This window comes from Nycticebus coucang, chromosome 20 (assembly GCF_027406575.1).
Source record: "Nycticebus coucang isolate mNycCou1 chromosome 20, mNycCou1.pri, whole genome shotgun sequence".
Classification (NCBI taxonomy): Eukaryota; Metazoa; Chordata; class Mammalia; order Primates; family Lorisidae; genus Nycticebus; species Nycticebus coucang.
The window spans coordinates 14,411,204-14,555,382 of NC_069799.1; the positions used below are offsets into that span (position 1 = coordinate 14,411,204).

At 40.7% G+C, this 144,179-nt stretch overlaps 5 pseudogenes; 4 read left to right on the plus strand and 1 right to left on the minus strand.

Moving 5' to 3' along the window:
• The first annotated feature begins 9,003 nt into the window (after nt 1-9,003).
• Nucleotides 9,004-9,501, plus strand: LOC128572462 (ribosomal protein L18-like; annotated as a pseudogene).
• A 44,756-nt stretch (nt 9,502-54,257) lies between these two features.
• On the minus strand, nt 54,258-55,055 carry LOC128572939 (RE1-silencing transcription factor-like; annotated as a pseudogene).
• Nucleotides 55,056-56,628: 1,573 nt separating this feature from the next.
• LOC128572463 (serine/threonine-protein kinase Sgk1-like) lies at nt 56,629-57,906 on the plus strand (annotated as a pseudogene).
• Nucleotides 57,907-78,329: 20,423 nt separating this feature from the next.
• LOC128572464 (60S ribosomal protein L7-like 1) lies at nt 78,330-99,460 on the plus strand (annotated as a pseudogene).
• A 37,826-nt stretch (nt 99,461-137,286) lies between these two features.
• LOC128572940 (S-adenosylmethionine decarboxylase proenzyme-like) lies at nt 137,287-138,262 on the plus strand (annotated as a pseudogene).
• The last annotated feature ends 5,917 nt before the right edge of the window (nt 138,263-144,179 follow it).

Here is a 144,179-nt window from a genome sequence, read left to right on the forward strand (position 1 = left end):
GTAAGAGAGAATAAACACACCTGGGATTCTAATTAGATAAGGAGAACTCTAGTTCACTATTCAACTGTCTTAAGACAAGACTAATAGTCAAATATTTACTTAATAGTAAACATTTGCTGAAGCTCCTGGGGCTATCTTCTGGAACAGTTACAAAAGGTCACATTCCTATGGTAGGGAGCGAGAAGTGGTCACATTCTCATGGTAATATTTTCTTTCATTCCGGCATTTGTTTTTTTTTTGGGAAGTTCCAATCATGGAACTTCTGGCTCTATGAGAGACTGGTAATGCTGTCTGAGCATTAATACTTGTACAGCACTTACTCTCTCCCGGACGAAGGTGACTATACGGTTGAGAATGTAGGGCCCAAAGGTAAGAATTAGAAGCAGTATAATAAGAGGGCCTATTAAACTGGAAACGAGAGTGGTCAACCAAGGTGATCGGCTGTACCAACTTTCAAACCATCCTTGATGGGCCTCCCGATCTCGTTGTCTTTTTTCTAGTCTCTCCCTGAGTTTAGACATGGAGTCTTTTACCATACCAGAGTGATCTACATAGAAACAGCATTCTTCTCTTAGTGCAGCGCATAACCCTCCATCTTTTAGGAACAGGAGATCGAGTCCCCGTCTATTCTGCAATACCACTTCTGATAAGGATGTTAGTGACTCTTCTAATTTTGTGATGGATTGTTCGATGGCTTTTAGGTCCTCATCTACAGCTGCTCTCAGTTCTTCGAGATACTGTGGGGTCTGGACAAGTGCAGCCGTTCCTGTTCCTACTCCGGCCGCCACCCCTATACCCATCAGGACAGCTAGAGTAATAGAGACTGGTTCCCTCTTCTGTCTACGGGGTCTGAGATCGAATTCTGCCTCTAAGGAACTCGCCTCATGATAGATAACTCTAGGTATCAATTGTACGAGGATACAGTAGTCTGCAGTGGAGTTGAACACTGATGAGGAAATGCACGGGGTTAGCCCAGTGCTGCAAGCCCACCATCCTCCTTTAGGGGGCACTAGATAATAATTGATAGTGGTTGATGGGCTTTTAATGGTCTGATTACACAGATGCTGGCGATTTTTGGGGATCGTGCCTAGGCAAATGCCTCGCCCAGAGACTGCTGTAAGGGTGATCTTGGATCCCCAGTCACAGCAATTATGGGAGGTAGTATTTTGGAAGATACTTGAGAAGGCGATTCCTTCATAATAGGGCAGGCCTGAGGCTAGACACAACCAGCAAGATTCGGTAAGATTAGGGTTGGAAGTATTGAGGACATTGAAAGCCCCCTGTATTAAGTTAAGAAGTCTCTGCCTGGTGCTTGGAGTCTCCGGGGATGTTACCTGGGGAGACAGTTTCGCAGGCGATGGGGCTGTGCTGGCCTCAGTAAATTGGGTGCTCCCCGGAGTCTGGGGCATACGGGGAGAAATAGGCGGCCTAGCTGGCGGCTGCTGTCCTGAGAGTATGATGTTGGGTCCTATCTGGACAGCGACGGGAGTCTCTATTTTTAATTTGATGAAGAAGGTAAATCCTTTATCCCACCCTGACATGTAGAAACGGAATCCCCATGTTCTTCCTTTTATCCAATCTCGGGCTTGTTTCCCCCTCTCCGTGAAGGAAATATTTAGGGGGTTTGACCCTGCTCCGGTACTGCTCCTCTTTACGGTTATTAAATCCCAAGAGGAGAAGGGGTGCCAGAAGGCCTGCCCAGTTGTCTCACATCCCCATTGTTTACAATAGAAATTTTCTACCCCCCCACATCTGTTGGCTTGGCTTCTCGTTCTCCCGTCCCGGGGACAGATATAGAACTCCGTTTGTCGCATCCGGCGCTGGGCGGGCAAGTTGCCACAGCCAGGGGCGTCTGCAACATACTGGCCTTGGGATGTGGAGCCTTGGGTAAGTGAGCGCTTTGTTAAATGGTGATCAAGGCTTGATGGAACCTCTTTAAAGGTCTCATCGGAGATATCCCAATTATCTAGCCCTGCTATTAAGGCGCAAATATCTGGGGTGAGGGACGGCCACCAGGTCCAAGGAGGGTCTTCTTTTGTAGTACTCCATACTACATCACCAGTCTGAGAGAGAACCTGCCAGGTTAACCTCTGGGGGGCATGGGGGTTGGGACCGGAACTACTTATCACCGGGAGTTGTATCAGCAGGAGCAGGGCTACTGCGGCGAATGTGGAGCTTGAGGGGGTTGTCTGTCTTTTCCACTTTCCACCCGGAGTCTGGCGGCGGTGCTGGTTTGACATGAGATGCGTGGATCCAGGCTGCGATGCCATCGACTTTTATTGCCGTAGGGGTTGTGAGCAGCACCAGGTATGGTCCTTTCCACCGTGGTTCAAGTTTGGCTGTCTGGTGGCGCCGGATGTACACCGAATCTCCAACCTGGAACTGGTGAGGTATTTGCAGATCCCCGGGCTTGTAGGCCTCGATCAGCCGGCTCCACACCTCCTTTTGCACGGTTTCAAGGGCTTTTAATCTGGTGTATAGAGATTGAGAGGAGTAAGATTCTGGGGAAGGGAGGTGCTGCATGGCAACAAGCGGGGGGGTGAGCTCCATATAGGATTTCAAAGGGGGTCAGCTTGAGAGTTCTAGGGGTGTTGCGCACACGGAACAGGGCAAAGGGAAGGAGGACTGTCCAGTCAGTAATGCCAGTCTCTAAGGATAATTTAGTCATGGCCTCTTTTAGGGTTCTATTCATCCTCTCTACCTGCCCTGAGCTTTGGGGCCGATAAGCACAATGTAATTTCCACTCAAGCCCCAGGATTTTGGCTAAACCTTGATTAACCTGGGCAACAAAAGCGGGACCGTTGTCGGATCCGATTACCTTGGGTAGCCCAAATCTTGGAAAAATTTCTTCTAATATTATTTTGGCTACGACTTGAGCAGTCTCCCTTTTTGTAGGAAAAGCTTCGACCCATCCTGAGAAAGTATCTATGAACACCAGCAATTACTTGTATCCGTATTTGGCCGGCTTAATTTCTGTAAAATCTGTTTCCCAGTAGCTCCCAGGACGATCTCCTCGGAGTCGTCTACCCTGAGGTAATGTGCTAGGCTGGGTGTTTACTAATTGGCAAGGTCTGCACTCTTTTGCAGCTACGTCAACGAGTTTACTTAATTCCATAATATAGTATGGGGAGGACTGAACAATAGTTCTTAGATGCTTGGGGCCCAAATGAGTTAATTTATGAAGTTGTCTGAGAAAGGTGATCGCCTGCTCTTCAGGGAGGATGATTTTTCTTTCCGGAGTTTCTCGGATCCCCTCTGGGGATTCTAAGTGGAGGCCTAATCTGTTCATTCTCTCGAGATCCCGCTCCGAATATTTAAAGTGTTTGACAAGGGGGGGTGCTATTTCTTTAAGGCTAGGCCTTAAAGTGTTTTCATATAGCGGCAGGATGTTGAGCCTTTGAGCTGCTAGCTTAGCTTCTCGGTCGGCTCTTTGGTTTCCCTCGGCAACTCTGGACCCCCCTTTCTGATGCCCAGGGCAGTGGATAATGGCCACTTTCTTAGGGAGGTGAACAGCCTCCAGTAGACTTAGGATTTCTTCCTTGTGTTTAATTTCTTTTCCTGCTGAAGTCAGCAGTCCTTGCTGCCTGTAAATGGCCCCATGAACATGGGCCGTAGCAAAAGCATACCTGCTATCGGTGTATATGTTAACTTTTTTCCCTTCTGCCAAACGTAAGGCCTGGGTCAAGGCGACCAGCTCGGCCTTCTGGGCCGTCGTCCCTTCAGGCAGACTACTTGCCCAGATGGTCTGCTTATCGTCCACTACCGCCGCCCGGCCACCTTTTTACCTTCTATTATGGAGCTGCTCCCATCAGTGAACCAGGTCAGCTGGGCATCCGGCAGGGGCTGATCACAGAGGTCCTTCCAAGTTCCAGTTTCCTCAGCCAGTACTTCTTGGCATGCGTGTAATACATCTTTCTGGACAGAAGTATCAGGTAATAGGGTAGCTGGGTTGAGGATGACAGGTGGGCCAAACTGAACTCTGTCTCCGTTTAATAGGAGACTCTGGTAATGTGTCATGCGGGCATTAGACAGCCACCGGTCAGGGGGCTGTCTGATGATGCTTTCTAAAGCTTGGGGGGCAATAACTGTCAACTTCTGCCCCATAGTCAATTTGTCTGCATCTTTTACCAGTACCGCTACTGCCGCCACAGACCTCAGACAGGCTGGCCAACCACCAGCGACGGGGTCCAATTTCTTGGAGAGGTATGCTACCGGTCTTTTCCATGGCCCTAAAGGCTGCGTCAGCACCCCTCGGGCCACTCCTCTCTTCTCATCCTCGTATAGGACAAAGGGCTTTGTTACATCTGGTAGAGCCAGGGCCGGGGCTGATAATAAGGCCTTTTTAATGTTGTCAAAGGCCCGCTGTTGGCTGGCACCCCACTAGAAGGGAGTGCCTTCCTTGGTCAAAGGGTAGAGGGGAGCTGCCAGAGTAGCAAACCCCGGTATCCATAAGCGGCAGAACCCCGCAGTTCCTAAGAATTCTCGCACCTGGCGGGGCGAGCGGGGAACTGGAATCTGAGTCACAGTATGCTTCCTGGCTTCCATTAACCATCTCTGCCCTCCTCTTAAGGTGTAACCCAGGTACGTTACCTCTTTCTGGCAGATCTGGGCTTTTTTAGCAGAGGCTCGATATCCTAAGCGGGCTAGTTCTTCTAGCAATAGTTCTGTGCCCCGATAGCACTCTTCTTTTGTTGTTCCAGCTAGTAGTAAGTCATCTACATATTGTAGGAGAGTTACCTGAGGGTGGCTGGCGCAAAAGTGAGCTAGGTCTTGGTGGAGGGCTTCATCAAAAATGGTTGGGGAATTCTTAAACCCCTGTGGAAGTCGGGTCCATGTCAATTGCCCCGTTGTTCCAGAGTCCGGGTCTCTCCATTCAAATGCAAAGATGTTCTGGCTAGAGGAGTGTAGTCGGAGGCAGAAGAAGGCGTCCTTTAAATCCAGGACAGTGTACCAGATATGGTTTGGAGGGAGAGAGCTTAACAGATTATAAGGGTTAGGCACGGTGGGGTGGATGTCTTGCGCCTGCTTGTTTACTTCTCTTAAGTCCTGCACAGGGCGATAGTCACCTGTGCCGGGTTTCTTGACGGGTAATAAGGGCGTGTTCCATGGTGATAGCATTTTACTAGTATGCCCAGCTGTAGGAGATGCTGAATGTGAGGCTTAATTCCTTCCCGAGCTTCCTTAGTCATAGGATATTGGTGCACTGCCACAGGAGTGGAATTAGCTTTGAGTTCTATGACTATAGGCGGCCTTTCTGCGGCCAGTCCCATTCCAGCAGTTTCGGCCCATGCCCCGGGATATTTTTCTAGCCAGTCATTTACGAGACTAGTCCCTTTCTCCCGCTGCTTTTCAAAGAGTCTATGTTCATCCTCTAAACGCATGGTCAGGGCTATTACCCTCTTATTTTGGGTTACCTCTGGGCCATCAGGAGTAAAAGTGATTTGGGCTTCCATTTTGGTGAGTAAATCTCTCCCGAGGAGGGGCGCAGGGCACTCAGGGATAATTAAAAATGAGTGGGTTACCCGTCCCACTCCCAGATCTACTGATCTTCGGGTAGTCCATGAGTACTGCTGATGCCCTGTGGCCCCTACAACCCAGGATTTTTTCTTGGAGACGGGTCCTGATGGTTCAAGTAGGACTGAGTGTTGAGCTCCGGTGTCTACAAGGAACTCAACTGGCTTCCCCTCCACCTTAAGTATTACCCTAGGCTCGGGGAGGGGTTCCGAGCCCCATCCCCGCTAATCTTCTTCTTCCTCTAAGGCCAGTACTTTCTTGGAGAGTTCTTTCTTCTTTTTTTTAGGACATTCCCTGGCCCAGTGCCCCTTTTCCTTACAGTAGCACATTGGTCCTTATCTAACGGGATGCGGTTATTCAGACTACCTGACTTCTTAGTTCTACCTTGGGTCTGTTCCTGGCTCTTCTCCCCTACTACTGCGGCCAAAATCCGTGTTAAGTTTTTCTCCTGTCTTCGGTCTCTCTTATTTTCCCTTTCTTCTCTCTCTTTCTCCTTTCTCTGCTCTTTTTCTTCCTCAGTTTCTCTTTTATGGTATACTTTCTCAGCTTCCTTAACTAAATCCTGCAAGGTATAGTCCTGCAATCCTTCAATTCTCTGCAGCTTTCTTTTAATGTCTACAGCTGACTGCCCTATGAAAGTCATAGCCACGGAAGCCCTCTGTCCTTCAGAGGCAGGGTCAAATGGGGTGTAGCGCCTAAAAGCTTCCATTAGACGCTCAAGAAACACGGAGGGAGGTTCCGTGGCCCCCTGTATTACTTCTCTTACCTTAGCCAAATTAGTGGGGCGTCTTGCCACCCCACGGAGGCCAGCCACTAGAGCCTGGCGATAGACTGACAGTCGCTCCCTACCTTCTGCTGTGTTGAAATCCCAGTCTGTTCTGGAGAGGGGAAAGGCAGCCTCGATGATGTTGGGGAGCTGGGTAGGACGCCCGTCCGCCCCGAGTACATTCTTCCTAGCTTCTAATAAAATCCTCTCCCTCTCTTCAGTAGTGAAGAGAGTCTGTATGAGCTGCTGGCAGTCATCCCATGTGGGCTGATGAGAGAACATCAGGGACTCTACCAGCCCAGTCAGGTGGTGGGGGTCTTCTGAAAAAGGGGGGTGATTAGTTTTCCAGTTATACAGGTCTGCGGAAGAAAATGGCCAGTACTGGAGGGGCTGGAGAGGAGGTGGTCCCTCATCTGTTGCCACCGGCGGGGGGCCGTATGCCCTCAGGGGTAGGGCAACAGTAGTGTCGGGAGACACTCCTCCCCGGCGGTGACTCCTGGTACTTTGTGCGGGCCCCAGTGAAGGTTCCCCCAGGGGTGCAGAGGGGGCAATCGCCGGATCCGGCGATGCTGGTCCTCCCTGCCCCCCGACAGGAGCCAAGGTGGGAGGGTATGGGGGAGGAGGGGGTGGAGGGTCAAGGAGAAGATGATCAGTCTGGATTTCCGGGTAGATCTTCTTAGGGGGGTCCGAACTGTTGCCCCCTATTCTTTGACTGGAAGATTGGACAGCGTGCACCTGAGGATTAGACGGGGGCCTGGATGTGGCAGTCCACGGCCGAACCCAGGGGGGCGGATTCTGCACCAGGTCCTGCCAGACTATGATGTAAGGTTGTTGATCCGTATGGGCTCCCAGTCCTCTCTGAAAAACAATCTCTTTAATAGCAAAAATAAGAGATAAGTCAAAGGTTCCTCCTGAGGGCCAGCCGACGTTAAAAGTAGGCCACTCTGAGGAGCAGAAAGTCTGCCATGGGCCTTTTTTAACCTCTACTGACAGATCACGACCTCTTCTCTTCCCCTCAGTCCAATGATCTAGAGTTAAACTCAGAGGGGTTGTCACAGTCTGTCCCATCGTCAGTGGATATGTCAGAAACACAAATAACAGAAATATTACAGGTACAAGGACCCACCTACTACACTTGGTCCTTCACAAGCCTATAACAGAATCAGACGGGCGCGTTTCCCGTAATTTTTGATCGAACAACCAGACTCGACCAGTGCCCTTACAGCAGGAGACAACCAGGCGTCCCTGGTTCTCCTCAGTTCCTGGGGCGTCCCCCAGGGTTTCAGCCTGTGGTCCTCCGGGCACGTCTACCAACCACTGTCCGGCCACTCTCACGAGGTGCCGAACGGCTGCGAAATCAAAAGCGCGCACACAAAGTCAAACAAAAGGACTGAAGACACAGACTAGACAGTTTTCGGGGTACCCCTTTCTTACCTCCAAGGTCGACTCTGCAGGTGAGGGGTGGTCGTTATCTCCCGGACGAGCCCCCAAATGAAAGACTTGGGGCAGAACCCCCCACTCAGCCCGGAGTTCTGACCACCACAATCAACCGCAAGAGTCGTCTCTTGATGCAAAAACGCAAGAGGATTTTTATTCCTGTATACGGGGACTTGATTCACAACTCTTTTAGGAGCCGAGAAATCAAGTCCCCCACAGCAGTTTTTTACAAACTTATAAAGGCAAAAACTACAAAGTAGGCGGGAATAGCAGACATGCCAGGGACTCTAACAAAGTAAGAGAGAATAAACACACCTGGGATTCTAATTAGATAAGGAGAACTCTAGTTCACTATTCAACTGTCTTAAGACAAGACTAATAGTCAAATATTTACTTAATAGTAAACATTTGCTGAAGCTCCTGGGGCTATCTTCTGGAACAGTTACAAAAGGTCACATTCCTATGGTAGGGAGCGAGAAGTGGTCACATTCTCATGGTAATATTTTCTTTCAATTACATAAAAGCTGAGAAGCAAGAAGTAGGCCTGTTACAGAGCCAAAGCAAAGCTTGGCTTTCTTCCCCCTATAATGCTTGGCTTTCTTCCCCATATATTCCCCAGGAGTGTGTAATCTAACTTTATCAGCCCTATACCTCCTATACAGTACCCTTTATGAATACATTCAGGGTTTCCACCCACCCCCCAGAGAATTCATGTCCCCTGGACTGCAGCAGATCTTCTGAATTACAAAACCCCTTTACCTGTGCTTTCAGAAGATTTCAGCAAATTTAGAGATGAATTAGGCTTGTAGCCATTCATAATCCCACTCACAGAGATCTTGACTGGTTGCTAAGGGGTGTTCTTTTCACACATGATTATACTGAAGTCATTAGACAAACCAGAGGCCTTCTTGGAGAACATTCTATCCATAGAGGAAACGGATGGCCAGGTCCTCTTCCTGGATCCCCTACAAATGACCAAGAAATTGCTTAGCTAAATTCTGACATTCAGAGTCTATTGGAAGCAATATTGGAGGCTGTCCCTCCTAAAGTAAATTGGTTTAAAGTTGAATTATGTACTCAGAAGGAGGGAGAACATTGTAAAGTCTTCATTAAAAGATTTATGAAAGTTTTCCAGAGACGTACATCATTTACTCCTGAAGTGCCAGAGCATAGAAATCTTTACATGTCTGCCCTGCTTAAAAATTTACTTCCAGAAATTAAAAAAAAAAAAAATTCAAAACAATACATTTGCTCTTTCTGGATTTGACCAAGCAGGAGTTGCCATAATGTGAGTTGATACTCACCACAACAAGTGCCAAAGGTTTTGTCACAAGGAGCCCCAAAGCTAGGTCATTTACCTAAGTGTGCTAGTCAACCTGTACAGGTTTCTGGCCAGACAGACCAACTCTACCTTCAATAAGGTGGTCCTGAGAATGTTGTTTATGAGTCAGACCAATCGGCCACCACACTCTCTTTTGTGGATGATCTGGAAGATGAAACTTCTTAGCCAGGAAAATAAAACAGCTGTGTTTGTGGGGACCATAACCAATGTTGTGTGGGTTCGAGAAGTGACCAACCTGAAGGTATGTGCCTTGTGCATAAGCAACTGAGCCTGCACCCGCATCCTCAAGGCTGGGGACAAGATCCTCACATTTATCCAGCTGGCCCCTGACTCTCACAAGTGCTGTGGCACCATACTGCTTTCTAGTCCTCACAAGGGCCAGGAGGTATACCGGCATTTTGGCAAGGATGCATGAACCCCACACAGCCACACCAAACTCTAGGTCCACTGGCAGGGCTGGAAATTCAAGTGTCCCAGAGAGTTATAGGCTAACAGAAGCTACAAAAACTAACCCTGGAAGCTACTGTTTTATGAAAAGATGTTGGATGCAAACAAACAAACCAGACTAAGAAACAGAAAACAACAACAATGTAGTCGGCTGGACTGCTCAACCTCTAAGTGTTATAATGGAAGCAGGTACACAGTTTTTTTGAAAATAACTTATAAGAGAATAAGAAAAAGAAATATTTAAAATTCTCAGTCCTTGGTTTACAAATTGAATCATTGAAAAACAGTTGTCTTAAAATGAATTTAGGTCATCTTTTTTTATTCCATGAGATATGTGAAGATACTGCAGAAAATCTGGACATTGACAAGTTAATTTTCCGGTCATTAAGAAAGGGGTGGTAGGAAGGGGTGGTGCTTGTAGCTCAGTGGGTAGGGCACCACCCCATATACCAAGGATGGTGTGTTCAAACCCACGCCAGCCAAACTGCAACAAAAAATATCTGGGTGTTGTGGTGAGCACCTGTAATCCCAGCTACTTAGGAGGCTGAGGAAAGATAATCGCCTAAGTCTACAAGTTGGAGATTGCTGTAAGCTCTGACACCATGGCACTCTACCGAGGGCAATAAAGTGAGACTCTGTTCGTAAATAAATAAATAAATAAATAAAAAGGAAACTCAAGGAAAAGCTGCCCCAAGGCTCAAAAAGGTAATTTTTTTGGCTTGGTGCTCATAGCACAGTGGTTACAGCACCAGGCACATACATTGAGGCTGGTGAGTAAGAACCCAGTCTGAGCCAACTAAAACAACAATGACAACTGCAACAAAAAATAGCTGGGTGTTGTGGCAGGTGCCTGTGGTCAGAGGTACTTAGGAGGTTAAGGCAGGAAAATCATTTGGGTGCAGGAGTTGGAGGTTGCTGTGAGCTGTGATACCACACCACTCTACCCAGGGCAACATAGTGAGATCTCTCTTTCAAAAAAAAAAAAATAATAAATAAATAATAAGTAATTTTTCTCCTGTAGGACAGTTTTGGGTTCTTAGGGAAACTTCCTCTTTCCTCTTAGGTTGGTTCATTGAAAAGATCAACTCACACTTGTGATAGATTAATAAGAGAAAGATTTTATTTCCAAATACCATTCTCAATTTCTTGAAAATGAAAAATGATTTCTCAAAGTCACAGTGATAGTCCGTGGCTTTCACAGGTGCCTTTTAGACGGGAGGATAAAGAAAAACTGGAAAGTATGGGTGTGGTAAGTGGCTGGGAGGTAGTGATGGGTAGATGGAGAAGCAACAGAGAGACAGGTATTGTTCTACAAATAATTTTATCAGAGATATATTGGCATGTAACAAGGAGTCTAGCAGCCCTCTAAGATAGAGGAAAGACTTCTCTTAAAGTTCCCTGATTATGAATAGCCTTTAATTCAAAATAATCTTTATTGCAAGGAATCATATTTTGGGGTGAAATTGCTTAGCTCCTTCAATCCCCTCATCTGAAATTTCCCTAGAAGTTTCACACATTAAGAACTCAGTTAGTAACTGTGGAGAGAGAGATCAGTTTAGTAATTTAGTAATAAGATGTTTGAAAAAAGATATAAGAACATAAATTAGAATGAGAATGAATAAGCAGAAAAGAACAGATCTGAGGACATTTCCCCATACCACATTAAACAAGTCTCCCATTTCTGGGAAGAGGTCAATCGAAGAGAATGGTTTGCTTTGTTAATTGGATGAAGAATGTTTATCTTGTCCTTTAAGAGACGTACATCAGCCTCTATTTGCCCTGATTGATTTGCATAAAAACAACATTTTCTCCCATTAACAGCACAAGTTCCTTCTTGTTGAGCTCTCAAGGCATCCAGGATGCAGTGATTTTGAATTACAACAGATACTAGGCTGTTAACCTCTGGTTGAAGTGTTCTCAATGCCTGTATGGTGATGTTGAGCTTTTGTTGTATTACTATGGAGAGATTCATAACTGTTCAATTTCATAAGTTCTGAATGCTGGGTAAGGGATCCTGAGCATTGAAAAGAACTTTGAGTTATGATATACAAGAAGACATTTTATAATGTTACATTTCATATGCTTATAAGGTACAACCTTATGAACAAAAGAGCCCAAGTTGGTAATATGACTGGTATTTACAGTGGAGTACTTGGTAACACAGGGTGTCAAACAACTATGTTCACAACGTCCTGACCATTTGGGTGGGAGCCATTTGTATACCTTGTTACCACACAAGATAAAAAGACCAGTTTTATTTATGGATAGATAGTCAAGTTAGAGCCTGTGACTTTCCAGCCTGTAGTTTGCTATGTTTTCTTCTTTTCACTGGAACATTCACATATCTGGATGTTATGTGTTCTTGTTAATTTATATGAACAGAAGAGGTTGAGGACTATTTGATATAAAAGCCATTTCATATGGCTTTGACAGTTATACAGTTTGCTGCTGTTGCCCAACCAAGTCAGTCCAGAATTTTGGTCTATCCAGATGTAATTGCCTGCATAGACAATGTTAGTGCCTGGCAGTTTAACAAAGGGAGAGAGTGAACTATTCCAAGGTTTACAGGCCTGGCCTGTAGGCTGTTCATAACAGATTGTGATTTAACATGTATTGTCGATAAGTAGTTTAGTGTCAGCATCATCTGTGATCTTTGTGAGAGGTGCAAGAATGCCATTTATGGAATTAAACCATAGAGTTTGATCACAATAGTGTTCCAGGATATAACCTAGAAAAGGTTCAGTGTCATTCCAATTTTCAATGCAGAAGGAAAATTTCTTTGCTAATGATTTTACCTAAAAAGGGGACAGTTCTACAGTTTTTTCTGTGTCTAGTTATGTCACCAGAAGGTAAAGTTGGAAGTTGCTTCTTTTCTGCCTGTGGATCCCACATGTTATAATTCATCCATTTTCCACATTGGTTCCACCAGGCACTCACATCAGTAGAGATAAAAGTGAATTCAAGTTCCTTTGAACAATCTAGATGTTGACCTCACCAGCAATCAGATTGATTAGTTAGTGTGGCCAGGGTTTGAAAGATTGGTGCAAAGGGGTGCTGGGTCTGAGCTTGACCTGCTGGAGAAATAATAAGGGTTAGTAACAGTAAGGTATAGCTTGAAAGAAGAGCCATAATGGGAGATAGAAAGAAGAAAGAATGGGATATATTTAGGCAACCTTCACTCAGCATTCAATGTGTTAACTTCTGAGAGTGGAGAGGGATTCTTAAAGGTAAAAGTGTTCAAGAGTGACTATTGGGGGTTTAAAAAGAAAGGAAAATAGAATTTAAGTGAAGTTCTTGATCTGCAATCTTAGCAACAGCTGTCTACTTCATGGAATCATCTGTTTCAGAGGCCTGGGGGATTTGCTCTGGAAATTTTTACTTTCAGATCACCTGTAGGGGTCATCTTTCAACCATCTAAGTGTAATCTTGTGTGGCTCATGTGAATCCAGAAGGGTTTTTCTTTCACTTTTATGGCAGTATAGTTGGCTTAGCAGAACTTCATAAGGGCCTTCCCAGCAGGGTGACAGTGCATGTTGTCTTCTAAAAACTTTGATATATACAAGATCTCCTTTCTGAAAGGCATGGCAAGGCTTGTCAGTTGGTGAAGGCCATGCTCTTTTCACCTGTTGATGATATGTTCCAAGTACATTAGTTAGTGCCTGTATATAGCTGGTCATGGTATCAAATTGTTCACTCAGATCCCTATACTTTCCAGTCAGTCCAAGAGGTTTAGAGGTATCAGTAAACATGGGGTGAACAAACACTATTTCAATGGGTATTAATCCATGTCTTCTATTTCGAATATTATGTATTTTTATAAGGGCCAGAGGTAATGCTTCTGGCCATTTAAGTCCAATGTTTTAACATGTTTTACCAAAGTTCTCTTTATGTCTAGGTTTTTATGTTATACCTGTCCTGAGGATTGAGGTTGATGTAGGGTATGAAATTTTAATGAGTACCCCAGAGCCTTTGCAAGTAGATGATATATTTATGCTGTAAAATGCATTGTTTAATCTGATTCAATCCATGAAGGTATACTAAATCAAGAAATAATTTCAGTTACGAATTTCTTTACTACTGTTGCAGCATCTGCACATCTGGTTGGGTAACATTCAGTCCACCCACTAAACATACAGACAAAAGCTAAGCAGTGAGAAAAGCCTAAAGCTGGAGGTAAATTGATAAAATCAATTTGGTGGGTTGCGAAAGGCAATGTGGGTCTTTCGGGGCTCCTGAAGAGGATATGTCTCCTCCAGAGATTTGGTGAGATTTACAAATAATACATTGGAAAATAATTTGTTCAGAGATTTTGGAGAGTCGAGGACAGTACCAACTATTTCTTAGTTCTTTAATTATCCCCCATTTGCACATATGTCCCATTTGATGGGACATAAGTGCAAGTTAAAAAATTAAAAGAAAGGGAGCCATGGGAAATTCATTTGGTGCAGTATATAATCCATTTGATAATTGTTTAGCGACATTATGTATTCATTTCTCTTTTTTAGCTTGTGAAGTATTAATCTGATGATTAATGATGTTAGATAATGATAAGGGGAGGGTACTAAGTTGAATGGAAAAAGGGTGGGGTGCCCTCTTTGGTGGTATGTTTTACAGCTCTGTCTGCTCTACCATTTCCTAAAGACACAGGTTTTGTTTCTTGGTTGCAGTTTGGCCGGGGCTGGGTTTGAACCCGCCACCCTCAGCATATGGGACCGGTGCCCTACTCACTGAGCCACAGGTTCTGCCCACAGGTTTTGTTTCTTTATTGTGGGTTGGTTAATGAACAATAGTAACCTTAGAGGGGAGGTGAATAGCTTGTAATAGGGAGGTAATCATAGGACCATTGGTGATAGGGGTGCCAGGTAATGTTGAGAAACCATGAGACATCCAAATTGTGCCAACTGTATGACAGACTCAAAAGGTGTATTTGGATTCTGTTTAAATCGTGACAGTTCTTCCTTTCACCAATGTGCAAGCTCTAGTGAGAGGTATAAGTTCAGCAGCTTGTGCTGATTTTATAGTAGGTAGGGAGTATGCTTCCAGGGATTCAAGTGAAGAAAGTATAACCAGCTATTATACTACCTTTGAAATCATGTTTGCAAGAGATGTCACAAAAGAGAATTCAGTCTGGATTGTCTAAAGGAATGTATGAGAGATCTTCTCATGATATTTAAACTATATCAACAGTTGCAAGGTAATCATGTAAGATGGAGTGGGGATGATGTCAGAGTGTAGCTGCATTTAAGGTGTTAAAACCGTGTAAGTAATGAAGGGGTTGGTTACTAGGACTTGCTAATAGATGGTCTCTTCTATAGTAGAGAGAAGCTGTGTTTTGTGGACACATAAGAGAGCAGAGACAGCACGGGGAACATATAGATGGCTAGGAACCTAATGTGAGGGTGCTAGTTTTGTCAATTAGGGTGGCAGCTGCTGCTACTGCATTTAGGCATGGGGTATGCCAGTGGCACAGGATCTAATTGACATGAAAAATAGACTATAGGACAGATTTCAGAAGACAAAATCTGTAATAAAATACCAGTAGCAATTCCATTGTTTTCATGGCAATATAGATGGAAAAATTTATTAAAATTGGGTAAACGAGAAAATTCTGGGAAGATGGCCAACTGTAGCAACCCTTGTCAGAGGCTTCTGAGCAGAGGAAGAAAAACTGAAAAGAATGAAGCCAAAGATGGAAAGCTGAGCCAAGAAAAAAGTTTGGCAAGCTGTAACTCCAAGGATGAGCATTCAAGAAAACAAGTTACAGGTGCAAAGCCTATTGACTAGAAGATGGGAGACCCTTCTCCCAAGCAGGAGGCCTGCTGCAGGCTATCTGTGAATGAGCAGGGAACAACAGTCCTCTCATTTTACCTTGCTGGAGAGAGCCGCTAAACTCCAGGTTTCTTTCTCCAGGGAGGTCCCACTTATGAACCTAGACACCACTCTGCCAGGAATAAAATTGAACAGATATTTTCTCCCACAAGTCCAATCTCTCAGTCCACCCTTTCCTACTTGAATGGTGGTCTGAAGTTCTGCCCCCTGCAGAGAATAGAGTGTTTGGTCTTGTCCTGAGAGACCTGGGCATAGTGTGGACCGCCAACCATAAGGACGGAATCTGAGACTAATGTGGAAGAAAGAGGATGTAGGAAGAAAGGAACACTTGGCAGAAGGAGGAGCAATCCCCTGGTTATGACTATTCCTGGCCAGTGGTAGTGTTGACCCATGGTTCGGGCTGTGTTTGGAGGGACGGGGTGCAGAACCCCCCGGATCTGAAGGCACCCACAGTGAGAGAGTGGTTGCCCTGTGTGGACTGAGTTTGGCAGACATTGGTGGTTTCTGCTGGGCCTGCAAGCAGAGGCTTGATAGGCATGGACTGCTACCTTAGAGCAAATGCGTGGTGTCCTGATTCCATCAGAACCCTCGAGCAGTGGCTTACTTGGCATGAACAAAGATCTGAGGGCTATGGGGTGCTCTACTGCCTCCAGCAGGGCTGGTGAGCAGAGACTTACAAGGTGAGGACTGAGAACTGTGGGTGGAGTATCGTGCCCTGACTCTAACAGAGCCTGCAAACAGAGGCTTGCCAGGTAGTTGACTGAGACTAACAGGCAGGGTGTGGCCCCCTGACTCGAACTGGCCTGGCAAGGAGAGGCTAGTTCTGTGTGGACTGAGACCAGAGGCCAGGCCCAGTGCCATGACTCCAAGACAGCCTGCAAACAGATGCTTGCCTGGCAATGGACTGAGGGTGGTAAGGGGGAGGCATGGTCCCCTGACTCCAACTGTACTGGCAAGCACTACTCCAGACCATACTCCAGAGGCTGCCCGTGTGTGGACTGAGACCAACAGGCAGGGGCATTGCCCCTGGCTCCAGCTGAGCCTGTAAGCAGAGAAGCAGACAATAGTGTGGACTGAGTCTAGCGAGTGGGAGTGTGGATACCTGGCTCCAATTGTGCTTTGAATCTCTTTGCTTTCAATTGTCCTTGAATCTCTCTCTGTTGGGCAGAGTTTGCACTTCCAGAGACAATTTGGTTGGAACCCGTGTCTGGGGCTGTCCACTAGGGGACATTCTGAGTTTGACCTTTGAAGTTCTGTAGTGGAAAAGAACTGAAGGGTGGGGGCTGGGCATATCTCTTTGTATCTCTTCACAGTGGAGATTTAAATCTAATAGTGTGGTTTCTTAGCATAGAGTAGAGATTGGCTGATATCAAAACAGAGCTAGCCTGCATCATCTCACCAAGTAGGTCCTAAGAGTCTCTGGCAAAAACTCCAAAAGGGGCCTTTGTAAGGTTGTAGGAGATAAGCCATAATTACAAAGTCTAGAGCTTTGGTAAGGGGCTATCTCTATTACCAGGGAACCCCAATTCAATCTCACCCTACCAGTTCTAATAACCAAACAGTGGAAAATAAACATGGTGCGGACCCAACAGAAGAACTCTGGCAACATGAATAACCAGAGTAGATCAACCCCCCCACACCAAGAAATGATGAAAAATATACAACTAAAGATGCCATGAATAGACAAATGGCAGCAATGTCAGAAACTGAATTCAGAATATAGATTGCAAATAAGATAAATAGAATGAAAAAAAAAGATGGAAATTGAATTCCGAAGAGTAGTTCTAAAGTTGTCTCAAGAAATTAATGAATTCAAAGTCCAAGTCACCAAAGATATGGACATAATGAGAAAAGAGATAGCAGAGCTCAAGGAAATGAAAAAGTTAGTTGAGGAGCTCCAAAATAAAGTAGAATCCCTCAGTAATAGTATTGACCAGGCAGATGAAAGGATCTCTGAAACTGAGGACAAAGCTTTTGAACATTCCCAAACACTCAAAGAGGCAGACAAATAGAGAGCAGAAACTGATCATTCCCTGAGACAGTTGTGGAATCACTCCAAATGATAAAACATTTGTCTTATAGGAATTCGCAAAGAAGAAGAGGATGGTCCTAAAGGTATAGATGTTCTATTCCAAGAGATTTGGGTGGAGTATTTCCCAAACATTGCAAGAGGTACAGAACTTCAGACACCAGACAGTTTAAGAATCCCAGCAAGATTCCATTCAAATAAAGCATCTCCTAGACACATTGTCATTAACTTTGCCAAAGTTAAGTGAAGGAGAAAATTCTGCAAGTAGCCAGACCTAAAACAAAGCATCACCTACAAAGGGAGAAATATCAGAATAACTGCAGATCTCTCAGCCAAAACATTTCAAGCCAGAAGATGTTCATCAACCTTCAATCTCTTAAAACAAAACGACTTCCAGCCCAGGATCCTCTATCCAGCTAAACTGGATTTCCCAAAATGAAGAGATTTTGATAATTAAGATTTATGCACCCTATCAGAATGCTCCTCCATTCATAAAGCAGACCCTGATGGATATGAACAACTTGATATCTTCCTGCACTATAATAGTTGGAGATTTTAACACCTCTTTGACAGTTTTGGATAGGTCCTCCAAGAAGAAACTAAACAAAGAAATATTAGACTTAAATCTAACCCTAGAACAAAAGGACTTTACAGACCTCTACAGAACAATCACCCTAATAAAACTGAATATACATTCTTCTCATCAGCCCATGGGTCATCATCCAAAATAGATCATATACTAGGACACAAGTCAAACCTCAGCAAATTTAAAAGTATAGAAAGTATTCTTTGTATCTTCTCTGACCACCATGGAATTAAAGATGAACTCAACAGCAATGGGAATCTCCATACTCAAACAAAGTCATGGAAGCTAAGTAATCTTAGGCTGACTGATAGCTGGGTCAAAGATGAGGTTAAGAAGGAAATCACCAAATTTTTGGAAAAAAATGATAACAAAAACACAAATTATCAAAACCTGTGGAATACTACAGGCAGTCCTAAGAGGGAAATTTATAGCATTGGAAGCCTTCATCAAGAAAACAGATAGAGAAGAAGCCAACAACTTAATGGATCATCTCAAGCAACTGGAAAAGGAAAAACATTCCTACCCCAAAACCAGCAGAAGAAAAGAAATAACCAAAATTAGGGCAGAATAAAATGAAATTGAAATCAAAAAGATCCTTCAGAAGATCAACAAAACAAAAAGTTGGTTTTTTGAAAAAATTAACAAAATTGATAAACCCTTGGCCATCTTAACCAGAAATAGAAAAGTAAAGTCTCTAATATCATCTATCAGAAATGATAAAGGACAGGGCGGCACCTGTGGCTCAGTTGGTAAGGTGCCGGCCCCATATACCGAGGGTGGCAGGTTCAAACCCGGCCCCGGCCAAACTGCAAACCAAAAAATAGCTGGGCATTATGGCGGGCACCTATAGTCCCAGCTACTCAGGAGGCTGACACAAGAGAATCCCGTAAGCCCAGGAGTTGGAGGTTGCTGTGAGCTGTGTGATGGCCATGGCACTCTACCAAGGGCCATAAAGTGAGACTCTGTCTCTACCAAAAAAAAAAAAAAAATGATAAAGGACAAATAACAACAGACACGTCAGAAATTCAAAAAATCCTCAAAGATTACTACAAAAATCTCTATTCCCAGAAATATGAAATTCTGAAGGAAATGGACCAATAATTGGAAGCACACCACCTTCTTAGACTTAATGAGAAAGAGTTAGAAATCTTATATTTATTTATTTATTTATTAAATCATAGCTGTGCACATTGATATGATCATGGGGCATCCTTCACTAGCTTCACAGACCGTTTGGTATACTTCCTTTTTCTTTTTTTTTAGAGACAGATCTCACTCTATGGCCCTTGGTAGAATGCCATGGCCTCACACAGCTCACAGCAACATCGAACTCCTGGGCTTAAGCGATTCCATTGCCTCAGCCTCCCAAGTAGCTGGGATTATAGGCACCCGCCACAATGCCCGGCTATTTTTTGGTTGCATTTTGGCTGGGGCCGGGTTTGAACCCGCCGCCCTCAGTACATGGGGCCAGCACCTTACCGACTGAGCCACAGGCACTGCCCCGTTTGGTACACTTTCATCAAAATGCTTAACATAGCCTTCCTGGCATTCTCTCAGTCACTGTGCCAAGACACTTACATTCCACATTTACCAAGTTTCACATATACCCTTGTTAGATGCCCCGCTGGTGTAATTCCACCAATCCCCTTCACACCACTCACCTCACCCCTCCCTCCCCTCCCTTTCCCCCTTCCCCCTATTCTTAGGTTGTAACTGGGTTATAGCTTTCATCTGAAAACCCTAAATTAGTTTCATAGTAGGGCTGAGTACATTGGGTTCTATTTCTTCTATTATTGAGATACTTTACTAAGAAGAATATGTTCCAGCTCCATCCATGTAAACATGAAAGAGGTAAACTCTCCATCTTTCTTTAAGGCTGCATAATATTCCATGGTGTACATATACCACAATTTATTAATCCATTTGTAGATCGATGGGCACTTAGGCTTCTTCCATGACTTATCAATTATGAATTGGGCTGCAATAAACATTCTGGTACAAATATCCTTTTTATGATGTGATTTTTGGTCTTCTGGGTATATGCCCAGTAGAGGGATTACCAGGATTGAATGGCAGATTTATTTTTAGATCTCTAAGTGTTCTCCATATCTCTTTCCAAAAAGAATGTATTAATTTGCATTCCCACCAGCAGTGCAAAAGTGTTCTCTTTTCTCCACATCCGCGCCAACATCTCTGGTCTTGGGATTTTGTGATATAGGCTAGTCTCACTGGAGTTAGATAATATCTCAAAGTAGTTTTGATTTCCATTTCTCTGATAATTAAAGATGATAACCATTTTTTAATGTGTCTGTAGGCCATGTGCCTGTCTTCTTCAGAGAAGTTTCTCTTCAAGTCCCTTGCCCAGCCTGCTATGGGATCACTTGTTCTTTTCTTGCTTATACGTTTGAGTTCTCTGTGGATTCTGTTTATTAAACCTTTGTCAGACATATAACCTGCAAATATCTTCTTTCATTCTGAGGGCTGTTTGCTTGCTTTACTTACTGTGTTCTTGGCTGTGCAGAAGCTTTTTACTTTGATCAGGTCCCAGTAGTGTAGTTTTGAAGCTACTTTAATTGCCCAGGGGTGTCCTCCTAATAAAATATTTGCCCAGACAGATTTCGTCAAGGGTTTTCCCTGCATATTCTTCTGGTATTTTTATAGTTTCATGTCTTAAGTTTAAATCTTTTATCCAGTGAGAGTCTATCTTAGTTAATGGTGAAAGGTGTGGGTCCAGTTTCAGTCTTCTACAGGTTGCCAGCCAGTTCACCCAGCACCATTTATTAAATAGGGAATCTTTTCCCCACTGAATGTTTTTAATTGGCTTGTCAAAGATCAAATAACGGTAAGTATCTGGATTCATCTCATGGTTCTCTAATCTATTCTAGACATCTACTTCTCTATTTTTGTTCCAGTACCATGCTATTTTGATCACTATTGATTTATAGTATAGTCTGAGGTCTGGTAGCATGATTCCTCCTGCTTTGTTTTTATTTCTGAGTAATGTCTTGGCTATTCAAGATTATTTCTGATTCCATATAAAACGAAGTATTGTTTTTTCTAGATAATTGAAGTATGACAGTGGAGCTTTAATAGGGATTGCATTGAAATTATATATTGCTTTGGGTAGTATGGACATATTAACAATGTTGATTCTTCCCAGAATGAGCATGGTATGTTTTTCCGTTTGTTAATATTTTCAACTATTTCTTATCTTAGAGTTTCATAGTTCTCTTTAGAGATCTTTCAGTCCTTTGTTAGATAAATTCCAAATATTTCATCTTCTTTGGCACTACTGTGAATGGGATAGAGTCCTTAACTGTTTTTTCAACTTGACTATTATTGGTATATATAAAGGCTACCAATTTATGAATGTTGATTTTGTAACCTGAGATGCTGCTGTATTCCTTGATCACATCTAGGAGTTTTGTAGTAGAATCCCTAGTGTTTTCCAGATACACAATCATATCATCTGCGAAGAGTGAAAGTTTGATCTCTTCTGACCCTATATAGATACCCTTGATTGCCTTTCCTTCCCTAATTGCAGTGGCTAAACTTCCATTACAATGTTAAAAAGCAATGGAGACAATGGGCAGCCTTATCTGGTTCCTGATCTGAGTGGAAATGATTCCAATTTAACTCCATTCAATATGATATTGGCTGTGGGTTTACTGTAGATGGTCTCTATCAGTTTAAGAAATGTCCATTCTATACCTATTTTCTTAAGTGTTCTGATCATGAAGGGAGGCTGGATATTATCAAAAGCTTTTTCTGCATCAATTGAGAGAATCATATGGTCTTTGTTTTTTAATTTGTTTATGTGCTGGATTGCACTTATAGATTTATGTATATTGAACCAGCCTTGAGACCCTGGGATAAAACCGACTTGGTCATGATGTATAATTTGTTTGATGTGTTGCTGGATTCTGTTTGTTAGGATCTTGTTGAATATTTTTGCATCTATATTCATTAGTGATATTGGTCTATAATTTTCTTTTCTTGTTGGGTCTTTTCCTGGTTTGGGGATCAGGGTGAAGTTTGCTTCATAGAACGTGTTATTTAGTCTTCCTTCTTTTTCTACCTTTTGGAACAGGTTGAGTAATATAGGTACTAATTCCTCTTTAAAGGTTTGGTAGAATTCTGATGTGAAACCATCTGGTCCCAGGGTTTTCTTTTTAGGGAGGTTTTGTATGGTCGATGCTGTTTCCGAACTTGATATGGGCCAGTTCAACATTTCCACTTGATTCTGGCTAAGTCTTGGAAGGTGACGTGCTTCCAAGTATCGGTCGATTTCCTTCAAATTTTCATATTTCTGAGAGTAAAGTTTCTTGGAATATTCATTAAGGATTTTTTTGATTTCTGAGGAGTCTGTTGTTATTTGGTCTTTGTTGTTTCTGATTGATGAGATTAGAGATTATACACCTTTTTTCCTGATTAGTTTGGCCAAAGGTTTCTCTATTTTATTGACCTTTTCGAAAAACCAGCTTTTTGATTTATTGATCTGTTGTATTATTCTTTTGTTTTCAATTTCATTTAATTCTGCTCTAATTTTGGTTGTTTCTTTTCTTCTACTGGGTTTGGGGTTGGAATTTTCTACCTTTTCCAGTTGCTTGAGATGTCCCATTAAGTTGTTAACTTCCTCTCTTTCTGGTATCTTGAGGAAGGCTTGCATTGCTATAAATTTCCCTCTTAGAACTGCCTTTGCAGTGTCCCAGAGGTTCCTATAGTTCATGTCTTCATTGTTGTTTTGTTCCAAAAAGTTGGCGATTTCTTTCTTAATCTCATCTCTGACCCAGCTATCATTCAGCATAAAGATATTTAACTTCCATGTTTTTGTAAGAGTAGGCAGATTCTTGTTGTTACTCAGCTCAAGTTCTATTCCATGGTTTTCCGAGAAGATGCATGGAATAATTTCTATTCCTTTAAATTTACTGAGTTTAGACTTGTGACCTAAGACATGATTGATTTTGGAGTAAGTTCCATGGGCTGATGAGAAGTATGTGTATTCAGTTTTGTTGGGATGAAATGTTCTTTAAATGTCTGCTAACTCCAAATGTTGGATGGTGAGGTTTAAATCTAAGATTTATTTGCTAAACTTCTTGTTGGAGGATCGATCCAAAACTGCCAAAGAAGTGTTGAAATCTCCGACTATTATAGAGTTGGAAGAAATCAAGATGCTCATGTCTTATTTATAAGAGTTCCTCTTATAAATTGAGGTGCACTCTGGTTGAGTGCATAGATATTAATAATTGAAATCTCATAATATTGAGCATTACCCTTAACAAATATGAAGTGACCATTCTTATCCTTCCTTACTTTTGTTGGTTTAAAGCCCATTTTTTCTGCAAATAAAATTGCAACAACAGCTTTTTTCTGATTACTGTTTGCCTGAAACATGGATGACCGTCCTTTCACCCTAAGTCTGTATTTGTCTTTTAAGTTAAGATTTCACAGTTGTATGCAGCAAATATCTGACCTGAGTTTTGTGTCCATTCAGCTAACCTATGCCTCTTTAGATGACAGTTTAAGCCGTTCACATTAATGGAGAATATTGATAAGTCTGGTGAAGTTTTGGGTATCGAGTTTTTTAAAAGTCCAGTGGGCATTTTTAATATTTTCACCAGTGTGGAAATTGCAGTTTGATCCACGTTTCTGAGTGAGTTTACTTTTGTGGTATAGTATTGGGTTTGTCATTATGGAGGATAGGTCTGAGAATATCCTGAAGAGCTGGTTTGGTTATGGCAAATTTCTTCAACATATGAATGTCATTAAAGTATTTAATTTCTCCATCATAAATGAAACTTAGTTTAGCTGGATACAAGATCCTGGGTTGAAAGTTATTTTGCTTTAGGAGATTGAAAGTCAGTGACCACCTTCTTCTGGCTTGAAAAGTTTCAGCAGAGAGATCTGCAGTCATTCTAATATTCTTGCCTTTGAAGGTAATGGTTTTCTTTCTCCTGGCAGCTTTGAGAATTTTCTCCTTCATATTAACTTTAGTGAAGTTAATTATGATATGCCTGGGGGATGTCTTATTTTTGTTGAATTGTGCTGGGATTCTGAAGCTGTCCACTATCTGAATTTCAGAATCTCTAGGAATGTCTGGAAAATTCTCTTTCATAATTTCATGCAGAAGGGCCTCTATGCCCAGCGAGGCCACTTCATCTGTTTCTGGAACTCCAATGATTCAGATATTGACCTTCTTCGAATTTTCCCAATGCTCTCAGAGAGAATGATCCAATTTTGCTCTCCATTTCTCTTCCTCTTTGAGAGTTTGGGAGCATTCAACAGCTTTATCTTCAATGTCAGAAATCCTTCCTTCTGCTTGCTCCATTCTGTTGCTGAGGGATCCTACTGTATTTTTCATATCTTTGAGGGCTGCAAATTCTTGCTTCAGTGTGCCTAAGTCTTTGGTGGTTTTGTCTTTAAATTCATTAAATTCTTAAGACAACTTTTGAATTTCTCCTCAAATTCCTAATTCCACTTTATTAATCTTGTCTGCAGTCCAAATTCTGAATTCGATTTCTGACATCTCAGCCAGTTGTTTATGAATGGGATCTTCAATTAAATCTACCATTTCTGTCCTTGGAGGGTTGACCTATTCTGGTTATTCATGTTACCAGAGTTTTTCCACTGATTCCACTGCATGGTTGTTTTACTCCCTTTGATTTTTTCCCCTGGGACTTTGTTGAGGGCCTGTACAGTTTTGTGGACTTAGAAACTGGGGCCCTGTCTTGTGTGGTGGGGGCTAAGTGGTTCTGTCTTGTTTTCAGTTGGTTTCTGTTCCACCCTAGTGAAACAGAAATTCTGGATTGAAGTCTCAGCTGTGGAGAAATATCAGCATTTAGGTCACCCCGCCCCCCACCAGCAAACAATTGGAAAAGAAAAATCAAACCTTCCTACCACCGTGCACCCAGGGCACCACCTGATTTGTCCTCAGGCGATTAGTTCAGTTCAAAAGGTTGAAATCAATTTTCTCAGTCTGCACCTGTCTCGGGTGAGAGTTTAAGAGGTCTCTGGGAACTGGATCACAGGGTTCTGGTGACTACTGTGGTGTGGCTTGCTCCAGTGCTGCGTGGAGTCAGGAGGAGCCACCCAGCCAATAGATCAGTCTGGGAAGGTTGCTGCCTCCTCCCCCAACTTGCACCACTGTCATACCCAGCCACTGATAGCCCTGCAGTTGGCTGACCCAGTTGCCTTTTGTGAACCGGTACTCCAAATGTTTGCACCTGCCTGAATAACAAGGAAGTCTGCCAGGTCACTGCACTTTGCCTCTCTCTAGCAGGAGGAGATGAGGCCTGACAACCTCGGGCCTTTGATGAAGGTTGGGTGGTTTTCACTCAGGTCCAGTCTCGCCCCTGATTTATGTTACTGACAGAACAGAACAGAACAACTTTGCGGTTCCCCTTTGAAGAGAAGCTGAATTGAGTTCCAAATCAGCTTGTCTTTGCTCTCATATTGTCTATAGGCTTACGATCCCCTGAGGGCCAGGTGCGTCTTAGGTTCAGTAAAGCGGATCTCTGGGTCAGCCCCACCCTGGGAGTTTCCCAGTTTGCAAGTTGGAGTTGCCTCTGGCAAATCCTATACTCATAGTCTCTGGTTGCCTAGGGAGACAGGGGGTGTGGCTTCAGAATATTTGGTAGTGAGCCATATTGCTAGCAAAAGAGGGCTGATGTTTTATGCCTCAGGGAACCACTGCTCCGGTGCAGCTCCCTTTCGGGCAACCATCCTCTCTCTGCTCCCGTACCCCAGAGTCTGCACTGACCGGCTGCAGCCCGTCAGTGTCTACACCCCTCAAGAAATTGCCCAAGAGTCTGGACTTTTTGGGGACAGACCTCCTGACCTTGGAGTGAGAGCAGAAGGGAGTGCAGGGAGCGCTGGGAGCCTGGGGTTGCAGGCAGAGAACACACAGTTTTACACAGTTTTATGCCTGGCCATATTGTCACCAAAAGACAGCTGTCGCACTGTGCCTCAGGGAACTGCCACTCCAGTGCAGTCCCCTCTCTGCTGACCATCCTCTCCTCACTCCCATGCCCGGAGCCGGCGCCGACCAGCTACAGTTGAGGCCCCATCCACACCCCTCGAGAAATCACCCAAGACTCTGAACTCCTGGAGGACTTGCTTCCAGACCTCAGTCTGAGTGGAGGGGAGCGCTGGGAGCTCAGAATTCCAGGTAGAGACTATATGCAGTTTATACAGTTTTATGACTGGCAGGAGGATGCTATGGCATCCTAGTAGGGGAGGTGGGTCCAGTTTTTATAAGGTCTCTCCCGTGGAGTGTAGTGGGAGGAACTTTGAATTCTGCCTGATTGTTTGTGGGGCACTATGAGCCATTCTCATGGGGTAGGACACTCCCGTCCACTTGGTGATGGATTTTGTACTTTTTGTTTGTAGCCTTGTGGTCGCAGCTTGCCTCAGCGGGGTTGACGTGGGTTCTTCAACCTTCTCTCTTAGTGCATCTCAAATCCACTATGTTACTTGATAAATTTTTGTCCTTTAACTCTCCTACTAGATGGGAGCCTCTGTGGAAAGCTGGCTTCAGTCAGCCATCTTGGCTCCTCCCCAAGAATTAGAAATCTTGAATAGACTTATATCAACCACTGAAATAGCATCATCAGTACGAAAACTCCCTAAAAAGAAAAGTCCAGGACCAGATGACTTCATATCCGAATTCTATCAAACCTTTCAAGAGGAAATAGTACCTATATTAAATGTTTTCCAAAGCATAGAAAAAGAAGGACTACTTCCAAACACATGCTATGAAGCAAATATTACACTGATCCCCAAATAAGGAAAGAATCCAACAAAGAAAGAAAAAAAATAGACAAATATGATTAATGAAAATTGATGCAAAAATATTCAACAAGATCTTAGCAAACAGGATTCAGCAACACATCAAAGAAATGATACACCATGATCAAGTTGGTTTTATTCCTGGGTTGCTGGGTTGGTTAAACATACGGAAATCTATAAATATAATACATCACATCAATAAAATAAAAAACAAAAACCAAAAAAATAAAAAAATAAAACTGGTTAAACCTAGGTCAGGAGGAGTGCATAATACTAATTTAAGAGTTGTATTTATTTATTTATTTATTTATTTTTTATTTTGAGACAGTGTCTCACTTTTTCTCCCTTGGTATAGTGCCATGGCATCACAGCTCACAGCAACCTCCAGCTTTTGGTCTTAGGTGATTCTCTTGACTCAGCCTCTGAGTAGCTTGGAGTATAGATACCCGCCACAATGCAGGGCAATTTTTTGTTGCAGTTTGGCCAGGGATGGGTTCAAACCTGCCTCCGTCGTATATGGGGCCAGCACCCTACTCACTGAGCCACAGACGCCACCCTAATTTAAGAGTTTTATAATAATCTAATGTGGGTGGTACCTGTGGCTCACAGAGTAGGGCATCAGTCCCACATACCAGAGTTGGTGGTTTCAAACCCGGCCCCGGCCAAAAAATGCAAAAAACACAAAAAATTAAAAAAAAAACATAAATAAATAAATAAAATAAAAGAATCTAATGCCTCTGGGGGCCAGAGGATAGGCTCTTGGATACTGTCAGGAAGGAGAGAATATAATGATTTAGTGAGGGCAGTAAAATTAGAAATCCATTAGTAGCAGTAACCAGCTGCTCTTATAAACTTTTGTAGCTGTTTTTTAGTTTTGGGAAGGGTGATAGATAAAATTGACCCAAGGAATTTGGGGGTGAGTTTTTAAGTGCCTTGAGATATTTCATTTCCTAAGTAAGTAACAGTGGTCTGTACTCACTGGAGTTTAGATGTAGAGGCTTTATAGCCTTTCTTAGCTAGAGCTTTTAAAAGAATGAGAGAGTCTAAGAGAGCACCTTGTTTTGTTTGATTACAGAGTAGAAGGTCATCAATGTGTTGAACTAAAGTGGACCTAGGCCTCAAGGTTATAGAGTCTAGATCAGCCTTGAGAATTTGAGAAAATATTGATGAAGATTCACAGTATCCTTGGGATATTCAGGTCCAAGTTAATTGTCTCCCTCTGAAGGTAAAAGTAAAGAGAAATTGTGAGTCAGTGTGTAAGGGACATGAAAAGAAAGCTGAGCAGAGATCAATTACTGTAAACCAGGCTGCATTAGCAGGAATGGAGGTAAGTGTTGTAGCCGTGTTACAAACAACAGCTTGTGGAGGGATCACAAATAAATTTATAACTCTCAGATCTTGTACAAACCAGTAGATCTGGTTTCCATCTGAATCAAATTTTACTTCCTTTTTAGTCATAGAATCAGGGCGTTACAGTGTGTGGTAGTGAAAATGAGTACTCCTTGCTATAGAAGAAAGTCTATTATAGGTTCAATTCCCTGTTCTGTATCTGGTAAGAGGGGCTATTAAGCTACTGAAGGAAAAGTTTGTTTGTTTGTTTGTTTGTTTTTTCCTAGAGATGCTTTCAGGCTGTGCGCTTACTAGTAATCTAACTTCATTTACATGTTTTGACAAAAGGCTGTCGGAGACATCTCCTAGGATTGTGTCATTATGGGAATTTAAATAAAATGTGTTTCTATTAAGGAGAGTAAGAAGTTTGGAGTTTGATCTGAGGGTAGAGAAATAAAGGTAACATTTTAATTACATTGTAAGGTACCATTAAATTTACATAACAGATCTCTACCACAAAGGTTTCCTGGTGAATAATCAGATATTAGAAAGGCCTGGTGAGTATTTAGAGGACCTAGAGATACAGGAGTAGTTTGAGAGATAGGTAATGCTATAGGCTGTCCAGAAATTCCAATAGCTTGAATAGAATTAGAGGTGAGAGGTAGAGACATTTCTGATCGAATGGTAGAAAATGTTGCACCAAAATTCCAGGTCCCGATCCTCTACTTTAAGTTTATTGTGGGGCTTGGGGTGCGAGTGAATATCGGCTGTCCCCACTAATCAACTGGATTTAGTCCTGTAGGAAAAAAAAATTAAGTTTCTGAGATTTGGGGAGGTTAATCTTTGGGTTTTCCTTTTTCTTAAGGGCCAGACAGTTAGATTTTCAATGCCCAGGTTTTCTGCAGTATCTGCAGACATCTGGAGGAACTAAGCAAGATTATCTTAATTTATTTTTAGAGTACTGTTTTTGTTTTTGCAATGATTCAATTTGTAAATCAAGGACTGAAGATTTTAGATCTTTCTTTTTCCTGTTTTCTTGTAAGTTATTTTCAAAAAAAATATGTAGCTGTTTCTATTATAACATTTGGACGTTGAGCAGTTCAGCTAACTATAATATTTTGAATTTTTTTTTATATCTGGACGTAAATTTCAACTATGGCAGAATTTAAAAATTTTCTATTCTCTGGTGCTTCGGGATCTAATGCTGGATGTTTTTGAAACACTTGGATGAATCTTTCAATAAAGGCTTTAGGATGCTCTCCCTCCTTCTGAGTACATAATTCACCCTTAGACCAATTTACTTTAGGATGGAAAGCTTCTAATATTGCCCCTAATAGACCCTGAATGTCAGCAGTTAGTTAAGCAATTTCTTGGTCATTTGCTGAGGGTCCAGAAGGAGGATCTGGCCACCTGTCCCTTCTATGGTTAGGGGTTTTTCTCGTAGAAGCTTTCTGGCTTGTCTAATTACTCCAGTATGATCGTGTGTGGGGAGAACACCCCTCAGCAGTTGGTCAAGGTCTCAGTGAGTCGGATTATGAATGGCTATAAGCCTCTCTAATTCATCTCTGAATTTGTTGGGATCTTCTGAAAATGTAGGCAAAAAGGTTTTGTAATTTGGAAGATCTGTTGTAGTCCAGAGCATATGAATTCTCCATGGGGTAGGGCCTGGATACATTCTTAAAGGACCCTATATAGGGAGGTCTGGGACTGATGGGGTTAGATTACACAATACTGGGAAATAAGAGGCACGATATGCCACGGAAAATCAAGCTTTACTTTGCCATTGGACCAGGTCTACTTCTTGCTTATCAATTTTTGTGCAATCAACTTATAAGTTTCAGAATTGTAAATCAGGCCTGAGGGGCTTCTGTAAATTTTGGAGAGATACAGATTTTAAGTTAGGCAACTGGGGCGCAGCGCCTGTAGCTCAAGCAGTTCTGGCACGAGGCACATAAACCAGAGCTCGCGGGTTTGAATCCAGCTTGGGCCTGCCAAACAACAATGACAGCTGCAACCAAAAAATAGCTGGGTATTATGCTGGGCACCTGTAGTCCCAGCTACTTGGGAGACCTGTTCCCAAGAGATCTTGTGCTCTTTCAGAAATGAACCAAATATGTCAAATACATCACGTGCAGTAGTTGTTGTTTCAAGACGTTTGCAAAAAAGAAACTCATCTTTAAAGTTGCCGTCATTAATATACCTCATGTAAACCAGTAACTGTGAACAGTTTGCAATGTCTGTAGATTCAATAAACTGGATACTAAATAGTGGAAGTGGAGCACACTTAATTCCCTCAAGAATATCAGCAGACATGTCACCTATTCTTCTGCGGATGGTGTCATTAAATTAGGAAATTGCACTCAATTTTATAACAAATTTGTTTCTGTTCATAACTTGAACAATGTCTTTGGACACTGGCAACAGTAAATTCTCAGCAATGGTGTGAGGTTTCATAGCTCTGGTGATTCTGAGTACCACGAAATATGAAGCTTCAATGGCTGCTACATTTTGTTTGTGATACTTGCCACCAATGTCAAGTCTGGCTTTCTTTCTTTCTTTCTTTCTTTCTTTCTTTCTTTCTTTCTTTCTTTCTTTCTTTCTTTCTTTCTTTCTTTCTTTCTTTCTTTCTTTCTTTTTTAAGAAAGGGTCTCACTATGTCATGCTCACTGTGCCATGGTGTCACAACTCACAGCAACTTCAAACTCTTGGGCCCAAGCAATTCTCTTGCTTCCACCCCCCAACTAGCTGGGACTATAGCACCTGCAACAACACCACGCTGTTTTTTGGTTGCAGTTGTCATTATTGTCTGGCAGGCCTGGGCTGTATTCAAACCCATCAGCTCCAGTGTATGTGGCTGATGCCCTAGCCAATTAGCTGCAGGCGCCAAGCCAAGTCTAGCTTTCTTGAGTCTATCAGCTTTGCTTCAAAAATAGTTTGTAATTTTTCCAGCAAACTTAGATGCTTGCTATCAAAATGGTGTTTTAATTTGTTTGGCTTCGTAGATTCGGCTGATAAGACTTCACAACACATTACACATTGCAGTTTCTCAATTCCTGCTAGAATTATTGAGGTAAAACAATATTGTAAAAAATCCTCACTATGTTTTCTTTCCTTAATGTTCTTCTCAACATGACCCATTGTTATGAGATGGTTTGCTAATGAAAATAATACGTAACAGTGCAGAGCAACATGGCAGCTGAGTAACAGCTACCTTGCATCTGGGCACTGTGAGTCCGGGGAGATAAGACTCCAGGCATTTCTGGCTGGTAGGATCTGTCTATAATCATCCCTTTGAGGATACAGGGAGTCAGCGAGAGACTTCTGGACCCCAAGATAAGGACAAAAACAGTGGAAAACTGGCAAGTAATCGTGTGTGTTTGATCGGTCTAATCCCGCCAACAGCTGTAAGTGCAGTACCAGCAAGACTGCAAACCGGAAAGGCCTTAACTATGAACTGTTTGGTGTTTTTGGACTTGGCACTCAGTTGAACTGCTTTGGGGAGAGCTTGAGCGGGAGTGTGGAGAACTTTGGGCATTGTCTGGGACCCCAGACTGAGCCACAGAGCTGGACAGATGGAGCTAATAGTGTTTGGCTGTGGGCTGCAGGGAGCCATTGTGAGAGAACTGCCCCAACAAGGTCCAACCTAGGGGTTGCAGAGTAAAGATCGGGTGGGACCTAGTAACCTAGTGACTGTGCAGCCTAAAGGCGGGGTCTGAGCCGCCTTACAGACCTAACCCTCAGGGGCAGAGTGAGACTGGTTTTGGCAAACTGGGTAAGTGGATAGCCACTTCACCAGTGATTCCAGCAACAAGCTCTTTTCTGGGAAAGCTTCTGCTTAGCAAGTTTAGAAGGTTAAAGTGCCTTTTAAGAGGGCTGAAGAGAGACTTAGGGTGTCTACCCTGTGGGGTTTGAGAAATCAGTGGTGGCCTCCAGTTGTATCAGCATTGTAATTAACATCTCATACCCCAGAAGACCACCCATTGCTCAGACAATATTCAACAAGATATATATACTGCTTTGTTTTGGGGGGGATTTGTTTGTTTGTTGGTTTGTTTGTTGTTTATTTTGATGTTGTTGTTGTGGTTTTGTTTTTTAATTTCAACCTTTTCCATACAGATTTTTCTTTTCTTTCTCCAATTTCTAGTATAAATACAATTTCCCATTGCTGCCTTTTTCAATAAGTAGAACGTCATTTTTCTAGTGTTTCTACCCCTATTACTTGTTTTTTCACGCAATTTTATCCCATTAAGTTTTCTGTTTGCTTGTTTTGGTTTGATTTATAGCATTTTTGTCTTTCCTCTCTACTTGGTGGAGTTGGGGTACTGTGCCTGATCAGGTTAGCAAAGACTTGCTGACCTCAAGGGAACCACCCAACTGGGCACCGCCGGACTTTGGGGTTTTTTTAAGGTTGTGTCAAAGTACCCTACTGTACACCTGTATTGCTTTGTCTCCCACTTTCTGTGCCTCTCTTCTTCTTGTCAAAATTCCTTTTAACAACCCCCTCTCCTTTCTCTGTTTTCTTTTCATTTTTTCTTCTTTCTTTCATCCCTTCTTGGTTTTCAACTTTCTCATCCTTCTGGTCCTATAGCAAAAGAACTCATCAAAACCTTAGTCCACAGGCACAGGAACTTAAAGAGCACGAGGAAGTGAAAGGAATATTAGGGTAAGGAAACAGATAAAAGAAATCACTCATTAGGAAGAATCAGCAGAAAACTCCAGGCAACATGAAGAACCAGTCCAGAACAACCCCTCCAAGGGACAATGAGGTAGCTACTGCAGAGGATTCCACCAACAAAGAAATGTTAGTAATGACAAAAAGGGAATTTAGAATACACATAATGAAAACAATGAAGGAAATGATGGAAACAATGAAGGAAACTGCTAATAAAGTGGAAAATAATCAAAAGAAAATCCAAAAACAGAATCAAATAAGAGATGACTGATATCAAGAATATAGAAAGGATATAGCAGAGCTGAAGAAACTGAAGCAGTCAATTAGGGAACTTAAAGATGCAATGGAAAGTATCAGCAACAGGTTAGACCATGCAGAAGAAAGAATTTCAAAGGTAGAAGACAAAGTTCTTGAGATAACTCAGATAGTAAAAGAGGAAGAAAAAAAGAGAGTAAAAGAAGAATGTACACTGTCAGAATTATGGGACCTTATGAAGCGTTCCAACATACAAGTTATAGGAATCCCAGAAGGGGAAGAAGAATGCCCCAGAGGAATGGAAGCCATACTAGAGACTATTATAAAAGAAAATTTCCCAAATATCACCAAAGATTCTGACACAATGCTTTCAGAGGGATATCGGACCCCAGGTCGCCTCAAGTCTAACTGAGGTTCTCCAACACACATTGTGATGAACCTGTCCAAAGTCAAGACAAAAGAAAAGATTCTGCAAGCTGCCAGAAGTAAGCACCAGTTGATCTACAGGGGCAAATCCATCAGAGTGACTGCAGACTTCTCTGATGAAACTTTCCATACAAGAAGACAATGGTCATCTCCCTTTAATCTAATTAAACAGAACAATTTCCAGCCCAGAATTCTGTACCCTGCTAAGCTAAGCATTAAAATTGACAGAGAAATCAAATCATTTACGGATATACAAACATTGAGGAAATTCGGCATAACAAAACCAGCTCTACAGTAAATACTTCAACCTGTTCTACACACTAACCACCACAATAGATCACTAGCAAAGTAAGAACTCAGAAATAAAAGGACAGAACCTAACCTACACACTGATGCAAAAGATAAAACTAACCAATGCACTCTCACAAATTAAGATGAATAGAACACTACCACACTTATCAATTATCTCAATAAATGTTAATGGCTTGAATTCCCCACTGAAGAGACATAGATTGGCTGACTGGATTAAAAAAAACAAGCCATCCCATTTGCTGTCTGCAAGAAACACACCTGGCTTCAAAAGACAAATTAAAGCTCTGAGTCAAACATTGGGAGAAAATTTTTCAGGCAAATGGAATTCAGAAGAAAAAAGGAGTTGCAATCTTAATTTCAGATACATTTGGATTTAAAGCAACTAAAGTCAAAAAAGACAGAGATGTTCACTTTATATTGGTCAGGGAGAAAAAAAAAAAAGAGGTTTCAATTCTAAACATTTATGCACCCAAATTAAATGTTCCCAGATTCTTGAAACAGACCTTACTCAGTCTGAACAATATGATATTCGATAATATCTTAATAACAGGAGACTTTAACACTCCTCTTACAGAGCTGGACATACCCTCTAAACAGAAATTAAACAAAGATATAAGAAATTTAAATGACACCACTGAAAAACTGTGCTTGAAAGATGCATATAGAACACTCCATCCCAAAGATAAAGAATACACAATCTTCTGATCACCCTATGGAACATTCTCCAAAATTGATCATATCCTGGGACACAAAAAAAATATCAACAGAACCAAAAGAATTGAAATTTTACCTTGTATCTTATCAGGACATAAGGCACTAAGGGTGGAACTCAACTCTAACAAAAACGTTCAACCCCACACAAAGACATGGAAATTAAACAGTCTTCTGTTGAATTACAGATGGGTGCAGGAAGAAATAAAACAGGAAATTATTAACTTCCTTGAGCATAACAACAATGAAGACACAAGCTACCAAAACCTGTGGGATACTGAAAAGGAAGTTTTGAGAGGAAAATTCATCGCTTTAGATGCCTACATTTGAAAAACAGTAAGAGCACACATCAAAAAACTCACAAGCCATCTTATGGAGTTGGAAAAAGAAGAACAATCTAAGCCTAATGTCAGTAGAAGAAAAGAAATATCCAAAATCAAATCAGAGATCAATGAAATTGAAAACAAAAGAATCATTCAGAAAATTAGTGAAACAAGGAGTTGTTTTTTTGAAAAAATAAATAAAATAGATAAACCATTCGCCAGACTAACGAGAAATAGAAAAGTAAAATCTCTAGTAACCTCAATCAGAAATGATAAAGGAGAAATAACAACTGATCCCACAGAGATACAAGAGATCATCTCTGAATACTACCAGAAACTGTATGCCCAGAAATTTGACAATGTGAAGAAATGGATCAATATTTGGAATCACACCCTCTCCCTAGACTTAGCCAGGAAGAAATAGAGCTCCTGAACAGACTAATTTCAAGCACTGAGATTAAAGAAACAATAAAAAAGCTTCCAACCAAAATATGCCCTGGTCCAGATGGCTTCACACCAGAATTCTATCAAACCTTCAAGGAAGAGCTTATTGCTGTTCTGCAGAAATTATTTCAAAAAATTGAGGAAGAAGCAAACATCACCCTGATACCAAAACCAGGAAAAGACCCAAACAAAAAAGAGAATTTCAGACTAATCTCACTCATGAATATAGATGCAAAAATTCTCAAAAAAATCCTAGCCAATAGACTACAGCTCATCATCCAAAAAGTCATGTATCATGATAAAGTAGGTTTCATCCCAGGGATGCAAGGCTGCTTTAACAGAAGCAAGTCCATAAACGTTATCCACCATATTAACAGAGGCAAAAATAAAGATCACATGATCCTCTCAATAGACGCAGAAAAAGCATTTGATAAAATCCAGCTTTTCTAATTAGAACACTGAAGAGTATAGGCATAGGTGGCACATTTCTAAACTGATTGAAGCTATCTATGACAAACCCACAGCTAATATTTTACTGAATCTTTTAAAAATGAAAGCTTTTACTCTTTAAACTGGAACCAGACAAGGTTGTTCTCTGTCACTTTTACTATTCAACATAGTGCTGTAAGTTCTAGCCAATACAATTAGGGAAGACAAAAAATAAAGGGAATCCAAATGAAACCAGAGGAGGTCAAACTATCTTTCTTTGCTGATGACTTGATTTTATACTTAGAGAATCCCAAAGACTCAACCACAAGACTCCTAGAAGTCATCAAAAAATACAGTAATGTTTCAGGATATAAAATCAATGTCCACAAGTCAGTAGCATTTGTATACACCAATAAAAGTCAAGATGAGAAGCTAATTAAGGACACAACTCCCTTCACCATAGTTTCAAAGAAAATGAAATATCTAGAAATATACCTAATGAAGCAAGTGAAGGATCTCTACAAAGAAAATTATGAAATTCTCAGAAAGGAAATAGCAGAGGATTTTAACAAATGGAAGAACACACCATGCTCATGGATGGGCAGAATCAACATTATTATAATGTCTATACTTCCCAAAGCAATCTACCTATTCAATTCCATTCGTATCAAAATACCAATATCGTACTTTCAAGATTAGGAAAAACTGATTCTGCTTTTTGTATGGAATCAGAAAAAAACCTGTATAGCTAAGGCAGTTCTTAGTAATAAAAATAAAGCTGGGGGCATCAGCATACCAGATTTTAGTCTGTACTACAAGACATAGTGGTCAAGACAGCATGGCACTGGCACAAAAATAGAGACATAGACACTTGGAATCAATAGAAAACCAAGAAATGAAACTAACATCTTATGACCACCTAATCTTCGATAAACCAAACAAGAACATACTTGGGGGAAAGACTCCATATTCAATAAATGGTGTTGGGAGAACTGGATATCCACATGTAAAAGACTGAAACTGGACCCACACCTTTCTCCACTCACAAAAATTGATTCAAGATGGATAAAGGACTTAAATTTAAAGCACAAAACAATAAAAATCCCCAAAGAAAGTATAGCAAAAACACTGGAAGATATTGGCCTGGGGAAAGACTTCATGAAGAAGACTGCCATGGCAATTGCACAACAAGAAAAATAAACAAATGGGACTTCATGAAACTGAAAAGCTGATGTACAGACAAGGAGACAACAACCAAAGCAAAGAGACAACCTACAAAATGGGAAAGGATATTTGCATATTTTGAATCAGACAAAAGCTTGATAACTAGGATCTATAGAGAACTCAAATAAATCCACATAAAAAAAGCCAACAATCCCATATATCAATGGGGAAGAGACATGAATAGAAACTTCTCTAAAGAAGACAGATGAATGGCTAAAAAACATATGAAAAAATGTTCATCATCAATATATATTAGAGAAATGGAAATCAAAACCACCCTGAGATACCATCTAACCCAAAACCACCCTGAGATACCATCTAACCCAAAACCACCCTGAGATACCATCTAACCCTGTGAGAATTGCCCACATCACAAAACATCAAAACTGCAGATGCTGGCGTGGATATGGGAGAGAAGGGAACACTTTTATACTGCTGGTGGGACTGCAAACTAGTACAACCTTTCTGGAAGGAAGTATGGAGAAACCTCAAAGCACTCAGGGTAGACCTCCCATTTGATCCTGCAATCCCATTACTGGGCATCTACCCAGAAGGAAAAAAATCCTTTTATCATAAGAACACTTGTACTAGACTGTTTATGGCAGCTTAATTTACAATCGCCAAAATATGGAAACAGCCTAAATGCCCACCAACCCAGGAATGGATTAACAAGCTGTGGTATATGTATACCAGGGAATACTATTCAGCTGTTTAAAAAAATGGAGACTTTACATCCTTCGTATTAACCTGGATGGAAGTATATGACATTATTCTTTTTTTTTTTTTTTTTTGTAGAGACACAGTCTCACTTTATCACCCTCAGTAGAGTGCCATGGCATCACACAGATCACAGCAACCTCCAATTCCTGGGCTTAAGCAATTCTCTTGCCTCAGCCTCCTGAGTAGCTGGGACTATAGGCGCCTGCCACAACGCCAGCTATTTTTTGGTTTGCAGTTCAGCAGGGGCCAGTTTTGAACCCGCCACCCTCTGTATATGGGGCCGGCGCCCTACCGACTGAGCCACAGGCACCGCCCTGGAAGACATTATTCTTAGTAAAGCATCACAAGAATGGAGAAGCATGAATCCTATGTGCTCAATTTTGATATGAGGCCAATTAATGACAATTAAGGTCACGATGGGGGGTGAAGGAAAAGCAGAGAGGGGCAAGAAGGGAGATAGGTGGGGCCTGGTGCGTGTCACACCTTCTGTGGGCAAGACATGATTGCAAGAGGGATTTTACCTAACAAAGGCAATTAGTGTAACCTGGCTTATTGTACCCTCAATGAATCCCCAACAATACGTAATACGTAACAATAGCTTTAATATTACAAAAGATGGTACATGGCATAGTTCACTCAATATAGTTCATTAAAGTTTCCTACGGAATAAAAACAATAAAAAAATAAAATTTCCTATGATTTACTATTCTCAGTTTTCTTTTTACATACTTGTTACTATCAAAAGGGGGCAGTAGTTACATCAACCATACCTGAATGTAAAAAGACAGATCAGCATCCAGATTCATTTCCCAAGGTACAGATATGTTCTTTTTGCAGTAGTTAATGATTTTGTAAACATGATTTTACATTTGCCCAGTAATAATAACTCATGAAGTGTCGTTTTACCTCCAATACTGGTGTTTTCAGCATAGTAGCTGCTTTCTACACAGTAGCTGCTCTCTACACATGTGTGACTGGTCCGTATAAGTATATCATGGTGCCAACCATGTCACATACACCTGTATTTGTACGGGGTGTATGTGATGGGGTTGGTGTGATGATGTCATCATGCTAGGCACTCGTGTGTTGGTGTATCTATATGTGGGCGGACCCAACTGGAGATGGATAGAGGAGCGGTATCTTGGTTCCTAAGACCATGGGAAATATGTGTTTTCCTTTGGTCTTAGGCAACACCCATGAAAGGATCATTTTTCCTCCAAAGGTGTCTCAACCCACAAGTTGAGAACCAATGCTCTTGACAATCGCACAGGGCAATAAACTGATTTTTAGATTATTGTTATTGTTGGTATGACAAAAATTGCTAAAGTGGTGTATTTTGCAGGGCTAAAATGTGTAGTCGACTATTATAGTTTTCAGGGAGGTTAATATCTTAAGTCACTTTAGACCAGTTGGAATTAATTGTACCCAGGGCAGAAAAGGGGTGAATGTTAATCAAATCTGCCTCCAACACAAAGTTTCCCAGTGTTGTAGCAGGCATAGATGAAAAAGCCTGGTTGCCATATAGTAAGAACTATCTACAGAGTAGCTTGGTGTGTCTATTGTATGAGGTAGAAAGGCCGCTAAGTTACATTTAAGTAAGAAATTATTCAGGTTAGTGTATAGGAGTGGGCACATTTTAAGCTTGATATATTTATGACTAATAGTTCCAGTTGTATAGCAAATATATCTTTTTTCTTGACAGTAGTGGTGTTTTTCTTTTTAGAGACAGAGTCTCACTTTATCACCCTCAGTAGAGTGCTGTAGTGTCACAGCTCACAGCAACCTCCAACTCCTGGGTTTAGGCGATTCTCTTGCCTCAGCCTCTGGAGTAGCTGAGAATACAGGTGCCTGCCACAACGCCCGGCTATTTTTTTGTAGCGCTTTGGCAGGGGCTGGATTTGAACCCATCACCCTCAGTACATGGGGCTAGTGTCTGACTCACTGAGCCACAGTGCTACCCAGCAGTGTTTGTTTTTTAACTATAAATATCTTAGTATGCGATAATGTTTTGGATATATGGGAAAAGTGTGAAATCTCTGATAAGTTCTAGTGGATGCACATCTTCATTAGCCATGAAGTAAATATCTGTTCTACTTAAGTACTTCTAGTAAGACAGAAATCAGACCTAGTTATTACATTTTGATCTAACGACGTCTATGCATTTTTATTTCATCAAAATGAGTCAAGGCACTTGGGGAAGCACACAGCCATGGAAGAGGAACATGGCTGGGGATTGTATCTCTTCAATCTAACGTGGTGTTTCCTCCAATCTAGTTTTTTGTTGGCTGTGGCTGCTTCTGCAGTGAGTTACAGCTTGAGTTGGATGTGGTGGGCCCAGGCTTCTAGTACTGCAAATTTCACTGCTGTGGTGTCCTCAGCAGAGCATCTTCTGGACCAGTCTACTTTCCTTTCAGCTATTTCTCTCAGGCACATCTTTCCAGGTTTTAAGGTGGTCTTGGTTACCATGATAAAAAGGATGTACATTTTCTGTAGTGGTTGACTGGCATCTGGGAAGAGAAACGTTGTTAATAAGGGATAACACTGCATTTGTTATGTGTACTTTCCTACTTTAAGATTACATTCTGCTCTCCCGGATGTTTGAATTGAGACTGCCTTGAAGGGTATCTTATGAACAACTGTATGAGGATTTAATTTGACCCGTTTCTACGGGGTTCCTTTATTCACAGTAATTGGATGGGAATACTGGGTTTTTCTGTAAATGAATCTCTGGACATTGGCCATATTTATTTAGTGTATGATTTATTTTCTTTTTTCCTTTTCCTGATGATTGAGTTCTCCAGGCTGCATGCAATTTCTAGTGAATTTTCAAAAATGTGCATACCTGCTGCATAACTCCTGCCATAAAAGATGGACCACTATTACTTTGAAGGCTTCTGGGGAGCTTATAATGGGGTGGAGGAGTTAAGGATATTTCACCCTGAAATATACCTCCTTGGTATAAATAATATTTTTTTATAAAGAATATTTTGAATTAAAGGCATTCATGATCAGAAAGCATTGAAAGAGGTCTTTCCTCTATCTACACAAAACCTGAGCCACTTGATTAAGGGGATGCTAACCTTCTCATTACATGCTAATGATCTGGACCTAAGGTCATTTGAAGTACAATACTTATGTCTCAGGTTAATGTAGAAATCAATCTGTTTTCACTCATTTACACATTCCCCCTTGTAACCATTTACTGCACATATAACTTTCCACTTACTTCCTTTTCCCTTCTAAAAAGGATCTATAAAGATCTCTAACCATCACTGAGACTTTGGGTAATCATTCTTTAGGTTTCCCCCCATGTACATGGTATTTGGAAATAAAATTTTCTCTTATTAATCTATCCCAATTGTGAATTGATCTTTCAGAATCAACCAAATTGAAAGGGGCAGATTTCACCTTGCTCCATACAGTTGCATAATCTTGTTGCATAATCTTTTTCAGAAGGATCTTTATTACTTCTGTAGTTTTCTTTGTTTTGTGGGAAAAACTTTTACATATCTTGAAAAAGTATCCATTAATGCTAGTAAATATGGACAGCACCTGTGGCTCAGTGGGTAGGGTGCCAGCCCAATATACTGAGAGTGGCGGATTTGAACCTGGCTCCAGCCAGCTAAAACAGCAATGACAACCAGAACAAAAAAAAAAAAAGGCTGTTTTTTGTAGTGGGTGCCTGCAGTCCCAGGTACTTTGGAGGCTGATGCAAGAGGATCACTTAAGCCCAAGAGTTTTAGGTTGCTGTCAGTTTTGATGCTACAACATTCTACCAAGGGTGACAAAGTGACACTCTCTTTCTGTCTCTCTCTCTCTCAAAAAAAAAAATACTAGTAAATATTTCAGACTTTTGGATGAGGGTATTTGAATGAAGTCTATCAGTTAGTTTTCAAATAGTATTATCTTCTGGTATGTTTGCAGTGGTGTTTTAGATCTGTTGCCTGTTTGAGGGTCGTTTCTCATACAAAGCAAACACTGAGTACCGGGTTTTTTTTTTATTATCAGGGTGAGTTGCCTTTTTCTACATATGGCAGAGGGAATTCAGTTTAGCCTTTTTTGCAGATATGTGTCATGTCATGAAGTTGTTAATTACCTAAACCATTAGACTTCTAGTGTTGTGCCCAGGAGTTCCACAAACTCCACATGGCCAAGCAAGCTGAATTCACAGCAGAGTCCCTTTATTGCAGAGTCAGCCAGTGAGTGCCTCATACCCAACACATGGGATCAGACAGCAGCCTTGAGTTGTCTCAGGTTCTGGTTTTTATAAGGCAAAAATTTTCCAGGGGAAAAGAAAGCATTGTTACAGAAGCAAAAACAGCAGTTAAAAGGGTAGGGGAAATCAGAAGGGTAGGGCTATTAGTGATTTTATAGAATGCTATGATCAGGAGAGCAATTGGCATTTTTTTTTCCCCTTACAAACCACAATGTCCTAAGGGTAATGTAGGGAGAGTAATTTACAGGTACAGGTCTTAAAGGGCATGATCATAAAAATGATAATCCCTAGGGTCATAATCACAACTGAAGTCACTAACTGGCATCACTAACGATTCAGTTGAATGCATTCACAGTTATACAAGAGGAACCAGTTTTGAAGGTAATGGAATATAACCAGAAAAGGAGTAAACAGTAAAATGGAGTCAAACTTGCTCTTTTAGACTTGAAATATCATATACAGATGGCATGAAGACCACCTTAACATTAGTTACATGATCTGTCCTTGGCTGTTGATGAGTCAACTATTGTTCTTTCTTTCTTTTTTTTGAGACAGTCTCATTACGTCACACTTGGTAGAGTACCATTGCATAACAGCTCACAGAAACCTCAAACTCTTGGGCTTAAGTGATTATCTTGCCTCAGCCTCCCTTGTAGAGTGCCTGCCACAATGCCTAGCTATTTGTTTCAGTTGTAATTGTTGTTTAGCTGGCCTGGACTGGGTTAGTACTTGCCAGCCACGGTTTATGTGGCTGGCACCATAATCACTGTGCTAGGGGTGCTGAGCCTCAACTATTTTTTTTAATCATGGAATTTTTCTGTTTTCTTTTTTATTTCTTTTCTTATAGGTGGAACTGAAATCAGATCAGTATAGAGGCAGCCTTAAGGGAGCCATTACTGTACCTCCTGCACCTTGCTTTGCCACAATGTCACCCTCTTGGTTTTTGTTGGCACAAGATAAGTCTTTTCTGGTGTCCTGGGCAGTGTATGACTGCCCATCTTGTGGAAAGACAATATAGCTCTGATAGTTGTAAAACTTCTGAACTTTTTTTTGTTTTGTCTTCTTTTTGATTGTTTCTTTCTTTCTTTTTCTTTTTCTTTTTTTTTTTTTTTTGTTGAGACAGAGTCTCACTATGTCACCCCCAGTAGAATGCCATGGCATCACAGCTCACAGCAACCTCAAACTCCTGGGCTTAAACAATTCTCTTACCTCAGCCTCCTAAGTAATTGAGACTACAGGTGCCCACCACAATGCCCTGCTATTTTTATAGACAAGATCTTGCTTTGGCTCAGGCTGGTCTCAAACCTGTGAACTCAGGCAACCCACCCACTTCAGCCTCCCAAGTGCTGGCATTACAGGCTTCTGCCCCCTGGCCTGTCTTTATATGGCATTTTGAGTGTGAAGAATTAGAAAAGAACATTTAGAGTCCATATAAATGTTTAGTGTTTTTTTTTTTTTTGGAAAGTTCTAATGTACTAGTTAGAGTAATGAGTTCAGCTTTTGGTCTGAAGCCCCTGGTGGAAGGACTTTAATTTTTACCAGCCTTTCTGCAGTCACTATTGTATAAATTGCCCTTCACGTTCCTTTGTCAATATAATTGCTTCCATCCATACCCAGAGTCCAGTCTACCTCTTTGGAAGGGTTGCCTGACAGCTAGAAAAGTCTTGTTCTGTTTTGTTTTGACACAGAGTTTCACTCTGTCACCCTCTCCAGAGTGCTGTGGCTCATACCTCACAATAATCTCAAACTCTTGGCCTCAAACAATACTTTTGTTGCAAGAGGAGAAGACCCAATGGAGAGAAAGAGTATCCAAACACCATATTTAAGAGGAAAAAGGCTTTTAGTCAGCCAATGAAGCAAACAGCATAGAAGAATTCAAAACGGCACACTCCTCAACTGGCTTGGTTTTTCCCTTTTTATCTCCAGTCAGAAAGTTCCAACCCATGGATACCTTTCTCATCGGTCAGTTTGAATCAAGTGGCAGAAGTTTTCCAGGACCCACAGAACTACAGAATTTCATAGAGGTGGAAATTTCCAGGTCCCAGGAAGTTAAGTCTAAAAATTCCTAAGAGCTGAGTCACCATAGAGAGGACCTTGCAACTGTATCCGTGGGGTCTCCTTGAGAAGACCTCTGTTCTCTTAGATCTCACCCTTCCCAGGTATCTTCTCTCACTCTTCTCTCAGCCGCCCAAGTATCTGGGACTACAGGTGCTTTCCACAATGCCTGGCTATTTTTAGAGAGGGGGGTCTTGTTGTGGCTCAGGCTGGTCTTGAAGCTATGAGCTCAGGCAATTCACTTACCTCAGCCTCCAAAGTGCTGGTATTATAGGCATGAGCCAAGCCCACTAAAAAGTTTTGAGACATTCCCATCCTACCTGCAGGAAGTAGAAGTTTCTTTTTTGCTGAAGTAGGAACAAAACTTGATGAGGGACATGAACCTTAGTCATTTGTCCCAAGGTGAATTTTTCAGTTTCTTTTGAAAGATCACCATTCACAGCCAGGATTTGAAGACAGCCAGGCCACCCAGTAGCTGTACAGCTGAAATGTTTAGACCAATATGCGACTGGTCTGGGAATAGTGTCAATTTTTTGTATCAGTACTTGAAGGCCAAATTCCAGTTCCCTGTCTTTCATACACATATAGAAAGAATTTTGTTAACTTAATGCAGACCAAGAGCAGAGGCTTTAGAGAGACTTTAAGTTTCTGCAGGGCTTTGTCACACTCCTTAGTTTAATACAAAGGTGTGTTTTCTGTCTTTTGTAGGCCTGATGCCATATGTAGAAATTCCCAAAACTATTGCAGGTGTTGGAAAATATAATATTAAATTATTTTACAGGCTGCCTTTTCAAGGCTATAGCTGAGAATCTAGAAATTTCACTTTCTGCCTTCATATTTGAGGTTTTTACTTTGATACCCAATAGCCTCATTCAGCTAACTGGTTCAGTGTTAATGTTGTATTGTTTAGGCATTCCTGAAAGCCCTGACCAGTGATTAGCAATTCGTTTATGTTTTCAAGTGCATTCTAAGTTCACAAATAGGTAAAAAAGATTGTGGAGGTGTCTGTCTCTACCACAATGCCTGTAATCCTAGCACTCCGGAGGCCAAGGTGGGTGGGTTGCTTAAGTTTAGGAATTCCAGACTAGCCAGAAAAAGAGGAAAACCCATTCTAGTTTAAAAAAAAAATTAGTTTGTGGTGATGGTGGGCACCTGTAATCCCAGCTACTTGGGAAGCTAAAAGAGGAGAACTGCTTGAACTCAGGAGTTTGAAATTGTTGGGAGCTATGACACCATGGCACTCTAGCCTGGGGCAAGAGAATGACACTCAGTCTGTAAATAAATAAACAAACAAACAACACTAGGTATTATTAAAATGCTAAAGTGTTTGATTTAATGGAAATAATTTTGAAAATTAATAATTCTAAAAACAAATTGTAGGCTCAGCTCCCATAGCTCAGTGAGTCAGGAACCGGGCACATGCACTGAAGCTGGTGGGTTTCAATCCAACCTGGGTCAGCTAAACATAAATGACAACTGCAACTAAAAACTAGCATGGCATTGTGGCAGGTGCCTATAGTCTCAGATACTTGAAAGTCTGAGGCAAGAGAATAGCTGAAGCCCAAGATGCCCAAGAATTTGAGATTGTTGTGAACTGTGATGCCACAGCACTCTACCGAGGGTGACATACTGAGACTATGTCTCAAAACAACAACAACAACAACAAAACAAATTGTACATTAGTCATGCTGAGAACTTTTGAAAATAAAAAGCGTTTTGGAAATTACCAAAAATCTTTTTTTTTTTTTGAGACAGAGTCTCATTATATCATGCTCTAGAGTACCTCAGTGTCCCAGCACACAGCAACCTCAAACTTGGGCTTAAGGGATTCTTTTGCCTCAGTTTCCCAAGTAGCTGGGAATACAAGAACCCGCCACAATGCCCAGCTATTTTTTGTTGCAGTTCTCATTATTGTCTTAGCTGGACAGGGCTGTTTTGAATCCACCAGCCTCAGTGCATGTGGCCGGCACTGTAAATATTGTTGTATGGGCGCCAAGTCTAGGAATGTTTTTATACCTCTCAGCATGTGCTGATGAAAATCATGATTTCTTTTCTCATAGTAGGTCTTCATATATTAAGGGAACTGTTGAAGACACAAGTGATTATCATTGAAATTTCTTTTTGTTTTGTTTTTTTTTTTTGTGACAGAGTCTCACTTTATCACCCTCAACAGAGTACCGTGGAATCCCAGCTCCCAGAAAAGACTTAATCCTGGTATATGTGGCTGGCACCCTATTCACTGAGCTATGGGCACCCAACCTATGATCGTAATTTCTAATGAAAATGACAAATAATGGTGCACAGGTCGTTTACTTTACTTTTCTTTCAAACAATACCTTTTGTTTTGTTTCAAAATTGCCATTCAAAGCCCATCAAATTCTGGGTAATAAAGATGAACTATGCCTGAATATTAAGTACCTTATAACCTAGTCTTGCTCCCATCACCACAAGAGTAGGCATGGACTCTGTAAAATGTCCTTACTTAAGAAACAAAGCTTCTTCTCGGAAGAAAAAGTTGCCTTCCATTGTTTTCCTGTTACCTCTTTGTCTGCTGCAGTTAGGAAATTTAACTACTCTTGGAGCATGGCTTTTTTCCCTACATCGTTTCTGCCTGTCAGGTTTATTCAGATTCCTAAAAGAATGATTAACAACATCATTTCTCCCTGTTCTATTTATTCTCTCTAATTATTTTTTGTCTTAGAAGACAATGGTCTACATTGCCATGTCATTGTTCTTTAGCTTCTTTACCCAAGTGGGAGGTTGGGATAATCGCTCTATGATTTCCCCGAATATGTAGTACTCCAATAAGTTTGCATGGAGGCACCTATGGCTCAGCTGATAGGGCGCCAGCCCCATATACTGAGGGAGGCGGGTTGAACTTGGCCCCCGCCAAACTGCAAGAAAAAATAGCTAGACGTTGTGGCGGGCGCCTGTAGTCCCAGCTACTCAGGAGGCTGAGGCAAGAAAATCTCCTAAGCCCAGATTGGGCGTTGCGCTCAGTTATGACGCCACTGCACTCTACCAAGGCCAACAAAGTGAAACTCTGTCTCTAAAAAAAAAAGTCTGTATACCCTTTCTCTTATGAATTTGTCAGGTGTGGGTTGGTATCCAGATAACCTTCAAAGAATTAAGGCAAAAGTTTTCCCTTGGCCTGTGCATTAGTCACAGTGTTACTAGAGAAAGAAGTTCTGGCTTTCTGTCACTGTCAGCAAAGATGCAGAGATAGGAGTAGGATCATTAAACTTTGTGAGAAGAAGGCTTGGAATACTGGAGAACAGTGAGAGTAGCCTCCTCAAGACTGTTGTGTTCTTCCTTTCTAAAATCAGAGTTTTGTACATAATGGTTCACAGCAAAGACCACATTAACTCTAAATAATAAACAACCCAACTCAGAGACAAAGTATAACATTTCCAATTCAAAAGTAAATTCTCTAAATCAATCCTCCTTAAGCAAAGACAACGATAACCCTAATTTTGTTTTATTTGCTTTTTAAAACTTTATTTCAACATAACTATGCTTACAGAAATACACTCATATTGGTTAATAGGATGCAATTTAATTTTAACTTATGCTACATAATTTCTACTAAAACTTGCTATACAGTTCAATTTTTTTTTTTTTGAGACAGAGCTTCAAGATGTTGCCCTGGGTACAGTGCCACCATGATACAGCCCACAGCAACCTCCAATTCCTGGGCTTAAATGATTCTCTTGCCTCAGCCTCCCAATAGCTGGGACTACAGGTGCCCCCCACAATGCCCAGCTATTCTTTCGTTGCAGCTGACATTGTTGTTTGGCAGGTGTGATCTGAATTTGAACCAACCAGCTCTGGTCTATGTGGCCGGTGCCTTAGCCACTTGAGCTACAAGCGGCAAGGCTTAAATTAAAAAAAAAATAAAGGATTTACAGGCTAGGCACTTATAGTTCAAGTGGCTAGGGTGCCAGCCACATACACTGGGAGTACAACTCAAGCTCAGGCCCCCCAAACAACAATGAAAACTACAACTAAAAAAAAGATGGCCAGTGTGGTGTGTGCCTGTAGTCTGGCTACTTGGGAGGCAAAGGTAAGAGAATCACTTAAGCCCAAGAGTTTGAGTTTGCTGTGAGCTGTGATGTCATGGCATTCTACCCAGGGTGAGAGCTTGAGACTCTGTCTCAAAAAATAAAATAAAATAAAATAATGGGGAGAGGAAATTTACAGTCTGCTTTATTTTCATCTAATACAAATGTATAAAAGATCCATCAAATATTACTAAAGAAGGTAGCAAAAACTTTAGAAAGTTACCTTTTGTTTGGCTCAGAAAAATAACAGGTATTGCACTGTATATGTTTATAAATTGGTGCAACAAAATATTGTAATGTTTCAAGGACAGTTTACAAAGTACAGTAACCAGTGAATGTGGAAGGGTTTGGGAGGAAGTCTATCTACACATGTGGGACAGTAAAAGCTATCTGATTCGTTAATAGTGGGTATAGATTGTAAATCTACACAAAGCAAGATTCAGATATTTTCTTCAATCTAAACTAATGCTATCAACTCACTTCATCTGCTGAGTTAATAATAAAAGGAAAGTCAGCATGCTAGCTGTGTGTGTTTTTGACTTATGCAACAAAGAAACTTAAATTTCTTCTCCAGCTTTTCAGTCCAGAAATGACAGTATACCACAGGCAAGGTATTCCTTTCATTGTCAACATTCATGTGATGAGTGATGAGGGGTAACATGCAATGAAGTCTACATGGGTTTTAATTTGTATCAGCATTCATATGCAAAGTAGCCTTCAAAATTAATGACCACATGAATTTGGAAGTTACTCTTAAGAAAATAAAATGGTGATTCTTGTAAGACTAAAACAAAACATCCATCCTTAGGGGTATAAGAAGCCTTATGTAATATAAAGGTAGCCTCTTGTGAATTACATCTCAATAAATAATATCCCCAAACACACAGCTCTGAAAAAAAGAAGAAAAAATACAACTTAAAATATCTTGAAAACCCATGTGACTATAGATTCAAAAGACAGTTAAAAGAGATTCATTTTCTTTTCTTTTTTTTTTTTTATTAAATCATAACTGTATACATTGATATGATCATGGGGCATCATACACTCGCTTCATAGACCATTTGACACATTTTTATCACAGTGGGTAACATAGACTTTCCGGCGTTATCTCAGTTACTGTGCCAAAACCTTTACATTCTACATCTACCAAGTTTCACAAATACCCCTGTAAGATGCACCACAGGTGTGATCCCACCGATCCCCCTCCCTCTACCCACCCCCCTCTTTCCCACTTCCCCCTATTGTTAAGTTGTAACTGGGTTATAGCTTTCATGTGAGAGCCCCAAATTAGTTTCATAGTAGGGCTCAGTACATTGGGTACTTTTTCTTCCATTCTTGAGATACTTTACTGAGAAGAATATGTTCCAGCTCCATCCATGTAAACATGAAAGAGGTAAAGTCTCCATCTTTCTTTAAGGCTGCATAGTATTCCATGGTATACATATACCACAATTTATTAATCCATTTGTGGATCGATGGGCACTTGGGCTTTTTCCATGACTTAGCTATTATGAATTGGGCTGCAATAAACATTCTGGTACAAATATCTTTGTTATGTTGTGATTTTTGGTCTTCTGGGTATATGCCCAGCAGAGGAATTACAGGATTGAATGGCAGATCTATTTTTAGATCTCTGAGTGTTCTCCATATATCTTTCCAAAAGGAATGTATTAATTTGCATTCCCACCAGCAGTGCAGAAGTGTTCCCTTTTCTCCACATCCACGCCAACATCTCTGGTCTTGAGATTTTGTGATATAGGCTAGTCTCATTGGAGTTAGATGATATCTCAAGGTAGTTTTGATTTGCATTTCTCTGATGATTAAAGATGATGAGCATTTTTTCATATGTCTGAAGGCCGTGCACCTGTTTTCTTCAGAGAAGTTTCTCTTCAAATCCCTTGCCCAGCCTGCGATGGGATCCCTTGTTTTTTTCTTGCTGATGCGTTTGAGTTCTCTGTGGATTCTGGTTATTAAACCTTTGTCAGAGATATACCCTGCAAATATCTTCTCCCATTCTGAGGGCTGTCTGCTTGCTTTGCTTACTGTGTTCTTAGCTGTGCAGAAGCTTTTTAGTTTGATCAAGTCCCAGTAGTGTATTTTTGAAGCTGCTTCAATTGCCCGGGGGGTTCTCCTCATGAAATACTCACCCAGACCAATTTCTTCAAGGGTTTTCCCTGCATTCTCCTCTAGTATTTTTATAGTTTCATGTCTTAAGTTTAAATCTTTAATCCAATGAGAGTCTATCTTAGTTAATGGTGAAAGGTGTGGGTCCAATTTCAGTCTTCTGCAGGTTGCCAGCCAGTTCACCCAGCACCATTTGTTAAATAGGAAATCTTTTCCCCACTGGATGTTTTTAATTGGCTTGTCAAAAATCAAATAGCGGTAAGTAGCTGGATTCATCTCTTGGTTCTCTATTCTGTTCCAGATATCTACTTGTCTGTTTTTGTGCCAATACCATGCTGTTTTGATCACTATCGATTTGTAGTAAAGTCTGAGGTCTGGTAGTGTGATTCCTCCTGTTTTGTTTTTATTTCTGAGTAATGTCTTGGCTATTCGAGGTTTTTTCTGATTCCATATAAAACGAAGTATGGTTTTTTCAAGATCTTTAAAATATGACAGTGGAGCTTTAATATTGAGTCTGTTGAAATTATATATTGCTTTGGGTAGTATGGACATTTTGATAATGTTGATTCTTCCCAGCCATGAGCATGGTATGTTTTTCCATTTGTTAACATTTTCAGGTATTTCTTTTCTTAGAGTTTCATAGTTCTCTTTATAGAGATCTTTCACGTCTTTTGTTAGGTAAATTCCCAAATATTTCATCTTCTTTGGCACTACTGTGAATGGGATAGAGTCCTTAACTGCTTTTTCAACTTGACTGTTGTTGGTGTATATAAAGGCTACCGATTTATGGATGTTGATTTTGTAACCTGAGACACTGCTGTATTCCTTGATCACTTCTAGGAGTTTTGTAGTAGAGTCCCTAGTGTTTTCCAGATACACAATCATATCATCTGCGAAGAGTGAAAGTTTGATCTCTTCTGACCCTATATGGATACCCTTGATCGCCTTTTCTTCCCAGAGATTCATTTTTATAAAGCTACCTAGCATTAAGGCTTATAACATATTCTAGGAAATTTGTCACTACATACTAAACATCAATTTACAAATACATGTTTGTTTGCTTTGAGAAGTCTTACTGCATTGCCTTTGGTAGATGCCATGGAGTCACAACTCACGGCAACCTGAAACTCTTGGGCTTAAGCAATTCTCTTACCTCAGGCTCCAAAGTAGCTGGGACTAGAGGTGCCTACAACAACACCTGGCTATTTGTTGTTGTTGTCATTGTTTAGCAGGTCTGGGCATAGTTGGAATCCACCAGTTCCAGTGCACCTGGCTGGGGTCCTAACCAATGAGATATGGGTGCCAAGTCCACCTGTTCTTTTTTTTTTTTTTATTGTTCCTTCATCAAAAGGAAAAATTCTAGCTTCAATTTTATCCAGTGATGAGAAGAGGGGATTAGAAAATAAAAAAACATTCAAAGATTTCCATGCAAATAACATTTTTCAAATGGAAGAATTTCTAACTGATCAGAAGTTCATATTGCTAATATATTTTTCATTGAAGCAATTTTTAAGAAGTACAAATAGGCCTGATGCCTGTAGCTCAGCAGCTAGGGTGCCAGCCACATACACTGGAGCTGGCGGGTTCGAATCCAGCCCAGGAGTTCCAAAGAACAATGACAACCACATCCAAAAAATAGCAGGGCATTGTGGTGGGCACCCATAGTTCCAGCTACTTGGGAGCCTGAGGCAAGAGAGTCACTTAAGCCCAAGAGTTTGAGGTTGTTGTGAGCTGTGACACCATGGCGCTCTACTGAGGGTGACATACTGAACTGTGTCTTAAGGAAAAAAAAAGCATAACAAGTACAAATACATGCAATAAGGTTCAGAACTTAAGGCCTGACAATCAAGACCTTGTTTTTTGGAAAAATGGCCTCAAGTCCCAATCACTTTTCAGTAACAATGTTTTTACAGATCAATTTAACAATAAGGGGTTCAATTTTCTTCATATTTTTATTTTTCAGCGTTCTAATCTTTTTTTTTTTTTTTTTTTTTGTGAGACAGAGCCACAAGCTGTAGCCCTGGAAAGAGCTCACAGCAACCTCTAACTCCTGAGCTTAAGTGATTCTCTTGCCTTGGACTCCCAAATAGCTGGGACTATAGGCACCCGCCACAATGTCCTGCTAGTTTTTGGTTACAATTGTCATTCTTTACAGGTCCAGGATGGATTCAAACCTACCAACTCTGGTGCATGTGGCTGGCATCTTAGCCACTTGAGCTACAGGTGCTGATCCTCAGCATTCTAATCTTAATGACTACATTAGAAACTAGTTCAATTCCCCAGAAGGCAATTTTTTTTTTTTTTGCATAATGAAAGAATCCACAAAAACCTCTACCCCAGTTGGTTTCTTACTATCTATTCTATGCTTAAGATTAAACTTTTTCTATCTAATGTAAACTGTAACTTAGTTAAAGTTTAGCCATGAACATTAAACTAGTCGTTAGAAGGATTTTACTAGCTTTACAATTTAAGATTTTTTTGTTTTGGTTTGTTTTGTTTTTTGAGACAGAGTCTCATTATGTTGCCCTCGGTAGAGTGTTGTGGCATCACAACTCACAGCCACCTCTAACTCGGGCTTAAGCAACTCTCTTGCCTCAGTCTCCTATGTAGCTGGGACTACAGGCACCTGCCATAATGCCCTGCTATTTTTTTGTTGTTGTTGTTGCAGTTGTCATTATTGTTTAGCAGGCCTGGGCCAGTGTTGAACCCGCTAGTCTCCGTGTATGTGGTCAGAGCTTTAACCACTGTTCTTGGGGTGCCAAGCCTGATGCCTCTTCATTCAGGCTTTCCTTTGGCAGTGCTGGTGATGGCGGTAAGACAACCCTGTGTCCTTGTCCTTTCCATTAGAAGTCGGCTGTCTTTCACAAGTACTAAGCCAACTTCAATAAGGACTTGCTCCTGACGTGCCATTTCACCCTGCACATTAGACTTTTCCTTTTTATCTTTTCCAAGAGGAGATTTTTTTGAGAATTTATTTCATGTGAAAAGGGTGTTCTATGGTTGGAAGCAGTTCCATCTGAGTCCTGTTCTGAACCACTTCTATGAGAGGAGGCCCCAGCTCAGCAGACTTCTTCTGAACAGTCTCCATGGGAGGAAACAGCTGCACTTGAGCACAGTCTTTCTCAACAACCTCCAGAGGAGCAGGCCCCATGTGAGCAGAACTCTTCTTAGCAGACTCCATCTGAGCAGGCCCCATCTGAGAAGCCCCTTCTCATAAACCTGCATAGGAGCAGGCCCCTTCTGAACAGGCTTCTTCTGAGCAGGCTTGCTGCTTCTTTTATTTGACTTATTTTTTAAGGTTTTCTTCTGGTACTTTTTTTCATGCAGGCATTTTGCTTCTTACTCTCCTCCACTTTGTTGTCACCCTTTGGTGCTTCTTGACTACTGGATTCTCTTTCTATCCTCTTTTTCTTCTTTGTCACAGACTCCTCAATAGTCACAGGATCACGTAAGGATTGGAAGCTTCAGCTTCCATCTTCCTTTTGCTTTTCTTGGATTTAAAGAACTTATCGGAATTAATTCCTGTAGATCCATCCATCTCTCTACTTTGTGTTCTAGTAGTCACTAGAATTTGCGAGTTCTAGTAGTCACTTGGGTCACTGAGACACTACTACAAGCTTTTTTCTCTTTTGAAACATCTTTTTCTCCACTTTTTCAGACTTCTCATTTTTCTTTACAGCCACATCTCCCTTTAATTTTGTCTTATTTGTTTCCAGTTTTTCATTGGTAGTATTGTTATCAGGAAAGTCAGTCTCTCGCTTTTTGTCTTTTTTAGGACAAGTAGGATGCTTAGATTTGAAGTGATACTGTAGATTACACTTCTTAGAAGCTGTGTAGTCACATACCCAGCAATTTAACTGCTGTGAGCAAACATGGAGAGCCACGTGTTTTTTAAGTTGCTTCTGTCTGCTGTCTTGTAGTTTTGTGTGGGCAGTAAAGAGGTTTAGGCCCATTGTGAACCTGTCTTGGATGGCAAGTTACTTCATGTTGATTAGAGGCAACATAACTGCACCGGTCAGATCTAAATTGTTTCTCATCTGAATGAGTACACATATGTCTAGTTAGACAAGTCTTCTGAGAACTTGAGTAAGAACAAAGTTCACATTTATATAGATGTTCTCCTGTATGAGTTCTAAGATGCTGAACATAATTGTTTTTTTCTGTCTGAAAAATAGTTGCATTTCCCACACGTCTATACTTTCCTTGGAAAATTGTTTCTCTAGTATTTCCTCCAGGGATACTCACTAACTGTTGTATATGGACAATTGATGCACTTGTAGACTCGCTTTTTATCCCCAGCTCTGGTGCGATGTTTCAGATGTGCTGCAGAGTGATCATATCGATTAGTATTGTATCCACAGTGGTCACAGTTAATGGGACCCTTGGAAGAATCTCTCACTTCTGAAGTGGAAGAGCCAGAGTCCCTGGCTTTTGCTTGCTTCTCTGCACTTTCTTCAACAAAAAATTTCTTGGTACTGTGTACTCTGATGTGATGTAAAAACTATTCTTCAGGTTCTGCTTCATACTTGTGTGGCTTACAGTGAAAGGGTTTGGTCTTCAAGTTCTTGCATTTGTCCTCTGCTCCAGGTGTTTCTGAAGGACAATCTTTATTTGAGCTGTAAACTTCTGGGGCAGGTGATGCCTCAAATACAGGCTGAGATTGTACAACACTGAGTTCTGAATTTCTCAGTTCCATGTTTTCCAGTCCATTGGGTTCACCTTTTTATTTGAGGAGATTCCTCAAGTCCTTCTCCATCACTGTCTGAAAAGTTGTTACCCCCAAAAGGCATCAGTTCTGCCATCTGTTTTTCTTCACTACTCAGGTAATCGCAGCAGCTGCCATTTACTTCCCCACTTAAAGTCACATTTGCCAGCATGATAAGCTGAGGTGTGTCCATCTCAGCTTTGGAGAGGTCATTTGCATAATACAGGTCATTGGGCAATGCCATGCCAATGCTGCTGCTGCCAGTGGCAGCCCTCTTTCTCCAGAAGCCTGCCCTATTACCTGGGTGGCCATAACTATTTATCCTTCCTTGGTGAAGTGAGGTGAGCCACCCAGCATTGCAGCTCCTTCTCCGACTACTTTTATTTGCTGCTGGAGTTGCAGGAGAGGGAAGGAGGAGGATGGCAAAGTGGGGAACAGGTACCCTGGAGTCCCACGAAGGCCCAGGAGTGCAACTACCGAGGGTGCTCAGCTGCCACTATTGCCAAAACAGTGGTCTAGGGCCCGGGGCCTTGGCAGTGCTCATCTTTAGCTCATGGGAGGTGGACACGTCAGTGCCTTATTTTAAATAACATGTCACAATGAGGTGACAGTTTATGAGATTTTTAATTCAAAAATTAAGATCCCCAACTATTTGAGACGGGCATCTTTAGTGTGGGAGCTAAATTTAAAAAACAATAAGGATGAGAGACAAGTGGGAAGGTCACAAGGGACCTAAAACTACTAGACCAGCTGTGTTGTCTATTCTGTAGCCCAGATGACTCCATCTTCTCACTACATGGGCTTTCAAGAGTTGTAAAAAAGCGAAGATCCTCAGTGGGTCCTGAACATAGGGTGACAGAAGAATTTTTTTTAGGTCAAGATTAGGATACAAAAGTTTAAGGTTATTTTATATTAGAGAATGGGTGGAAGCCATTAAAAATAGCAGAGGGCAGGGAGTGAGTGAGGAGAAGATAGGAGTGGAAAGAGAGAAAGCAAAAGACAAAGCATAGTATCTCAAAGAAAGCAAGGAAAATGTCCAGGCTGAGGTCAGATGGGTGTCTGGATTTAAGCTGAGGGAAAAGTTAAAGCAGCAGAGTTCACAACATGTTGTGACTGTGAATGGTGTGTCCGTTTTCCTCAGCAAAGTTTGAAGACAAACATTTTTCTAGGTGCGTCCATCCTTAGTGGTGATTATTCATAGTTCCACATGAAACACTCAGGAATCACCTGAAGCATAAAGGAACAAATACTAAAAGACAAAATAATTCAGAAAATGTAAAGAAAAAAAATTTCCATTTTCTTTTGGTTGGTTTGTTGAGTTTATTAATGGTTTGTGAAAACAGAAATCCACAGAGGTGAGGGAGTTGCCGGCAAGAGAAAGGAGGCAGGCTGAGAGATTTTAGTCCTTCCTGAAAACCCATGAATTTGTGTGTGTATGCTTGTATGTACATATCTATATACAGATATGTATATGTGCTTTTTGAGAAATGAAAACAGTGTTTTCATATATTCAAAGAGACCAAGTGCTAAGGCTCATGTCTACCATCCTATCTCTCTGGAAGGCTGAGGTGAATGGATTGCTTTACCTCAGGAGTTGGAGATCAGAATGAGCAGGAGCAAGACATTGTCTCTACTAAGAATATATAAATTAGCCAGTGTTGTTGTGGGAGGAGGGGGGCTGTAGTCCCAGCTGCTCGGGAGGCTGAAGCATGAGGATTGCTTGAGCCTAGGATTTTGAGGTTGCTGTCAGCTATGACATTCCTGCACTCTAGTCTGGGGCAATAGAATGAGACACTGGCTTAAAATAGATATTTAAACAATGAAAATACTGGTTGGCTGAGCCAGTGTATGTTCAGCAGCAGGCTGATTTATTACTTCGGAAGTGATGACGGTGAAAACTGAGGCTGCTACGGGTCCCCTCACTTACTCCAGAATGAGGGGAATGGTAGCAATTCTTATCGCTTTCATGAAACAGAGGAGGATGGGCCTGAATGACTTTATTCAGAAGATTGCTAATAACTCCTTTGCATGCAAACACCCAGAAGTTCAGTCCATCTTGAAAATCTCCCAGCCCCAGGAGCCTGAGCTGATGAATGTCAACCCTTCTCCTTCACCAATCCTTCTCAGCAAATCAACCTTGGTCCATCATCCAACCCTCATGCTGAACCATCTGACTTTCACTTCTTGATAGAGATTGGGAAAGGCAGTTTTGGAGAGGTTCTTCTAGCAAGACACAAGGCAGAAGTTTTCTATGCAAAGTTTTACAGAAGAAATCAATCCTGAAAAAAAAGAAGGAGAAGCATTTTGTGTCAGACAGCAATTTTTTATTGAAGAATGTGAAACACCCTTTCCTGGTGGGCCTTCACTTCTCTTTCCAGACTGCAAACAAAGTGTACTTTGTCCTACACTACGTTAATGGTGGAGAGTTGTTCTGCCATCAGCAGAAAGAGCAGTGCTTCCTGGAACCACGGGCTCGTTTCTATGCTGCTGACATAGCCAGTGCCTTGGGTTACCTGCACTCTCTGAACATTGTCTATAGAGACTTAAAACCTGAGAATATTCTGCTAGACTCCCAAGGACACATTCTCCTTACTGACTTTGGACTGTGCAAGGAAAACATTGAGCACAATGGCACCACATCTACCTTCTGTGGTACACCTGAGTATCTGTCATCTGAGGTGCTCCATAAGCATCCTTATGCCCAGAAAGTGCACTGGTGGTGCCTGGGGACTTTCTTGTATCACCAGCCTTTTTTTATAGCCAAAACACAGCTGAGATGTATGACAATATTCTGAACAAGCTCCAGTTGAAACCAAATATCACAAATTCAGCAAGGTTCCTCCTGGAAAGTCTCCTGCAGAAGGACAGGACAAAGTGGCTTGGTGTCAAGAATGACTGTATGGAGATTAAGAGTCATGTCTTCTCCCTAATTAACTTGGATGATGTCATTCATAAGAAGATTACTACTCCTTTTAACACAAATGTGAGGGAACCCAGCAACCTGTGGCACTTTGATCCTGAGTTTGCCGAAGAGCCAGTCCACAAGTCCATGGGCAGGTCCCTTGACAGCATCCTCATCATAGCCAGCATCAATGAAGCTGCGGAGGCTTTCCTAGGCTTCTCCTATGCACCTTCCTCTGAAGAATCTTGGAGTTGCTTTTGAAGGATTTTGTGTGTTTTAAATGTTTTAGTTAGCCTTTTGGTGGAGCTGCCAGCTGACAGGACATCTTTAAAAGAGAATTTGCACATCTCTGGAAGCTTAGCAATTTTACACAGTGTTTGCTGGAAGGTTTTGGAAGAGCACATCCTCAGTGAGGTCATGACATTTTCATTTTTATTCTTACTTCCAATGTGGTGCTATCTCTAAAATGAGCATTGGAGAGCCACCTTATATGCAGGAGTTTTGTCAAAAGGAAGACAGTGTTCTAAGAAGTTTCTCCTGCAGGTCTATCTAGGCTGTGATAATGAATATTATGAAATGTGCCTTTTCTAAAGAGATCGGGTTAGCTCCAAAGCTTTTCCTATTGCAAAGTGTTTCAGTTCTTTATTTTTTCCTTGTGGACTTACTCTGTGAACAGTAGAATGAGTATGGTATGCTTGATCACAGTGACGGATTTTCTTATACACATCAATGTGACACTTGCAGGACACTACAACATGGTACATTGTTTCATATTTGGAAGATAAATTTATGTGTAGACTGTTTTTGGTAAGAAATAGTTAATAACTAAAATTTATTGAAATAGTCTTGCAATGACTTGTATTCAGATGCTTAAAGAAAGCTTGCTGCTACAAATATTTCTATTTTTAGAAAGGGTTTTTATGGACCAATGCCTCCGTAGTCAGTCAGAGCCGTTGCTGTTTTCATACTTTAAAAATGTCACTTATAAAATTGGCATTATTTATGGGTTTTTCCTTCTGCATTCCTGATAATTGTATGTATTATATAAAGAAACTCTGTACATTGGGTTATAACACCAGTATATTTAAACTTTAGGCTTATTTGTAATGTAAACCACCATTTAATGTACTGTAATTAACACGGTTGTAGTATGTAAAATCCTTCCCTTCTCCCACACATTTTTTGTGTGTGATAAAGCAATTTTAGTTTGCAATAAAATCTTCATAAAAAATAATGAAAATAATGAAAATCAGTTGTTTTATTTTTGCATCTCCTCTTTCTTTGTAAATTTTAGATTCATATGAGGGTAGAAGTGATTAGGTTACATGGTTTGTGTTTGTGAGGTCAATTCCATGTTGTAGATGTGCCTCTCAACTGGGAGGTGTGCCATATACCTTTACATTGTGCCTCTTAGGTGAGAGCACACCAATCTCCTTCTCATCTCCCCTCTAATTTTGGGATGATTTAATTCTAAAGACCAACCCTTCTTGCAAGTTATAATAATAAATTTGAGTTGAATTTTGCTTTTGTAACCTAGGAATGCAAGGCTCTGGATCCCTTTCAGCCTATTTCCCTCCTGTATATTTTAACACTCTATAGAAGGACTTGTTTCCCCCTGTATTTTCCAAAAGTATGGCAAGCCAAGTGCAAATGTTCCTCATTTGTTTCTGCAGCCTAACTCTTCTAGGTTTTGCAGACAAATCCTCAATTTTCAGTTTCTTTCTCATTTTTCCAAATGCCAACTTTTCATCCAATTTACATTATTGATAGTCAAACCCCACCCAAGTATGGTGTACCCACCTAAAACAATGAACCCCTTACCCTCTCCCACTGGATGACCCACCTAAGAATGTGAATGGGACAACCCCAAATCCTACTTCACCTGATGTCACCTGGGAAATGTAAATGGACGAACCCCCCACCCTTACCATAGATGTTCAACCAGGAAGGGGAATGTCCAGATCCCCACCTTCCTGACTTTTAAACACTCCCCACCTTCCACCCCAGTTCGCCATTACCCAAGTGTAGATTCATTCCCTGCAGGTTGGAAATCTTACCCCGCCTGAACCCAGTGGAATTAAGCCATTTTAATTGCTCACATTGGGTCTCCATTTTTCTTTCATCTCATGCCTGGTAATAATCTTTCATCTTTTACTCCATAACCTTCCAATTATCAATTGTTTTTCTCTTTATTTCTCAGTTCAAACTAATGCAGTATTTTTGTTATTTATCATTTTTTTATATAACAGTGGGTGATTGTTTTCTAAATTGTTGGTTTTTTTGTTTTTGAACATGACTCAGAAGAAGAAAGACGAAAATAATCCTGAGACACTCTGATCAAAATCTTGTGCCTTTACTCCTTGTATCTTGCCAAGGCACACACTTTTTACCAAAATGTCTTTGCATTGAAACTTCCCATTGGTAACTGTACAGAATGATGTGTCCTTAGTCACCCTTCTATCATTTGTTATTCTAGGGCTTCACACTTGTCTGAGGATCACCCAAGATGCCCATTACATCCATGTTTACTGCCATGCTCCACAAATATCAATTCCTGGGACATACCTGTTCAGTGGATAGCCTGAAATATGGGGATGGCTCTTCTAAGGGGAGTAAATGAATGCCTTACAGCTTGAGAGTAGTCTCTTAGTATACCCTTCCTGTAAACAGGTAACCCATTGGGACTTTAATTGTTTTGTTTGTTTGTTTGTTTATTTGTTTTGAGACAGTTTCAAGCTGTTGTACTAGGTAGAGTGCCCTGGCATCACAGCTCACAGCAACCTGAAACTCTTGGGTTGAAGTGATTCTCTTGGCTCAGCCTCCCAAGTAACTGGGACTACAGGCGGATGCCACCTCAACTGGGTTGCAGTTGGCACTGTTTAACAGACCCATGCTGGGTTCATACCCGCCACCCTTGGTGTATGTGTCCAGCACCCTGCTGACTAAGCTATAGGCACCGCCAGGAACTTTAATTTTTTTTAATACCAGCCTCAATCTTTATTTCTGGGCCACATTATTGTTTAGTGAGAGATTTGGGACCAAAAATGAGAAGTTATTCTGAGACATTATTACAGGAAGACAAGGCCCAATGGAGAGACAGAGCACCCAAACACCACGTTTCTAAGAGGAAGGGCTTTATTTCATCTGCTGGAGCTACAGTATAGAAGAATTCAAATTAGCCATGTTCTCCAACTGGCTTGGTCTTTCCTTTTTCATCTCCAGTCAAAAAGTTCCAACCCACAGGTACCTTTCTATTGGTCAGTTTGAATCAAGCAGAAGATGATGTTCCAGCCCCCACAGAGATACAGGATTTCAAAGAAGTGGAAATTTCCAAGTTCCAGGAACTTGGAAAAGTTCCCAAGGAACTGAGTCACCATGGAGAGGACTCTGCAGGTGTATCCTTGTGGTCTCCTTGAGAAAACCTCTCCTGTACCTCATGTAGGTATCCTCTTTCATTCCTCCCTTTAGAGACTCCATATACATAGTAATTTGAGGTCTCAATAGCAGCTTGTTTCTGTGGGAGCCAGTATTAATGAATTTTCACATTCAACTTTGCATAAATTTTCTACAAAATCTAAAGCATAGAAGTGTTTCTGATCTGTCCTATAGTTTCTTTCCTAGTTGATTCTGGTGCAGCACTCTCGCTTATTGCTACAGGCAGTAAACTTTAGACTCACCTTGCTGGCCTTTCCTACTTCTCTGGTCTGGACCAGCATTCAGATTTCAGGGAGTATGAATCCTCTCAGGTTCTCTACCCAGACCTTAAATGTACCATGGTGGTAGGCCAATATACATAGGATTTTTGACTTTTTCCTGTGTTACATATACAGTATTCTATCTGATTATGAGCACAAGTTCTCTCCTGGGTGACTTTGCATTCATGGAAATGATAAAGGTGTCACCCTTTGTCCTATCTTAGTGGTGAAGTCCAATTAAGACAAGTTTTGCAAAATGTCTCCTCAGGCTTTAGCCCTGTGTCAAGTAGCCAGCTGCCAGTATGTGGCTGGAACAGGGCATGTTGACCATCTTTTTTTTTTTCTTAGAGACAGAGTCTCACTTTGTCACCCTTGGTAGAGTGCTGTGGTGTTGCAGCTCACAGCAACCTCCAACTGCTAGGCTTAAGTGATGCTCTTGCCTCAGCCTTCCAAGCAGTTGGGACTACAGGCACCTGTCACATGCCTGGCTTTTTTATTGTTGTTGTTGTTGCATTTTGGCCAGGGCTGCATTCGAACCCACCACCCTTGGTATATGGGCATGGTGCTATTGTGTGAGGGATCATGGAGTGACTGGCATCACAGGTGTAAAGCCCACTCTTGAAATAGTATGAAAGCAAGAAACAGCTACAAGTCTATGATGGCAAGTAGCAATATTCTTTATTTCCAGCCAGCTTAAATATCCAGCTAGTCACATACACACTGTTGATCTATAATCACACAACAGTTTTACAAAACATATGGTAAAATCTGATTAACTTTTTCTTGGTGCCTGCTGATTAACTAAATATACATTTTTTAACCCAAAACAACTATCACATGAGTCATAAGTTAGCTGTTTTGCTCATGAGCCGATAAGCCACAAGACCATAATAAAGAAAGAGTAGATTGCTCCTTAAAATCTCTGGAAACCCACAACAACCTGAGGGGCAGAAACTTAGTATCTCACTTAGCCATGGTCAGGGGCTGTACAACGTGTTGATTACATGACTTGCATGCATCAGCCCCTGGGCAGTATCTCTAGGAGTGGAGTTTTTGCTCCAATGCCCCCAGGCTTAACAGCCACATTCTGAGGTCACCAGGCCTACAATGAAACCTAGGGCAGCTAGAAATCTAAACTGGTTTTTGCAGGCTGCTTGGGCAGAGAGCATATAGGCTTTTAGTCTATATCTCCCCTTTCTTCTTCTGATAAGTGGCATTTAAATCGGTCATCATCAAAGTAAAAACAGCTGCATGTCTTTCATTATCTTGCCTATTTGATTAACTCTTTTATAAATGATATATAAAATTAAACCTAAAATTAATAATAAAGGAAATGAACTGACAGAACTCCCAATAAGCCCATGTATTTTAGGCATGGGATTCATTTGTTCAATACCATCAGCAATACCTTGTAAAATTTTATCACCATCTATCTTTTGTAACTTATTTTGGAAAGTAGAAGATACTTCATGTTGCAATTCTACAATTCCATCAGTCAAATTTTCATGATTTAATAAATGCTTTTTAACTTTCTTCTAAGGAAACTTAGTTGTGTTATACATGACAGGGGTTATACAAAATGTTGTCATATTCCAATCACATTTAAGTCTGACTTGTTTCTTTAAACTAACTAATTCATCTCCAAGCATTACCACAGGTTGTTTAAGATCTGATATCTCATTATACAATTCTATGTCTATCTGTTTTTGAGCAGTCTATAATTGTTTAGAGTTCTCATGCTAATCGGCCACAAAGTTCTGTGTTTTGACCTCTTGAGTCAGTGCAATACTGGCCGTGGCAGTGGTAGCAGTCACAACAATGATCCCCAAGATAGCAGCTATCAGCAGCCTGATAAAACGTGTGTTCCTCTTCAAAATGCAATCCGCTAGCAACTACAACACTGACAGGGCAGGTGATCCTTCCCACTGATGAGCAAGGTTGACTGGAATCCACACGCCAGTGCATGCTTGTAGCAAATACAGCTGTTCCTAAGAAGAATCAAAACTGAAGAATTATTCATACATGTAAACATTTGACATTTTGGACAAAAAAGCTTCCCCATGGCTTTATTCCAAGTAATATTGCCTGTCAGCCATACAAAAGGCAATTGTAAACAAGCTTAAATATATTTCACATCTTTTAGTTCAAATTTTATTTTACATATTATTTTCTTTTTAGACAAACTTCTTGTCCAAGACTTAAAAGGCTATAAAGCTGTAGCAGCTTTCCAAAGATGTGTTTGTTTAGGATATGCAGCAATTCCTGGGGACGGAGATGAAAACCCTCCTGAATTCCAATCCATAGGATAATTACTTAATAGCATAATTCTATTATTATTACCAGTTAAATTTACAGTGATGGTAGCACCGTGAGATGATATAAGTTTGGCAGCTGGTGCCCAATCAATAACTTCACCTTTACTAGTATTAACCAACGTATAAGGAATTTGTCCTTTATATTTTGTTCAATATATCCAATCTTTTACATCTGAGAAATAATGCATTCTACAAGGTAGAAGTTCAAGATTAGATAAAACATCATGATGTCGAAATTTAGCTAAAGAATTAGTGCTTAACATATACACTTCTTTTAAAACATTAGGCTCTTTGAGATGTTCTTGAGGCACACTAACCCAAGTTTGTACAGTCATAGTTAAACAACGTGGCTGATTTCCAAAACAAATAGGAGGGCCAGTCACATTAGTGATATAATTAGTGATAGCTATTATGGTGCCCTCTTCCTGAGTTTTAAATGGAACCCTGGTGTCATAAGTTCCGGGAAGCCACACTGAGTCATTAACATACACAGGCACAGTAGGTTCCAGCCAACTGACTCCTCTTAATAATGGAGGGTTGGGGACATAAGTCCAACATTCAAACTTTTGTCTGAAAGCTGGAGCAAGCTTAATGTCTAACATGGCCAAAAAGAGATTGGCGGGTGTAAATTCTCGCTGGGTTGGCATAACTACCCGTTTAGCTTCATTACCCAGATGTTGTAGTTGTTATATTGTTGTGAGTTTTGGATTCTTCTTGGGGTGGATTCCTCATTGTCTTCACGTTTTGATCTTCTCGGTCAGAGACATTCTTTGAAACCAGGACATTGTCTCCCTCAGGTGATTCTTGTCTTTCCCCATTATTGACAGGAGCTTGACATAGCTTCAGATTCCTATCTGGAAACCAAAGTGTAGCATTTCCTGTTGAAATATAAGCATAAACTCTTCCCCAACATATAACATTAGCCGGGACCCACTCATTTTTTAAAGGGTCCTTATAGTAAACTGGTTGATTTAGGGGTGGTGACGTTGCAGTTATCCAATGCTTAAAAGCAGGTGTTTCATCTTCTTCATTTAAATTTTAAAAATTTAAAGTAAAAATAGCTGAAGATATTCTATTTCTGGGGGATATAGTATAACCTTCTCCTTCTTTCTTTTGTCTTACTAACAGTTTTTTAATGTTTTATTTTGTCTTTTAATTATGGCTTGACCTGTGCTGTTATCAGGGATGCCAGTAATATGTTTTATGTTATATAATTTTAAAAAGTTCTGACATTTATTAGATATGTAAGCAGATCCATTATCTGTTTTTATTGTTGATGGTGAGAGAACGAAATGAATGCCATTTTTGAGAGAACCAGAATGACGCCATCTTAAGGTTCTGAGCCATTTTGTCTTAAACTGACGAGTCACCAGGACTGGTTTTGGGGCCTTGAGTCCTCGGCGTCCAGTCAGAAACTGCCTCCTGGAATGGGGCATATGGCAGGACCAGTGGTGACCAATCCAGAAGCGATCCCTTTGTTTAACTTGTATATGCCTACTTTGCTGTGCTATCCTATAAAAATACCTCTGTTCTAGGGCTCGGGGCTCCTGGCTTGGATCCATTGTAATGGAGACCCCAGGAGTCCAAGCTCGAACTTGTAATAAAATGGCTTTTTTGCTTTTGCATCGGATTCGGCTCCTCGGTGGTCTCTGTGGGGGATTTCAACTAGACACAACATTTTGGTGCATTGGCCGGGAAGATCCCCAAGGACCCCCTGAGAACATCCAACCAGAAGAGCCAATACAAGGTAAATTTTTGTCTTGTCTATTGTGCTAATTTTGGGGATTAAAGGTCTGTGCATGGTGTGGTTGGCGTAAAGTCAAGGTGGACGCACTGGAGGCTGTCAGCCAGGAGAGCCTCAGAGACGTCCCGAACTCTTCAGAAGTGTGAAACTCAGTGAATGTCGTAGAGGTAATCCCATCAGACTGGAACAAGGATACCCCAGGGCATGGTGTGGAAGAAGTGGTTTTTGTGCCCGGGCAATTTTACAGGTTGCTCCCGCAGTATGGTCAGAGACTGTCAGATTACTTTCAGTTTTGTTTCCATGGACCGTCTGTCTGGTTTTTCCTTTTGTGTGCTGTGTGTTTCATCGGTGTCTTTGTGTGGTTGTGGCTGGCCTTGATGGGGTGACTCTGACTTAGACTGTAACATGGACAGACTCAAACAACCCACCTTTCCCTTTCGCTTGACCGTTTCTCAGACTTCAAATCCAGGGCAAAGGACCTGGGACTCATGGTGAAAAGAACTAAACTCATTACTTTTTGTAGCAGCAAGTGGCCAACTTTCAATGTTGGCTGGCTTCCTGAGGGAACCTTTCACCCTCCCATCATTTTTCAGGTTAAGGATATTGTCTACTGCTCATGGACTGGTCATCCCGACCAGATTCCATACATTACCACTTGGATGGATTTGGTGGAAGATCCCCCTCCTTGGCTAAAGGCTCTTTTGCCTCCAGCAGATAATCACTGCAACAGTATGGCAGTTCTTGCCATACGTGAGAAGACCCTCACTGAGAAACCACTAAACCCAAGCCCAAACCCTCTGCACCACTTTACCCTGTGTTACAGGATGGTACGGACAAGGATTTATTTTGTGTCATCTTCTCGCCCCTCCATATCATCCTCTCACCCCTCCACAGGTTGCTTCTCCACCTCCAGGAGAGGAGGCAGTAGGGAAGCCAGCCGCAGAAGCTGAGCCTGCACCTAGACCTGGCACTGGGAGCCTGCCATACACGAGGCAGTGGGCCCAGTGAGAGGTGAATGCCGACTCAACTGTCCTTCCTCTGAGGGCTGTAAGCCTCACAGATGAACATGGGGCACATGACTTTTTTTTTTTTTTTTTTGTAGAGACAGAGTCTCACTGTACTGCCCTCGGGTAGAGTGCCGTGGCATCACACGGGTCACAGCAACCTCTAACTCTTGGGCTTATGCGATTCTCTTGCCTCAGCCTCCCCAGCAGCTGGGACTACAGGCACCAGCCACAACGCCTGGCTATTTTTTTGTTTTGTTGCAGTTTGGCCAGGGCTGGGCCAGAACCTGCCACCCTCGAAATATGGGGCCGTCGCCCTACTCACTGAGCCACAGGCGCACCCAAGGGGCACAAGATTTTTATTATTGGCCCTTTGCCACAAGTGATCTGTATAACTGGAAAATGCAAAACCCTACCTTCTCTGAAAAGCCTAGTGTTTTAGTTAAACTTTTAGATTTTGTTCTTTTTACTCACCAGCCTACCTGGGATGACTGTCAGCAGCTTTTACAGGTGCTCTTCACTGCAGAAGAGAGGGAGAGAATTCTGTCAGAGGCTCAGAAGTCGGTCATGGGTGCAAATAGGGCTGTGACTACTAACCCTGCTGAGATTAATGCTGTTTTCCCCCTTACCAACCCTGATTGGGACTTTCATACAGGGGATGGTCAGATGAGTCTCCAAGTCTACCGCCAGACTCTAATGAGGGGTCTCCAGAAAGCGGTCCATAAGCTGACTAATTTGACTAAGGTAGGGAATGTGCAGCTGGAAAAGAATGAGTCTCCCACTGCCTTCTTAGAGAGGATCATGGAAGCATTCTGTACTTATACTCCCATGAATCCTGAGGAAGATAGTAGCAGGGCTGCAGTGATCATGGCTTTTGTTAATCAATCTGCTCCTGATATGTGAAAGAAACTTCAGAAAGTAGATAGATTGGCTGAGAAAACTTTACAGGATTTGCTTGCAGTGGCTGAGAAGGTTTATAATAACAGAGAGACACAAGAAGAAAAACAGACACGCTCGGGCCAAACAAACTCATGATTTGGCTAAAAGCCTGCTGGCGGCCACAGCTGCCAAACATAAAGATCTGCAGGCTCAACTGAAGAGACTGACCACTGAAGGTGAGGAGAAACCCTGGGAGAGGAGACGCAGATGCTTACAGAGAGACCAGTGTGCCTACTGTAAGGGGATAGGACACTGAGCCAGAGAGTGTCCTAAATGGAGAGCCGGTAAGCCTGTCCCCCGTGGTGAAGCCTGCATCTTGGAAATGAGGGAATAAAGTGAGTAGAGGGGTCAGGGTTCAGCACCCCTCCCTGAACCCAGGGTAACCCTCAAAGTGGAGGGGACACCGATTGATTTCCTTGTGGACACAGCACCCAGCATTCAGGGCTTTTAAGAGACCAAGGAAAACTAGATACAAAGAAATCTTGGGTCCAAAGGGCAACTGGAATGAAGCAATATTCATGGACTACCCGAAGAACTGTAGACCTAGGCACGGGCCGGGTATCCCATGCATTTATGGTTATTCCAGACTGGCCATACCCCTTACTTGGAAGAGACTTATTAACCAAAATCGGGGCTCAGATATCTTTTAGGCGGATTGGCTCCCAGGTAACAGATGGGCAATAGTTACAAATACAAGTTCTGACTGTTCAGTTAGAAGATGAGTACGTACTCCAACAAACACCACATGGAGCCCCGGCTGACATGAGCGACTGGCTCTACTCTTACCCATTGACATGGGCGGAAACAGGAGGGATAGGGTTAGCCCTTCATCAGCCTCCTGTCTTAGTAGAACTTAACCCGGGTGCAGAACCCATAAAAGTGAAGCAATACCCCATGGCCATAGAGGCAAAGAGGCCCGCACATCAGATGCCTCCTTCAGGTGGGCATTTTGATCCCCTGCTAGTCTGCTTGAATACCTCCCTGTTGCCTGTTAAGAAACCCCTTAAAATGACTATCGTCCAGTACAAGATTTACGAGAAGTAAATAAGCGGGTAATGGAAATTCACCCCATTGTACCAAAACCGTATACACTTCTCAGTGCTCTGTCACCAACTGAAAAGTAGTACACAGTACTAGATCTAAAAGATGCCTTTTTCAGTCTGTCTCTAGCCCCACAAAGCCAGGCTATATTTGCTTTTGAGTGGAGCGACCCAGAGGAGGGCATCACTGGACAATTGACCTGGACCCACCAGCCCCAAGGCTTTAAGAACTCTCCAACCATCTTTGATGAGGCTATACATGCAGATTTAGGTGAGTTTCATAAATCTCACCCTGGCTTGACCCTTCTTCAGTACGTAGATGAAATATTAATAGCAGTTGTCACAGAGCACGATTGCCTGCAAGGAACAAGAGATCTGCTTAATACCCTGGGAGACATGGGATATTGCGCATCAGCGAAGAAAGCCCAAATTTGTCAGCAAAATGTGACTTATTTAGGGTATGTGCTTAAAGATGGCCAGAGATGGCTAAGTGGAGACAGAAAGTGCACTGTGCTTGGAATTCCTGTTCCCACTACTCCCAGGCAAGTACGGGGATTTCTGGGGATGGTTGGATTTTGTAGATTGTGAGTGCTGGAGTTTGCAGAAATGGCTAAGGAAGGACAGCCCTTCCAATGGACAGAGAAAAGAGATCAGGCATTTAAAAATCTTAAGGCGGCCGAGTAACAGCTTCCCTGCAACTGGGAACAGCGAGGCTGAGGAGACAAGACTCCAGGCATTTCTGCCGGTGGGATCTGCCTATAATCATCCCTTTGAGGATACAGGGAGCCAGAAAGGGACTTCTGCACCCCAAGAGGAGGACAAAAACAGTGGAAAACTGGCAAATGGTTGCATGTGTTCGATCGACCTAATCGTGCCAGCAACCGTAAGTACAAGCAGCAGTGAGACTGCAAACCAGAAAGGCCTTGAACTGTTTCGGTGTTCTTGGACTTGGCACTCAGTTGAACTGCCTTGGGCAGAGTTTGAGCAGGAGTGTGGAGAACGTTGGGCATTTTCTGGGGCCTCAGACTGAGCCACTGAGCTGGGCACAGGAAGCCATTGTGAAAGAACTGCCCGGGCAAGCTCTGCCCTGAGGGTCTCAGAGCAAGGATTGGGTGGGACAAAGTAACCTACTGACTGAGCAGCCTAAAGGCGGGGACTGAGCTGCCTTACAGCCTTAATCCTTAGGGGCAGAGTGAGACGGTTTTGGCACACTGGAGCCTTGGGCTGTTGCCCTGGGTAGAGTGCCGTGACATCACAGCTCATAGCAAACTCAAACTCCTGCACTTGGTGCCGCCCAGACATCCATAAGAGCTGTGCAGCGACCCCCGACCAGTGACCCGCACCCACCGGGCCTCCACATTCCCTGACCATTAACTGCAGGAGCCACGCAACCCTGCATCCTCCCTCCTGTGTCCTCCCAGCTTCCACACTAGCCCGTTCATCTGGACAGGGACTCTGTTAGGTGTGTGCCCTTTGGAACCCTCCCTGCCTCTACGCAGAGCTCTTCTCCTGGCCAGAGACTGCTGGAGCCTTGGGCTCTCTGTGCCAAAGGCAATGGGCCCCTGGAACTCCCAGAATTGTGCGCACCACCCCCAGCCCTGTTGCTGAATCTGGGTGTATCACAAACCGGAGATGCTTCCACAACCAGAACTCCCTAGATAGAGCAGCCACAGAGGAACTACACAGGGTCACTCCCTACAAAGATCCAGCAACAATAGAGTGATCCTGCTGGGGTCTAATCTTGGAGAGACACCTCCCCAAATCAGAGGATGGCCAGAGGCAATGGTGAAAAACCATCATGAGGTGAAATCAACAGAAAAACTTGGCAATATGAATAATCAGAGTAGATCAACTCCCCCAAGGATCAATGGGGCAGAAACAGCACAAGACCCCATGCACAAACAAATAGCTGAGATGTCAGAAATGGAATTCAGGACCTGGATAGCAAATAAGATTGAATTAGAATTCCAAAACTTATCTCAAGAATTCAATGGATTCAAAGACCAAATGACCAAAGATGTAGACACATTGAGACAAGAAGTTGCATCCTTCAAAGATCTGAGAAACACAGTAAAATCCCTCAGTAACAGAATGGACAAGCAGAAGAAAGGATTCCTGACATTGAAGACAATGCTTTCAAATGCTCCCAAACCCTCAAAGAAGAAGAGAAATGGAGAGCAAATACAGACCACTCTCTCAGAGAGGTCTCGGATAATTTGAAGAAAACCAATATTCGTCTTATAGGGATCCCCAAAAGCAACAAAGTGGCTTCACAAGGCACAGAGTCTCTTCTCCATGAGATTATGAAGGAGAACTTTCAAGACATGCCAAGAGATTCCGAAATTTGGATAGCAGACAGTTTCAGAACTTCAGCATGACTCAACCCAAACAAGACATCCCCCAGAAACATCATAATCAATTTCACTAAACTTAATATGAAGTAGAAAATTCTGAAAGCTGCCAGACGAAAGAAAACCATTACCTACAAGGAGAAGAATATCAGAATAACTGCAGATCTCTCTGCTGAAACCTTTCAAGCTAGAAGAGGATGGTCATCGACGTTTAATCTCCTAAAACAAAGTAACTTTCAACCCAGGATCCTGTACCCAGCTAAACTGAGCTTCATTTATGACAGAGAAATTAAATACTTCAATGACATTCACATGTTGAAGAAATTTGAAACAACTAAACCAGCTCTCCAGGATATTCTCAGACCTATCCTCCACAAAAACCAGTGTAATCCTCCACCACAAAAGTAAACTCACCTAGAAAATTTTGATCAAATTCCAACTTCCACAGTCGCAAAAGGATTAAAAATGTCCACTGGACTCTCCAAAGGCTTATCAATACTCTCAATTAATGTGAATGGTTTAAACTGTCCTCTAAAGAGGCACAGGTTGGCTGAGTGGGTACAAAAACTTAAGCCAGATATCTGCTGCATATGAGAATCACATCTTACATTAAAACACAAATATAGACTCAAGGTGAAGGGATGGTCATCTATATTCCAGGCAAATAGAAAGCAGAAAAAAGTAGGTGTTGTAATCCTGTTCGCAGACGCAATAGGCTTTAAACCAACCAAAATAATTAAGGATAGGGTGGACACTTCACGTTTGCTAAAGGTTATACTCAATATGATGCGATCTCTATTCTTAATATTTATGCACCCAACCACAACGTACCTCAATTTATAAGAGAAACTCTAACAGACATGAGCAACTCGATTTCCTCCACTTCCATAGTAGTTGGAGATTTTAAAACCCCTTTAGCAGTACTGGATAGATCCTCCAAAAAGAAGCTAAGCAAAGAAATTTTTTATTTAAACTCAACCATTCAACATTTGGACTTAACGGACATCTACAGAACATTTCATCCCAACAAAACTGAATACACATTCTTCTCATCAGCCCACAGAACATACTCCAAAATTGACCACATACTAGGCCACAAATCTAACCTCAGCAAATTTAAAAAAATATAAGTTATTCCTTGCATCTTCTCAGACCATCATGGAATTAAAGTTGAACTCAATAACAACAGGAACCTGCATACCCATACAAGAACATGGAAGCTAAACAACCTTATGATGAAGGATAGATGGGTTAGAGACGAGATTAAGAAGGAAATCACAAAATTTTTGGAACTAAACAACAATCAAGACACAAATTACCAGAACCTCTGGGATACTGCAAAGGCAGTCCCAAGAGGGAAATTTATAGCACTGCAAGCCTTCCTCAAGAAAACGGAAAGAGAGGTAGTTAATAACTTAAGGGGAAATCTCAAACAACGGGAGAAGGAAGAACACTCCAACCCCAAACCCAGCAGAAGAAAAGAAATAACCAAAATCAGAGCAGAGCTAAATGAAATTGAAAACAAAAGAATTATACAACAGATCAATATATCCAAAAGGTGGTTTTTTGAAAAATCAATGAAATAGATAAACCTTTGGCCAACCTAACCAAGAAAAAAAGACTAAAATCTCTAATTTCATCAATCAGAAATGGTAATGATGAAATAACAACACACCCCTCAGAAATTCAAAAAATCCTTAACGAATACTACAAGAAACTCTACTCTCACATATATGAAAATCTGAAAGAAATCGAGCAATACCTGGAAGCACGCCACCTACCAAGACTTAGCCAGAACAAAGTGGAAATGTTGAACAGGCCTATATCAAGTTCTGAAATAGCATCAACTATACAAAATCTCCCTAAAAGGAAAAGCCCGGGATCAGATGCCTTTACGTCAGAATTCTACCAAACATTTAAAGAAGAACTAGTACCTATACTACTAAACTTCTTCCAAAATATAGAAAAAGAAGGAACATTATCCAGCACATTCTACGAAGCAAACATCACCTTGATCCCCAAACCAGGGAAAGACCCAACAAGAAAAGAAAATTATAGACCAATATCACTAATGAATATACATGCTAAAATACTAAATAAGATCCTAACAAACAGAATACAGCAACACATCAAAAAAATTATACACCATGATCAAGTCGGATTTATCTCAGGGTTTCAAGGCTGGTTCAATACACCTAAATCTATAAATGTAATTCAACACATAAAGAAACTTAAAAATAAAGACCATATGATTCTTTCAATTGATGCAGAAAAAGCTTTTGATAACATCCAGCATCCCTTCATGATCAGCGCACTTAAGAAAATTGGTATGGAAGGGACATTTTTTAAACTAATAGAGGCCATCTACAGCAAATCCACAGCCAATATCGTATTGAATAGAGTTAAATTGAAATCAATTCCACTTAGATCAGGAACCAGGCAAGGTTGCCCATTGTCTCCATTGCTCTTTAACATTGTAATGGAAGTTCTAGACATTGCAATTAGGGAAGAAAAGATGATCAAGGGTATCCACATAGCGTCAGAAGAGATCAAACTTTCACTCTTTGCAGATGATATGATCGTATATCTGGAAAACACTAGGGATTCTGCTACAAAACTTTTAGAAGTGATCAAGGAATATAGCAATGTCTCAGGCTACAAAATCAACACTTATAAATTTGTAGCCTTTATATATACCTACAATAACCAAGCTGAAAAAACAGTCAAGGATTCTATTCCTTTCACAGTAGTGCCAAAGAAGATGAAATATTTGGGAGTATGCCTAACAAAGGACGTGAAAGATCTCTACAAAAAGAACTTTGAAACTCTAAGAAAAGAAATAGCCGAAGATGTCAACAGATGGAAAAACATACCATGCTCATGGCTGGGAATAATCAACATTGTTAAAATGTCCATACTGCCCAAAGCAATATATAATTTTAATGCAATTCCTATTAAAGCTCCATTGTCATACTTTAAAGATCTTGAAAAAATTATACTTCTTTTTATATAGAATCAGAAAAAACCTCGAATAGCCAAAACATTACTGAGCAATAAAAACAAAGCACTACCAGACCTGAGACTGTACTATAAATCCGTAGTGATCAAAACAGCATGGTACTGGCACAAAAGCAGAGAAGTAGATGTCTGGAATAGAATATAGAACCAAGAGATGGATCCAGCTACTTACCGTTATTTTATCTTTAACAAGCCAATTAAAAACATTCAGTGGGGAAAAGATTCCCTATTTAACAAATGGTGCTGGGTAAACTGGCTGGCAACCTGTAGAAGATTCAAACTGGACCCACACCTTTCACCATTAACTAAGATAGACTCTCACTGGATAAAAGATTTAAACTTAAGACATGAAACTATAAAAATACTTGAATAAAGTGCAGGGAAAACTTTTGAAGGAATCGGCCTGGGTGAATATTTTATGAGGAGGCATCCCCAGACAATTGAAGCAGTATCAAAAATACACTACTGGGACCTGATCAAACTAAAAAGTTTCTGCACAGCCAAGAACATAGTGAGTAAAGCAAGCACACAGCCCTCAGAATGGGAGAAAATATTTGCAGGTTATACCTCCGATAAAGGTCTAATAACCGGAATCCACAGAGAACTCAAACGTATTAACAAGAAAAGAGCACGTGACCCCATATCAGGTTGGGCAAGGGACTTGAAGAGAAACTTCTCTAAAGAAGACCGACGCACAATCTACAAACACATGAAAAAAAGCTCATCATCCTTAATCATCAGAGAAATGCAAATGAAAACTACTCTGAGGTATCACCTAACCCCAGTAAGAGTAGCTCACATATCAAAATCCCAAAACCAGAAATTTTGGTGTGGATGTGGAGGAAAGGGCACACTTCTACACTGCTGGTGGGAATGCACACTAATACGTTCCTTCTGGAAGGATGTTTGGAGAATACTTAGAGACCTAAAAATAGACCTGCCATTCTATCCTATAATTCCTTTACTAGATTTATACCCAGAAGACCAAAAATCACAATATTTCAAAGACATCTGTATCAGAATGTTTATTGCAGCCCAATTCATAATAGCTAAGTCATGGAAGAAGCCCAAGTGCCCATCGACCCACGAATGCACTAGCAAATTGTGCTACACGTATTCCATGGAATACTACGCAGCCTTAAAGAAAGATGGAGACTTTACGTCTTTCATGTTTACATGGATGGAGCTGGAACATATTCTTCTTAGCAAAGTATCTCAGGAATGGAAGAAAAAGTATCCAATGTACTCAGCCCTACTATGAAGCTAAATTTTAGCTTTCACATGAAGACTATAACCCAACTATAGCACAAGACTATGGGGAAAGGGCTAAGGAAGGGGAAAAGAGGGGGAAGGTTTTGGTGGAGGGAGGGTAATGGGTGGGGCCACATCTATGGTGCATCTTAGAATGGGTACAGGCGATTGCACTAATATACACAGCTATCATTTAGCAATAAAAAAAAAAGAAAAAATCTTGGAAGAAGAAAGAGGGTCAGAGAGAGGGGGGTGGGGCCTTGGTGTGTGTCACACTTTATGGGGGCAACACATGATTGCAAGAGGCACTTTACCTAACAATTGCAATCAGTGTAACCTGGCTAATTGTACCCTCAATGAATCCCCAACAATAAAAAAAAAAAAAAGAAAAAGAAAAAAAATCTTAAGACTGCCCTGCTAACCTCTCCTGCGCTGAGTCTTCCTGATATCACCAAACCCTTCCATCTATATGTGGATGAACATAAAGGGGTGGCAAAGGGGATACTAACCCAGACTCTGGGACCCTGGACACGCCCACTAGTTTACTTGTCTAAAAGACTCGATCCAGTTGCCTCGGGGTGGCCCCCTTGTCTATGTATCATAGCGGCTACTGCTCTCCTAGTGAAAGATGCTGATAAACTCACCTTGGGCCAGGAACTGTTAATAACAACTCCACACACCATTGATGGAGTTTTGAAGCTCCAAATCGGTGGATGAGCAATGCACAGCTGACTCATTACCAAGATCTTCTTCTGAATCCACCGAGGATTCAGTTCTTGCCCAGTACAGCTCTGAATCCGCCCACTCTTCTCCCCAGTCCGGATGCAGAGGTACCACTACATCACTGCCAAGATATACTGGTGTAAGTCCACAGCCTCCACCAAGATTTGACTGATCAGCCGCTGCTGGATGCTGAGGAAACCTGGTACACGGACGGCAGCAGCTTTGTGAAAGATGGACACAGGTATGCAGGGGCGGCGGTGGTTTCAGACACTGAAACATTGTGGGCTGAACTTCTTCCAAGCAGAACTTCTGCCCAATGAGCAGAACTTATAGCCCTTACTAAGGCCTTAGTACTGGGAGAAGGGAAGAAGGTCAATATGTATACAGACAGCCATTATTCATTTGCCATGGTCCATATCCATGGGGCCATATACCAAGAGAGGGGATTACTGATGGCAGAGGGAAAGAACGGTAAAGAATAAGCAAGAAATACTAGACCTCTTGACAGCTCTCTGGTTGCTGTAAAAGTTGGCCATCATTCACTGTCCGGGCCACCAGAAAGGAAATTTCCCAGTGGCCAGAGGGAATTGCTGAGCCGATGAAGTAGCCAAGGAAGTGGCCCTTAAAATGGCCCAGGAGCTAATTCTCCATTTGCTAGATCCAGGGGTGCCAGTGTTACCTGAAAAACCCAAATATTCCCCTGAGGACCTGGCTTGGCTCCACACCATTCCTCAGGCCCATTGCCCAGACAAATATAATGGCTGGTGGCACACTGTGGATGGCAAGACTATTCTCCCGGCACAGTTAGGAATGGAAGTGCTCCAATGCATGCACCAGGCCACTCACATGGGCAACAGAAAGTTAAAAGATCTAGTCCGCCATGCAAAAATTAAAATAGAGCACCTAGACACCAAGATAGGAGCGCCTAGACACCAAATCATCGGGGCCTGTAAAGCCTGCCAGCTCACGAATGGCAGAGCAGGTCCTGCTGCTCCAGGAACCCGAGAACAAGGAGACAAGCCTGGTGCATATTGGGAAGTGGACTTCACAGAAGTCAAACCAGGTCGGTATGGATATAAATATCTTTTAGTCTTCATTGATACCTTTTCTGGGTGGACTGAGGCATTTCCAACAAAGCATGAAACCGCCCAGGTAGTGGTGAAGAAACTGCTAGAAAACATCTTCCTCAGATATGGATTACCAGCCCTGCTAGGCTCAGACAATGGCCCTGCCTTCGTATCACAGATAACGCAGGGGGTGGCTACAGCTCTGGGAACTACCTGGAAATTACATTGTGCTTACAGGCCCCAGAGCTCAGGACAAGTAGAAAGAATGAATAGAACTCTAAAAGAGACCTTAACGAAATTAACTCTTGAGTCTGGTGGAGACTGGGTGGCTCTCCTTCCCTTTACTTTATATCGGGTGAGAAATTCTCCCCATAAGCTAGGGCTTACTCCTTATGAGATACTATATGGAACACCACCCCCCCATCATTCCTAACACTCATGTAGATTTAATAACTGAGGCAGATGATGAAAATTTCCTCCTCTCCCTTCGGTGTTACCAGCAGGTATGGAAAGAGTGTTGGTGCCACCTGCGGGCTACTTACAAGGCTGGTCCAGTACCTGAGCCCCACAAGTTCCGACCTGGCGATTGGGTCTATGTAAAAAATCATCACCAAGAGACTTTGGAACCCTGGTGGAAGGGCCCATACGTCGTGATCCTGGCAAAACCCACCGCTCTCAAAGTAGACAGCATCGCCCCTTGTGTACACCACACCCACGTGAAACTTGCAGACCCGTTCGCCATCTAAGAAGACTTTATACCGCAATGGAGAATCCAACAGGCCGAAGGCAATCCTTTAAAACTGAAACTAAAGCGCTCCCCACCTACTCGTTATTAATATTGATTGTATGTACCCCTTTGAGTGCCTTTCTTTACCCTAATCCCCATCAGCTGTATAATGTCACCTGGTATGTCTATGGGGGACCCGTGCAGGGGATGTTCGGGGGCACCTTTGTCCGAACTGCTGACTGGATGCTGTTAAATGCTACATGAGGTATCCATCCTAAGAACACTTGGTACCCAGATTTATATATAGACCTAGACCAAGTAGTGGAACTCACGCATGGTACCTGGAGACCTTGACACAACTTATATTATGTGTGCCCAGGTCATAAAACAGACAAGTGTGGGGGAAAGAACTATTTTTTCTGCCAACATTGGAGCTGTGCATCCACAGGTCAGATCTGGTGGACACCACTGAATACCCCGGACTTAATTACAGTAAAGAGAAGTCCTGGTCCTTGGTCACATACGGTTGGCAGAGACAACTGCCGGCATACAGGGCTCCTAGGGGAATTAAGATTATATGACCCAGTGTGCATTCAATTCACTTGGGAAAAATCGTTACACCACCTGGGAAGTAGGAAAAATTTGGGGACTTGGTTTATACAGCCACACTCGAGTGGCAGGCTTTAACAGTGCTGTACATGAAAAGGGAGGGTTCATTAAGATAAAAGTGGGATACAGACCAGTTCCTGATAAATCCTCCCTTACCCAGCTAATGTTCAAGTATTTTCCAGGTTGATCACTCATGCCCCTATGACGTCCCCATCGTCATCCAATGCCAGTGAAAGTAGGGGCAAATTTGCATACCTGGACCCAACATGGGAACTGCTTACCAGTACGTATCAAGTGTTAAATTTAACCCAGCCAGACCTAACTGCAGCCTGTTGGCTCTGTCTCAGTGTAAAACCTCCTTATTATGAAGCTGTTGCCATCCAAGGGCAATACAGTACTGGAGACGCCACAGCCTGACGATGCCATCAAAACCACCCTAGACTTACTGTTCAGACAGCAGTGGGAAAGGGCTTGTGTGTTGGAAAGGTACCCATTTCCCACCAGCATTTATGTAATGCTACTAGCCCATGGGATGGAGCTAGGTATCTGATACCCCCGAGCGATACCTGGTGGGTTTGTTCAACAGATTTGGCTCCATGTATACATGAGGGAATTTTAAATCAGAATAATGATTATTATGTCCTGGTACAGCTTATACCAATGATAATCTATCATAAAGAAAGTGAAATACTTCAGAATTATTCAGGTACTTTGAGCCCAGCCCCACGCAGGAAATAGGAGATAATCATCGCTCCCACTATTGCTACTTTATTGGGGCTAGGGATAGCAGGGGCTGGGACTGTAGTGTTGGCCCTAGTCCTCCAGAATAAGAATTATGGTGCCCTCCGGGATGCAATTGATCTAAATATTCAACAATTAGAGAAATCTATTACTCTCCTCCAAGACTCTTTGACTTCCCTTTCCAAAGTAGTCTTACAAAAGCAGACGGGACTGGACTTACTGTTCCTCCAACAAGGGGGGCTATTGCCGCCCTCGGGGAGGAGTGTTGTTTCTACACTGATCATTCAGGGGTTGTGAAAGAATCTATGGCACTTGTGCGAGAAAGCCTGCGCCAATGTAAAATAGAAAGAGAAAATGGTCAGAGCTGGTATGAGTCCCTGTTCAATTGGTCCCCCTGGTTAACAACACTGATATTAGCAGTGGCAGGACCCCTAATAGTATTACTGTTACTCCTAACGATAGGCTCCTGTATTATCAACAGGCTTATTACATTTGTGAGAGAACGTGTAGGGGCTGTACAATTAATGGTTCTTAAAGGCCAGTACTGGCCCTTAGCAGAACAAGAAATGATGAACACACAGGTGTAGGGGCAAGGCCCATGATTGGGCCCTTTAATTTACAAGTGGAGGGGGGAATGAGAGAACCAAACCAATGCCATATTTGAGAGAACCAGACTGCCGCCATCTTAAGGTTCTGATCCATTTTGTCTAAAACTGATGAGTCACCATGAAGTGCTGGTTTTTGAGCCTTGAGTCCTCGGCATCCAATCAGAAACTGCCTCCTGGAATGGGCCATATGGCAGGACCAGTGGCGACCAATCCAGAAGTGATTTCTCTGTTTAACTTGTATATGCCTACTTTGCTGTGCTATCCTATAAAAATACCCCTGTTCTAGGGCTCGGGGCTCCTGGCTTGGATCCGTTGTAATGGAGACCCCAGGAGTCCAAGCTCGAACTTGTAATAAAATGGCTCTTTTGCTTTTGCATCAGATTCGGCTCCTCAGTGGTCTTTGTGGGGGGGTTTTACTGGACACAACAATGGCTTTTTCATAACTGCAAATGCTTCTAGGAGATGGGTTATAATGGCATGAGCTTTTTCTGGTATTAATGCAGATGCCTAAGGGAAATGGGAATAAGTATCTACAGAATGATGCATATATTTTAGTTTTCCAAATTCTGAAAATTGAGTTACATCCATTTTCATAATTGGTTGGATTTTAGACCTTTAGGATTTACTCTTATTGGTAAATTAGGAGCAGTTAATGGTTGACACGTAGGACATGATTGAATGATCACCCTTGCTGATTGCCATGAAATATCATGTCTTCTTTTTGATGCCTTAGCATTACTATTATACAAAGCATATTTTTGTTGAGCTGTAATTACAGATCCAATTAGTTGATCTAGTGCTTGATTACCTTCAGCTATGGGACCTGGTATTTAGAATGAGATCAAACATGTGTAATTATAAAGGAAATTTGCGATTTCTGATTAATTGTTGTAATGAAAGGAATAACATATTAAGCTCCTCTTTATTAGTAGACAAAGTAACTGTTTCAATTCTTTGAACAACCTGGGAAAAATATACTGAGTTACTTACTAAGTTTAAATGCTGATTTGCATAATCAGTTAATAACATAATAATAGCATATAACTTTGCCTTTTGTACAGATGTATAAGGAGATTGTTGTACTTTTTGAGTGTTAGGTTCTATATATCTAGAAATTTTTAATTTGTTAGTATCAGTATAAAAAGTTTGTGTATCTGGTATGAGTTTTAATTTAACAATTTTTGGTAAGATCCAGGAAGTATTTTTAAGAAATTGAATTTTCTTATCTTGGGGATAATGATTATTAATCATACCTATATAATCTGACAAAGTAATTTGCCATTCAGTATTAAGCATTAATAAATCATTAATTTGATTGTTGGTTAATATACCACTATTTTATCCAGGTCTTTTCCTACTAACCGTTTAAGTTTTTGTTTGCCTTTTAAAATTATAGTAGCTATTTTGTAAATATAAGTTTTTATCTTTTTTGTAGCTTTGTTAGGTAAAAAGCACCATTCAATAAATGTTGTATCTTGAACTATTAGTCTAGTTGGTGAATGGACAGAAGAAAACACAAAAATATAAAAATTATTAATTTCTGAAATACGATTTAATTGAGTATCATGAATATGCTGTTCTATCCATTGTAATTCTTTTTCTGCTTCTGGAATTAAACTTCTAGGACTATTTAAATTAGGATCATCTTTTAAAAGTGAAAAAAGTTTTTAAGTGCATGGTGCATATTTTAATATGCCTAAAATTGGTCTAATCTAATTTATATCTCTTAATTTTTGAAAGACATTAAGAGTTTTTAAAGAGTCTTTACAAATTTGAACTCTCTGAGGAATTATATTTTGGGATGTAATTTTATATTCTAGATATTCTCATGGTTCCTGAGTTTGAATTTTATTCTCTGATATTTGTAAACTATATATTTTTAAATTTTTTAGAGCAGTTTGAAACATTTCTTGTAGTTTCTCTGAATCAGGATGAAGAAATAAAATATTATCTATACAACGTAAGCATATTCCTTTTGGAAAAATTTTTCTAATAACTTCTAATGGTTGATCTACATATAATTGACACAAGGTGGAGCTATTAAGCATCCATTGTGGGAGAAAGTTCCAATTAAATCTTTCAGCTGGTCTTTCTGAATTTAAAGCTGGCACAGTAAATGCAAATGACTCAGCATCCTGAGGTTGCAACAGAATTGTGAAAAAACAGTTTTTTAGATCAATAATAGTAATAGAATAATATTTTGGAATTAATGTTGGATTTTGAATTCCAAGTTGAAGGGTACCCGTGGTCTGGATAATTGCATTGACTTTCCTTAAATCAGTTAACATTATTTTCCCAACTTTTTTTAAATGACAAAAACGGACTATTCTAAGTACTTATAGTCAGTTGTGTATGACCTGCTTGGAGTTGTTTTTTAACTAATTGATGTAGTATCTCTAATTTTTTTAAAGGAAGGGGCCACTGTTCATCCCAGACAGATTTATCTGACTTCCACTGTAGTGGCAGGGCAAAGCACTGCACAGGAGCCCCTAGGGAAAATCCTCTGGAGGTGTAGGTAAACCAAGTCCAGTTTTGTCATTTCTTAGTCTGGTAACCTCTGGCTCTCTTACGGGGGTAGGGAGTGTGGAGTTATAACCAGTATTAAGCATAATATTCTTAGTCACATTTGAAATGGTAGGAATAGTTAACATAGCACCCCATTGTTGTAACAAATCTCTTTCCCATAGGGAGACAGCAATTTGAGCTATGTATGGACGCAAACTGCTTGTCTGACCATCAGGACCTTTGCATTCTAATTGAACAGAAGTTTGTTCTATGTTTGTTATTGTTCCTAAGCTATAAAGGTTGCTTTTACCTTGGTTTTTGTCCAATTTTTTTGCCACATGTAAGAGGTAATAATTCAGACGTCTGCTCCAGTGTTCACAAGCCCTTTTATTTGCATTGTCCTTAAAGTACAATGCAAATTGTACTTTAGTGCACTGAGGACATGAATTATTTAAGAAAGTATGCTGAAAGACTTGTTCTCCTGTACTACCAAAACCTCCTTCCCTGGTTATGGAAGCGGCTTTTCCTTTATAATACTTTAGTATGAGAATTTCAGCTACTCGCTGCCCTGCAGACAGTTGGTTAGGCTTGTTAGCTGAAGCCATAATTGAAATTTCTCCTGTATAATCTGTATCAATTATTTTTAAATGAACATTGAATTTTTTCATAGTAAGGCTACTTCTTCCTAAATTTAAACCTACAGTACCTATTGGAATAGGGTCATAAACACCTGTAGGCAGTTTTTTAGGAGAGTCTGTAGGACTGATGTTAACATTTTATAAAATAGGTAAATCTAAAGCAGCACTTTTCTGTGTTGCATGAAACAAATCCTGTACTTGCATTTTCTTTATTGAACTTGCTGGTGGTTCATTTGAGCACGATCAAATCCATTGCTCACAGGGAACTGAGTCGCGGGGGTTGGGGTGGGGGGAAACTCCTGTTGTTTGATTCGGGGCCCCGAGCTAAGCCCAGATAGAAATTTCCCTGGTTCGGTTCGGACTCTGTAGTTTCTTTTGGTTTTAAAAAATTACCATCTTTGTCTCTAACTGACATTCATTAGTCCAGCGCCTTCCTTTACCGTATCAGCTACATAAACCTGAAGGTTTACTTTCTTCCTTTTTTCCTTTTCTACACTCTTTTGGTGTGGCCAGGTTTTCCACAATTAAAACATTTTGGTTTTTCTTTGCTTATTAGTAGAGCAGAAGCAATGGCTGTAGCAATAGTGGTAGCCTGCAGGGAGGCTTGGAAAGTTCACGAGCCGATCTCCCTGCAAGTTCACAGGTATTGTTCAATGGTCACATTTTCTTGGTTTTTAGTTCTTGCTAGCACCTGCCTAAAGTCAGTGTTGGCGTTTTCAAATGCCAATTGTGGTAAAAGCATTTGGCGAGCCTCTGCTCTTGGGACTGAACGTTCTTTGGCAGATAGATAGAACGTTCTATCTATTTGTAGATGAGCTAGAATTTTTGCATAAGGCTCATTATTGCCTTGCATTATTTTTGTAAAAAACTGATGAACTCCCTCCTTATCTTCTAATCTTTGCCATGACCTAATGCATACATCCTTAACTTGGATTAGTATATTTTGTGGCAATCCTAATTGAGCCCACACCACTTCTACTTCACTTGATCCAGTTAATTGATTAACAGAAGCCCTTGTACGGCAGGTTTGTAATTTAGCTTCCTCCATCCACCATGCTTTAAATTGCAAAACTTTTTCAGAGTTCAAAGTGGTTTTGGCTAAAGTTCCCCAATCAATAGAAAGGAAAAAATGATCAGCACGATAAGAATTTAGAATTCCAATTACATAAGAAGGAGGACCATAAACATGAACTGCATCTTTCAGTTCCTTAAAAATTTTAATTCAATTTGAATGTGCACCAGACCGGAGCAGCCATCAGCTGGAATTTCTTATAGGACAGGAAAAGCGGCCACACCTTCCTCATTCTGAGGTTTTAATTCTGTGGAGGAAATTGGTGGCTCATTAAGAATCTGTACTTCAGAGGACTCAATAGGAAAATGATATTTAGGAACAAATCTTCAGTCCATAGGATCATGACATATAGGATAGATGCCATGTGGACCAGAAGGAGACCACGGCCCATGTCTCCATTTTAAAGGAGATGAAGGGTCTGGTGAAGCCGTAGGGGGAGGCTGATAAGGAGGTGGGGCGGAGTGGACAGAACTGGCCTTTGAACTGCCAAAAAGCTGAGCTTCCTTCTTTTCTATCACATCCATACATTTATTTATGTCCTGAAAACCTTCAGCTATCATCTTTTTAAGATGTTCAAAATTGCTTTCTTCAGCAACTTCATTGCTTTCTACAGCAACTTCGTTTATAGGTGGGCAACTTTCTGAGTCACTATCAAAACTAATTAAATCACCAGGAGTAGAGAGTTGCTTGGCAGGTGTAACTACTCCATCTGGCTCAGGAGTTCTCATCCACCTGTCCTATACTGGTTGCTCCGGGATTTCTTTTTCTTCCCCTGACACCGCCAGCGGTGGGGGAGCAAATCCTCCGCTTCAGAGGCAGATGCCTCGGAGCAGGACTGAAATGGCTCCAATGCAGAAGTAACCAAGTGATAAGCACCTCAAACATCTCTACCAATAAATTCTCCCTTTTGCTGAGCTCTCTTGAAGGCCCTGCCTACATGCTTCCACATTTTTAAATTTAATTGAACTTTTCTCTCTGGGGAAAACCAATAGCAATGTTTAACAACTATTTGAAACAGTTCCCAAAGGATTTTGCTTTTAACCGGGATGATAACAAAGTTTTTAAAAGAGCAACATACTGATCCTCCAAAGTAGCATTCTGTTGTAAGCTGAGATTATTCTCCATGTTTCTTGCTAATGCCAGATGTTTTGCGTACTCACAGCATGACAAAAACCCTCTGGTTTCAGTGTTCTCAGGCCTACCTCAAGCAAACGCCAGAAACAGTCTGTGGAGTTTCCAAAGGAACGTGGCCATCCTGTTTTCTGGAGCTTGCAAAGCTGTGCACTCTTGTCCAATGTCCTTGGCGGGTCCTGCTGACTACGCCAGAAATGTTGCACTAGGGATTGTGGAGTGACTGGCGTCACAGGTGTAAAGCCCACTCCTGAAAGAGTGTGAAAGCAAGAAATGGCTACAAGTCCATGATGGCAAGTAGTGATATTCTTTATTTCCAGCCAGCTTAAAAAGCCAGCTAGTCACATACACACTGTTGATCTATAATCACACAATAGCTTTACAAAACATATGGTGAAATCCAATTAACTTTTTCTTGGTGCCTGCTGATTAATATACATTTTTTAACCCAAAACAACTATCACATGAGTCACACGTTAGCTGCTTTGCTCGTTAGCTGATAAGCCACAAGACCACAATAAAGAAAGAGTAGATTGTTCCTTAAAATCTCTGAAAACCCACCACAACCTGAGAGGCGGAAACTTAGTATATCACTTAACCATGGTATGGAGGCCATACAACCGTATTAATTACATGACTTGCATGCATCAGCCCCTGGGCGGTATCTCTGGGAGTGAAGTTTTTGCTCCAATGACCCCAGGCTTAATAGCCACATTCTGAGGTTGCCAGGCCTACAAGGAAACCTAGGGCAGCGAGAAATCTAAACTGCTTTGCTCAGGCCACTTGGGCACAGAGGATATAGGCTTTTAGCCTACATGGTGCCCTTCTCACTTAGCCACAGGCACCACCAGATGTTGACCCTCTTAAAAGTTACCTTTGCTGCACACAGGGCAGTGAAGCTCTCTTCAGCTAGCTTTGATGAATCCAGCCAAGGTGTCACCTCAATGTAACTTCGAGTGCCATTGATTATGCTTGAAGAAACCTTGTCAGAGTCCATATGAAGAGATGTTTCCTTGAAGACCCTCCAAAGTGATTAGAAAGCTAATCATGTAGGAGGCAGGCCCTGAAAGCAGAGTCTGGCTATCTCTGGAATTTTTTGAAAGGACATGGGGAATGAATCGAGATAAATTAGTGTGCAGCTCTGCGAAAGGTCACACCTGTTCCATGCAGCTGAATAGTTCAATAAGCTTTGTGGTTTCTTTGTACTTTTATCGTAAAGATCCTTTGTAGCCAGCTGGTTTTATTACTAGAATGTGTATGTGTGTGTATGTGCAGAACCTTGCATTACTAAAGTATATAAGCTTTTAAGAAATATACTGAGGTTGTTACATGCCTGAACAAGCTGTAGTCCTCCGCTCCTCACTATGTTCTGAATGCTATTCTTATCGCTGCAACTCTGGCCCAAACACTTTCAGCAACAGCAAGGATTTCTTCCATCTTTGCTGCCATGCATGTGGTCAGGATGATGATGTAAAAGCCCTTTTACCTTGGTTAGAGGGCTACCATGTTCTAATCTTTGACCTAGACTTGCTCCCATTGCTCCCCCAGAGAGAAAGGATGTACTGACACAAAAGACTAAGCAAAACATGGTTAATTACCCAAGTGGAGATCTTCTTACTCTTCCTAGGTCTTCTGCCTGTTCAATTCAGTCTCTCCCCCCTTAGTAACTTCATACAATTTTTTGGCATTCTGTATGTTTCACATAGACTTTCTGGCTTCTGCATTAACTCAGCCACCTTGCATACATTTGTGGCCTTCTGGCTCCCTTACACTGACAGAGATGAAGTCAAGGTTGGGTTCAGTGTAAGAGAATATAACCCTTTGGCAGTTACCCACAAGTAACTACAAGGATTTCGAGGCTGAGGTTTACACAATGAGAACATGAGTATTCCTACTTAAACAATTAGCACAGTTCTTAAGATAATACCTAGTTTTAAGAGTCCATACAACTAATTCAAAGTTCTGGAAACTTTGAGTGAATATTTGTGAACATAATTTGGGCGTGGGGCCACTTATGTGGTTTTGCTACACTCACCCCGTATACTGGGAAATTCTCATTCAGGTTCTAATTTTCCTGAGGTATCTGCTGTGTTTATGACATTTAATATAGCACAAAAATTTCCAGTGTAGCCAACATGTGACCTTTGTTGAGCCTTAAAGTTTCAGAGCAAATATAACTACTAGATATAATTCTGTACTCTTTGCCCAAGGATTGCTTAAGCCCAAGAGTTTGATGTTGCTGTGAGCTATGACACCATGGCATTGTACCAAGGGTAACAGTAATATCCTGTATCAAAAAAAAAATTCAATATTTTTTGCCCAGTCTCTTAATTTCATTGAACAGATCAGTTTAGTAAAACACCTGTGTCTCAGTTTAAGCAATGCTATTGCAGACAAGGCTGGAATCTAATACAGGTGGGCCACAGTTTTTTTCACTTTTGAACCATTTCTCTCTCTTTAATTTCTCTCTTTGCTAAAGACAATTATAGCAAAACTAACTTAGTTGCCAAAATAAACTGTACCTTCAGTAGTCCAGGTCTGATTATTTGCATAAATTGCAGCAAAAATAATTATTAACCAACTATGCTTTTCTTCCCTTTTAAATTGGCTTTGCTGAAACCTTTTATGAAAAATCTCAGGTTAGACTTGAAAGCCTTCCAAAAGCCCAGGTTTCATCTGTGCCATTAGATACCTGTGTGTATTGGTTAATTTCCTCTTCTCTTGAGGTCCGCAAGCAAATTCAAATTTTGGGACCTGTCAGAAAGCAACCTTCTTTATTTACCACAGATTAGGAAATGTTATTGATGGGTATATGGCCAGTTTTTCCAAAGGCCTTTTTTTATTGGCTTTTGTTATTGGCCTTGTAAATACAACCTTAATTCCTTAATGCAGTCTGGACTCCTCTGATAATGCTATTCCAGTCAAAGCCTTAGTAAAATAACCAGTGCCTTCCTTATGTCCTGTAGAACAAAACACATTCTTATTGAACTTATGCAAATAACTGTATTGTCAGAAATTAAGAATACTTACAAATGGCTTTCAAATTCTGAAGAAATCAAGAAGAGAGAAAAAAATAAATGTTTTAAATTCTGCCTGTAAGTACATACATTGTTGAAAGCTTCAAATAGCTGAAGAGGCTTTTGCGACTTCTGGAAAACAGAATACAGACAGGATCAGCAGAGTTTTAAAAAAAAGCCATAACAAATCAGCCCCATTCCATGTAACTGATTCATGTTCTGTTTAAAGTTAGATTAGCAATACTCATGGACATGTTACCTTTCTAATTAAAGTTCTAGCAGTTTGCATTTAGCCTAAAGGCCTTTAATTTCCAAAGGCATCAGAAATTTGAGTTTGAGAGAATTTATCAGCCTCTCCTGGTATTTCTTTAACTCAAGCAGTTATAAAAAATACTGTCTGAATTGAATTAAGATTATTACTGACAATCTACACTAAGACAGACCAATATTTAATATTATTGGATATACATATGAACATAATCCACACAAAATTAACCACCATTTCATATTTGACAATGTTTTCTATACATTTTTAACAAACCAATGAAGCCTAATCTGTCTTTCTCAGATTTTCGGTGTTCTTGATATATCAAAAAGACCAAATTTAGAGTTTTGATTTTGGAAGGTTTGTCAGATATCAAGGATTAAAACATTTGTTCAAGCAAGATTACAAGCCAAAAGATTCTAAAGCAGTGGTTCTCAACCTGTGGGTCACAACCCACAGTAACTTCATAAAAGTGCTGTGGCATTAGGAAGGTTGAGAACCACTATTCTAAAGGAAATACGTAGTCAACAGATCACATGTAAATTCCTTAACAAATTTTCTTGTAATGAAAGGACAAAGCTAACTTCATTTTGTTAAAACTAACTCCATTTTGTCTCACAGCCTTCACTGACCCCACTTTGCCCCCAGCCTTCAATTTACAGCTTCATACCAAAGGTGATAGGCAACCTGCTTGCATACCAAAGGTGATAGGCAACCTGCTTCCCCCCCAACCCCAGCTCCAGTGTGTTTGCCCCGAGCGATAACGGCACCCACTCTCGGCCCCAGTAGTAGTAAATCTTTCCCCTAAGTCCCTATTCCTCCACCCACTTTTCTTTTCTGTATCCTTAAAACTGCTCTTCCCTCTGTGGTAGGGGCTTCTCTGCCCTCCTTCTGTGGCAGGAGAAGCCCAGATTTGAATCTGTGAATAAATGGCTCTATTGTTTTTGCATCAGACTCTGTTCCTTAGTGCTCTTTGTGGGGGATTTCAAGATCTGGGCACAACAGTATTAACTTCATTTAACCTGCACAATCTACAAACATTATAAACCTTCTGGATTACCCTGCCTATCACTTTCTGACATAACCATTCTGTTTCAGGACAAAATTACGACACAAGATCTTTTTCTTACACAACACCATTTTCCTTTCTATATAATTTCTCTCACTCTAAAAAACCCACTTTTCACAAAACAGGATCACCGTTTTCTATGATGTAATTATTCACTTGGCTAGACTGATAATTAGAAGGTTTAAAAGGTAATAATCTTATTCTTTGACAAAGACAGTTTCCCAAACAATTTAAGCAAACAAATTATTACATTTAACAAATGTGAGACATTTTGTGTAACATAGAATTAATATAGGGTTTTCCCACTCAGGGCTAGACATGTGTCTGGCTTAGTGAGTTCAGAAATCAGACTCCCAGCTCTAGGCACAAACATGCTGTATCCTGCTGGGAATACCTTCTGAGCTCTAGCAAGGTCGTCAACAAAGCAACTCGAAAAATTTTGGATGGCTTCACCCTGAGTAGGGAGCACACACCCTGTTCCCTTCCCTAGACAAAAACTGCAAAGAGCTAATAACTTCCCCCAAAGAGAGGGACTGCATTCATTTATTTGTTAAAACGCACATTCAGTTTGTAAAGGTTTTTTTTTTTTTTTCTATCTACCAGGCATTTGCCAAAATATCTCTTAGGGCCAATTATTTATCCCTAGACAAAGGATTATGCAGGAGACCTCTGACTTAGGCCTCTCCCTCTGGCACTCTCCACTTCCTCTGCATGCTCCTTCATCCAACAAAATCCCATTTTATCACTGATCTGTGGCCCATGGGCTCAATTCTCAAATCCCCGTTATCAAGGACTCATTGAATACAGAAATTCCAGTAACAAAACCACAAAACAGTCATCCTTTCCAAAGACTTTTAATTTCTCCTTAAGTCTCACATGGCCACTTGGCTGCAAAAGACTAAGCCTGTGTCTGAGATGGAAAGCAGAAAACCTGGAACTTCCAGTTTCTCTCCTAATAGCCAGGGGATAAAATTGGAGCAGGGAAAAAGGGGCCACTCCCATAATTGTTTTGTCCTGTGAATGGGGGGGTTGCTAAATTCCACCTATTGTTACCTATCTCTGTCAGTCTCCAAGCACTCACATGCACACAATTCCAATCCTTTTTCTAACCTGGGAATCCTTAATTTCCCACTCAAACTGCCTCTTGGCTATAGGAGGTGGAATCAAGACTCCTCTAGGTCCTGTGAGGGGAAGTGCAATCCCACCCTTAGAGTTCATACTAGTCACTCTCATACACCTCTCACCAGACCTGCTGTCAGTCCAAAACCCCAGGGGTTGATTGGACATCAGCTTCCACCCCAATGTGTATCTTGTATTTATCCTACCTTGCCTTGGTTGTCTCCCAGTGCAGGTACCAGTTTCTGCACACCAGTTCCTTCCCATGTTTGACTACTTGAAGACCTGCTGAATTGGTCCTTTCTCCACCCAGTTGAGGCATCCACACAGGGAACCTCAATGGAGAGAAAGTTCCTCTTTATAAGTGGAAAGGCTTTATTTTGGCTGGCAGAATGAGACTCACAAGAATTTAAAATGGCCATACTCCCCAACTTGCCCTGTCTTCTCCTTTTCATCCCTAGTCAAAAACTTCCTGCCCATGGTTCCTTTCTTTTTGGTCAGTTTGAATAAAGCAGGAGAAGCTGTTCCTGCCCCAACAGGACTACAGGATTTCACAGATGTGGAAATTACTGGGTCACAGGAAGTTAAGTTTCTGTAACTTACTAAGACCTGAGTCACCATGGGGAATACACCACAGGTGTATTCTTCATGTGTCCTTGAGAAGATCTCTGTTCTCCTAGACCTCACCCTTCCTGGGTATCCTCTCTCAGCACAGGAAATTGCATGCTGTCCCAAATAATAAAGGTACGAAGGTCCTGCTGCCAATTTTCAATCAACCTTCTTGAATAGTTATAGTATGTGGTGTGCCAAAATTTGCCACTACAGTCACCATACATAAGGAATAAGGAAAATTGTAACTAAATGTACTAATTTTTTTTCCCAATTAAATTGACTTTATTCCACTTGTGTGCAGTTGGGGTAGGATTTCCAACTGGGAAGAAATCTACAATGGTGAATGGAGGGGATTAAAGGTCAGGAATTTGGGGGTTGGGACATTCCCTTTCTTGGGTTAGACATCTGTAGGAAAAATGGGGGTTGACCCATTTAACTTTTTCAGGTGGGAGTTCCTTGTGGTAGGGTAGGTGGTTGGGCCATTCACATATTTTATTTATTTATTTTTTTTTGAGACTGAGTCTCACTTTGTTACCTTGGGTAGAATGTGATGGCTTCACATCTCACAGCAATTTCAAACTCTTCAGCTCAAGTGATTCTCTTGCCTCCGCCTCCCAACTACCTAGCACATCAGGCACAAGCTACAATCTCCGACTATTTTTCAGAGACGAAGTTGCACTCTGGCCCAGACTGGTCTCCACCCTGTGAGTTCAGTCAATCTACCCGCCTCAGCCTCTGAAGTTCTGGGATTACAGTCGTGAACCAGTGAACCCAGCTATACATACTTTTATTTACAACAAAATTTACAAAATATTTACAAATGATTCTCTGTGTCTTTCCATCTCTTTCTAATATTCTATAATCAATATTTGGTAAAAGTATATTTAACTACAATTTTCAATGTTCCTTATATATGGTGACTTTTGGGGACAACCTGTAAATTTTTGTAAACTACCTTTATAGGACAGCAATCAGGCATTGTGTCTCTGTCTTTCAATTGTCCTGATATCTATAAACCTAAAACTGATTCCGAGACTAGAAGGCCAGAAGCTGATGCTGGATGAAAAATATGCATTGAGTATACCTGAGAATGTCTTCATTCCATTTTTCTGTTTCTCTAATTCTCATGAATGTACATAGGGCACTAGCTGCATCCCACCAGTGTAAGACCCAAATCTGCAGGTCCAAATTCTGAGTCCAGTTCCTTCCTCCAACACTTCTGCCTTCTTTGACCACTGGAGACTTTAAAGTGTCAGTAAACTATGTCCTGTGTCAAGATTGTGATTCCTGGTCTCCCTTGAACCAAAGTTATTTGTTTTGTTAGAAACTGTTGGGCAGAAAGGAATCTGTGCATTGTTTGCTTTCTCTAGCTGAGTGCTGCTTTAGTCCAGAAAAAGTAACAGCAGCAATAGGGGGAATTGTTAAAGGAGCCACTTCCTAGACTCACTCAAAACCTGCAAATGTTTAACCAAAGCCAAGATTGACTTTTTCCTCCTGAAACATCAATGTCCCAATGCAAGAGTTGGTGGAAGAACAAGCAGTTTATTCAACAGCAATGTGAGGAGATGGGTGACTAATGTTGCAAAGCGCACCTTGTGTTCCTGGGCTGACCAGAAGTTGGCGGAAGGAGAAAGGAGCTTGGGAAACTGCGTGTGCAAGCTTTCTACGTGCAGGTCTCCATGTCTCATTGAAACAGTTTCTTGCCATCTGGCTGTCAGGCTGACATCAGCTAAACCAACAGAGAAATGGGGGTTAACTGCTCACTGTTTTCCTTCATGTGGAGTTCTACAAAATTGATGCTACAGTGAATGACTCAAAACCGTTCCTGAATTTTTTTCTTTTATGAGGCAGAGTCTCAGTCAGCCTCCATATAGTAATGTGGCATCACCGCTGACAGGAAACTAAAACTCCTAGGCCAAAGTCGTCCTTTTGCCTCATCCTCCCAAAGAGCTGGGACTACAGGCACCTGCCATAATGCCCAGCAATTATGGAGACAGTGTCTCAGTCTTGTTCAGGCTTGTCTGGTACTCCCGGGCTCAGACAAGCCACCAGTTTTGGGCCCACAAGAGTGTGGGGACTACAGGCTTGAACCATCTGGCTAGCCTTTATGAAAATTTTAAGGAAGGACATAAATAGGCACTGTGAAATAAAACTGATTATTTGTTTGAAGATAGAGTAACTGCTGCTATTATTGAATCAGACACTTAGAGGGGCATACTAACCCTGAGAGGTGATGCTTAGCTAAGTGTTTTTCAGCCCAGGCTTCCAGGTAGAATTCCATGGCCAATTTGAAGAAGTACTAGCAGCTGTGATTCTGCCTGCCAACACATTCTATTAGTGTGGCTGGTGTCATCCATGTGGCCCCCTGTGATGTTAAGGGAAGGCCAATGTCAAGCGTGAGGGTTTACAGAGACATTTAAGACAGTTGAGTTTATGTATTTTTTTCCAGAAAAAGGTCAGAGGGCCCATATTTCCATTTCCATAGCAGAAATTGCTGGCAGGGGAGAGCACTAGAGGCCAAGAAATTAGAAACTCACACTTTGGTCTTCCTGACTCCCATGATAAAGCATGGGAAAGGGTAAAATTTTCTCTGTACTTCAAGGTCCCTGTCCCTATGGATGTGGTGGTAGCAGATGAAGAGTTTGTGCTGATGCTTTTAAAGGCATATTATCAAGATGCAGGAGTAATGTGTCCAGATAATCTCACCTGAGAAAGAAATCAAGGGAAGAAGAAGAAAGAGAAAGAGAAAGAAGTGATTGCCTCTGAGGTAACTGGGTAAAAGGCCCAGGGTTGTGCGCACTTTTTCTCCTGCAATATCATGTTGTGAGATTTTGCAAACCTTTAAGTTTCTACTTGTGATGTTCCTATCTAATGAGGTTCTTTCAAATACTCTTTTCTCCCCTTTCTTTTAATAGTCAGGAGGTTCCAAAACTCCTTCTTCACTACATATGGCAGAGATTTCTTTCCAGTCTCTCTCTATCCAGGCTCCCCATATGCCCTAAAAAAACTTTTGCTTTAAGTTTGTTTCCTGAAATAGTAAAAATGCTCCATTTCTCTCTGTTGAAAATCAGAAAATGTGAATGCCCAAGATTCCCATTTTAAATGAGGTTGGGTCATTGCATAGTAGCAAAGATAAGGAATATGTACTGTTTAGCTTCCATCTGGAAGCTCCACCAGTTCTATGTAAAATAGGATGACGTAAATGCGTCATCCTTTACATAAGATGGTATTAACTGCTTAGAGTATTTCAAAGTTCTCAAAAACAGAACAATTCGAAAAAACTTGCTTTATGGGATGGTAAAGAAAGCTATTTAAAGACAGAATTAGAGATTAGAAGACATGCCACATATTTGTAAAGGAACTTCTCCCAAACCAGGTATTTCTCACCTAGTTTTTATCAGATTATGATTATTTTTTTAAGCCAGTACTATCACAGCAGTGATGCTGGATTTGCACTTGTGAATCAGCACCTGACACTAATATGTCCTGTTACAGGTGATATTAATTTTATTCACTCAGTTACAGTGCTACTTAAACACATATTCCATTGTGGGGTTCGGTAACTTCTGTATTGTTAATAAGAACTTGGGAAGATTATCAAATAATATGAGCAAATCAAACCATTTATTGAGGATGCCCTGACCAGGAACTGCGGGAGCCGCGCAACCCTGCATCCTCCCTCCTGTACGCACCTGCCTTCACAATGGCCCTCGTCTGGCCAGGGACTCCGGTAGCCACATGCCCGCTGGAGTCCTCCCTGCCTTTGTGCAGAGCCTTTCTCCTGGCCAGAGACTGCTGGAGCCTTGGGCTCTCTGTACCAAAGTGACTGGGAACCAGGCACTCCCAGAACTGTGCTCACCACCTCCCGCCCTGTTGCTGGATCCAGGTGTGTCAAATTCCGAAGCTGCTTCCACAACCAGAACTCACTGGCTGGGGCAGCCCCAGAGGAACTAGACAGGGTCACTCCCTACAAAGATCCAGCAGCAATAGAGTGATCCCACTGGGGTCTAATCTTGGAGAGACACCTCCCCAACTCTGAGGATGGCCAGAGGCAATGGTGAAAAACAATCATGAGGCAAAATCAACAGAAAAACTCTGGCAATATGAATAATCAGAGTAGATCAATTCCCCCAAGGATCAATGGGGCAGACTCAGCACAAGACCCCATGCACAAACAAATAACTGAGATGTCAGAAATCAAATTCAGAATCTGGATAGCAAATAAGATCAAATTAGAATTCCAAGCAGTAAACCAAGATATCTCAAGAATTCAACGAATTCACAGATCAAATGACCAAAGATTTTGATACATTGAGAAAAGAAGTTGCAGCCCTCAAAGATCTGAGAAACATAGTAGAATGTCTCAGTACCAGAATGGAGCAAGCAGAAGAAAGGATTTCTGACATTGAAGACAAAGCTTTCGAACGCTCCTAAACTCTCAAATAGGAAGAGAAATGGAGGGCAGAAACAGATCATTCTGTCAGAGAGCTCTGAGATAATTAGAAGAAAACCAATATTCGTCTTGTAGGGATCCCCAAAAGTGACAAAGTGACTTCACAAGGCACAGAGTCTCTTCTCCATGAGATTATGAAAGAGAACTTTCCAGACATGCCAGGAGATTCTGAAATTCAGATAGAAGACAGTTTCAGAACTCCAGCATGACTCAACCCAGATAAGACATCCCCCAGACACATCATAATTAATTTCACTAAAGTTAATATGAAGGAGAAAATTCTGAAAGAGCCAGACGAAAGAAAACCATCAGGTACAAGGGCAAGAATATTAGAATAACTGCAGATCTCTCTCCTGAAACCTTTCAAGCTAGAAAAGAATGGTCAGTGACTTTTAATCTCTTAACAAAATAAATTTAAACCCAGGATCCTGTACCCAGCTAAACTGAGTTTCATTTATGACAGAGAAATTAAATACTTCAATGACATTCACATGTTGAAGAAATTTGCCATAACTAAACCAGCTCTATAGGATATCCTCAGACCTATCCTCCACAAAGACCAGTGTAATCTTCCACCACAAAAGTAAACCCACCCTGAAAATTTTGATCAAATTCTAACTTCCACAGTCGCAAAAGGATTAAAAATGTCCACTGAACTCTCAATAGGCTTATCAATATTCTCAATTAATGTGAATGGTTTAAATTGTCCTCTAAAGAGGCACAGGTTGGCTGACTGGATACAAAAACTTAAGTCAGATATATGATGCATACAAGAATTGCATCTTACATTAAAAGACAAATTTAGACTCAAGGTGAAGGGATGGTCATCTATATTCCAGGCAAATGGAAAGCAGAAAAAAGCAGGCATTACAATCCCATTCTCAGACACAATAGAATTTAAACCAACCAAAATAAGGAAGGATAAGAATGGACACTTCATATTTGTTAAAGGTAATACTCGGTATGATGAGATCTCAATTATTAATATTTATGCACCCAACCAGAATGCACCTCAATTTATAACAAACATGAGTAACTTGATTTCCTCCAGTTCCATAGTAGTTGGAGATTTTAACACCCTTTAGCAGTGCTGGATAGATCCTAAAAAAAGAAGCTGAGCAAAGAAATCTTAGATTTAAACTTTACCATTCAACATAACATAAATGTTATCCACATAACATTTCATCCCAACAAAACTGAATACACATTCTTCTATTCAGCCCATGGAACATACTCAAAAATCGACCACATCCTAGGCCACAAATCTAACCTCAGCAAATTTAAAAAAGTAGAAATTATTCCTTGCATCTTCTCAGACCATCATGGAATAAAAGTTGAACTCAATAACAACAGGAACCTGCATACCCATCCAAAAACATGGAAGCTAAACAACCTTATGATGAAGGATAGATGAGTTGTAAATGAGATTAAGAAAGAAATTACCCAATTGTGGAACAAAACAACAATCAAGATACGAATTACCAGAATGTCTGGGATACTGCAAAGGCAGTCCTAAGAGGGAAATTTATAGCACTGCAAGCCTTCCTCAAGAAAATAAAAAGAGAGGAAGTTAATAACTTAATGGGACTTCTTGAGCAACTGGAGAAGGAAGAACACTGCAACCCCAAACCCAGCAGAAGAAAAAAAAATAACCAAAATCAGAGCAGAATTAAATGAAATTGAAAACAAAAGAATTATACAACAGGTCACTAAATCCAAAAGTTGGTTTTTTGAAAAGATCAATAAAATAGATAAACCTTTGGCCAACCTAACCAGGAAAAAAAGAGTAAAATCTCTAATTTCATCAATCAGAAATGGTAATGATGAAATAACAACAGACCCCTCAGAAATTCAAAAAAATCCTTAACAAATACTACAAGAAACTCTACTCTCACAAATATGAAAATCTGAAAGAAATTGACCAATACCTAGACGTATGGCACCTACCGAGACTTAGCCAGAATGAAGTGGAAATGTTGAACTGGCCTATATCAAGTTCTGAAATAGCATCATCTATACAAAAATCTCCCTAAAAAGAAAAGCCCAGGACCAGATGGCTTCACATCAGAATTCTACCAAAACTTTAAAGAACTACTACCTATATTACTAAACCTCTTCCAAAATATAAAAAAAGAAGGACTATTACCCAACACATTCTATGAAGCAAACATTACCTTGATCCCCAAACCAATGAAAGACCCAACAAGAAAAGAAAATTATAGACCAATATCACTAATAAATATTGATGCTAAAATACTCAATAAGATCCTAACAAACAGAATTCCACAACACATCAAAAAAATTATACACCACAACCAAGTGGGATTTACCCCATGGTCTCAAATATCTCAGGAATGGAAGAAAAAGTATCCAATGTACTCAGCCCTACTATGAAGCTAAATTATAGCTTTCACATGAAGGCTATAACCCAACTACAGCACAAGACTATGAGGAAAAGGCCAAGGAAGGGGAAAGGAGGGGGAAGGTTAGGGTGAATGGAGGGTAATGGGTGGGGCCACACCTATGGTGCATCTTAGAATGTGTACAGGTAAAACTTACTAAAGGCAGAATACAAATGTCTACATACAATAACTAAGAAAATGCCATGAAGGCTACGTTGAACAGTTTGATGAGAATATTTCAGATTGTATATGAAAACAGCATATTGTACCCCTTTATTGCACTAATGTACACAGCTAAGATTTAACAAGAAAAAAAACAGAAACATTTATTAAGGAAGCACCCCTTTCTTCTTGGATTCTCTTTCATATACCTTTCTTGGGAAAGTAAACATTGTTATTCTTGTTTACTGGTTCAGGAACCAACTGGGATAAATCTAGTGTCTGCAGTTCCCTGCATGTTTGACAAGTATCATCATGGGACTAAAGCATTGTCATTCCTGTTAACCTTGTTGGAAATTTATAAATAGAATCTTCCCCCCATATCATCTGAATAACAATGTTCATTTTTTCAAGATCTCCAGGTCTTTCTTATATACATTAACACTTTAGAGTTATGATTTATCTCATCATAACATTGTCATACAAAAAACATACACAGATTGTAACATATGATGTAAATAAGGCACAAAATTGCACATGCTGGTATTGGTGGCCTTTTATTTCTACTGTGTCAACCAAAAACGTACAATATGTACGCTGGTTTTGTGGATGCCTTTCTATTCCCATCCTTCAGTGTTAGGTAACACATGAGGGAATATAGCTCTTCTATAGTTGTTAGGTAATTGCATTCACTTATGTAGGTCAGCAAGAGTTCTCTTCAGTCATTTCACTCAAAATGAAATCCAGTGTCCTCGTGGCTTCTTGATAAATATCTTTGATTTGGATCAGTAGGGAACGCTGGAAAGATGGGGGAGCATGAGGAAAGAAAAAGATACCTTTGGTCCCAGAAAATCTACTGAAAAAGAGGAAGGCTTATCAAGCCCTCAAAGCCACCCAGGCAAAGCAGGCACTTTTGGCAAAGAAGGAGCAGAGGAAAAAAGCTCAGGTTTAAGCGACTAGAATCATTTCTGCATGATTCCTGGCGACAGCAGCATGACACGGTGCGTGTCAGACAACTAGAAGTAAAACCTCATGCCTTGGAATTACCGGATAAACATTGCCTAGCCCTTGTAGTACGCATCCAAAGGATTAATGGAGTGAGTTTACTACTGCACACGACCATTACAAGATTTTGCCTAAAGAAAATTTTTAGTGGTGTCTTTGTTAGAGTCAGCCCTCAGAGTCTGAAAATGCTACATATAGTGGAACCTTATGTGACCTGGGGATTTCCAAATCTGAAATCTGTCCGGGAACTCATCTTGAAACGTGGACAAGCCAAGGTCAAGAATAAGACCATTCTTCTGACAGATAACACAGTCATCGAGGAGCACCTAGGGAGGTTTGGTGTTATTTGCTTGGAAGACCTCCTTCATGAAATTGCCTTCCCGGGGAAGTATTTCCAGGAGGTCTCAAGGTTTTTACGTCCTTTCCAACTCTCAGTGGCCCGTCATGCTACCAAGAATAAAGTGGACTTCTTCAAAGAGATCAGCTCACCTGGCTATCGGGGTGAGTGCATTAATCAGCTTATCCGCCAGCTGAACTAGTCTCCGAATACCTGAAAGCACGGTGCACTGGAAGCATGTATTTTTGGGTTTTGGAATTATTACCAAATATCTTCAGAGAAGATGATTTCTGCTCTGTCTTCAAAAACAAAGGGAAGGGTCAGGGAAAATACAGTAAGTTATGCTTGTGTCAGGAACCTCTCATCACAGTCCACTCCCAAGGAAAAATTCCAGTGTTTTCTACTTCAGCTACTGCCACCTCTGAATTTTGCACATGCCATGGAGAAAGGAGTCCTGCTTTGTCAGATCTTGTATCATGGGGTTTAATTTTGGTGAATGAATGATCCAAGCATGGACACAAGGATCCCTAAGATTCCTGCAACAATAGACCAGGCTCTGGGGCATACTTGAATCTGGGCATTCACTGGGCTTTGTTTTGAAAAGACTTGACATATGTTTAGGAAGAAGAGTGCAAAAGCAAGTGCCCAGTTGTCTCTTCTGTGAATCCATGTTCCAAGTTTTCAATGATGGCTTTGAGAATGCTCAGATGTGGCTGGCTGTGTTAATCTGGTAGTTTTTGTATATTGTTAATCTGGTAGTTTTTGTATCCTAACCTATATCTGGTTTATTCCCTTTCACTAGTTCAGGGTTTGACAACAAAGGACCCCCTTTGCCAGGTACACTCACGCACTCAAAATTTTGCTTACAATTTTAAGGATAGTCATAAGGCTCTTCTCATTATGGACCTTTGTACTGCACACAAGGAAGTCTTGCTTTTACCAGGATTTGTCACCCAAGCCCTAATCTTACTATTCACTGGTTCCATTGTCCTGTGGAAGACCAAAGCTGACCATCAGATTGTATTTCCTCCAGCATCCTCAACTCTGGGAAATGCACCATTCAACCACACTCCCCACCCCCAGACTTCAGGATGGAATTTCCTGTTTTCCCTAATGATCAGCTCTCTCCTAAAAACTGAGATCAGGAAGGAAAGAACCATTCTCTTGGTTTGGCATGGCTGAATTTAGGGCAAATTGGCTTTTTAGGGACCTTGCAGACAGCTTAATTAACCTTTTCCTGGCATATTCAAGACTCCAAAGGTATTGCCCTTTGTCAAACTGTTAATGACCAGCAACAGGGCTCCAAAAGATGCTAATCCTCAAAGATGTCAGTCTGATATTGCTTGTGTTTTTCATTGGCGTCTAGTCCTAAGCGGGCCTTCACTTGGTTGCCTCAGCTTGCCATCTGAGCAGTTAGTGAGGACATGCCAGACCTAGGTTAAACTTGGAAGTATGCTTGGCCATTGTGTTCCTGGTCCTTCCAGATCAGCTTTGCTACAGTTTTGGCTCATGGGCCCTCAAACATAGCTGTGATGTTGTGTTAGAGGTAATAACAGTGCTTTCAAATGTGCCAGGTTATGAGGTAATTAATTAGGTTGATTGTCTTCAGAGTTAACCTGACAGAAATATATGTTATAGATGTTAGTGTTGTATTTTAAAGCATTGTAAGTCAGTTTACTTTAAAATGATGTATCACAAAATCAGGAAAACAGCAGTGGTTACCATGGAAGCCAAGGCTGAAATTCCCACTGTTGTTTTAAGCTAAATATGGGAACAGAGTTTCTATTCTTGCCTGTGAAACCAGCCTGTCTGCTTCATATGATAATTGAAAGGATTAAGCAAAATAAGTTTGTAATTTATAATTCTATAAATAAAAGGTTATAAAACAAACAAAAAAATAACTATCTTTGATTTTTAGGGAGCATTGACATTCAAGGACGTGTCTATTGAATTCTGCATTAATGAATGCGTCTGTCTGGACCCTGCTCAGCAGCACTTGTATCAGGATGTCATGTTAGAGACCTACAGAAACCTCATCTTCCTGGGTGAGGATAACTTAAATACACAGTTCAGCACTACACTAAGCAATTCACATTATCTCTTCGTAGAAGATTTTTATTGAGTTAATTCATTGACTATCAGGTTCTTGTATCTATGGAAAATGTTAGGATATCTTGCTAAAGAAAAGAAAACATTGGGTTTGGTTTTTGTTGTTTTGTTTGTTTGTTGTTTTGAGACAGAGCCTCAAGCTGTCACCTGGGTAGAGTGTCATGGCATCACAGCAACCTCCAACTCCTGGGCTTAGGTGATTCTCTTGCCTCAGCCTCCCAAGTAGCTGGGAGTGCATGCCACAACACCCGGCTATTTTTTGGTTGTAGTTGTCATTGTTGTTTGGTGGGCCTGGGTTTGGATTCTAACCCACCAGCTCTGGTGCATGTGGCTGGTGCCTTAGATGCTTGAGCTATAGGTGCCAAGCCGATGTGTTTTATTTTGGCATTAATCTTACCCTTTTTTGAGCTAATCTGAGTCCTTATCGAGATTAATGGAAATTTCAAACATTTTGTGGCACAGATTGGTAATCATAACTTTAAGTCTGATTTCTAGCACCAAATTTTATTTCAGTAGCCTTCAGTAGTGCAGGAGTTAGGACTGTTCCAACTTTAAATAATTTTTAAAGATTCTGAAGTTTCTGCAAGGAATTCTTTTTGGGATTATTATTTCAGGAACTTCTAAAATGTCCTTTTCTCTACTTCAGCAAAGCATTAGATTGCCAATTGAAGAATTCCAATTCTTTTTTTTTTTTTTGCAGTTTTTGGCCGGCGCCGGGTTTGAACCTGCCATCTCTGGTATATGGGGCTGGCGCCCTACTCCTTTGAGCCACAGGCACTGCCCCCCAATTTTTTTTTCTAATAAAACAGGTCTTGCTGTCTCTAAACCAGACCTCATCACCTGTCTGGAGCAAAGCAAAGAACCCTGGAAGGTGAAGACCCAGCAGACACTAGTTAAGCACCCAGGTAGGTTGGAGTGAGTGGAGCAGGTAACACAGGTCAGAGGTCCAAGTTCTAGGAGGAAACCACACAATATATTGTGATTAGGGAAGCTCAGCTTCATTGGAAATGGTTTCAGAGAAGCACGGGTTTCTTTCTCTCTTTTTTTTTTTTACATAAGGCCATTTGTCTTCTTGTTTTTATTATTTTTTAATTTTTCTTTTCTTTTCTTTTTTTTTTTTTTTTGTCGCCATGGGTAGAGTGCCTTGGCATCACACAGGTCACAGCAACCTTCAACTCCTGGGGTTAGGTGATTCTCTTGCCTCAGCCTCCAGAGTAGCTGGGACTATAGTTGGGAGGCTGAGGCAAGAGAATCACCCAAGAGTCAGCTATTTTTTTTTTCATGCTAATGTTTCTTTTTCATTTTAGTATTAAAAATTAAATTAAAGGGGAGTTATTATACTTACTCAGGCTAGTCTTGAACTTATGAGCTGAAGCAGTCCTCCCTCCTTGGCTTCCCAGAGCACTAGGTATATACTTGTGAGCCACTATGCCTGTTCTTGGTTTTAATTTCCAGAAGGCCCTTACTTTTCAGTGGTATTTCTTCTAGGTTACAGTGAGAATAAAAGAACTTTCTATGGCTGACATGTGAGTGCAGGATATGACTGCTCTTCTATTGCTTTTAAGGACATGAAATATGTGTATATTTTTTAGTATACCTGTGAAATTTTTTTTCATTATTCTAGGTGGCTCACTCCTCTAATCCTAGCTCTCTGAGACACAAAGGGGGACTATTGCTTGAGCTCAGGGGTGTGAGAACAACCTAAACAAAATTGGCACCCTGTCTCTACTAAAAATGGAAAAATTATCCAGGAGTTATAGTGGTTGTGTGTTGCCCCACCAACTGGGGCCTGGTGGTGGGTGTGAGACTGGAGAATTGCTTGAAACCAGAAATTTGAGGTTGCTGAGAGTTAGGTTGATTTTATGACACTGTAGCCTGAAAAAGAGAATGAGACTGTGTCTGAATAAAGTTTATATTTCTTTTTCTTTTCTTCTTCTTTTTTTTTTAGACAGAGTCTCAAGCTGTCTCCCTGGGTAGAGTGGTGTGATGTGGTGTCATGGCTCACAGTAACCTCAATCCATTGGGCTTCACTGATTCTGTTGCCTGAGCCTCCCAAGTAGCTGGGACTATAGGTGCCCACTATAATGCCTGGCTATTTTGTTTGTTGCAGTCGTCATTGTTGTTTTAGCTGGCACAGGCCATGTTCAAACCTGCCAGCCTCAGTGTATGTGGTTAGCTTCCTACCCACTGAGCTACGGGTGCCGCCAAAGTTTCTTTTTCTTTAGCATCATATCCAAAATATGTGAGTGAGGTGGTGATGTTAGTACTTGTTTCAGAAATCCCAGGAACACCACAAATAGTTGTTGTCTGTTTATACTTTATATTCGTTTTAAATTAAATCATAGCTGTGTACATTAATGCAATCATGTGGCACCATACACCAGTTTTCTAGACTGTTTGACACATTTTCATCACGCTGGTTAACATAGCCTTCCTGGCATTTTCTTAGTTATTGTGTTAAGACATTTCCATTCTACATTTACTAAGTTTCACCTATACCCTTGTAAGATGCACCGCAGGTGTAATCCCACCAATCACCCTCCCTCTGCCCACTTCCCCTCTCCCTCCCCTGCTTTTACCCCTTCTCCCATTCTTGGGTTATAACTTTATATTTTTTTATGCTATGGAGGTTTCAAATAAGATTCTGAAGAAATTACAGTCATTTTATCAGAACATTAAGAATCTCCCCAGGGCAGCACCTGTGGCTCAAGGAGTAGGGTGCCGGTCCCATATGCCGGAGGTGGCAGGTTCAAACCCAGCCCAGGCCAAAAACCACACACACACACACAAAAAAAAAGAATCTCCCCAAATGGAAGAAAGTCTAATGTTCTTTAGCCTCACATTTTTGTTTTTATATGGACTGTAATAAATAATTTAATTTATATAGGCAGTAATTTACCAACCTTTTTTTTTTTTCCTTGAGACAGAGTCTCAAACTGTTGCCTTGGGTGGAGTGCAGTAGCGCCATAGCTCACAGCAGCCTCTACCTCCAGCTCAAGCGATGCACGTGCCTCCGTTTTTCCAGTTTTAGTAAAGACAGAATTTTGCTTTTGCTCAGGCTAGTCTCAAACTTATGAGTTCAAGCAGTCCACCCACCTCGGCCTCCTATGATGCTAGGATTATAGGCCTGAGCCACATCACCTACCCTTTGCCAACCTTAATATATTTAAAAGTATCTACTCCTTGAAATTCATTTTTTTGGATTTTTTTTTTTTTTACAAAGTCGTGTGTCATGGTATTATAGCTCATAATCTTAAATACTTGCTGTCAAGGGATCCCCTTGGCTCAGCCTCCTGAGTAGCTGGAAATACAGTCACCTTCTACCACATTTGGCTAGTTTTGCCCTTTTTAGGAGAGTTGGTATATCCCTCTTGCTCAGTCTGGTCTTGAACCCCTGAGCTCAAACAGTGTATTTGCTTTGGCCTCCCTAAAGTTTAGGATTAGAGGTATGATCCTCCACTTCTGACAGGTACATTTCTTTTTTTTCTTTTTGAGACAGAGCCTCAAGCTGTTGCCCTGGGTAGAGTGCCATGACATCACATATCACAGCAACCTCCAACTCCTAGGCTTAAGCCATTCTCCTGCCTCAGGCTCCCAAGTAGCTGAGAGCACAGGTGCCTGCCCCAATGCCCAGCTATTTTTTTTGTCATAGTTGTCATTGTTGTTTGGCACGCCCAGGTTGGATTCAAACCCACGAGCTCTGGTGTATGTGATGGCGCCTTAGTCGCTTGAGCTACAGGCACTGAGCCATACATTTCTTAATTATATTATGTCATTCAGGAGTTTAGAGTATTCCTGAGGATAAACTAGTGTCTCTGTTATTACAATACAATTCTTATTTTGTAACTCTCTCTGGCTTAGGGTATGCTTATTCGTACACACACACACACATACACACACACACAGGCAGCAGAACCTATGCAAGTTAACATACAGAGGTGATTAGCATGAGGAACTAGGCCTGCTGTACTAATACACACATGTGGTAGAGCATGTCTGCTCTATGTAAATCAGATCAAGTTGAAGAGATGGTCACTGAAGGGAAATGGCTCACTAGGGAGATTATAATGTGTGTGTGTATACATATATACTATTTGTGTGTGTATATATATGAATGTATATACAAATATTGTGTATATATACACACACAAATACATATACACAAAATATTGCATACATATATGTTCACACACAAATAGTGTGTGCATATACATGCACATATATACACACACGCAAATAATATAAACACAGAAAGTGCCCAGGTCTGCAGGCCTGTCTCCATGGTCATGAGTGAATATTTTCCCTTCAGGTCTCTGAATGGGTGGGACCACTCCCACATCATGGCTTTGAGAAGTTAGAGAGTCCCACTTTGTCCCTTGAAAATTCTCAGTGTAACAAAGGTGAGCAGGCCATTCTCCAGTCATTAACCAAGTTCAGGGAGCCTCTAGTTTGCTGAGTGAATGAGGGTTGCCCTTCCCTAAGTGACCCTCCTTAAGGGCATTGGGAGGATTTCACAACCTCCTCCCTGGATTCTAAAGCTCTCATAATACACTTATTGTGAGATGGCGACTCACTGTATTGCCTAGGCTGGTGTCAAACTCCTGGACTGAAGTGATGCTGTCACCTCAGCCTCTAATTGGGTGAGATGACAGGTGTGAGTCCATGTGCTGGACTGTCAGGGAAGCATTTTTTCGTATAGAAGGCTCCCTTGGGAGGAATACATGAACACCAGACTTGTATTCTATTTTGCTAGTTTTACTGTCTCTATCTTCACACATTCCATTTTATTCTGTGTTCAATTTTCTGTAATTTTAGATTTAAATATTCAGAACTATGTGTTAGAATTTCAACTCATTTAACAAGTAGTTTAGAGAATAAGTAGGAATTCCACATGTATTAAAATGCTCACTTGAAAGTTCTAGTTTACTCTGGACAAACAGAAATCAGCAGGATTGTTCTCACTTTCCTCGACCTGTATCTAAATGATATTTAACCCTTTCCCAAATGCTTATTTTAACCAGTATGATTTATCATATTTTACAAAGTTAATATTTTTATTATATTTATAATTTTTTTATTGTTTTTAGTGGGTGAATTAAACCTTTTCAGTTTTTGTAAAAATAAGAATATATTAATAACATAATAAAAATTATCTTTACTGTTTTCAAATGTTTATTAACATTTTCTGATAAGTATCTCATATTAATAAATTGTACATTTTCCATGAAATTTTATTGCCAGATGGTGCATAAAATATTCGGTATACCTGTTCTCATTCAATAAAGTGTTAACTAATATTAACAAAAAATACCTTGGCTCAGTGCTTGTTGTTTAATGGTTAGGGTGCCAGCCACATACACAGGTGGTGGCGAGTTTGAACCTGGCCTGGGCCTGTTAAACATCAGTGACAACAACAACTATAACAACAACAAAAATAATAGTCCGGCATTGTGGTGGGTGCCTGTAGTCCCAGCTACTTGGGAGACTGAGGCAAGAGAATCACTTAAGTCCAAGAGTTAGAGATTGCTGTGAGTACTGATGCCACCACACTCTACCGAGGGTGACAAAAGTGAGACTTTGTTTCATAAAAAAAAAAAAAGTAAAAATACCCACTTTGGATCAGTCCACAGTCACAGTGGAATATTGTAGTTATGTAGAAAAGAGAATTTTTGTGTGAGATGGAGATGAACTCTGTTGCCTGGGCTAGAATGCTGTAACATCATCAAAGCTTAGAACAACTTCCAACACATGGGTTCAAGCAATCCTGCCCCAGCCTTCCAAATAGCAGGAAGTACAGGTGGCCACCACAACTCCTGGCTATACTACCATTCTTTTAGTTGAGATGTGGTCTCACTGTTGCTTAGCCTGGTCTTGAACTCCTGTGGTCCATCTGTCTTCCAACCTCATCCTCCTAAATTGCTAGGATTGGACGTGTGAGTGACTGCACCCAGCCACGTCTTGGCTTTTATGAATAAGGCTGTGATGAATGTGAGGACGTGTATCTTCCCCGATCTGCAGTGCATACACTTTGGATATACACCCAGATGAGAGATTGCTGGAGGAAATAATAACATTTATTTATTTATTTATTTACTTATTTATTTTTGAGACAGAGTCTCATTATGTTCCCCTTGGCAGAGTGCCACAGTGTCACAGCTCACAGCAACCTCCGACTCTTGAGCTGAAATGATTCTCTTGCCTCAGCCTCCCAAGTATCTGGAACTACAGATGCCTGCCACAATGTCAGGCTATATTTTTGTTGTAGTTGTCATTGTTGTTTGGCAGGCCCAGGTGGGTTCGAACTCAACAGCCCCTGTACATGTGGTCAGTGCCCCAGCCGCTGAGCTACAGGTGCAGAGTCAAATAATAACTTTTAATTTTAGTTTTCTGAGAAACCTTCATACCTTTTATTAGAATCTCCAACATTTTTTTCTCACCAACATTTCCGAACGTTTCTAACTTCTCTATATCCTTGACACGTTTTTTAGTGTTCATTATGAGTATGATGTAACATTTCATTGTGATTTTGCTTCACGTTTCCCTAAGAATTAGTACTTAGGCATCTTACAAAATGCTCATTGGCCATTTATATTTCTTCAAAAAGTGTTAGTGAGCTCCTGACATCTATCTGGTTCTGCCCTGTAGGGAGTTAGGGTTATAGACATGAGCCACTGCTCCAGGCCTCTTTTTAATTTTTTAAAGTAGCTCCCCTCACCTCAGTCAATTTTGTTTGTAGTTTTTACCTATACAGGGTGTCTCAAAACTTGTCTGACTTACAAGGATAAAGAAAATGGGAATTTGTAGCTAAATGTACCATTATTTACAAAGTATTCATTATAAGATTTTGCATCATATTTTTCTATGCAAAATAAAGACATTAAAAATATAGAATATAATATTACTTTTATCTGAATCACTCTGGGACATTTTATTATAATTTTGCATTACATTACTTAACTCTATATACTTTAAGACATTGAGAACAAAAGTTAAATATAAATTAACCATGTGTCTAGTGGGAATTTCTTTTTCTTTCCATTTATTTGCCTACATGTTTTTTATATTTGGTTTAGGAATAGTACATTTTCTCTTGGTTGCTGGCCAATGGTTACTTAATCCTGTAGGTGAATATTTATGAAAACTTCTTTTAGGTGGGGAGGACAGAGTTCACTTTGTCACCCTCGGTAGAGTGGCATGGCATTATAGCTCTCAGCAACCTCAAACTCTTTTGCTCAAATGATTCTCTTCCCTCAGCCTCCCTTGTCGCTGGAACTACAGGTATCCACCACAATGCCCAATCTATTTTTTTTTTTTTTTTAACATGAGGTCTTGCTCTGGCTTAGACTGGTCTTGAACTCCTGAGCTCAGGCAATGTATCTGCCTCTGTCCCCCAGAGTGCTAGGATTGTAGGAGTGAACCATTGCCCCCTGCCTACAAAAACTGTGTTAAGTTTTACTCATATTTATTGGTGAATACATGTTATGCTTGTGTGAATTATTTGTGTAATTTGAAGATAACTTTTGAAAGGCCATTTCCTTTACCATAAAGTTAACATTTTTGTTTATTGGAGATGTTAGAAGATTTCCTGATTTTTAGAAGCTGAGTAATACTCTGTAATTTTTATATCCTTTTTATATCCTAAATTATATTTTACCATTTATTTTTTGAGGCCGATGTGGATTTCTTTCAGCAAATGCATTATGTGAATAATGCTGCAGTAAATATGTGTGCAAATAGCTCTTTATTTGACTTTGTATGTGAAGGTTGTGTATCTGTCCTACATTTTTTTTCAGTATTTATTTTACATACATTCAAAATAACAATAATGAGTTACAAGTTTCTAACAAATAAGCCACTATATTATTATTCCATAATCTTTGCCTTTTGTGGCCATTTTGACTTAAAGCATATTTTCTGCAATATTTTTTCTGACAAAATACATTGTCTCTGGCTGGGCACAGGAGCATATGTCTATAATGCTGTCAATCTGGGAGGCTGAGATGAGAGGATGTTGAGCTCAGGAGTTGGAGAACAGCTGGAGCAAGAGCAACACCCTATGTCTACTAGAAATAGAAAATAAAATTACCTGAATACCATTGCAGGCAGCTGTAGTACCAGCTAGTCAGAAGGCTGATTCAGGAGGATTGCTTGAACCTAGAAGTTTCAGGTGCTATCACCTAGGGTGATGTCATGGCACTGTAGCCTGGGCAATAGGGTGAGACTCTGTTTTAACACATGTGTGTGTATATACATACAGACACACACATACACACATTTATGTACATATCCCCTTATGATAAACTCCCTTGTTCTCATTTGATTAATATTTGAATTGAATATCTTTCTTGTTCTTCTTGTTCTTTTTTTTTTTTTTTTTTTGAGACAGAGTCTGAAGATGTCACTCTGGGGAGAATGCCGTGGCATCATACCTCACAGCAGCTTGCAAATTTGGGCTCAAGGGATCCTCTTGCCTCAGTGTTTCTATTCTTAGTAGAGACAGGGTCTTGCTTTTTGCTGAAGCTGGTCTTGAACCCATGAGCTCAAGCTATCCACCTGCCTTGGCCTCCCACAGTGCTGGATTTACAGCTGTGAGCCACTGCACCCTGCCAAGTATCTTTCTGTCCTACCATTTTTTATTCCATGTTTGTCATTACACGTAAGATGAGTATCAAATATAGAGTTGGATTTTTATTTTTAATTTTTTTAAATCCTATATTCACTCATTTTATTTTATTTTATTTTGAGACAGAGTCTCATTTCATTGCCCCTGGTATAGTGCCATGGCATTATATCTCAAAGCAACCTCAACTTCCTGGGGTGAAGCAATTCTTTTGCCTCAGCCTCTGGAGTACCACAGGTGCTAGCCAGAACACCCAGATATTTTCTTACAGACAGGGTCTCTCTCACTTGTTCAGGCCGGTCTTGAACAAGGAAGCTAAAGAAATCCACCCACCTTAGGAATTTAGACATCTCTATTTTTTATGGTTAATTTCAGATTTTTTTTTTGTGCTCTTTGGGTTATATTGTATATGTTATAAGCTTTCATTGATTTTTGAGGATTAGAAAAGCCATCTTTCACAAACTTTGTGATATGGCTGGATGCTGCAGGACTCTAACACACATTGTACTAAGAAAAGGAAAACTGTACATTCAGACAATGTTTTGCCGGTGGAAATGTGCAGTTATTTTTAGGGGAAGCATTTTTCCTCATGTCCTCTTAACATTTTCTCAAAACTTGCTAGACCTTAATTTGTCTGTTACATTGGCGTCTCTCTGCTGCTATAATAATATTTTACCTTTGAATTCAGCACCCCCAGTTTGTCTGACAAACTATAGCACCATTCCTTTCAGCCCTCTCACTAATGGGAGACAGCAACTTTTTTTTGAAAACACCCTCAAAATCACGAAGGATTAACGCAAGGGTCACTCTTTTCTTTTTGAGAACAAAACTGAGATTTAGAAGTTTACTTTAATTTTATTTTCTTTCTTTCTTTCTTATTTATTTATTTATTTATTTTAGAGACAGAGTCTCACTTTGTAATCCTTGGTAGAGTGCTGTGGCGTCACAGCTCATAGCAACCTCCAGCTCTTAGGCTTAGGCGATTCTCTTGCCTCAGCCTCCCAAGAAGCTGGGATTATAGGTGCCTGCCACAATGCTCAGCTATTTTTTTTTGTGGCAGTTTGGCTAGAGCTGGGTTTGAACCCATCACCCTCAGTATATGGGGCTGGTGCCCTACTCACTGAGCCAGTCGTCGCCCAGTTTATTTCTATTTTCATCATTCTCTATTAAGATGGCATAAATTCTGTGGTGGGGATAAATATGACAAACTTATCTTTTTGTTCTATTTGCCTCTTTCATTATTATTATTATTGACTGGTTTTCCTTTTATTTTAGAAATATATATGTATATGCAAACACAAATGTATTTATTTATTATTTATATATATATATTGATTGATTGCTTTCAGGCTGAGCAATTTTCATCCTGGGATGAGGGCTGTGTTGTCACAACTCACAGCATCCTCAATCTTCCAGGCATAAGACACCTTCTTGCCTCAGCCATGAGAGTTGCTGGGACTAGAAGCATGTGCCACCATGCCGGACTAATTTTTTCATTTGTGGTAGAGATGGGGTCTCACTCTTGCTAGGGTCAATCTCAAACACCTGTGCTCAAGTGATCCATTCACCTCAGTCTCCCAGAGTTCTACCCTGTTTTCCCCAAAATAAGACATCCTCTGAAAATAAGACCTACTTACAGGAAAGATAAGACATCCCCTGAAAATAAGACCTAGCACATCTTTGGGAGCACACCTTAAAATAAGACACTGTCTTATTTTTGGGGAAACAGGGTAGGATTAAAAACATGAGCCAACGCCCAGCATATACTTTACCTCTACAACTTCTGCTTACCTTCCAAAATGCAGTGTATACATGCAACATTTATTTATCTTTAAGATAATTAACTCCTCTCTACTGTACTATGGCATGTTCTTAACGTTCTTGACCTGATTTCGCAGATGTGTAACATGTAATTACTGGATTCCGATAAAAAGCCAGTGGTTACAATTGTTATTGTTTAAATTTCTTTCAGCTCTATATAATCATTCTATTGAAGACCGTTTGCAAGAGTGGGGCACAAATATTTTATTCCTAGAGTTCATCATGATAAGATATCAAGGCTTTGGCTCTGAGAATTTAACAAAAAAATGGGAAAGGGTGTATGAGTGTGAGCAGCAGAAAGTATGTTACAGTGGACCTCTCCATGGTAACAGAATAAGAGTTTGACATCACCATGTTGACATGGAGAACCCTTCAAACAGAGGTTAATAGTCTAGTATCTGTCAGGCGGCACCTGTGGCTCAAAGGATTAGGCCTCTGGCCCTTTATGTCAGAGGTGGTGGGTTCAAACCCAGCCCCAGACAAAAAAAAAAAAATCTAGTATCTGTCAAAATTCAAAGTCACAGCATCTTGAGTGCTTTAATAGTTCAACAAGGAGAAGCTAGTGCTGTTATTGGAGACAAATGTTGTTTTCATGTACATCAGTCAGGGCTAGTAGACACTGAGCTACATCTCCTAGAAGACAAATTATTATTCATCAGATTAACAAAGAGAAACTATTCTATTAGACTGACCTATTTCCAAGAATAAGATACTGGTTTAATGGGGAGTGAGAAAATTAGCTTAGATCTCTTCTTTTCTGCTTATTCATTCCTATGTTCTTGTATCTCTTTTTGAACATCTTATTATTACATGAAAAACCCACACTCTCTCTCTTCACAATTGCCAGTTCAGCTCTTAATGTGTGAAACTTCTATGGAGGTTCCAGAAGAGGGGAATGAAGGAGCTAAGTAAATGTCACGTCAAAATATGACTGCTTGGTATAAAGAATATTCTGAATTAGTATTACTTTTGTAATAAATATAAAAAAAGAATATTCTGAATAAAAGGCCATTCATGATCAGGAAGCATTAGAAGAGGACTTTCCTCTATCTACATAAAATTTGAGTAACTTGACTGGGAATCAAAAGGGGCTGCTGACTTTCTTTTCTGAATACTAATAGACCTGGGCCCAAATCATTTAAAACACAATACCTGGGCCAGGAGTGGTGGCTCATGCCTGTATTGCCTGCACTTCCTGAGGCTGAAGAGGGTGGATTGCTTGAGCTCAGGAGTTTGACACTGAGCAAGAGTGAGACCCTGTCTATACTAAAAATAGGAAAACTGAGGCAGGAGGATCCTTGAACAGGAGGTGGGAGTTGCTGTTAATTATGACTCTCGGGCACTCTACTCAGAGCTACAATTTCAGAATCTGTGTCAAAAAAAAAAAAATCACAATACCTGCCTCTCAGGTTAATTTACAAATCAATCTGTTTCCCTTGTCTACACATCCCCCGTAGCAACAGTGTGGTACCGCTATACTTTCCATATTCTCTCCCCTCTTCTAATAGGCATTCATAAAAGTCTCTGATCATCACTTAGACATTGGGCAATCATTCTTCTGGTTCCCAGGATGCTCATGGGAATACGGTGAGTTTTGCCATGATCCCTACAATGGGTTAAGGCTTGCCATTCTTGTGAAACAAGAATGTAGGGGGAAAACCAGTCCCCCTGTAGAGTGTTAAAATATACAGGAGGGATTTAGGCTGAAAGGGATTTAAAGCCTTGCACTCCTAGGTTAGGAAAACAAAATCCAACTCCAATTTATTCTTATAAGGTACATATTGTGATAGGGCCGAATTTAGGACCGAAACAAATAGAACCATTCTATGCAGGAAGGAGTGAGTCCACCCAGGAAGGAATGAGTCTGCCAATCCCCACCCTGCCAACTCTTATATTTCCACCCTTTCTTAGCCCACCTGCTGACTTCTTTTTCAAACTCAGCCCACTCACACCCAACTGATCAAAGGCCATGTTGCCCACCCAGAATCTGGACTCTGCTTCCTTTCATTCATGTCTCGGAATAACCTTTCATTTTCAGTCCTAAACCTCTCAGAGTGTTAGAACGGTTGGTCTTATAGTGAAATAATACAAAAATTAGAGGGGAGGTGGTAGGGAGATTGGTGTGCTCTCAGTTAATGGACACAATGTAAGGGTGTATGGCACATGTACCCTGGGTGAGGGGCACATCTGCAACAGGGACTTGAACACGAAACACAATGTCACCTAATCATTTTTACCCTCATATTAATCTGAAATTTACCCAAAAAGTGGAAATGCAAAAATAAAACAATTGACAAATATGTACATTGGTTAAATAACTAATTTGGGGCCAGTGTCTCACTCTATTGCCCCAGACTACACTGCTGGAATGTCACATAGCTCAAAGCAACCTCCAACTCCTAGGCTCAAGCAATCCTCCCACCTCAAGCCTCCCTAGTATCTGGGACTATTAATGTACTACCCTGTTTCCCCGAAAATAAGACAGTGTCTTATATTAAGTTTTGCTCCCAAAGATGCGCTAGGTCTTATTTTCAGGGGACGTCTTATCTTTCCTGTAAATAGGTCTTATTTTTGGAGGATGTCTTATTTTCGGGGAAACAGGGTACCTGTGGGAGGAAATTTCTGAAACATTACACCAACTTCCCACTGAGGTAAAGATGTTGAAACATTCTTCTTCATTAAAGAAGAAAGACATGGGATTTTAGACCATTTTCTTGGAGAACAAAAAAATGATTAGAGAGAATGAATGGACAAAGGAGAAAAAAAGGATCTTATAAATGATCATTTTAGGAATCTGTATAAATCTGAGAGGCAAAAATTATGTTGAGGAAAAAACCATCTTTTAATAGTGGTTGAATATTTTAGGTGCAGCAGGTAACAAGGTAACAGGAAAGCAATACAGCGCAACTGTTTTTGTTTTGTTTGTTACATAGTACATTTTATTTATTTTTGAGAGTCTCAAGCTGTTGCCCTGGGTAGAGTGCCATGGAGTCATACCTCATCGTAACCTGAAAATCCTGGGCTTAAGCGCTTCTCTTGCCTCAGTCTCCCAAGTAGCTGGGACTACAGGCACCTGAAACAATGCCTGGGTATTTTTAGAGATGAAGTCTCGCTCTGGGTCAGGCTGGTCTTGAAACTGTGAGCTCAGGCAATCTGCTCACCTCGGCCTCCCTAGTGCTGCAATTACAGGTGTGAGCCACCAAGCCAGAATAGCCTCAGTTTTTCTACTTTTAATAGAGACTGGGTCTGGCCGAGTTCTGTGGCTCAGGCTTGTAATCCTAGCACTCTGGGAGGCCAAGGCTGGTGGATAGCTTGAGCTCACGAGTTTGACACCAGTCTGGCCAAAAAGCAAAACCCCATTTCTACTAAAATATAGAAAAACTGAGGCAAGAGGATTGCTCCAGCCCAAGAGTTTGAGGTTGCTGTGAGCTATGATGTCAAAGCTCTCTCTCCAGGATGAGAGCATGAGACTGTGTCTCAAAATAAAAAGAAGAGACTGGGGCTTGCTCTTGCCTATGCTGTTCTCAAACCTATGAGCTCAGGCAATCCACCCGCCTTGGTCTCCCAAGAGTTAGGATCACAGGCGTGATTCACCACTCCTGGCCCTAAGCTACAATTTCTTTAAGAATTACTTTTTGCTCCCCAGCATCAACTTAGCAGGAACCAATTTGAGTTTAACCAATCCAAATTAACAATTCTCCTCGGACTACTTGAGGGTTACTTGAGCCCACGATATGATGCTTTGGCACTCTAAGGAGGGCCACAAAGCGAGACTATCTCTCAAAAGAAAAAGAAAAAAAAAAAAACTAAAAAAGCCTGGGGTTGGGCAGATGTCTGTCATACCAGCTATTCCCAAGGCTTAGACAAGAGAATTGCTGAGCCCATGAGTCTGAAGTTTCTGTGAGCTATGGCACCATGGCACACTGGGTGGGGGTGGGGAGATAAAGTGAGACTCTGTTTCAAAAAACAAATGAAGAAATTAAAGTAGAAGGAGCCCTGGGATGTGCCTGGTCCCCACCCAGGTGCTAACATCCTGCCCTGATGCAGGCTCAGCCCAGCCATTACCTACCACTTCTCTCTCTTTTTTTTGAGACAGAGTCCCAGTATGTCACCATCTGTAGAGTGCTGTGTTGTCACAGCTCATAGCAACCTCCAATTCTTGGGCATAAGGGATTCTCTTGCCTCAACCTCTCAAGTAGGTGGGACTACTGGCGCCCACCACAATACTCAGCTATTTTTTTGTTTCAGTTGTCATTGTTTTTTAGGAGGCCCAGGCCAGGCTTGAAGCCACCAGTCTTGGTGTACATTGCTGGCACTCTACCTACTGAGCCTCAGGCACAACCAACCTGCCACTTGTCCTGGCTCCACATCTTTGCTTACCCAGCTCAGCCCCATGGTCTTTTCTCCTTAGTACAGGCCAGCAAAGGAAGAAAAGAAGCTGGTGCTATGCTCACCTTTGTTCAATTTGGAGCTCAAATTGGAAGGTTGGATTATTAGTGGGGGTCACTAATCCCTGGAGGTGGGGTATGTACTTATCAGACTTCAGGTACCTCTCAGAAACCTACATCTCACCCCTGCGGTGCCCTGTCCAGTCACAGTAATCACATTGCTTATGTGTATATCCCATCCTTTGCAGAGTGATGTAACCAAAATATCGAGGTTCCTTCTTAGAGGCCTATGAATTTTTGTTCAGTGTATAATTTCTGGATGATAGATAGGCATCTACCAAGCAGTGTGTGAAGTGTGTGTCTACAGGTAGATCATTTTGTACTGAACAGGCTAACTTACGGGACTACTTTCCATTTTAGCCCCCTCAAAAGACCAGAGTTCAGGCAAATTTTAAAAAATCTCAAACTTTAAAATAATTGTTGCTTTTCATAAGAAGGTGCTGAAGGCAAAGAAGGAAGCTCCTGCCCCTCCCAAAGCAAAGGCATTGAAGGCCAAGAAGGCAGTGCTAAAAAGCAACCACAGCCACACAAAAAAGGATATTCATACATCATCCACATTTTGGCAGCTGATGGCTCTGTGGCTCCTCTGAAGGCAGCCCACATATCCCAGGAAGGGCATCCCTAGGAGAAACAAGGTTGGCTACTGTGCATCATCAAGTTCTCCCTGACCACAGAGTCTACCATGAAGAAGAGAGAAGACAACACGCTTGTGTTCATTGTGGATGTCAAACATACAAGCACTAGATCAAACAGGCTTTGAAGAAGCTCTATGAAATCGATGTGGCCAAGGTCAAAACCTAGATCAGGCCTGATGGAGAGAAAAAGGCATATGTTCCACTGGCTGCTGATTATGATGTTTTGGATGTTGCCCATCAAATTGGGATCATCTAAACCAAGTCCAGTGCTGGGCGCAGTCTTACACCTGTAATCCTAGCACTCTGGAGGGCCGAAGTGGGTGGATTGCCTAAGGTCATGGGTTATAGACCAACCTAAGCCACAGGGAGACCTCATCTCTAAAAAAAAATAGCCGGGGATTGTGGTAGGTGCCTATAGTCCCAGCTACTTGGGAGATTGAGGCAAGAGGTTTATTTTACTATGAGCTGTGATACCATGGCCCTCTACTGGGGGCAACAAAGTGAGAATCTGTCTCAAAAAAGAAAAATAAATTTAAAAAAATATATGAAGTCCTGCTGGCTAATTCTAAATGCAGAGTGGATGTGAAGTTTGTGTGCAATATAAATAGTAAAGTACTTTAATTAAAATTGAAATTAATTTCAAGTTTATTAAATACAGAGTGGATGTGAAGTTTGTGTGCAGTATAAATAGTAAAGTATTTTAATTAAAATTGAAATTAATTTAAAGATCACTAATTTATTTATTTTTTTTTGAGTCTCACTTTATCACACTTAGTAGTGTGCCGTGGTGTCACAGCTCACAGGAACATCAATCTCTTGGAATCAAGAGATTCTCCTGCCTCAGCCTCCCCAGTAACTGGGACTATAGGTGCCCACCACAACACTGAGTTATTTTGTTGTTTGTTTGTTTGTTTTGTTTAGCAGGCCTTGGCCTGCTTCCAACCCACTAGCCCTAACCACTGATGTATGGATGCCCAGCCCGCCCTGAAATTTTAAGTTTAAATAGCAAACTATTGTAAATTGCACATGAACTTTATGTCCACTCTGTATATAACTTTTCACCATAAAGTATATAGAAATAATTGTTAGCGTGTTGTTTCCATGACTGGAAAAAATGTATTTACTTTGTGTTTATACAGAAACACACACACACACATATATATAACTGAAATTAATAAAAGGATATAATTTCTATTCAGTGCTAAATACAAATATCCCTCAGGCAGAGCTGCATGCCAGAGAAGGCACAAAGCCTGATGTAAAAAGAGCTACAGAGTTTGTTAGGAAAAGTCCATGTTGTAGGCTCAGCCCTTCCCCCAAGAATTGTACCACATAGTCCTTTGTATTGCCTGTTGGGAGCTTAAACACCACCTCCTGCATGAAGCTTCCTGCAGTGCCAACCCCCTGGAGATGACAGGTAATTTCACTCTTCTCTGAACTGCCATAGACAGCCAGCCTTTGCTTTAACTCCCAATGGCGTTCATCTGTCTATAAGGCTACTGAGTTCCTTACATGTTTTTACCTAGACTTCATGATGTATTTTGAAAACACCTTCACAGCAGACTCTAACTCCTATTTAAATAATAGGTGCCCAAGCCTTGCACAGACTAAACACTCAGTAAATAGTTTCATTCCTTTTATCCAAATTTGTTGCACAGTTACTGTATGGCATGCTCGGTGACCCTAGAATACGGAGATGTAGAAAGTTATGATCCTTGCCATTAATTTATTCATTTATTTTATTATTATTATTAATTATTATTATTTTTTAATACAGAGCCTCAAGCTTTCACCCTGGTAGAGTTCACTGACATCACAGCTCACAGAAACCTCCTCCTTCTAGGTTTAATCTAGTCTCTTGCCTCTGCCTCCAAAGTAGCTGGGACTACAACTTGCCCTTAATTTAAAAGAAAAAAAAAAGTGCTGTGGGGAAGAAACTGTTTGCATTCCGGCCTCTTCCAGCCTCTTGTTGGATTGCATTCCTGTGGCTCAAGGTCAGAAAGGTGGGCTCTTAGGCCCTATCCAATCAGGGATGCTCCGATATGAACTGTCCAATCAGTGCACAGCAGAAAGAAGACGGTGGCACCCGGGATTCTGAGCAGTGTTTGTCTCTTGAGCTGGGCTCTGAACTGTGGTCTCCTCTTCAGCTTTTCCATCTCCTAGAGATCCCAAGTGTCTGTGCCTCAGCCTCTGTCACCCTGTGACCTGCAGCTACTGGGAGATCTGTAGGGACAATTTAAAAGTAATCAAAAATCATCATCAACAAAACATCTTTAACATGCTATTAACTTGTTCTATAGTGCCTCATTACTTCCCTTTTTTTTTTCACAATTATTATATTTATTCCCTATTTCTGGTTTGGCCTGTTTGACTGACTTGCTTGCCCTATGTTTTAAAAGCATTCTCAGGGGCGGCGCCTGTGGCTCAAAGAGGTAGGACACTGACCCCATTTGCCAGAGGTGGCGGATTCAAACCCAGCCCCAGACAAAAACTGCAAAAAATTTTAAAAAATTAAAAAAAATAAATAAAGACATTCTTATTTCAGAAATAGCTAAGAAAGTTTGTGGGCGTGTCTGTGTCTACCACATTCTTTACTTTTATTTATTTTATTTTCTCATCTATGAAATTTATTTAAAATGAAAATAATTTTAAATTCGTTATAATTAGTTAAATTGACATGCGGGTTGTAGTGGTTAACTTTGTTTTTGAAATTTGTGAAACAAGGGTGGGCCTGGTGGTTCAGGCTTTTAATCCTAGCACTCTGGGAAACCGAGGCAAGTGGATTGCCTGAGCTCATGAATTTGAGACCAGCCTGAGCCAGTGCGACAGCTCCTCTCTAAAAATAAAAGAAAAAAGAAAAAATAGCTGGACATTGTAGCCAGAACCTGTAGTCTCAACTACTTGGGAGTCCGAGGCAAGAGAATCACTTAAGCTCAAGAGTTTGAGGTTGCTCTGAGCTGTGATGCCAGAGCACTCTACGGTGGGTGACTCTGTCTAAAAAAAAGAAAAAAAGAAAGAAATTTGCGAAACAGTCAGTACATAGGAATGGTATACATTGTATTTTCTAACATATTAAGAAACTTATATAACATAAGAATAACTATAACGGTATGGACTTAGGTAATGTTGGGTAATTTTGACAATTCTTTAGATAGGAAGTATTGGATATTCTGAAAAATCTTGTTTGTTGTTTTATTTGAACTATGTGTTTTATACATGTTTACTTGTTTGTAATGAGTTGGGAACTGTTAGATAAATTGACGCAGAATATAGATTTTAAAGTTTTTACATCTATGTGTTTTAATAATCAATAATGGCTGCTTGATTTTTTAGTATAGCTTCTCATACTTGTTTTAATTCAATGCTCAGAGTGTTTATGGCTTGAGAAGTTGTATTAAGGGTCTTGACGATGGTACGAGCCAATGGACGATTTTCAGATTGAGTCCAATAGCTCTTTTGGTATGACAAAAATGGCTAAAGTGGTGTATTTAGCAGGGCTAAAAAGGTGCAGTCGACTATTATAGTTTTCAGGGAGGTTAATGTCTTAAGTTACTTTAAACCGGTTGGACATAAAATTTTGTACACAGGGTAGAAAAAGGGTGAATCTTAGCGAACAAAGTTTCCCTGTGTTGTAGCAGGGATAGATGAAAAAGCCTGGGTGCCATATAATAAGAACTGTCTTCAGGGTAGCTTGTTGTGCCTATTGGCATGAGGTAGAAAGGTGGTTTAGTTACATTTAAGTAAGGAATTATTCAGTTCAGTGTATCGCAGTGGGTGCTTTTTAAGCTTGACATATTTATGACTAACAGTTTCAGTTTTTAGTGGTATAGCTAATGTATCTTTTTTCTTGACCGTAGTGGTTGTTTTTTAAGTATAAATATCTGAGTATGTGATAATTTCCTGCATATATGGGAAAAGTGTGAAATCTCTGATAAGTTCTAGTGGGAAAATGTGGATGCCCAAGATTTTCATTGTGGATGAGGTTGTGTCATTGGATAGAAGCAAAGAATGGGAATATATACTGTTTCTCTTCCATCTGGAAGCTCCACCGGTTCTATGTAACATAGGGTGACGTCCACGCACTTTTACAGAAGATGGCATTAAAGGCCTAGCATTATTCAAAGTTCTCATAAACAGAATAATTAGAAAAGACTTGCTTTCTGGGATGGTAAAGAAAGCTATTTAAAGACAGGTAAAGAAAGCTATTTATTTAAAGCTATTTAAAAGAAATGCCAGATATTTTTAACTGGAACTTTGACAAAACTGGGTTTTTCTCAACTAGTTTTTGTCAGATTATGATTTACATTTTCTGGCCAGTACTATCACAGCAGTGACGTTGGGCTTGCACTTATGAATCAAATGATACTAATTTGTCCTGTTACAGTTGATGTTAATTCTATTCACTCAGTTATGGTATTCTTGGATACATATTCCATTGTGGGGTTCAGTATATCGTCTGTATTTTTAATAGGAACTTGGGGAGATTATCAACTAATATGAGCAAGTCAAAACATTTATTGAGGAAGCATCCTTTTCTTCTTAGATTCTCTTCCCTAGACCTTTCTTGGAAAAGTAAAGGTTGTCATCTTTGTTTACCAGTTCAGGAATCAATGTGGTAAATCCAGTGTCTGCAGTTCACTGCATGTTTGACATCATACCACTATGGGGCTGAAGCATTATCCCTCCTGTTGAACTTGTGGGAAATTAGGAAATGGAATCCTCAGCCCATATCGTCCCCATACATTTTTCAATGTAGATGGAAAAAAATCTACATTTTTTTCATGATCTCCTCTTCTTCTACAAATTAAAACTTTAGAGTTACGATTTATCTCATCATGACATTGTCATATAAAAAACATACACAGATTATAACTTCTGATGTAAATAAGGCACAAAATTATATATGCCTGTATTGGTGACCTTTTATTTCTACTGTATCAACCCAAAATGTTTGATGTGTACACTGATTTTGTGGATGCCATTCCATCCCCTTTGTTCAGTGTTAGACAACACATGAGGGAATCTATCCCTTCTATACTTATTAGGTAATTGCATTTACTCTTATAAGTCAGCAAGAGTTCTCTTCACTCACTTCACCTAAAGTGAAATTCATGGCTTGGTGCCTGTAGCCAAACGGTTAAGGTGCCAGCCACATACACTCCTGCTGGTGGGTTTGAACCTGGCCCAGGCCAGCTAAACAACAATGACGATGGCAACAGAAAAATAGCTGGGCGTTCTGGAGGGTGCCTCTAGTCCCAGCTAGGAAACTGAGGCATTAAAATCATTTAAGCCCAAGGGTTTAAGGTTGCTGTGAGCTGTGATGCTGCAGCACTTTACCCTGGGTGACAGCTTGAGACTCTGTCTCAAAAAAAAAAAAAGTGAAATTGCATATCCCCGTGTATTCTTTGTAACTATGTTTGTTTTCAGGGAGTGTTGACATTCAAGGATGCGTCTATAGAATTCTCTATGGATGGGAGGGCCTGCCTGGACCCTGCTCAGCAGCATTTGTATCGGGAAGTCATGTTAGAGACCTACAGAAACCTTGTCTTCCTGGGTGAGGACAACTTATAAGCACAGTTTCAGGTCTACACTAAACAATTCATATTCTCTCTTTGTAGAAAGTTTTTATTCAGTTTATTCATTGAGTATCAGATTCTCGTTTCCATGAAAAATTTTAGGATATCTTGGTATAGAAAAGAAAAAATGGAGTTGTTTTATTTTGACATTAATCTTACCTTTTTTGAGCTGATTTATATCTTTCACTACATTAATGGAAATTTCAGAAATTTCATAGCCTAGATTGTTGCTCATACCTTTAAGTCTGATTTCTAGCACCAAATTTTATTTCAATAGTTTTTAGTAGTGGAGGAGTTAGGAATGTTCCAACATTAAATACTTTTTAAAGATTCTGAATTTTCTGCAAGGAAAGCTGTTTGGGATTATTATTTCAGGATCTTCTAAAATGTCCTTTTCTCTACTTTACCAAGGCATTAGATTGCCAATTAAAGAGTCCTAATTTTTTTTTTTAATAAAACAGGTCTTGCTGTCTCTAAGCCAGACCTCATCACCTGTCTGGAGCAAAGCAAAGAACCATGGAAGGTGAAGACACAGCAGACTCTAGTCAAGCACCCAGGTAGGCGTGAAGTAGGTAACACTGGTCAGAGATCCAAGTTCTGGGAGGAAACCAAACACACAGTGTGATTAGGGAAGCTCAGCTTAACCAGAAATTATTTCTGAGATGCCTGAGTTTCTTTTCCTTATTCTTACATCAAGGCATCAGTCTGGTTTTTATTATTTTTTAATTTTTATTTTCTTATTGGTAAAGAGTCTCACTCTCTTGCCTCACACTAGAGTACCATGACATCAGCCTAGCTCAGAGCAACCTTACACTACTGGTGTCAAGTGATTTTTCTATCTCAGCCCCCAAATAGCCGGGATTACAGGTTTCTCTACATTGCCAGGCAAATTTTTTTTTTTTTTTTAGTACAGGGAGTTCTCATACTTACTCCGGCTAGTCTCGAACTTGTGAACTGAAGCAGTCCTTCTCCTTTGCTTCCCAGAGTGTTAGGCATATAGTTGTGGACCACAATGCCTCTTCTTAGTTTTAATTTCCAGAAAGACCTTACTTTTCCTTGATATTCCTTCTAGGTTACAGGGAGAATGAAAGAATTTCCTATGGCTTACATGTGAGTGCAGGATGTAACTGCTCTTCCATTGCTTTTTAAGGACATAAAATAAGTGTGTATTTTTTAGTATACCTGTGAACTTTTTTTAATATTCTTTAGGCTGGGTGTGGTGGCTCACACCTCTAATCCTACCTCTCTGGGAACCAAGGTGGGACTATTGCTTTAGCTCAGGAGTGTGAGACCAACCCAAACAAGATTGACACCCCATCTCTACTCAAAAGAGAAAAAGTATCCAGGCATTGTAGTGGTTGCGTGTTGTCCCACCTACTGAGGGCTGGTGGTGGAGATAAGGATGGAGAATTGCTTGAACCCAGGAGTTCGAGGTTGCTATCATTTAGGCTAATTTTATGGCACTTTACACCACTGAGCTAAAGGTGCATAGCCAAATAATAAGTTTAAATTTTAGTTTTCTGAGAAATCTTCAAGCATTTTAATAGAGTCTGCAACACTTTTCTTCATCAACCTAAAAGTTTCTAATTTCTATGTATCCTTGACACATGTTTTTTAAGGTTCACTGTGAGTATGATGTATAATTTCATTGTGATTTTGCTTCACATTTTCCTAAGAATTAGGACCTTAGGCATCCTTTGACATGCTTACTGGCCGTTTATAGTTCTTTGAAAAGTGTTAGTGAGCTCCTGCCATCTACCTGGTTCTACCCCCTAGAATGTTAGGATTATAGACATGAGCCACTGCTTCAGGCCTCTTTTTCATTTTTCTTTTTTTCTTTAGAGACAGAGTCTCACTTTATCACCCTGGGTAGAGTGCCATGGTGTCACATGCCAATGTATGATCATAACTCACGGCAACCTTTAACTCTTAGTTTTAAGCAATCTATATCCTTAGTTTTTCTATTTTTAGTAGAGATAGGGTCTCAATTTTGCTCAAGGCTGATTTGGAACTCAGGGGCTCAAGCAATCCACCTACCTCAGCCTGTAAGAGTGCTAGGATTACATGCATAAGCCACCTCACCCAGTCGTCTACATAGTTTTTGAAAGAGAAGAAATTACTGTGAATTATTTACATAACTTTTCAAAGAGAAGGGCTTACTGTTGACAATTTTCCTTTTCACATGTGTACTCGATTTTGTCATTGATGAGAATAATTCCATCTTGTTATATTGTAAATATAGACCCATTACCAGAGGTTTACTGCAGACTTTTTCTTTTCTTTCTTTTTTTTTTTTTGAGACAGAGTCTCACTATGTCGCCTTGTGTAGTGTACTTTGGTGTCATAGCTCACAGCAACCTCAAACTCTTGGGCTCAAGCAACGCTCTGGCCTTGTGTTTTCTATTTTTAGTACTGATGGTGTCTTGTTGTTGCTCAGGCTGGTTTCAAATCTGTGACCTCAGGCAATCCATCCCCCTCTGCCTTCCTGAGTGCTTGGGTTACAGACATGAGCCTCCTCACCCTGCCAGTATCTATATAGCTTGATAAATATTTCTTTTTTCTTCATTTAGAAGAACAGTTTTGCTGGATGTCGTGTATGTGCTTTCAAGTTTTTCTTTTTTCAGCACTTTGACTATATCACCAACTCTTTTTTAATGGGTAAGATTTGTGTTGATTAATCCACTAGTAATCTGACAAGAGCATCCTTAGCGATAACACATCTATTTTCTCTTGCTGCTTTCAAAATTCTCATCTGTGTTTGACTTTTTTTTTTTTTTTTAAAGACAGACTCTCACTTTATTTTCCTTGGGAGAGTGCCGTGGCATCACAGATCACAGCAACCTCCAACTCCTGGGCTTAGGCAATTCTCTTGCGTCAGCCTCCTGACTAGCTGGGACTATAGGTGCCCGCCACAATGCCCGGCCATTTTTTGTTACAGTTTGGCCGGGGCCTGGTTCAAACCCTCCACCCTCCATATATGAGGCTGGTACCCTAACCACGGAGCCACAGGCGCTGACCTTGAGTGTAACTTTCAAATCCTTGATCTTCATCTGTCTTTTTATGGGATTCTTTGTTTCTCTAAGCTGAAGTATGGTGAGGTTTCTTCACACTTTATGCCTTTTTTCTTACATTTGAGACTGCTCAGTCATTTTCATTGTGTTTATACCTTCATTTTTTGATTTTACTTAGTTACCTCTATCATTACTATTTGATACACATAGCACACTATTCAGATAAAGTTTTAGGGCAATTTAGACATCTCTGTTTTTTGTGGTTAATTCTAGATCTTTTTTCTTTTTTTGGTTCTATGGGTTATGCACCCCTAACATTTTGTGTATGTTATAAGTTTTCAGTGATTTGTGAGGATTAGAAAAGCCATCTTTCACAAACTTTGTGATATGGCTGTAAACTGCAAGAATCTGACACACATTGTACTAAGAAAGGAAGAACTGTACATTTGGACAGTGTTTTGCCTGTGGAAATGTGTGGTCACTTTCTAGTGGAAGAATTTTTCCACATGTCCTCTTAAGAGTTCTTTTCAGGGCAGCGTCTTTAGCTCAGTCGGTAAGGCACCTGCCCCATATACCAAGGGTGGCGGGTTTCAAACCCGACCCCGGCCAAACTGCAACCAAAAAAAAAAAAAAAATAGCCGGGCGTTGTGGCGGGCGCCTGTATTCCCAGCTACTCGGGAGGCTGAGGCAAGAGAATCGCTTAAGCCCAGGAGTTGGAGGTTGCTGTGAGCTGTGTGAGGCTACGGCACTCTACCGAGGGCCATAAAGTGAGACTCTGTCTCTACAAAAAAAAGTTTCCTTTCAGTTGCTAGACTTGAATCTCTCTGTTACATTGGAGTCTCTCTGCTGCTATAATAATATTTTACCTTCGAAGTTAGCATCCCCAGTCTGTCTTACACACTATAGCACCATTCCTTTCAGCACTCTCACTGATGGGAGACAGCAACCTTTCTTTGGAAACACCCTCAAAAGTAGGAAGGATTGGGCAGCGCCTGTGGCTCAAAGGAGTAGGGTGCCGACCCCATCTGCAGGTGGCATGTTCAAACCCATCCCCAGCCAGAAACTGCAAAAAAAAAAAAAAAAGATTACTTCCGTTTTCACCATTCTCTATTAAAATAGCATAAATTCTGTGGTGGGAGTAAATATGACAAACTTTATTATTATTATTAATGACAATTTTTCCTTTTATTTTAAAAATATGTTTGTGTATATGCCCATACACACTGTATGAATATATGTGTGTGTATGTATCTATTTATTTATTCATTTATTTCAGCCTAGGTAATGGTCACACTGGAAAGAGTGCTGTGTTGTCCTAGCTCACAGCATCCTCAATCTTCTGGACACAAGAGAACTTCTTGCCTCAGCCTCATGAGTTGTTGGAACTAGAGGCATGTGCCACGGTGCCAGACTAATTTTTCTATTAGTAGTATGGTTGGGGGTTCTCATTATATTTTTCTTTTTTTGAGACAGAGTCTTAAGCTGTCACCCTGGGTAGAGTGTCTAGGTATCACACGTTACAGCGACCTCCAACTCTTGGGCTTAAACAGTTCTCCAGCCAGAGCCAGGTGTAGCTGGGATTATATTTGCCCACCCCAATGCCTGGCTAGATTTTGGTTGTCGTTGTTTGGCAGGCTGGGGCTGGATTCGAACCTTACATCTCCAGGATATGTGGTTGGTGCCTTAGTCACTTAAGCTACAGGCGCTGAACCAGATGGGGTCTCAATTTTGCTCAGGTTGATCTCAAACACCTGTGCTCAAGTGAGCCATTCACCTCAGTGTCCCTGAGTTCTAGGATTAAATACATGATCCAATGCCCTGCCTCTATATTATCTCTACAACTTTTGCTTACCTGTTGTGCTGAATATTCTTACCTGGTTTTCATAATTCCCCACAATACAATGTATACATGCGACATTTATTTATCTTTAAAATAATTGGTGCCTCTCTACTGTATTATGGCATTTCCTAATGTTCTTGACATGATTTTGCAGATAAAATGTGTAATGTATATTTACTGGATTCTGAAATAAGCAAGTGGCTAAAATTTTTATTGTTTAAAGGCAAAGCCTTTAAACGTTACTCAAGCCTTTCTGTGCATAAAGTACTTTATTATGCAGGGAAACCATACGGATGTGAAGAATGTGGTATAGCTTTTATCAGTCACTCAATCCACTCTAGACCTCAAAGAATTCATTTGGGAGAGAAAACTTACGAATATCAACAGTATACCAAAGCCTTTAACCAGTACACAATCCGCTCAGTACATCAAAGATTTCGCTCTGGATAAAAACACTACAAAAGTCAAGAATGTGGCACAGCCTTTAATACTAGTCCATCCCTTACTAAACATAAAAGTATTCACTCTGGAGAGAAACTCTACAAATATGAAGAAGGTGGCAAAGCCTTAACCAGCACTCACACCTTTCTGAACATCAAATAATTCAATCTGGAGAGAAACCCTACGAATGTCAAGAATGTGGCAAAACCTTTAACCGCAACTCACACCTTTCTAAACATTGAAGAATTCACTCTGGAGAGAAATCTTACAAATGTCAAAAATGTGGAAAAGCTTTTAACTGGCACTCACACCTTTCTATCCATCAAAAAATTCACTCTGGAGAGAAACCATACAAATGTCCAGAATGTAAAAAAGCTTTTAACAGGCACTCACATCTTTCTGAAAATCAAAGAATTCACTTTGGAGAGACAGCCTACAAATGTCAAAAATGTGGAAGAGCCTTTAACAAGCACTCACGCCTTTCTGAACATCAAAGAATTCATTCTGGGGAGAAACCCTACAAATATCAAAAATGTGGAAAATTCTTTAACCAGCACTCACACCTTTCTGCACGTCAAATAATGCACTCTGGAGAGAAACCCTACAAATGTTAAAAATTTGGCAAAGCCTTTAACTGGTGCTCAGACCTTACCATATGTCAAAGAATTCACTCTGGAGAGAAACCCTACAAATATCAAGAGTGTAGCAAAACCTTTACTCAACACTCAGGCCTGTCTCTACATCAAAGAATTCACTCTGGAAAGAAACCCTACAAACGTCAAGAATATGGCAAAGCTTTTAAACAGCACTCATACCTTTCTGAACATGAAAGAATTCATTCTGGGCGGCGCCTGTGACTCAAAGGAGTGGGGCACTGGCTCCATATACGAGAGGTGCTGGGTTCAAACACAGACCTGGCCAAAAACTGCAAAAAAAGATAAAAAGAAGAAAAAATTCACTCTCGGGAGAAACCCTACAAATGTCAAGAGTGTGGCAAAACCTTTAACCGGCACACATACCTTTCTAAGAATTCACTCTGGAGAGAAACCCTACAAATGTCAAGAATGTGGCAAAGCCTTTAATGTTAGTTCAGCCCTTACTAAACATAAAATAATTCACTCTACAGAAGGGGTTATCAAACTTTCTAAAGCCAAGGCCCTTTAATACAGTTCCTGAGGGTCGCAACCGACAGTTTGAGAACCTCTGTTCTAGAAAGAAACCCTACGAATGTGAAGAATGTGGCAAAGCCTTTAAGCAGAACTCACACCTTTCTGAACATCAAAGAATTCTTTAAGGCTGCACAATATTCCGTGGTGTACATATACCACAATTTATTAAAACATTCGTGGATTGATGGGCACTTGGGCTTTTTCCTTGACTTGGCAATTATGAATTGGGCTGCAATAAACAAGAAAGAAGTTCTTTTATGGAAGAAACTGAATGTTTATAAGGAAAGATTAATAAATACTTATGTTTGGCCATAAAAAAAAATAAAAAAATAAACAAGAAAGATGGAGACTTTACCTCTTTCTTGTTTACATGGATGGAATTGAAACATATTCTTCTATTTTTTTTTTTTTTACTAAAAATTATGTATTATTCTTTTTTTTTTTGTTGGGGATTCATTGAGGGTACATTAAGCCAGGTTACACATATTGGAATTGTTAGGAAAAGTCCCTCTTGCAATCATGTCTTGCCCCCATAAAGTGTGACACACACCAAGGCCCCATCCCCCTCCCTCCATCCCTCCTTCTGCTTTCCCCACTCATAACCTTAATTGTCATTAATTGTCCTCATATCAAAATTGAGTACATAGGATTCATGCTTCTCCATTCTTGTGATGCTTTACTAAGAATAATGTCTTCCACTTCCATCCAGGTTAATACGAAGGATGTAAAGTCTCCATTTTTTTTAATGGCTGAATAGTATTCCATGGTATACATATACCACAGCTTGTTAATCCATTCCTGGGTTGGTGAGCATTTAGGCTGTTTCCACATTTTGGAGATTGTAAATTGAGCTGCAATAAACAGTCTAGTACAAGTGCCTTACGATAAAAGGATTTTTTTCCTTCTGCGTAGATGCCCAGTAATGGGATTGCAGGATCAAATGGGAGGTCTAGCTTGAGTGCTTTGAGGTTTCTCCATACTTCCTTCCAGAAAGGTTGTACTAGTTTTCAGTCCCACCAGCAGTGTAAAAGGGTTCCCTTCTCTCCACATCCACGCCAGCATCTGCAGTTTTGAGATTTTGTGATGTGGGCCATTCTCACTGGGGTTAGATGATATCTCAGGGTTGTTTGGATTTGCATTTCTCTAATATATAGAGATGATGAACATTTTTTCATGTGTTTGTTAGCCATTCATCTGTCGTCTTTAGTGAAAGTTCTATTCATGTCTCTTGCCCATTGATATATGGGATTGTTGGCTGTTTTCATGTGGATTAATTTGAGTTCTCTAAAGATCCTAGTTATCAAGCTGTTGTCTGATTGAAAATATGCAAATATCCTTTCCCATTGTGTAGGTTGTCTCTTTGCTTTGGTTATTATCTCCTTAGCTGTACAGAAGCTTTTCAGTTTAATGAAGTCACATTTGTTTATTTTTGTTGTTGTTGCAATTGCTATGGCAGTCTTCTTCATGAAGTCTTCCCCCAGGCCAATATCTTCCAGTGTTTTTTCTATGCTTTCTTTGAGGATTTTTATTGTTTCATGCCTTAAATTTAAGTCTTTTATCCATCTTGAATCAATTTTTGTGAGTGGGGAAAGGTGTGGTCCAGTTTCAGTCTTTTACATGTAGACATCCAGTTCTTCCAACACCATTTATTGAATAGGGAGTCTTTCCCCCAAGGTTTGTTCTTGTATGGTTTATCGAAGATTAGGTGGTTGTAAGATGTTAGATTCATTTCTTGGTTTTCAATTCAATTCCAAGTGTCTATGTCTCTGTTTTTCTGCCAGTACCATGCTGTCTTGACCACTATGGCTTTGTAGTACAGACTAAAATCTGGTATGCTGATGCCCCCAGCTTTATTTTTATTACTAAGAACTGCCTTAGCTATACGGGTTTTTTTCCAGTTCCATACAAAAAGCAGAATCATTTTTTCCAAATCTTGAAGGTACGATTTTGGTATTTTGAATAGGAATGTCATTGAATAGGTAGACAGCTTTGGGAAGTATAGACATTTTAACAATGTTGATTCTTCTCATCCGTGAGCATGGTATGTTCTTCCATTTATTAATGTCCTCTGCTATTTCCTTTCTGAGGATTTCATAGTTTTCTTTATAGAGGTCCTTCACCTCCTTCATTAGGTATATTCCTAGGTATTTCATTTTCTTTGAAACTATGGTGAAGGGAGTTGTGTCCTTAATTAGCTTCTCATCTTGACTATTATTGGTGTATACAAAGGCTACTGACTTGTGGACATTGATTTTATATCCTGAAACATTACCGTATTTTTTGATGACTTGTCGGAGTCTTGTGGTTGAGTCTTTGGGGTTCTCTAAGTATAAGATCATGTCGTCAGCAAAGAGGGAGAGTTTGACCTCCTCTGCTCCCATTTGGATTCCCTTTATTTCCTTGTCTTGCCTAATTGTATTGGCTAGAATTTCCAGCACTATGTTGAATAGTAAAGGTGACAGAGGACAACCTTGTCTGGTTCCAGTTCTAAGAGGAAAAGCTTTCAGTTTTACTCCATTTAGTAAAATATTGGCTGTGGGTTTGTCATAGATAGCTTCAATCAGTTTTACAAATGTGCCACCTATGCCTATACTCTTCAGTGTTCTAATTAGAAAAGGATGCTGGATTTTATCAAATTTTTTTTCTGAATCTATTGAGAGGATCATGTGATCTTTATTTTTGCCTCTGTTAATATGGTGGATAACGTTTATGGACTTGCGTATGTTAAACCAGCCTTGCATCCCTGGGATGAACACTACTTGATCACGATGAATGACTTTTTTGATGATAAGCTGTAATCTATTGGCTAGGATTTTGTTAAGAATTTTTGCATCTATATTCATGAGTGAGATTTTTCTGAAATTCTCCTTTTTGTTTGGGTCTTTTCCTGGTTTTGGTATCAGATAGATGTTTGGTTCATAGAATGTGTTGGGGAAGATTCCTTCTTCCTCAATTTTTTGGAATAATTTCTGCAGTACAGGAATAAGCTCTTCTTTGAAAGGTTGATAGAATTCTGGAGTGAAGCCATCTGGACCAGGGCATTTTTTGATTGGAAGGTATTTTGTTGTTTCTTTGATCTCAGTGCTTGAAATTGGTCTGTTCAGAAGATCTATTTCTTCCTGGCTGAGTCTAGGGAGAGGGTGTGATTCCAAATATTGATCCATTTCCTTCACATTGTCAAATTTCTGGGCATAGAGTTTCTGGTAGTATTCAGAGATAATCTCTTGTATCTCTGTGGGATCAGTTATTTCCCCTTTATCATTTCTGGTTGAGGTTACTAGAGATTTTACTATTCCTCCTTATTCTGGCCAATGGTTTATCTATTTTATTAATTTTTTCAAAAAACCAAATTCTTCTATCACTAATTTTCTGAATGATTCTTTTGTTTTCAATTTCATTGATCTCTGATTTGATTTTGGATATTTCTTTTCTTCTACTGAGTTAAGGCTTAGATTGTTCTTCTTTTTCCAATTCCATTGGGCGGCGCCTGTTACTCAGTCGGTAAGGCACCGGCCCCATATACCTATGGTGGCGAGTTCAAACCCGGCCCCGGCTGAACTGCAAACCAAAAAATAGCTGGGCGTTGTAGCAGGCGCCTGTAGTCCCAGCTATTCGGGAGGCTGAGGCAAGAGAATCGCTTCAGGTCAGGAGTTGGAGGTTGCTGTGAGCTGTGTGATGCCATGGCACTCTACCGAGGGCGATAAAGTGAGACTCTGTCTCTACAAAAAAAAAGATCTCTTGTGAGATTGTTGATGTGCTCTCTTTCTGTTTTTCAAATGTAGGCATCGAAAGCGATGAATTTTCCTCTCAAAACTGCTTTTGCAGTATCCCACAGGTATTGGTAGCTTGTGTCTTCATTGTTGTTATGCTCAAGGAAGATAATGATTTCCTGTTTTATTTCTTCCTGCACCCACCTTTTATTGTACAGAAGATTGTTTAATTTCCATGCCTTTGGGTGGGGTCGAACATTTTTGTTAGAGTTGAGTTCCATCTTTAGTGCTTTATGGTCTGAGAAGATACAAGGTAAAATTTCAATTCTTTTGATTCTGTTGATAGTTGTTTTCTGTCCCAGGATATGATCAATTTGAGAGAATGTTCCATGGGGTGATGAGAAGAATGTATATTCTTTATCTTTGGGGTGGAGTGTTCTATATGCGTCTATCAAGCACAGTTGTTCTCGGGTCTCATTTAAATTTCTTATATCTTTGTTTAATTTCTGTTTAGAGGATCTGTCCAGCTCTGTAAGAGGAGTGTTAAAGTTCCCTGCTATTATGGTATTATCAGATATCATATTGCTCAGACTGAGTAAGGTCTGTTTCAAGAATCTGGGAGCATTTAAATTGGGTGCATAAATATTTAGAATTCAAATGTCTGCTTGTTGTATTTTTCCCTTGACCAATATAAAGTGACCAACTTTTTCTCTTTTGACTTTAGTTGCTTTAAATCCACATGAATCAGAAAATAAGATTTCAACTCCTCTTCTCTTCTGAATTCCATTTGCCTGAAAAATTGTCTTCCAACCCTTGACTCGGAACTTTAATTTGTCTTTTGAAGCCAGGTGTGTTTCTTGCAGACAGCAAATGGATGGCTTGTGTTTTTTAATCCAGTCAGCCAATCTATGTCTCTTCAGTAGGGAACTCAAGCCATTAACATTTATTGAGATAATTGATAACTATGGTAGTATTCTATTCGTCTTATTTTGTGAGAGTCCATTGCTTAGTTTTATCTTTTGTATCAGTGTGGAGGTTAGGTTCTGTCCTTTAATTTTTCAGTTCTTACTTTGCTGCTGATCCATTGTGGTCGTCAGTGTGCAGAACAGGTTGAAGTATTTCCTGTAGAGCTGTTTTTGTTGTGGCGAATTTCCTCAATGTTTGTATATCTGTAAATGATTTTATTTCTCTGTAAATTTTTAACCTTAGCTTAGCAGGGTACAAAATTCTGGGCTAGAAATTGTTCTGTTTAAGTAGATTAAAGGTAGATGACCATTGTCTTTTTGCTTGGAAAGTTTCATTAGAGAAGTCTGTGGTCACTCTGATGTATTTGCCCCTGTAGGTCAAATGGTGTTTAGTCCTGGCAGCTTGCAGAATCTTTTCTTTTGTCTTGATTTTGGACAGGTTCATCACAATGTGTCTTGGAATAGCTCGGTTAGAGTTGAGGCGACCTGGGGTCCGATATCCCTCTGAAAGCAGTGTGTCAGAATCCTTGTTGATATTTGGGAAATTTTCTTTTATAATATTCTCTAGTATGGCTTCCATTCCTCTGGGGCATTCTTCCCCTTCTGGAATTCCTATAATTCGAATGTTGGAACGGTTCATAAAGTACCATAATTCTGACAGTGAACATTCTGCTTTCTCTCTCTTCTTTTCTGCCTCTTTTAATATCTGAGTTATCTCAAAAACTTTGTCTTCTACCTCTGAAATTCTTTCTTCTGCATGGTCTAACCTGTTTCTGATACTTTCCATTGCATCCTTAAGTTCCCTAATTGACTGTTTCAGTTCCTTCAGCTCTCCTGTATCCTTTTTATATTCTTCATATCATTCATCTCTTATTTGATTCTGTTTTTGGATTTCCTTTTGGTTATTTTCCACTTTATTAGCAGTTTCCTTCATTGTTTCCATCATTTCTTTCATTGTTCTCAACATGTGTATTCTAAATTCCGTTTCTGTCATCCCTAACATTTGTTTATAGGTGGAATCATCTGCAGTAGCTACCTATGGTCCCTTGGCGGGGTTGTTCTGGACTGGTTCTTCATGTTGCCTGAAGTTTTCTGCTGATTCTTCCTCATGAGTGATTTCTTTTATCTGTTTCCTTGCCCTAATTTTCCTTTCACTTCATCTTGCTCTTTAAGTTCTCATGCCTGTGGACTAAGGGTTACATGACCAGAAGGGTGAGAAGGATGAAGAGCAAAAAAGGGATGAAAGAAAGGAGGACCGAGTGATAAGAAAAAAAAAGAAAAATAGAGAAAGGAGAGGGGGTGGGTAAAAGGAATATTGACAAAAAGAAGAGAGGCACAGAAAGAGGGAGACAGAGCAATATAGGTGTACAGTAGGGTACTTTGACACAACCTTAAAAAACCCCACCTTCTGGGGGTGCCCAGTTGGGTGATTCCCTTGAGGTCAGCAGCTTTTTGCTTACCTGATCAGACACAGTACCCCACCTCCACCAAGTATAGAGGAAAGACAAAAATGCTATAAATCAAACCAAAACAAGCAAACAGAAAACTGTATGGGATAAAATTGGGTGAAAAACCAAATAATAGTGGTAGAAACACTAGCAAAAATTAAGTTCATTTATTGAAAAAGGCAGCAATAGAAATTATAATTAAACTAAAAAAATTGAGAAAGAAAAAGGATCTGTATGCAAAAGGTTGAAATTAAAAAACAAGACAACATCAACAACATCAAAATAAACAAAAAAAACAACCAAACCAAAAAAACACAACCAAAAACAAAGCAGTATGTATATGTAATTGAATATTGTCTGGGCAACACGTGGTCTTCCGAGGTATGAGATGTTAATCACAGTTCTGATATGACTGGAGCCTGCTGATTTCTCAAACCCCAGCAGGTAGACATCCTAAATCTCTCTTCAGCTCACTTAAAAAGTACTTTGAACTTGTAAACTTGCTAAGCAGAAGCTGTCTCAGGAAAGTGCTTGTCGCTGGAATCACTGCTGAAGTGGCTATCCACTTGCCCAGTGTGCCAAAACTGGTCTCACTCTGCCCCTGAGGGTTAGGGCTGCAAGGCGGCTCAGACCCCACCCTTAGGCTACTTGGTCACTGGGTTACCAGCTCCCACCTGATTCTAGCTCTGCGACCCTAAGGGCGGAGCTTTCTGGGGCAGATCGCTCACAATGGCTCCCTGTGACCCACAGCCAAACACTATTAGCTCCGTCTGGCTCAGCGGCTCAGACTGGGGCCCTAGACAATCGCCAAAATTCTCCGCACTCTGGCTCAGGCTCTCCCCAAGGCAGTTCAACTGCGTGCCCAGTCCAAAGACACCAAAACAGTTCACCGGTAAGGTCTTTTTGGTTTGCAGTCTCGCTGCTACTGAACTTACAGTTGCGGGCAGGTTTAGACGGATTGAACACACGCAACCACTTGCTGTTTTTCCACTGTTTGAATCCTCCTCTTGGGGTCCAGAAGTCACTTGCTGACTCCGTGTATCCTCACAGGGGTGATGATAGGCAGATCCCACCAGCCAGAGATGCCTGTAGTCCTATCTCCCCAGACTCATGGTGCCCAGATGCAAGGAAGCTGTTACTCAGCCGCCATCTTGCTCCGCAGTCCTTAAACATATTCTTCTTAGTAAAGTATCTCAAGAATGGAAGAAAATTTATCCAATGTACTCAAACCTACTATGAAACTAATTTTTGGCTTTCACATGAAAGCTATAACCCGGTTATAAGCTAAGCATATGGTGAAGGGGAAGAGGGAGGGGAGGGAGGAGGGAGGTGAGTGAAAGAAGGGTGATTGGTGGGATTACACCTGTAGTGCATCTTACAAGGGTATATGTGAAACTTAGTAAATCTAAATGTCTTAACACAATAACCAAGAAAATGCCAGGAAGTCTATTTTAATCAGTGTGATGAAAATGTGTCAAACGGTCTATAAAACCAGTGTATGGTGCCCCATGATGGCATTAATGTACACAGCTATGATTTAATAATAAAAAAAAAAAAGCATTCACTCTGAAGAAACTCTACAAATGTCAAGAATGTGGCAATGCCTTTTACCAGTACTCAAGCCTTTTTATATATCTAAGAATTCACTCTGGAGAGAAAAACTACCAGTGTCAACAATATGGCAAAAACTTTAAACAGTACTCAAGCCTTTCTGTACATAAAAGAAATTCATGTGGGGAGCAACCCTACCAATGTCAAGAATGTGGCAAGGGAAGTGCCTGTGACTCAAAGGAGTAGGGTGCTGGCCCCAAATACTGGAAATGGTCTGTTCAAACCCAGCCCCGGCAAAAAACTGCAAAAAAATAATAATAAATAAATAAATGGAAGTAAATATTTTAAAAAAATAATGTGGCGGCTTACACAGTGTAGCCAGTGACATTAGCTAGCCCTCGCTCTACTCTCTCTAACGGGGAAGCAGCAGACTACAAGAGACTGAACTGTATCTACCTCTATTTCCAACAGACTCAATTCTACTTTCGCTCACAAGAAAAAGCTGCGGAAATTTTATTAGTCCTTTTTAAAAAAAAAAAGTTAATATAAAATTATAGCAAAAAAAGTAACCTGAACTTTAGTAACACAGCTGGAACAATCCGGAGAGGCGGTGGCAGCGGCAGGAGAAGAGGTTTAATTTAGTTGATTTTCTGTGGTTGTTTGTTGTTCGCTAGTCTCCCAGTGATGGAAGCTGCACATTTTTTCGAAGGGACGGAGAAGCAGCTGGAGGTTTGGTTCTCCTGGCGTCAACCTGATGCAAACCAAGGATCTGGGGATGTTTGCACTATCCCAAGATCTGAGTGGGACATACTTTGAAGGGTGTGCAATTTTCAATCATAAGTGTGACATAAACTGACAAGCAGGAAGCTTATGTACTCAGTGAGAGTAGCATGTTTGTCTCCAAGAGACGTTTCATTTTGAAGACATGTGGTACCACCCTCTTGCTAAAAGAACTGGTTCCCCTGTTGAAGCTTGCTAAGGGATTAGAGTGGGTTTGACTCAATTCAAAGCTTCTTTTATTCTCATAAGAATTTCATGAAGCATTCTCATCAAGGGTACCCACACCGGAATTTAAAGGAAGAAATAGAATTTCTAAATGCAATTTTCCCAAATGGAGCAGCATGCTGTATGGGACGTATGAATTTTGATTGTTGGTACTTATATACTCTGGATTTCCCAGAGAGTGGAGTAATCAGTTAGCCAGATCAAACCCTGGAAATTCTGATGACTGAGCTTGACCCAGCAGTTATGGACCTGTTCTACTTGAAAGATGGTGTTACTGCAAAGGATGTCACTTGTGAGAGTGGAACTCGTGACCTGATACCAGGTTCTGTCATTGAGTTCTGTCATTGTATCATTGGATGCCACATTGTTCAATCCTTGTGGGTATTCAATGAATGGAATGAAATCGGATGGAACTTATTGGACTATTCACATCACTCCAGAACCAGAATTTTCTTATGTTAGCTTTGAAACAAACTTAAGTCAGACCTCCTATGATGACCTGATTAGGAAAGTTGTGGAAGTCTTCAAGCCAGGAAAATTTGTGACCACCTTGTTTGTTAATCAGAGTTCTAAGTGTCGCACAGTGCTTTCTTCACCCCAGAAGATTGAAGGCTTTAAACGTCTTGATTGTCAGAGTGCTATGTTCAATGATTACAATTTTTTTTTTTTTTTTGTGGAATCACTTTTTTTTTTTTTATTGTTGGGGATTCATTGAGGGTACAATAAGCCAGGTTACACTGATTGCAATTGTTAGGTAAAGTCCCTCTTGCAATCATGTCTTGCCCCCATAAAGTGTGACACACACCAAGGCCCGACCCACCTCCCTCCGTCCCTCTTTCTGTTTCCCCCCATAACCATAATTGTCATTAATTGTCCTCATATCAAAATTGAGTACATAGGATTCATGCTTCTCCATTCTTGTGATGCTTTACTAAGAATAATGTCTTCCACGTCCATCCAGGTTAATACAAAGGAAGAAGCAGCAACAACAGCAGAGTTGATTAAGAAAAATGAAGAAAAAGTGCAAAAAGAGAACACATGTAGAAGATGGTGGCTGCTTTCTAGATGTTAATACTGGGGGCCCTGCTTTCTATAACCACCACCTTGAAGTTGCAGAAAGCCCTAGATGTAATGATAGTGTAATCATTTTGAATTGTATGCATTATTATATCAAAGAATTAGATGTCTTGCATGAATGCTCTCTTCTGTGTTTAGGTGTTCTATGCCACTCTTGCTGTGAAATTGAAGTGCATGTAGAAAAAACCATTTACTATACGAAACTTTACAACACTTGTGAAAACAATTCAATTTGGTTTATGCACAGGGTAATATTTCTCCAGATATCCTCCAAAATTCCCCACAAACAAGGCTTTCATCCTCATTAGGTGTTGGCTTCAGCCTAACTATCTGGGACTGTTCTTTTAAATTGCTGCCAGAATTTTACATCCAGTTACCTCCACTTTATAGAACGTATTCTTTACTGAAGTTACTAGGACAATTTCTACTTCATACAGGTGTTTTTTGCAACAGCAGTTATTAAAGTTTTTCTTCCACAAGTTGGGTCCTCTTAAAAAAAAAAAACGATGTGGCAAAACGTTTTTATTTTTATTTATTTATTTTTATATTTTGCATTTTTTCACTGGGGCTAGGTTTGAAGCCACCACCTCCGGCATATGGAGCCAGCGCCCTACTCTTTTAAGCCCCAGGCACCACCAGTCACAAAACTGTTAACCAATACTCAAGCCTTTCTGTACATAAAACAACTCACTCTGGAGAGAAACCCTACAAATATGAAGAATGTGGCAAAGCCTTTATTCAGCACTCACACCTTTCTGAACAGTAAAGAATTCACTATGGTGAGAAAACAAACAAATGTCAAGAAGGTGGCAAAGCCTTTAACTGGTACTCACGCCTTTCTGAACATCAAAGAATATCCTCTGGACAAAAACCTCACAAATTTAAGAAATGTGCTAAAGCCTTTTAATGTAGGTCAACTAGCAGTATACATGAAATAATTTGTTGTGGAGAGAAACTCTAGAAAGGTCAAAAATGTGGCAAAGCCTTTAATTCATTTGAGAACCTTTCTGGACATTTATGAATTTATTCTGGAGAGAAACTTCATAAATAGGTACAGTGGGCAAACTCTTAACTCACGTTCAATCCTCACTGTACATAGAAGAAATGACACAGGAGAGAAACCCTCCATATAGAGACTGTGGCAGTGCCTTTGCCTGGTCAGGCTAAGCATAGAAGAACTCAAACTGGTCAGAAATCCTACAAATGTGAACAGTGTGGCAATGACTTTAACCAGAGCTCAAACATGACTACACATAAGAACATTCATATTGCAGAGAAATCTTACAAATGCGAATAATGTGGCAAAGGTTTTCAGTGGTCCTCAGTTTTATTAAACATAAGAGAAATCGTAGCAGAGAAAAATGGTAACAATGTGAAGATGTGGCAAAGCCTCATTCCAGTAGGCACTTTTTTCTGTACACAATAATTCATGTTGAAGAAAACTTTACAAATGTGAAGAGATTGACAGCTATTTAATCCTTAAACCATTGTAAAAATAAAAAATCAATAACAGAGAAATTCCCTACAAATGAGAAGTGTCAAATTCTATAACCAGTATTCATTTCAGTACATAACAGAATCCATACAGAAATACTAAATATGTTAAGACTGTGACAATATCGGGCGGCACCTGTGGTTCTGTAAGTAGAGTGCTGGTCCCATATACCGAGGGTGGTGGGTTCAAACCCGGCCCTGGACAAACTGCAAACAAAAATTGCCGGGCTATGTGGCATGCGCCTGCAGTCACAGCTACTCAGGAGGCTAAGGCAAGAGAATCACCTAAGCACAAGAGTTGGAGGTTGCTGTGAGATGTGACACCACATTACTCTACCAAGGGTGATAAAGTGAGACTATGTCTCTAGAAAAAAAAAAGAAATAAAAAAAAAAGCTTGACAGTATCTTTTTTTTTTTTTATTGTTGGGGATTCATTCAGGGTACAATAAGCCAGGTTACACTGATTGCAATTGTTAGGCAAAGTCCCTCTTGCAATCATGTCTTGCCCCCATAAAGTGTGACACACACCAAAGCCCCACCAACCTCCCTCCGTCCCTCTTTCTGCTTTTCCTCCCCCCCATAACCTTAATTGTCATTAATTGTCCTCATATCAAAATTGAGTACATAGGATTCATGCTTCTCCATTCTTGTGATGCTTTACTAAGAATAATGTCTTCCACTTCCATCCAGGTTAATACGAAGGATGTGAAGTCTCCATTTTTTTTAATAGCTGAATAGTATTCCATGGTGTACATATACCACAGCTTGTTAATCCATTCCTGGGTTGGTGGGCATTTAGGCTGTTTCCACATTTTGGCGATTGTAAATTGAGCTGCAATAAACAGTCTAGTACAAGTGTCCTTACGATAAAAGGATTTTTTTCCTTCTGGGTAGATGCCCAGTAATGGGATTGCAGGATCAAAAGGGAGGTCTAGCTTGAGTGCTTTGAGGTTTCTCCATACTTCCTTCCAGAAAGGTTGTACTAGTTTGCAGTCCCACCAGAAGTGTAAAAGTGTTCTCTTCTCTCCACATCCACGCCAGCATCTGCAGTTTTGAGATTTTGTGATGTGGGCCATTCTCACTGGGGTTAGATGATATCTCTTTGATTTGCATTTTTCTAATATATAGAGATGATGAACATTTTTTCATGTGTTTGTTAGCCATTCGTCTGTCATCTTTAGAGAAAGTTCTATTCATGTCTCTTGCCCATTGATATATGGGATTGTTGGCTTTTTTCATGTGGATTAATTTGAGTTCTCTATAGATCCTAGTTATCAGACTTTTGTCTGATTGAAAATATGCAAATATCCTTTCCCATTGTGTAGGTTGTCTCTTTGCTTTGGTTATTGTGTCCTTAGCTGTACAGAAGCTTTTCAGTTTAATGAAGTCCCATTTGTTTATTTTTGTTGTTGTTGCAATTGCCATGGCAGTCTTCTTCATGAAGTCTTTCCCCAGGCCAATATCTTCCAGTGTTTTTTCTATGCTTTCTTTGAGGATTTTTATTGTTTCATGCCTTAAATTTAAGTCCTTCATCCATTTTTTGTGAGTGGGGAAATGTGTGGGTCCAGTTTCAGTCTTTTACATGTAGGCATTCAGTTCTCCCTACACCATTTATTGAATAGGGAGTCTTTCCCCCAAGGTATGTTCTTGTTTGGTTTATCGAAGATTAGGTGGTTGTAAGATGTTAGTTTCAGTTCTTGGTTTTCAATACGATTCCAAGTGTCTATGTCTCTGTTTTTGTGCCAGTACCATGCTGTCTTGACCACTATGGCTTTGTAGTACAGACTAAAATGCTGATGCTCCCAGATTTATTTTTATTAGTAAGAACTGCCTTAGCTATACGGGGTTTTTTCCGGTTCTATACAAAACGCAGAATCATTTTTTCCAAATCTTGAAAGTATGATGTTGGTATTTTGATAGGAATGGCATTGAATAGGTAGATAGCTTTGGGAAGTATAGACATTTTAACAATGTTGATTTTTCCCATCCATGAGCATGGTATGTTCTTCCATTTGTTAATATCCTCCGCTATTTCCTTTCTGAGGACTTCATAATTTTCTTGTTAGAGGTCCTTCACCTCCTTCGTTAGGTATATTCCTAGGTATTTCATTTTCTTTGAAACTATGGTGAAGAGAGTTGTGTCCTTAATTAGCTTCTCATCTTGACTGTTATTGGTGTATACAGAGGCTACTGACTTGTGGACATTGATTTTATATCCTGAAACATTACTGTATTTTTTGATGACTTGTCGGAGTCTTATGGTTGAGTCTTTGGGGTTCTCTAAGTATAAGATCATGTCGTCAGCAAAGAGGGAGAGTTTGACCTCCTCTGCTCCCATTTTGATTCCCTTTATGTCCTTGTCTTGCCTAATTGTATTTTCTAGAGCTTGACAGTATCTTTAAATATATCTCACGCTTTTCCAATCCTAACTCAAACGGAAGAAATACTCTACAAATGTCAGTCATGTCTCAGAACCTTAAAGTTGTGTTTATTCTCATAGGTAGCCCTTAGGTAGGGCTAAGGAAAGACAGAGGCAGATGATACTAGGAGGTCCTTTGTTCATAATTTAAGAGGAGCAAATTGAGCAGCAGGGACTTTCAAGAAACAAAATCTGACATTTCAAAAAAGCTTCCCAAAACAGAACTGATGTTGGTTCTACAAAAATGACTCTCAGAGGTAGAGAGGCCACAATGTGGAGATATGGACAAGGCCACAAAAAAGGGGTCTTTGTTGTGGGCATATAAGTAAGATGACAGTAGCTCAAGTGACCTATTTTCATTAACATAGTACAATTAACACCAGTTCTATCATACTCCACAATTACAATGACAATAATGTCCATTGATTACACTGATAGAAATGGTAGGACTCGGGCCGCGCCTGTGGCTCAGTCGGTAAGTCGCTGGCCCCATATACCGAGGGTGGCGGGTTCAAACCCGGCCCTGGCCAAACTGCAACCAAAAAATAGCCGGGTGTTGTGGCGGGCGCCTGTAGTCCCAGCTACTCGGCAGGCTGAGGCAAGAGAATCGCTTAAGCCCAGAAGTTGGAGGTTGCTGTGAGCTGTGTGAGGCCACGGCACTCTACCGAGGGCCATAAAGTGAGACTCTGTCTCTACAAAAAAAAGAAAAAAGAAAGAAACGGTAGGACTCTCCATTTTGGAAAGTTTCCCCATTTCCAAAAAATATCACGAATATTTTACCCCCACGGCCCTAACCTAGAATTGGAAAATCTGTATAAGGGGAAACATCTTGCTAATCCCAGGGTCTTCTCCACTTGAAAATGTACATGTGCTCCTTCTTGGAGGGTACAGTCCTTTATAAACTGTGCCCTTTTGCATACTTGTATCTGCTTATTCTGCTCATTTGTTTCACTGTCTTGGTTGTAGTAACTGTTCTTTGGCACTTGGAATGAAAAAATGGAACACATACATCACCTCTGGTCCCTTAATATCTGTTATTTTGGTATTACTGTCTGGGAGGAAAATACACTTCTTCAGCAAGATAAGCTAGTGGAACAGTAGACATTCTGAATTCACTCTGCTGCTGGATATTACTTATTATTCCTCCATCTCTCTGGCTGTCTTCACTTCCAGGTGATGTAGCTCCTTTCCTGCCCCTGCTTCATCTGCTTTTTTCTTCCTCACCTTGACAGTGCACTTCATCTCTGATATTAGTGCTGATATTCAAAAGCTTAAAAAGGGCCCCACATGCAGAATGTTAAACCAGATTTTAAGGTATTGATAACCAGAATGGGGATGAGTAGACAGTGAGAGAAACCTAGGCCATGAGCAGATCTTTTGGGTTTTATTATTTTTGTATTTTTTTTTTTTTGACAGAGTCTCAAGCTGTCCCCCTGGGTAGAGTCCCATGGCATCACAGCTCACAGCAACCTGGAACTCTTGGGCTTAAGCAATTCTCTTGCCTCAGCTTCCCAAGTAGCTGGAAATACTGATGCCACCCACAATGCCTGGATATTTCTTTGTTGTTGTTGTTATCCTTTTT